A 141,388-nucleotide genomic window follows, 5' to 3' on the forward strand; every position below is an offset into this window, starting at 1 on the left:
TAGAGTGAAGAGCCTAGAAATAAGTAGTTTTGTTATTTTTATTTACATTATGCACTATAACACTAAGTCGCTCCTCTGGACCGGCGTCCGTCAGGCTTATATTTACATTTTTCTTTGTTTATTTATGTCATTTTGTGATCGAGTTGATTCCACCGTACGTAGTCATTAATTATAGTTTCAATCTTAGCAATTTAGTTCATGTAATGATGGAACTGAGACGTGTAGGTGTAAGATGTAAACGTACATACACTTAGCAATATTTGCTTCTATTTAGCTCCAAATGTATCTAACAAGAAGCCAACTCCATGACCTAATCTAATATGTGTCTAGTTTATTCTCATCTCATCTCCGAAATGTCAAAGACATGATCGAATTAGATCTCACCTAGCTTTGAGAAGCATGGTAAACACAATTTGCATTGACTTCAAATCTAAACTCCTTTACCTCTCACATGCCTCCCATGAACAAATGTCAAAAACCCCACAGGTGATCGATCTAGATGATCAGCTTTAACCAACCACGTACAACCTAAATTATCTTCCGATTCCGTTCTTTCTTGGCCATAAATGGACCAAAATGATCGACCATTGTAGGACCTAGCTTCCACAAGGACGATCGATGATCGATTAAGCAGATGCAGAGTACGTAAGGTGAAATGGGGAAAAGTCGCAGGAACTAAACGTGAAGGCAATTCTGCGATCAGCAATCATGGCCTCTCTTAGTTTTCTAATATATTTTTGTTAATTATTGCATTATTCCATTTTTTCTGTTTTAAAAGTCTCCTCGTGGTTTATCTGGTTTCGTTGCTTTATACGTACACGACATCGAGCTACAGAACGTCGTACATCGACTCAAATACTTGGATGCGTGCATGGAACCATTCCGCAGCGTCGGTATATACATCGTACCATTTGTACGTATTTGAATAACTTTCACAGTTTGGCAGTTGGTACAATCACAAGTCAATACGTGGTGGGTACATAGAGTGGGCCGTTTTAAGCTGACGATAGAAATCTACCAAATTCGAGAATGTATGTACCTTGTCTTACTTCAGCTTCCCCAACTAATTTTTTAAAAATAAAATTAGATATAAGTTCAATATTGAAACCTTTTTCTTAAAATACATCCACATCTATTTTTTTTATCTATACCCAAATTTTTTTATCATTAATATTTTTTTTTTATAAATATCTGATTTTTCCTTCTGATATATAAAATGTCAGACTAGATTATTTCCTTAATCTTAGGTTTTTATATTCATTTAAATGTGGAATTGATGTATTTCATCCATAATTATTTCATTGTTTTAAATTCATATTAATAACTTCAATCTATATATATACTGATCATTGAGCTATCTAGTTTGCAAATTTTTCATAGCTTTTGTTGTTGTTCTTCCATCAATCAATTTAATTTTGTAAAGTTATACACAATTCTTGTTTTTAAGAAATAAGAGCTAGTGAAACAAAGATTATATGAGAAATTCTTATCGTAAGCTACATACACATCTTTATTCTTGAATGATATTTTATTTTCTTCATGTTAGGTATATTATAACATAAATCCACTGTAAGATGTATAATACTATTTTTTAGAACGAGAAGCATATGTATATATATTAAAATTCTCTATATGCATGTTTTCCTCGATAAGAGATACAAATAAAATTTATAAAATTTCCCTATGTCATTACATTTTTTTGAAGTGAAGCTTATAAGCAAATTCTTCTAATCCTTAGGTTGAAATTAAAAAGAGATACATATTAACTAGGTTGTCTCGTACCTATTAAGTATGTTAACTTTTACATAAACATAAATTGAAGAACGAATACAGAAAAATTAGTGTTGCAAATATGAACCTAAATTTTTGTAAGTTTCAACATAAAAATTTACCTTTAAGAGAGATAATTTAAAGTACCAAAATATAAGTATTACATTCATTATCTACCTTAATTTGAATTAAAAATATAAACAAAATTTCTATAATTAGCAATAATAATGAGGTAAAAGATCACAAGCAATCTATAATTAAGTACTTAAAAAGATATTTTAATTTCATAGTTGACTAATCATAGTTAAATAGTAGAAACCCATGTAATTTTTGTTAAAATGAAAGACAATTTATAAGCTTAATTGAAAATATATGTGGGAAAATTAGAATTAAATGATAGGTGGGTTTATTTTAAAAGCAAGTTCCAAAAATGGGTGTAAAATGAAATACATGTTACGGGATAATTATTATTCTACCCTTATGTGTGTCTTAGCCTTATTAGGTTTCTTGTTATAGATAGATTTACATCTCTGTAATAGATTAAGACTCCGAATCTTACGAGATTATAGTTATGTAATGCATATATATAGACCCCATTATCAATCAATAAAGGGTCACGTTCTATTTCATTACGTTGTTATTATTCTCATTTCGTTCCTCCTCAAACACGTTATCATGCATTTTGTTCTAAAATGTCTGAGCAACGAGGTCACCACTAGAAAAAATTAACTATAGCCCTGAGATCTTGTCATTTGGCGACCTATTTTCCTTGTGTCGCCGGAAAATTCCATCAAAAACCTGACAAATTGTTGTCGGAAAAGAAAAAACAAACAATGGATCTGTTATGAGCACCCAGATTTCTGATATGGGCACCCCTCATCTTCTCCGACCGCAGGGGTCGACCCCCCTTGCGCTGCCCTGTCCGCGTGCCTCAGCTCTCCGACGTTGTTCAAACCTCAGTTTTCTTCTCTAACGTTCGTCTTGCAAGCTCCGCCATCGATGCGACCCAACATCGCCACTGCTCAGCTTTCCCCTCCGTCGATCTTGGGTTTTTCCTTTAAAGATTCAGCGTCGCCGCCCAATGCTTTTACGTCTCTCTAGACCGGCGTCTTCCGACCTTCCTCGTCAGCGTTGACGAAAGATCCGCTTCACAGATCAACAATCGCACGCTCATCGAGCCTCCTCCAGCACCCTTGAATTTGAGGCACTACCTCGCAGTCCTCGACCCTCGTTGAGCCTCCCCGACGCCATGCGCTTCTGACGTCAAACACACTCTTCCCATCGTTGTCCAGGCATGCCCCAGTTCTGTTGATCTAGAACCCGACTCGATTCTCTCGATCCCGACCCGACCTACAGACAACAGCCCAGCCACATATCCTTTTTGGGCTTATAGTCCTCTGAACCCAATGGCCTTAAACTCTATTTCTTTTTCCTTTTTCTTTTCCTATTTATTTATTTAATCATATATCTGCACGTTTTCGTTTTCTAACTATGTTTCACGTGCTTGCATAGGAAAAGTGATCACTCGTCGTACTATGGTGATGACATTCATGCCGAGATGGACGATACTTTTGTCATCTACATGCAATTTCGATCGTATACTCACAAGATTTTTATATCATCGGACGAAGATCGAAAATGAATTCATCAAGCAGCTTCCTGCATGACGAGTGATTTGCATAGCAATTTAATTATATGTGGGCAGACAAACAAGTATGTTTTTTCTTAAATTTGCTGCTTTTGAACATATATATATATATATATATAATATTATCAGGCGCTATTAGCCTTCTTCATGTCTATTTTCCGGTCTTTCTTATAACGCCGATGAGACCAAAGAGGGATATCATTCCCCTCTTAGTCGACGTTTTTCGTGTGACGGTCCTAGGAGAGTTACATTATTATTTAAAGGGAAGAAATCGATTTCGTATGGTCGCCTGAGTGCACCGCTGTTTTGGGTGCGATCATGAGAATCACTTGTGACCATATACATCACAACCCTTCTAATTCCGGTTACATACTTGAATAGTTTCGATTGCTCGAAACCTATACAACCCTCTTCTCTTATAAATGCGTCGTCATCGCGACTATTATTTGAATGCTTGAGTTTTCTTAAACTCATGTCTATAAATGATAATCCCAAGGTATGCATACTCATTTATTTGAGTTGAAATCCATTACTCTAAAGCAACACTACTTGCTGACAAAAGATCCCAAAAATAACGAATTATATGGGACACACTTAAAGTGATTCAATAAATGTTTATGACGTTGTATTACTAGAGTTGACCTTAATGCATGCTCTACATTCGAGAAACATATGCCATTTTTGGCACCTGCATCTATTTATATTGAGGGAACTTTGGAGATGGAAACGTAACATTCTTCCATTCTCCAGTAAACAAATTTTTTGAGCGTTAGGCTAAGGCTCCACCCAATCCGATATGCAAGATTTTTGTTGCTACAGACTTTTGATTAGTCAATCTCTTTTGACTATATTTTATGCTTACTAATCTTCAAGTATGACGTTGGCATTGCCATGTCTCTTGCCCGACTTTAGCTTAAGTCGTCTATTAGACTTGGAAGCTTGGTTGTGTTGTATTAAATATTGGCATATTCAATAAAATTTCTCGTATTCCTTATTTACAAGATGATCTAATGAGAATCTTATTTGCCTTGACTTAGCATGAATGTTCAACGTTTGCAACTCATGTGGTTTTTAAATTGGCCGCTTTTGGGTTACATGAGATCCCAATAGTACTACATAGTAAATTTGGACCTTACAATTTGGTAAACAGACATCGGAACGTCAAAATTGACATCGTTTTTCCCGGTTACTGTTCCGGCATTTTCAGAACATTTTCCGACGTTTTGGCTGCCTTCCGGCCACTTGCTGGAGTTTCCGGCACCGCCATCCGGTTCATGCCGGCGTCCCTTGTCGGACCTGCAGTTCCGGCCGCCGCCGTTTTCCGATGATTTTTCAAGCGATATTTTTGTCATTTCTCGTCATTTTTTCGGCATATTTCCCGCAGTTTTTGTTGTTATGTTTTCCCAATCCAAATTTCACCCGGTTTTGAGTTATTTTGAGATGGTTTTCCGGTTAACTTTCCGTTTTTTCTACAATTCATTTCATAGCTCAAACGATTTTATTATTATTGGTGACCACCCGCACCAATTGGATGGTTTTTACCAGCCAAATTTTTTGGTATTCAACTGCTCCAATACCATGGTTTTCCAATTTTTAAGTTGAAGAATGTAGTTCTATTGCTATGTGATACACTTGATGGGATTGCACATTGTCTCAATCCCCCTTTTTACAATATTCTACGGTGTATTGTCTAGAGAAGTTCACCGTATAGTTTACTCTCTTAATTTTATTTTGTGAATGTCCCGCCGTGAAATCGAGTGTCTTGCTAATTGCGTAATTGCCCATACTGTTCTGCGGCGCAGGTAGTTGTTTTACGAATCTCGTGCGGAGATTGTGTTTTATATCTTCGTGACTTGCTAAGTTTTAAAATGCCATACATGCCAATGATGAATTTTCATCTTGATATTTGTGTTGAGAATGAAGAGGAATAAATCTATCAGATTTCATTGACAATAGCTTTTTCAAGATTCGACAATAGCTTTGTTAGCCTGCAAACATAGCTTTGCTTGCCTGCAACAGTAGCTTTATGTAACTTAAGATTCTTTGAATCATGAGTTCGGATTTGCTGTCTTCTCGGTTTTGACATGATCATTTTTGGTCATTTTGAACGAGATATGATGTTTTGAGTTCTTTGAAATTCACATGATCATCTATTTTTCATGTTCACAAAGCGATTGGAGGACCACCTCACCCGTGCTCCACACGGTGAGGCCGTTCCCATCCATGTCAAGCACGGTGAGATCGTGCTTGCCCCTCTCGGAAGCTCCATGGCATTCAGGCCGTTGGTGACGACATCCCCTCCTTCACAGGAGCTTGTGATGCCTCCCGTGATTTCTAATGCCTCCATAGTAATTTCTGATGCCCATCGCTCATTTTGCAAAGCTTGTTCTCTTGCTAGATTTCAAGGAAGTCCTTATTTGCTAAGGCTTCAACTGAGAACATTACATTCTTACAAAGTATTTAAGGTGACATTAGTGGACCCTATCTAACCGAATGCAGACATTTTTTTGGTATTTTTATTGTATAGGTTAAGAGTATCTACGCGTTGGTCACGCGTCACTTTGCTTTCCACATTAAATGTTGCATTTTGTTAAAGTTTTTAGCTATGATCATCATACTAAGGGCTCACCACCATTCTCATCCTCTCAAATCTACTTGATTGGATACCGTTGGAGAGTTCACCTCCACAACTTTGATGATTTCATTTTACATATCTACTGCGATCGTCGTTTGACATATCATTCCTCATGTTCATTCACTGCACGATCTAGCAGAGCTCAGACTTGGTTATGGGTACTAACCTGCCGATTTTTGTATTGGGATATGTAATGATGTTGCATGCAGCAACACATATTCGTTTCAGACCCACAACTTACCAAGCGTTTAGTGCGTACCAGATGGTTACTGGATACGATCCCAACATTCTTTTCACTAACGCCTATTTGGTTAAGTTGTTTATGTGCCTCTATTGTAGTAATCTCAATGGGTCTACATGAAACGCTTAAGTATTTTGGTTGGTTATGCTTTATGAATCACCAACACTTGTCCGCTATTTCTAATCTACAACCGTAGATCTCGATCCTGCGATATCCGGAGACGGTCACTTTGATAAGATATACTTCCCGTTGTTAGGGGGAGATATGGAATGCTCCCATTCCGGTTTTAACGCCAGGAATTGACGTGGTGTGGCACTATGTCTCATTAAGATCCTGCACTACTCAAAGTGAGCAAATGTGCAACACATTATTGACCTCCAGAAAGTCAAAGATTCGATGCTCAATGACTTCACAGATATTGCGAAAGTGACGAGATCGCACATAAATGCTGTGATGTGCCAGTAAGGTTGGGACTCTCAGTATATGTGAGAATTTCATATGACCTAGTCCTAGCACCGTTGGCACCATCCGTGACAGTGTTAAGTAATCTGACGATGACACCATTGTACGATGTGGTGTTGTTAGCGCCTGTGGTATTGCACCACAAAACAAGGGCGACAAACACAAAGATGGACTAGTAAGGGTCATAGCTTTGGCCTTGGCTCTTACCTAGATGAGGAGGAGACTATTATTTTATGTAATAAAAAACCAGAATGAAGCTAAGCACAAGTATTTCGCCCATCATCAAGAGATATTCTCTAAACATGTGTATCAACTAAGTTTATGTGGGACGCTATAGACTCCTTTGATGTTAGAGAATAATAGAAATCTCACAAATTGATCGTATACAGCGCGCACATGTTTTAATGGACTGGTCTCCCATGATTGATGATGTATTCGCTTGTACTCTTATTCCGTTGTAAAGTATCAACGATTAGCAACGTGACTAAAATGGAAAGAATCAATATAGGCTGAACTAGACTTGTTATGTTAGTCATTGTTTGTAAGTGTAATGAGAAAGATGAAGTGATACAATATTTGCAGGACTTATGGCGCAAAGATTGTCTCAATATCCTATTATTGACTACGATGAGTTATATTCTCTCATTATGGACATAATTGATTTCCGCTACTTAATCAGTAGTAGTGTCCATGAAAACTGATTTGCAGCTAGAGGTGGCAAACAGGCCAAAACCGTGCTCGTGCCATGCTCGGGCCGGCCCATTTATTTTTCGTGTCGGGCTCGGGCCGGGCCATTTGCTTAAATATTAAGTCCGGCCCTGCATACGGCTCAAGCCCATGTCGGGCCGGGCCCGGATCCGTACTGGGCCAAGAAGCGGGCCAGTCCAGCGCATTTGCATTATATGATACAATTAAAATAAAAAATATTGTGTACTTTGAATATTTGTTTTATATAACTATTTAGAGTAGTAAAATAAATAAAATATTACAACACATTTCATAATCTTATTTTTAAAACGTTACGTATCTTAAAATAATAACGTTTTATTTAGTATTTGATAATATTTGTGAAATATTGTAGTTAAAATAATGAAATAATCAAAGATTCTAATTTAAAAAGTATAATATTCAAGTTTAATAATGATAATTTTTTAAATATTAATATAAATAATATATAATTATGTGTTTAACGGGCCAGCCCATGAATTAATCGTACTCGGGTCTTGCGGGCTAAAAACGGGCTAGGGCCGTGTCGGGTCCATGAGCCAAAATATCTCGGCCCGGCCCATTACAATAACATGCTCGGACCGTGCCGGGCTTCGGCTTTTGTGCCCATTTGTCACCTCTATTTGCAGCATATGATAGTGGTCATAACATATTTGTAAAGGGATCTTAATGCAGATATGAGAGTGCCCGATGGACTTTAAATGCCTCTAGACCACAAAGAGCTTATGTAATCAGATTGCGACGTTTGAGAGAACGTAGTACAATCGATTGCAAGAACTTATACCCATATGTGTTCATATGAAAGCTAATTCTTGATTCTCTATTCCATCTAAGTAAAGATGATGAAGAGACTCAATGAGCTATAGATTCATATATGTTAGTATTGTTGGGACACTATTGCTTTCATTATGATGTGATCAACTATGCGCATATGCATTGTCATTGGACTTGTGTTGCTCCTTTGACATGGGTTTAGTTCTACGCTTAGTGAATCAACAAAAATCCTATACGCACCAACGCCGCCAACAGCTCCAGCAACATCAAGTACGCTTTGGTGTAGCAGTTGACACTAATAGCGTAGAGGATGCGTATGATTCCGTCTTTGACCAAAATCAGCATTCATTGGTCCATTCCCACATTCTTTTGTAAAAGACACATTGAATGTGACAAATCAGAATTTGTCTAGTTTCGTAGGTCAACTTCAACGAGACCTATATGACAGCTCACCCAATGAAATATGGTGAAATTAGTACCGTTGGAAATGTCTATGTGTATACTTTTTATGGACACCAACAATTTGTTCATAGCTATCGTATTGAGAGAGTTATGGCCGTTTTGGCAAAGTATGACAGTTCTGTCCCGAAATTTGCAAGTTAGTCAACTTCGACAGAGCACTGTGAACTGCTTCGGTCGAGTTAGGTTGTGAAGTTTATCTCATTGGAAAGCCACATGTGTCTACTTTTCTGAACGTGTTACAGTTCGCTGATACCTATTGTGAAGAAGTTATGGCTGTTTAAGTGAGTGAAAGTCATTCTACCCGAGAATCTGATTTTCATTGCAAACTCTTGTTTTGAGTTGTTATGCAACCTTGTTTCCTAAGATCTAAGTTTGGTTAAGTATAACATGTATGATCTAAGGATGTGTGGCTAGATTAATGATTAGCCAAAAACTACGTTTGAGAAGCATGTAATGAACGTTGTATACGTTGTTATTTGTACTCTATGATTATGACACTAATCAGGGGAGTTGTTTCGTAGACTTCAGGGGGAGTCTACCTCACATGATGCTATCAAATGTAGACGGTGCGTTATGCTCTTTTTTCCTTCGATCAAGTTTTTGTTTTTACCCAAGAGGTTTTTGTTTTGCTTGACAAGGTTTTTACCGAGGGAACAATGTGTGCACCATGCAACCTAGGCATGCGACATAAGGGTGAGTGTTATGGGAAAATTATTATTATACCCTTGTGTGTCTTAGCCTTATTAAGTTTCATGTTAGTGATAAATTTACATCCTTGTAATATATTAAGACTCTGAATACTACGAGATTCTGGATATGTAATGGCAGTAATGCCTATATATAGGCCACATTATCAATCAATAAAGGGTTACGTTCTGTTACATTACGTTGTTATTATTCTCGTTTCGTTCCTACTCAAACAATACCCTTTTTTTTTCTTTTTCTTTTTTTCTGATATGTATCCAGCCATTTCTTGAATACAGAAAAAGGAAGAATAACATCTAAGGGGAGGAAAGGCAGGGGACGTGAAGCTAAATCGTCTTAGTTTAAACACAAAACCAAACTATAACCAAACAAAAGCATGATTAAGCATCAATATAGACGCACAACGGGCGCAGCCTGGTAATGATATCATAAATTAGCTATTTTGAGTCTTCATTTTTAACTTCTCCACTTGGAGATCAGAAGCTGCTTAAGAAGATTCTCATATTTGAGAGTTAATTGCGATTCTTCCTCATCAAACCATTAGCACAAATAACTTAATTAGCTTAAGCATATGTATGATGATGACTTAAATTAAGGTTCTTCATTATTTTTTTAATCAACCCTACAAATATAACTTAACTAGATGAACACGTACAACTTTAGAAATTTCTACAAGTAATGAAAAGAGTAAAAATAAAATAAAGAATCAAGAGTACTAAGAGCATCTCTAACAGCTCCTCTAAAACTCAAATAATCTATATTATAAAGAAAAAATATTAATTTTTAGCTCCAATAACCCATTTAAACCGTCTTCTATAATAGGGAAAGTGAGAAAAAAAGAGAAACAAAATCTCGAGATTTGTAGAATTTTCAAAATCCGTATAATTTTCAAAACAATCTTTAAATTTTATTTCATATCAAAACAAATTTACTCTTTATCCTAAAAAATAACAACAAAAAACAGTGATTCTCTGGTCTTAGTATAAATTATGACATTATGAGATTCAATTTGATTTTCATTTAATTATACACATTTTGTATTTAATTTTATATAATAGAATAGAGAAGTTGTTGGAGTTGAGGTTTTTTTAGAGATTTAGTGTTTTCATCTTATATAATAGAAAATTTTAAAAAGAGATGTTGAAGATGGTCTAACTAGAGGCACGCGGAAGTATGTAGCAAGAATGGCCGGCTTCAATGAATAACAAATTAATACAAATGGAATGTTAAGTGTATGGTTTATTTATAACTTAGGAATTTAATTATCACTTAGGCCTACCACTCACTAATCATCTCATTACCATATACATTATACCTACCAACTCGATCATATATGAGTCATGCATGTAACTCGCACAGTAACCATTTTATTTATTACGAGATAACAACAAATTATCCCCGAACCTAGATACCAGCTGGCCAGCAAGCTTTCGATCACCACCACAGTTTAATTTTGCAATGATATGGAGAAGGATTTAAACAAGTAAATAACTGAACCTAAGTTCGACCTTCTCAATTTGATATTATGATCGAACAAGCTAGACATAACTAAATAAGGCTGATAAATGAACGAAAGGAAAGTAATTAAGCGAAGCCTCACCGGCCAACAAAAACCGTAGCTCACTATCAGTGGTCTCAGCCAGCTAGTGCAAACAATTCATAAAGAGAGTCGGTCACCACGTTGTCCTGAAAAAGATGATGAAGTTTTGTCTGCATGCTTTCATGGACCACGTACAGCAACCACCAATTCCTCCACGAAGAGGTACAAGCAGCTTGCCGCCGCGTACGTACGAGTTTGATGAATCGCAACCAAGTAAGAAACACGACGTTGAAACTGTAAATAAGTGAGAGAGTCTGAAAGCGTGAAACTCTCATGTAGAATAGACCCCAACTCATGCATCCGATTCGGAAGAGAAAGCAAACTTAAGTTGTGTGTGACTGTAGACTTGTAGAGTAGAGGCAAAGGAAACAGAACTGCTGATGTTGAGCAGTTAATTTAGGTACGAGTATACGCACGTACTACTCGATCAAATCGATCAAATGATTAAAAAACTACGAGCTAATATTAGCCTGATCGGGTATATCTGGAAATAAGTTGATGAAGGCATAAAGCATTTGTTTTCTGATTGACTGATTGATTAATAAGATTAATGTGATTAGTGATTAGATTAGTGAGTTGAGTAGTGTTGGAGATGCGGCACCGGCCGGCATTTTATGATGTAGATTAGTGCTCGAAACTTTCTCTTATATCTGCTTCTATGTATTCTGGATTTCTGGGACGTCATGTAGTTTCCAACTTTCCGTCCTTAATTGATCGCTTCATTAGTAATAAATTTGACGTACACTAGCTAGCTTAATTATATGATATGCATAATTCTGTTGATTAATCAACAACAGATGATAGATTATCACTAAAATTTATGTGCATTCCAGTTGAAGTTGTCATTGTTCTCTGTTTTTTTTTTTTGCCAACATCGTAACTCTAATTTTATATCGATCATTCTTGCTCTCACTTGGGCAACAATTATTGTATTCGACCTCACAAGCGGCTAACTTCTCCAACGTTCTTGCTCGTTACATTACCTAATCACGATGTAGTTGTTGTGATTATTCTCTTTGTTTTGTTGGTGTTATCCAGGCTGGTGTTTGCATCGGCCATGGACCAGCCTTCCTAGCTATAGTCCCTCTCTGATCCTTTGTGTTTTTGGTGAAACCCTTGCCGGGTGATCGATTTTTTTATCTGTTTCCGACCATATTAGGATCCGAGTTGGATGCAAGTTCGGATATGGATCTTTAATTTGTCCGTCGTTTTGATTTAGATTTATATACAGTATCACAGCACGCCACATATATATCAGGCATACCTACGATATTCGGGGATGATTGATTTCTCAAGACAAACTAACAAAACCGATCGATTGATTATGACATTCTTGGTTCGGATTCATGAATCCTGCTCAATTAATTATCATATACTATAAATAATTAATTTGTGCATGAGGTTTTTTTCCTTATAAGGACTAGTTTCAGTAGGGTGTCCATGGTCGAATGATAAGATTCAGGAGTTTTGGTATATTTCTTAATATAAAAATGCAATAAAAAGAGAGCTCGCAGATTCTATTTCTTATTCTATAATCAAATAGAATAACAAAAGAGAGAATTAACCATGCCATTTGCTAGTCCCTCAAAATACCCTTATGTTACAACGCATACAAGTGTGAATAACAAATAAACTGGTGGAAGAAGTCAGGAAGATTTGGGGCCATGTATCGGTACAGTAAAAAATTTATGATAAAATTATTAAAATACATGAAATTTCAAATATATAAATACGGGATTCAAATCTTTTGTCCCCAATTTTCTGTCTCTCTCCCTGTCTGCCACTGAAGCACTGACACATGTGCTTCCACATCACCACATTTAGCAGCCATTAAGAGCGTTAAGCCTTTAAGAATTTGATTATGAAAAATCATTTATTAATATTAATATCATATTTATCATACATGAACCCAAATCCAGTTGAGGTTTATCGTCCTCTTTCTTCCGGTAATACACATCATAGAAGACATTTAATTGATATAGCTTTATATTCTAAGATCCAAATTGCAAATCGATCACTGTCATTAAGCTCTATGCAAGTATGCATACATTTTCAATTGAATCATTTATGGGCAGTAAATCCAAACAAACTCAGATTATCTTCTTTTTTATTCAATAGAACTGGGGTGGCTGGTTGGCTATCAAGAAATATATCAAGGACAATCTATATTTTATGATTGGCTCTTTCATGTCCTGCACTAAAGAACATGAAAAATTGAAGATCTAATTAATCAAAACCATTCACCTCCGAATCGCAAGTTCGGCTTCTTTTCCAACTAAAAAATAGGATTTCATCTCAGTTTATAGACTAACTAAGTTCGATTTGATCTGGGTTTTTTAATATGAGCAATGATATTGACGTGATTACTAATATAAAAGGCATTAGAGTGATCAAACGAATTCTCTCCAAATCTGGGTTCATCTCTTATATCAGTCAATTTTTGATAGATAATATTACGAAAGAATAATAAAAAATTTATTTTAAAAGGCTTAACTCTAGTAAGTAGCTGTTAAATGTGGTGATGTGGAAGGACAAGTGTCAATACTCCATTGGGATACTGGGAAAGAGACAGAGAGTTGGGGACATAAGATTATCTCCCATAAATACGTACATATTGACAAAATTTTTGATGTCGAAGAGATCCTATCGACATATATATACTGCAAAAGTCTATGATTCATTTGCATGTATAAAGAGAATTTCAAAAGTGGAAATGTAAGAAAACACAACACATTTTTCACGATTTTACTGCAAAAGTCTAAAACACGTATATACTTGTCTTGCTAAATAATGCATGATTGTACCATTTTGGAAGTTGTGCGAAATCGGATTCATAATCTCAGAGCACATACTGTCAAAATGCAACTTTGTATAGTCGTAATCCTATGATGAAGGAACAAACAAATAAATAGTTCATTCTGCTTGTTCAGAACAAACATAGCACCAACATAACGTATTTTAAGGCATCATTCTTTAATATTCTTTTCAATGTTTCATTTCTACCCCACTAATAACTGCACCTGTTACTCCCACAATTACAATCTAGATATATGATATATGATATGTACATTTCCATTTCCAGTTTAGCGTTTGCCATATTTCAGAATGCTAGTCAATCATAATTTCTTAACCAATATGAGAGGACATACCACCAGGATTACCAGCTACAGGTGGGCAAATTAGACAACTTGGTGTTTCATTTATGTACCGTCTTTTGGCATTTCGATCTACTATATGTAAGGTTGCTTTCTAATTTAGTTATCTTCCATCTTCCCGGAGGATCATCGCTCTATCATGCATTTGAAAGAAGAACATGTTAGAATGAGTTGGAACAGCTAGATAAAGCATAATCATGTTACTCATGATGTGTTAACAACTAGGATTAATCATTAAGATTAGTGCTAATATTTTCCAAACTCTCTTATAAATAGATAGCAAATCTTTGTAACAATTCATCAATCAATCAATACAAATCCTCATATTCAAGTTGGTATCAGAGCAACTTATTTGGTTGGTTGCAAATTTGCTCTGCATTTTTTCTCCCGTCTGGCGTAGGTGTTTTTGCCAGACGTCCAGATAAGCAGTAACACTGCCTCTGCTCTCCGCCGTCGCCTCCTCCGGTGCCACTGCCTCTTTTGGAAGCCAGCCCCGACGCCGCTTCAAATCATCCGGATCGGCGTGCCCGTGCCTCCCCTCGGTCCGACTTCAGCTCCGTCGTCCCCCCCCATCGCCGACGCAGCAGCAGGATGACCCGAGACTGGGTGATCCACCTCAGCAGCAGCGCCGACCCCTTCGTCGCTTCCTTGCCAACGCAGCAGCAGCGCCGACCTGAGCCCCGGCGCTCCGACCTCTGCACCGTCGTCGCCTCCTCGCCGGCAGCAGCAGTAGCCGCACGACCCGTAAATCCTCCAGCAGCAGCGCCGACCCGAGCCCCGGTGCTCCGACCTCCGCACCGTCGTCGCCTCCTCGCCGGCAGCAGCAACAGCGCGACCCGGAAGTCCTCCTCGACCGGTTCTGATTGTGTTGATTTCGGAAGCAAAGAGGGGTTTTTTTATTAACCCCAAGACCCGACCCAAGATCCAACACGCGATCCAACCCGCGATCCGACCCGAGATCTGACCCGAGATCTGACTCGAGCTCCGACCCGAGCTCCGACCCGCGCTCCGACCTGAGAACCAGCCCGCCCCTTTTCTGCTGCCTTTTTAAGTGTTTTTTTTCACCGACAGTGCTTGTTCACCGAGGCAGGTTCCTATCTGTTTTTTGTTTCCGCTGCATTATTACTGATTTTTGATTTGATTTGATTTACAATGGGTTATGAAGACGAAGACGAGAGTTCTCATGTCAATGATATTCAGAAATTTAAAGTGACAGTGGTTCTTTTGGAGGAGCCAAACTCAATGGGGCCAATTTCCGTAAATGGAAGAAAATTATGACAGCCCATCTCTGAGGAATGCACAAGATAAGACATGTAACCAGCGTCACTAAGGCTCCCAATACAGATGCGGTTGTTGCCTACACTAAATGGGACGATGATGATGGTCTTGTAATGTCTGTCTTGTTCAAAGCCATGAATGAAGAGATACTTGACTTGGTAGCAGAATGTGATACCGCGCATGCAATATGGACGACATTGGAAGTCCTATTTACTAATGACTCTGATTTTATATAGGTTCATGAGTTAATGTGTATAGCCTTTGTAATGCACCAGGTTGGGCAACCGGTGGCGCAATATTTCACCAAACTGAAGAATATTTGGGCTGAGATTGATGTGAAACGTCCTTGCATGATCAAGAATCAAGAGGATATTGTTTGGTACCAAAAAGAGAAAGAGCTTGAGCGAGTTCACCATTTCTTGAAAGGTCTTGATGCAAAGCATAACAGTGCAAAAGGCGAGCTACTCAGAAAGACCGAACCTCCTAGCCTAATCACAGCTTTCATATTTATCCGTAAGGATGAGTCTCAGCAAGACAGTCTTCATAAGACACAAGTTGAAGTTTCTAGCCCCACTGTTCAGGCTACATCTCCAGCACCATCCCTTCAGCTAGCCACTTCAGCTCCACTCCATAAGCGCGGACCACCACCAAACTTCGGGAATTAGCCCCGCCCTTCTTGCTCTTATTTCCATGATACAAACCATGCTCGTGCAACCTGTTGGAAGTTGTATCCACACCTTAGACCCCAGAGGCCTAATTATCGTCATAAGGCGAAAGCAGCTATTCAATTAGTCCCGGCACCAGATATCTATGGTGTGGTTGGACATGATCATCATACAGCAGGAGGAGCAACACCCACAACATCAATAGTTGGTCATGGTAAGATTGGTATGGCTTTACATATTTCTCACTTTGTTGGTTTTGATACATGGATTATTGATTCTGGTGCGTCCGATCATATGACTTATGACAAATCTTATTTTACTATCTTATCTCCTCCACCAGTACCATATGTTACTAATGCTAATGAAGTCCCGGATCACTTTGCTCTCCACTTCTGATAAGCTAAGTGAAGTTTGGTTATGGCATCGTCGCTTGGGGCATCCATCTTTTAGTGTTATGAAAACATCCATGCCTACTTTGTTTCTTGATGTGGATGAGTCAGTTTTTCGTTGTGAAACATGTGTTTTGGGCAAGAGTCATCGATCTACTTATTCCCCTAATACTTCTCATAAACCTACTCTTCTTTTTGAATTAATTCATTCTGATGTTTGGGGGCCCTCCAAAGAGCCTACTGTGTCAGGAATGCGATATTATGTGTCATTTATTGATGATTGCACACGTCTTTCGTTAATTATTTTTCTGAAAACCAAAAATGAGGTTTTTTCGGCTTTTCAAGCCTTCTATACCACTTTCCAAACACAATATAATGCCACAATTAAAATTCTTTGTTCTGATAATGGGGGGGGGAATATGTGAATCGTGTCTTTCAGGAATTCTTTAACGCACATGGAATTGTTCATCAAACAACGTATCCTTACACACCTGAGCAGAATGGCGTTTCCAAAAGAAAAAATCGTCATTTACTTGATATGGCCCGGTGTATTCTCTTTAGTGCCCATATGCCTAAATACCTTTGGGGTGATGATGTCCTAACTTCTGCTCACCTCATTAATCGTCTTCCATCCCGTGTCCTTGGAGGCAAAGTTCCATATGAGGTGCTTGCCTCCCATGTTTCCTTACCCTCTTTTTCTAATCTTCCCGCCTGTGTTTTCGGTTGTGTTGTTTTTGTCCATCTTCCAAAACATCAGAGGTCTAAATTGGATGCCCGACCAGTTAAATGTGTGTTTGTTGGATACAGTGGACATCAGAAAGGGTACATGTGCTATCATCCACCTACCAGACAGTATTATGTCACTATGGATGTTACTTTCTTTGAGGACATGAGCTATTTCACGTCTTCTGATATTGCTCTTCAGGGGGAGAATTCATATTTTGAAGAGTTGTATCATGAAAAGGGGGAGACAAGTCAGTTAGGAGATATGGTGCCAGGTTCGATTGAGATTAATGATATATCAGCTACACATGCACCACAAGATGATTCTGGTATAGTCACTCCAGAGATTCAGGTACCAGAAGCTGACAGCACAACTGCCCCTCCGACCTCACCTACTGTTGTTTATACCCCTGACCAACGTTTCCCTGATACAGAAGATCACTCATTTGAGGTTAGTCATTCTATTGGGGCAAATAGTAGTGAAGCTAATAGTAGACAATATATCTTACCACATAGGTCTACTCGGGGTCAGCCAACAAAAAAATATGAACCTACCCTTCAGGCTAAAGCTAAGTATCATGTGGCAAACTTTATGTCTACCAAAAGATTGTCTAAGTCATATGAATCATTTGTGAATCAAATTTCTGCTGTATCAATACCTAACAAAGTGTAGGATGCATTGAGAGATCCAAAATGGAGGAAAGCGATGGAAGAAGAGATGGAAGCATTACAGAAGAACAATACTTGGGAGCTTGTATCTTCACCATATGGCAAGAAGGCAGTGGGATGTCGTTGGGTGTTTACAGTGAAGCATAATCCAGATGGGTCGGTGAGCCGGTATAAAGCACGCCTAGTAGCAAAAGGGTTCACCCAGACATATGGCATAGACTATGATGAGACATTTGCACCTGTTGCAAAGATGAACACTATTCGGGTATTGCTCTCTTTTGCTGCTACCTTAAACTGGCCACTTAGACAGTTTGATGTTAAAAATGCATTCCTTCATGGAGAACTTACAGAGGAAGTGTATATGGATATTCCTCCTGGTATGTGGTAGCTTCTCCAGATAACTTTGTATGCAGATTAATAAAGTCTTTGTATGGTCTTAAACAGTCTCCTCGTGCTTGGTTTGGAAGATTTTCACAATTCATAAGGAAAATTGGCTACAGACAGAGTAATTCAGACCATACATTATGTCTCAAACACCAACAAGGGAAGGTAACAGCCTTAATTATATATGTTGACGATATGGTAGTTACTAGTAATGATACTATTGAGATGGATAGATTACAGAAACAGCTAGCCACAAAGTTTGAGATGAATGACCTAGGTACACTCAAGTACTTCTTGGGCATTGAGATAGCCCAGGGAAGTGATGGAATCTATCTGTGTCAGAGGAAGTACATTCTTGATCTGCTAACAGAGACATGTATGTTAGATTGCACTCCAATTAATACTCATATTTAGCAGAACCATCGGTTAGCAGAGTACCCAGATCAAGTGCCCACTGACAAAACTCGTTATCAGAGGCTAGTTGGACGCCTGATTTATTTGTCACATACCAGGCCAGATGTCGCGCATGCAGTAAGTGTAGTGAGTCAGTTCATGCATAATCCGAGCATGGATCACATGGATGCTGTTGTGCGGATTTTGAGGTACTTAAAGTCAGCTCTAGGGAGATGAGTAATGTTTTCTAATCACAACAATATCCTTGAGATTTGTGGCTTCACAGATGCAGACTGGGCTGGAAATATTACGGATCGAAGGTCGACATCAGGGTACTTTACATTTGTTGGAGGTAATCTTGTTACGTGGAGGAGTAAGAAACAAAATATGGTAGCTAGATCTAGTGCTGAAGCAGAATACAGATGAATGGCTCAAGGAGTGTGCGAGTTATTGTGGCTTAGGAATTTGCTACAAGATTTGGGTGTTAAGCCTAAGTGTGCTATACAGTTGTACTGTGACAACAAGACAGCTATTGATATTTCACAGAATCCTGTGCAGCATGATCGTACAAAACATTTAGAGATTGATCGTCACTTTATAAAGGAGAAGCTAGACGCCAAGATCATTTGTTTTCCATTTGTTCCTACAGAAGAGCAACTTGCGGATATACTCACAAAAGGAGTGTCTAAAAAGGTGTTTTATGACTCATTTAGCAAGTTGGGCATGGTTGATATGTATGCGCCAACTTGAAATGGAGTGTTAGAATGAGTTGGAACAGCTAGATAAAGCATAACCATGTTACTCATGGTGTGTTAACAACTAGGATTAATCATTAGAATTAGTGCTAATATTCTCCAAACTCTCCTATAAATAGATAACAAAGTTTTGTAACAATTCATCAATCAATCAATACAAATCCTCATATTCAAATGAACAAAAGAAGGCTAGGATCTTTCATGAATGTCAACGAAAGATGTACTGCAGCTGATCGCTTGGTAAATTAAAAAAGATCGAACCAGTTTTTTTACTCAGTTATCATTTTCGTTGCGTTATTTCCATTACTGCCACTAGGTTCTTCAGCTCCTGTCAACAAGGGGCCGGGTTTAATCAAGCGATTGTAAATTAGCTCCACTACAAAATTCTCTCCAGCCCAAAAGTGAGACAAACCTTTGGGGTATAATTCAGTTGGGCCTCCTCAACAGTGTGAATTAAGCAGAGCAAAGTATAAGCAACATTTAACTTTCAATTTCCACAACATTTTATGCGATAATTAGCTTCAATTGCCCTTCAAACATGCAAATGCTTCTACCTTAACTTATGCTTTCTTTTTTTTGTTTACCCCTCACTAAATTAAGACTCAACCAAATTAATCTTCAAGAAAAATGGATCATGAAGCAACAAGCAAACCGATGGTTGAGCTAGAGAAGGACAATCATAGAAACCCCGGCCGTTCGCGGTCTGTAATAACCGCCCCTCGCCACCACAGAGCTCCACAGACACAAATTCGACAATTACAACCCACCAAACCTCAAACTCCAAGGGCACTTATGTCATTTCATCTCCCTCCTGGTAAATAAAACGCCTTCGTTTGAAAACCCCCGAAAACCTAAAACTTCAATTTGGGAATTCAATAACTTCGATCTTCTTCTTCATCTCTCTCTTCAACCTGAGGAGGTGTTCGGAGCACCTCTTCGGATCTCAATTTCGAGTCTGCCCTCCTCCTTCTGTTGCGATCAGATTCAATGGCGTCCGAGATCTTCAACGACAAGAATGCTGTGTTCAAGAAGCTGAAGGCCAAGTCGGAGAACAAGGTCTGTGCTTTTTACTCTTTTTGATATTGGGTTTGTGATTATTCTGCGAAATTCGATCTGGGTTTGTGAGATCTAATTCAGATCTTAATTGTGCTGATGTGGATCTTAATTGGGTCTTGGATTTCAGATGTGCTTCGATTGTAATGCAAAGAACCCAACTTGGGCTTCGGTTACGTATGGTATCTTCCTCTGCATTGATTGCTCAGCCGTTCATCGGAGTCTGGGAGTTCATATCAGCTTTGTTAGGTGAGTTTCATAGGAGATTAAGGATGCTTTGTTTTTTAAATGTTGAATTCGTTATTTTGGGTGCATATGTGATTGTATTGGTTAGCTGATTTGTACTGCAAGATCTTAGATTTTTGTTTCGAATGGCATTGGACTGAAGATGAGGTGATGGGGCAATGTGCCCTTAATGTTGGGGATCTAAGCAAGCGATTGTGTTGTACTGATTAAATCTGAGGACTTTGGATGATATCAAATTGAAAACTATGGATTTTGATGATTAGAGGGGTGTTTGATGGTATTTGAATCGAATGTGCGGGTTGAAATTGAAGTAGGATTGTAGGAATATGATCTCTTTTGTTTTTTGTTGTACTTAGAAGTTTAAGGTGTGTAAGGTGCTTTTTGGGTTGTGTTGGTGTTAATCTGAGGCGGCTGGCTTATGGCCTAAATTTTAAATTTAGTTAATGTAACACTATATATTGGGATCTCTGCTCACATATTCATTGGGACGGCTAATGTGGATAAAATGGTTTTACACACTAAAAAACATAAATATAGGGTTAGTTCTTGTGTTAAAACATTCTATTTTGATGTTAGGGTAGAATCTCTAATTGACTTGTTCTACTATTGTTTGTTAATTCATGGGTTACTTTGATCTGTCTGCAATTCTGAGAACCTTTACCATTGTTGATTTTAATGATGAGCATATGCTCTAAGAAAATCCATATCAGAGATCATAAGATCAATGATGGGTGTCTTGCACAAATCTTTGCTGATACTCCTCACGTAAATTATAAGTTTTGGACACAACACAAAAATAAGTGTAAGGAACTTGTTAGTTTTTGTAATTCAAATTTATCTGCAATTCCAATTCAGTGTATATAATTTTAATTTGACTGACTTGTGCTTGTAGTCTAACAATTTAGTTTGAATGAGATATTTTAGAAAATGTGCTTTATGTTTGAACACAAATAATATCCGTTGTAGGTTTTTTTTCTATCAAAGCCTCCTATTGTGTTTATCCTTTGGTTCCTTACAGGTAGAGAAATGGTTACATATTAAAATTTCTTGTGGCATAAGATTAATTAGCTCTGCTGGTTGATCTTATAGTTTGAGTTGAGATTTGTGTACAATGTTCAACCGGTGGACTTTGGCCTATAATTAGTCATACTATAATGGTATTCCTACAGATATAGGGTAATTGGGAGGAGATATAAGTTTTGATATAGAACTTGTGTCTTCATGTTCTAATTCCAATTAAATTGGAGACTACAACAGATATAGTGACAAATTTCGTCTCACAATGAATTCATTTACTATTTCAGATCTACGAACTTAGATTCATGGACCCCAGAACAGCTGAGAACAATGACCTTTGGGGGAAACAATCGTGCACAGGTTTTCTTTAAACAGCATGGATGGACAGATGGAGGCAAAATTGAGGCCAAATATACATCACGAGCTGCCGAGCTATATAGGCAGATACTTTCCAAAGAAGTAGCAAAAAGTATGGCAGAAGACGCAGGTCTTCCATCATCGCCTGTTGCGTCTCAGTCGGGACAAGCATCTAATGGGCTTCCTGATGTTAAGACCAGTGAGGTGATAAAAGAAAAGCCCATAGCAAAGCAAGAAACACCGGAAGTTTCTGCTTCCCCGAAAGCCCCCCATGTATTTGTTACCAGTACCATTAAGAAGCCCCTTGGTGCTAAGAAAATTGTGAAAACTGGGGGACTTGGTGCTCGCAAACTTACTACAAAGGTTTTGGTTGCTAACTTATTATGATTTCATGTGTGCAACTATATGCTCAATACATTTATGAGTTGTTATTGTTATTTGATTATGCCTTATAGCAAGATGATTTTTACAATGCAGCCAAATGAAAGTCTGTATGATCAGAAACCTGAAGAACCAGTTATCCCAGTTGTTTCCTCAACCAAGAGCACTGCACCAGCTGTCACACCCCTGGCTTCTCGATTCGAGTATGTAGAAGCTCTTCAATCTACTGATAGTGGCCATCAGGTACCTGGCCATGTTACTGCACCCAAGTCATCAAATTTCTTTGCGGATTTCGGAATGGACAGCAGTTATCCCAAGAGAACTAGTTCAAACTCCTCAAAAGTGCAAGTAAGTTCTGTTTGACCAATGATAGTTGTATACTATCAATCAAAACATGATCATTGTTGTGTTTTGTTCTATTTTGAGACATTATATATATATATATATATAATGTATGTATATATATATATATAAATGGAACAAAATAATCATTTCGTTGTATTCCATATTACTGAATGTTTGAATCTAACATTAATGGATTAGATACATATACATGTTTCTGCAATTAGGAAATCTGTGTTGCACAGTTCAGACCAGGTTTATAGTTGCACAAGGTTAACCTTCTAGGTGCCAAGGTTTAGATAATTTGATTCTGAGCTTTCCCTCATATCTAGTCAAAGACAAGGGAAAAAAAGGTCAGTCATATTTGAGAACAAGAACTTTTTTGGTAGATTCCGTTACTTAATCAGTCTCAAGTTCTTTCTTCTAGATAATATATCTCTTGAAAGTTTTGCTTATTTCCTGAGTTTTTCTGTTTTGATGTGTTGTGCTCAATGCTCTGACCTTAAAGTTATTATTGGGATATAAAATGAAATATTAAATCATCATGAATCAATTCAAATGGTGTTTTGGACTCGCTGTGTTCACGTGTATAATCAACCCCTTCTAGCCCAAAGAGGATATCTTTTAATTTGCAAGATTGTGTTGGCATTGGTTTTTGAGATTGCTCGTTAGGTTGATGTGTTGTTTTCAACTGTGTCAAGATGAAAACTGGTTCATATCTTGACCAGTAATGTTAAGAGCCCTTGTTCTATTTATTTTCTATCAATGTGATGGGAAGCAATCAAATGGGAGTTCTGTAATTTAATATCTGATTTTTACGAAAAAGAAATGGTAGCCAACTGCTACATTACAAAGTAAACATTGATATATAAGTGATAGTAAGCAACCCAAATAGGAGTTCTATAATTAAAATTCTGATTTTGATGAAAACGAAAATGTAGCCGACTGCTACATTACTAAGCAAACAAGCTCGAAGATTACAAAATCTGGAAAAATAGGCAAAAACGTTATAACTTGTTTTGCATGTCATTGTCTAGTTGTGGAGTTAAAACTGATCTCTAGGTCCATTTGTTGCTTTCAACTGTGCCAAGATGAAAAGTGAATCATGTTTAATAATTATTTGTTAATGTTAAAAACACTGTGTTTGCTTTAAGTAAGATTGATAGCTACCAATTGGATTCCATAAGAGAGCAAATAACTGGTAGCAAACTGCGGCATTTACAATTTAAACATGCTGGGAGATTAACAATATGTGAAAACAGGGCAAAAACATTCCATCGTAGTTTGCATGTTATCTATCTACTTTTGCTTGTTGTTAACACTGAAAAAAGTTTCTAGTCTTTACACTTAATAGCATGGTTGCATTTATCATTCATGTTATTTAGTGGTTTTGTTTACAATATCTAATTTGTGTGTGCAGATTCAGGAAACTGACGAGGCAAGGAAAAAATTTACAAATGCAAAATCTATATCTTCTGCGCAATATTTTGGTGATCAGAGCAAATCTGCTGATGTTGAAGCTCAAGCCTCCTTGCAGAAGTTCTCTGTATGCACTACTACTATCACAATTCCACAATTACCTATATTAAAACTATTTGAGTAAACAATTGTTTTTAATTTTGAACATAATATATATACATATAAATATATTGTTGTTGTCGGATTGGATTTCTTAAAGGCGACCCCTCATGTCCTATGGTAGACATATAATTTTTAGACATGTAAATGACTCATAAAACCATAGCTGTGGTTAAGAGAAATAAATCTTTACACAAACTGAAAGATACCATTTAAGATTAGTACAAATTACCACTGTATGTGACAAGATGGCTAGAAATACCGAGATGTAATAATTTTATTGCAGTGATATAACATGTTTTTTCTTACTTCCAGGGTTCTGCGGCCATCTCCAGTGCTGACCTCTTCGGTGACAGAGGAGATATCCCTATTGATCTAACTGCGAGTGACCTTATTAACCGTTTATCTTTTCAGGTACACCACCTTCCAAATAACAAAGTTTACTGCTTTGTGTCATTCCAGTCCATGCACAACGAACCTTGTTCTGCTTGGAAGTTGTATCAGAGTTTTGACCAAACTAATGTGTGTATATTTTATCCAAAAACTAATGTGTGTATTTGATTTTCGTGTCTTCTCCATTTTCCAGGCGCAGCAGGATATCTCCTCTTTAAAAAATATTGCAGGAGAGACAGGGAAGAAGCTTAGCTCCTTGGCATCCAATTTAATGACGGATCTTCAGGACAGAATCCTCTAATTTTGATACGCTCTGGGTTCCTTTGTTCATGTATCAATCCTTTATCTATATGTAGTGATTGTAAAGAAGAGTTCATTAAATTCCTTAAAAACAGATAAGACTCGTGAAAATTCTCGAGGCTTAATAGTGGCTTATGTTGTAGCACAGATATGGGTTTGAGATCTGATTTCTAATCAGTTTGCAAAACCAAACATAAGTTTTCTGCTTTTTTGTTGAACGAGGGATGCAACTCTTTTTAAACTTCAAATTATCATTTGTTTTTCCGTAATAATGTCAATCTCGTAAATTTTAAACATTAATGTTAGCATTTTCTAGAAGCAATAACAAATTAATCTAGAGCTATGTCAAAGCATTTTTGATAATAATTTTCACTACCCTGTCTGACTTGCTGAGATTATTACAAGCTATATTGAAATAGAGCCATGTCAAAGCCTTCTATCTATACTTCTAGAAATGTGGAAGCTCTTGTCGACTTACTTCTGGTTTTTATAAACTTAATGTGGATGGCTCTAGGACTAGAAATTGTGATATTGGGGCTGGAGGGATTATTAGAGATTGTAGTGGTTGCTGGACTGAAGAATTTATGATAAACATTGAAATTGGTGAAGTCTTACAGGCTGAAGCTTGGTTTGTTTCATGGGCTTCAACTGGTTTTAAGTTTACAACTGAATAAAATTAAAGTTGAGTCTGATTATGCAGTGCTTGTGAACTTGTTACAGTGTACTGATATTGAGTTTCATCATTTAGCCACCATTGTTCTTAACTGCAGAGGTTTAATGAGGCAATTTGACACCATATCCATACATCATGTGCACATGGATTGGAACACAGTTGTTGACATTCTTTTTAAGAACAACACTTTTCAAGCAAGAGGCATTTGCATTATGCATGAGTCCCCTAGTTTTGTTGCTTAAGCTATCATTGATAATATTTTAGGAGTTGCTAAGAATATGAACTTTAAGACCAGTTATGCTAGCTAGTTTTTGTTGTTCTTTTTTTTTTTTTAAGCCTTTGGTCTCTTTTGTACAAAAAAGAAAACAAATTAATCTAGAAGCAATATAAAGTATTGAAAGATACAAAATTTTATATATTACAAGATTTTTTTGAGAAGATTGTATTACAAGATTGAGTATGGTAGATTGGTAATACATTCTCTGCAGTCTGAACATCTTGGCTTCACCATTTCAATACGGCTTTGCATATATGCGGTCAGATATATCTACAAAATTAGTTTCATCATTTTAAATTATCGCTTAACATTATATGTGTTTTACAAAGAATTCGAGATAACATGACGTCACCAAATTTACTATCTGAAATACTTGTTTTATGACAACATTGACAAGCTATATACTGTACATACTACATTACATTGTAGCATTAAGAAATATCAGATATAGATTAAAACTTCTCTTATTTTCTGAAATTAAAAAGGAAAAAACAAAAAAACGAAACGTAAAGCGCGGGAGTTTGGAAGCTTTTTCCCTCCATTTCCCAAAAACCAATCATTTTGGAGTTCCCCCCCCCTTTTTTTTACAACGGACTCTTCAAACCCTAAACTCAATAATTCAACTCCCAATCTTTCATTTCCCTCCCAATTTCTAGACCCAACACAAAACCCAACCCCATCTCAGATTTCAATCCCTTTCTTCTCAGCAAGCCACCCCCAATTCCCCAATGGAAGCCCTTCTCTCTCTCCCCCAGCACAACTCTTCTTCTTCTCCAGATTCAATGCCTGTTCTCCCTGAAACCCTCAACGGGTCCTCACCGTTCTCCCAACCCGAAGCCCTCGACGACCAAGATCGGATTTCGCCCAATACCCAAGACGAATCCACTCTTCTTCCACCAACCCTCGATGGTTCTTCACCAAATGAAGACATGTGTGAGGTGGGTTTTCTCCCTGAAATCGAAACCGAAGACGTGTCCTCCTCAGATCCTGAGCTCCGTTGTCTTGAAGAACCCCAAGAAGCTGACCCCACATGGCCACCTCCTGTTCATGAGGATGGTTTAGTGAGTTCTGAGCTGAAATCGCATTCGCAGTCTTCTTGGTCTCCGTGGGAGTCCGGCAAGCGGTCTGTGGTGTGCTCGGAGCCGTATCCGGTGGAGGACTCCAAGATCTCTATGGTGGTATGAGGCCTTTTTTTACAGAATCTGTTTTGATTGTGTTGTTGTTAGTAGTTTATCGAAGTAAAATGGTTTTGGTTCGCAGGGTGCCGGGCTTTATAATCTCGGTAATACGTGTTTTATTAATGCGATTCTGCAATGTGTTACGCATACTGTGCCTCTCGTGGAGGGTCTGCGTTCGTCTAATCATCCATTGCCTCATGATTGTAAGTTTGAGCTGCTACTGTGTTTGATCCATTATCTGTTTTTTGTTGTTGGAAAGTTGATGTAGATTAAATTAAAGTAGTAATTGTGTATTTGGTGTACTGGTTTTAATGTGAAATTGGGTGTATTCAGGTGGTAGTGAAGGGCTCTGTGTTGTTTGTGCTCTCCGTGAGCACATTGATCTTTCACTCGTATCCTCAGGAAGTGCTCTTTCACCATTGAAGCTTGTTGATAATTTGAACCGTATCCTTCAACCATCTGGGTTGCAATTTCTATGCATTTGAATTTGATTTGATTTATTTTTTTTAAAGTTTTTTAAGGTGATTGATTTGATTGGTTGTTTTTGTTGCACCAATTCATCTGATGCTATAGGCTTGCTTTTGTTCATTTTAAAGGTTTGGACGTTTTTTTTTTGTTCTAGGAAGTGTACTTTGCATTGCACTGTGATTCTTAACTCGACTTCCCTAGATTTCTCGTCTTATTTCCGAAGATATCAGCAAGAAGACGCCCACGAGTTCTTGCAATGTTTTTTAGATAAGCTAGAGCAATCATGGTTGGAATCTGAGAAAAAGGAGACTGCATCTAATGAAGATAAAAACCTCGTGAACAACGTGTTTGGTGGCAGTCTCATTAGCAAAGTATGGCTCATCCGTACTTGATTTTGTTATCTCTGTTACCAACTTGTAAAATCTTTATATTAATTTAGTATGAATGGTTTCTTTCAGCTTCGATGTTGTAGCTGTGGTCATTATTCTGACACCCGTGAACCTCTGATTGATCTAAGTTTGGAAATTGAAGATGTTGACTCTCTTCCAAGGGCTCTGGAATCTTTCACTAAGATAGAGAAGATAAATGATTCTGAGACAAAGTTTACCTGTGAGAAGTGCAAGGAAGAAGTGTCAGTGGAGAAGCAGCTTGTGGTGCATGAAGCCCCTCCAGTTGCTGCATTTCATCTGAAGAGATTTAAAACTGATGGAAATTATGTGGAGAAGATTGACAAACATGTGGAATTTCCTTTGGAGTTGGACTTGAAGCCCTACACTAGTGGCAATAACAGTGATGTGAGTTGCCTTCTATGGGTTTATTTGTATCTAATCAGTATCTGCAGGATCTGTTGACATATGACACTAAAAGTTAGATACTTAGATTCTTTGCATCTCTTGGAAATGCATAGTGCTCATTATGAATCAATATGGTCTTGGCAATTGTTATGATTGATTAGTTGTTGTTTTTTAATTGTGTACGCCTGTTTTCTCAAGTTCTCATTCAATGTGTCTTTTCAATAGGTGAACCTGAAGTATGAGCTTTATGCAATTGTGGAGCATGTTGGCTTTTCAGCTACTTCTGGGCATTACTTTTGCTTTATTCGATCGTGTCCAGATACATGGCATAGGTTGGATGACTCAAAGGTACAAGTCTTAAATATACACTGTTATATTAAGTTTGTTTCATCTGAAGTTGGTTCAGAGAAAAGATTGTTTACCATTAATGAATTTCTATATATGTTTCACTGTTGTATTTTCTTGGTTATAACCTTAAATTTACCTGAAGTTCAGTATCAATTGGTGACATCACAAGTTTTTACAGCTTCGGTTGTCTATGCTAGGTCGTATCATATTGCTAAGTGAATTTACTCATAGTTATTGTTCAGTAGTAATGTTTTGTCCTCTCTGAAGTGCTGGTTTAAAAAGATAAATGTTATCGAAATATAATGAATTTAGAAGAAAGGGATGGTTTATAGATGATGTAGTTTGAGAAAACTTGAGGAAATAGAGAGTAAAGAGAAGAAGATAGGGGAGGAAATACCGTGGCACTAAAGGCAAGACTCAATTTTCATTCATCTGCCTTCCCGTACAGCAAAATAACTCTTATGTTTGGACTTCAAATAAATCTGTCACTCGTAAAGTACCAACATACTTTGAAGATTAATTATAATACTACACCCTTGGAGAACTTGAAGAAAATTTCTCTCTTGTTTTATTTTTATTTTTTTATATATACTGGGAGGCATTCTAGTATCCCCAAGATTCAAAATAGCCGCATTAGTTCCAGACTTCTAGATGAGTACCCTAGCGAAGCGTAAACAATTCTTAGAATCATCTTGGTTTGAAAAAAAATTATTTACTTTTTTTATTTGAACTGAAAAGGCTTAAGCCAAGGGGCCCAGTTTTGGGTTCCAGAGAGAGCACTCTTCTAACCAGCTATGGTTACTGCATTGCATATAGTGTGTGATTGATCTGGTTTGTGAGTCTTAAATGATTTGGATATGTTATGTAATAGAAGGCAGTTTACAGTATAGGTCGATGTTGTTTTTCTTTCCTCCTTTTTCCAAATCTTTTCTCGGCTGACAGAAGAATATTGATGATCTTTTAGGTTACTAGGGTTCGGGAAGAATTTGTTTTATCACAGGAGGCATACATTTTATTCTATGCCAGGCAGGGTACTCCCTGGTTTTCAAGTTTAATGGAAGGACAGATGTCATGCTCTGACCTACCCATTATGAATACATCACCTAAGTCAGTGTTAGATAATGTTGAGAACATCTTTACTGTGAATATTCCTGAGGGTTGTATGCGCAATGAAGAGGTCCTAACTACTGACACCAGAGATCCAGTTGATAAATTTTTTGAAACAAATGATGGATCCAAGCCTGATACTGGAGATTTCAAGGAGACTAACAAGAATACACCCATTATTACCGCTTCAAGTCCAGTTGGTGCAAGTAAATGTTTTGCTGAAACTTCACACAACAACAAGATTGATGAGAATATATGCAGTACATCCTCTCTTGTTGATAATGAAGTAAATATGACGTTTGATGAAGTCAGAGTTGCTGGTTGCCCTCCTACGACACCGCCCAGATCTCGAAGTGCAGATGTATATTCTTTTGGGACTACTCCAGGTAAGCCAATTCAACTTTCATTAAAAGATTTTGTTTGTTATATCTTGAATTTTAGAAATTGAACCAACTTAATGTGTTGAATATGAATATGTAGAACCAAAATATCATATTCCCCGAGATTATCTGAAATCAGCAGACAATGTGATGTATAAAAGAAGATCAAGCAATGTTATTCCTCCTGTGGATGAAAACCCAATGAGAAAGGAAGCTATCCGCTATCTCTCAAAGTCAAGAAGTGCTCCAAGGGACAGGAGAAATCAGCTTCTTGCTGCTATCAACAAGTCTCCAAGTGAGGGTATGAACAAGAAAAGGAAAAGAGTGGGGATCATGACCATGTAATATTGCACCTCTTCCCCAAGTTTGTGGTCGCTGTAGAGTGTCTCGAGTTTTGGCTAGTGCAGGTGTATGGTGGCGGAAGGTGCCTAATTCAAATTTAGTTCATCCTTTCAGCCACAAATGTGCAGATAAGTTCTTTTTTCAAATATTTGATCTGGTTGCTTACCAGAAAGAAATGTTTCATAGGAGTTGCTCTTAATATTAAAAGAAAGTTTCATTTTGTTTGAACCACCTGATTCTTTTGGTTTTGCTTCATAACATCACTAAACAATCTTTCATAAGCAGCTCTCAATTGACCTAGGGCTTATAGCGGTTAAACTGACTTGCTCATCAAGTTCACAGTTAATTATTATAGATTCATCATCTGAGTTTATTTGTTTGTTCCGAACATTCTATTGGTACTAGCTTTCCCCTTGATTCATCATTTGACACTGTATATCACAATGTCAATGCACTTAAACTAATAAACTTGGTAGACTAGTTAAGCAGTTTTTGGAGTTATCCTTCTTCCAGCTCGAATTAGCAAAATGACCAATTTAGGTAGATATCAGGGTTTAACATAAGATCAAGAAAAGGATATAAGACGTTTGTATATATGAAGCAAAGGACAAGGATTCACAGCATAAAACAAAACGTAGTTGAATACCTTGGCATGTACTACTTGAGCTGTATTTCGAGAGAACCTTCTTTTTGGTTGATTTGAGTCATTTGACTTATTGACGAGTTCAAAACTTCTTAGTAATCATGGTTCTTTAGACTCTTGATTGGAGATAAGATTTAGGAAGGAGCATCTTAAATATAGGGAAGATCAATTTTGGTGATTTTCATCAACTTGGCATGAATGTACTTTGCCAAGAATCCTTTGTTTCTGTCAACTTACCTACAAGGTACAGCCTTGAAGACTCCGATTAAACCCCTTGGATTTCTCTCATGGGACAAGCTCCCCAACTATTTAATGGAATGAGGACTCTCATACCAATTCCCTTTGGCTGTTAGAGAGTACATCTACATTTATCCAACTTTGAAGAAGCGTGCTCGCTTCATAATCACATAGTTTCAGAGTTGGGACATTGATTGATTATTCAATATGGTGGTTTTCTTCAAAGGAGGAGCTAACAAACCATTCGGAAGATCAATGAGTTTGAAGACAAATAGAGCATTGTTAGACGATATCCTATTGCAGGAGTCACCAGGTTCGACTAATACAGCTCGACATGTGATCATCGTCATGGACGCCATGAAAGAGTTCAACACGGAAGCTTTAGAGTGGGCACTCGAGCATGTAATTAAGGCTGGATCTGTTGTCATTCTACTCGGTGTTATGCCATGGCTCAACATTCCTCGTAAGTGTGTTCGAAAAATGATGAAAGCCGATACGCACCACATTTGTTTAGACCACATCATAGCCATGGCATCTCAACTTATCTACTTAGATAAAAAAGAACAGAAATTAAAAAAAAAAAACTCATCAATGTTCTTCTATACTAATTCCTCGTTGAGTCGGTACGCAGGTGTCGTATCAATTAGAAATGTGATCCGCATTGGTGGCTAAGATACAACAAGCTCTAGTATACGTCACCCTTTTGATCGATTTGACCTATACTTTTGATGAATAGTACGTGGTGGTGTTTTGCAGTGTCATCAAAAACATGGCTGGATGTCTGGCCAGTTGGATTAGAAGAACTATCAATTGTCAAAGAGAAAATTGAGTGGAAGAGCGATGTCAAGTACTTGAAGCTCCAGGCAGTAGTGGACTTGTGCAAAAACTATGGGGTACATACCCAGTATAACTCATTTAATTTAGCTAATTCGTATCGAATTACTTGTGTAACGACATTCAAATCTTTGCTTTATGTGAATGCATGCAGGTTCTGCTACAGAAGAAGGTTGTCATGGGTTATCCATCAAAACTGTTAGTTGTTGACGAAATCACAAGCCTTCATGCGACATGGGTCGTCTTCGACAGGTAAGGAAGCATGTTCTTTTTGCGAGGATTTGATGTTTGGACGTGAGATTTTGCATGTTCTCCAACAATTAGTAATATACGTATGTAATTACTTTTGTGCAGGCATCAAAGGACTGACAGAAAATTTTACTCTGAGAAACTCCCGTGCAACATGGTGATGATGAACGAAGAAGGGGAGGCTGACATGATCAAGGGGAGGACTATGATAGATAGCACAATCGCAGAGTCAACAACTTCTCTGTTATCTACTCCCATTCTTATGATCGCTGATCATGTAAAGGGAATGCTTAACAAATCGAAAAGTGCTCGAAAAGACCGCTCTAGATCACGATCGCAATCGCAAGGCGATGTCTAGTAATGCAGAACCAAAGAGAGAAGGGAAGTTTGGAAATCAAGGAAGTGGAGGCTAAACTCTGATGATCGACTGCATGGTTTTTTTAGCCAAACACCCCTTAGCTTGGCAAATTAATGTACTTTATTAAGTATATTTCATTACGTGATAATAATGATCGCATGGGTGGCGATCAATCGTTTTATATCTTTGGTTCCCTTTCATCCTTGGCTTTATTTCAAAATTGATCTATTTATAAATTGTAATGCAAATCAGAGTTTAGTGAAATAAATTTCTATTAATTTGGATATATAAGAGAGATCAAGGGCTCATCAGTCACCAATGCATGCATTGGTTTATTAATTTTATTATTGCATGCATGCTCCATGCGTCAATGTAATTTTAGTCCTATCGGGAAAAAAAATGCAAGTTTAGTTTATGATATGTCTCAGTGTTACGTTGTCTTGTGAAATTCGATCATGAAACTTCATATATGTCTTGGTTCATATATGTAAAAAAGCCGAATTATGAACCATATACTCATTATACTGTACATGACATCATCAAGTTTATAACAAAGCTCTAGAATCATGAACCGTATACTCAATAATGTTATAATGAGAGTATCAATATGAAGTTTATAATGTTACTAAAAAAAAGTTAATAATGTTATAGATTTGAACTTAATGAGAGTACGTATCCATTTTCTTATCAGTTATATATATATATATATATATATATATATATGCTGATATCAATGATGAGATCGATCGAGACGGAATTTAAACACGCCAAACCGAAAATTATAGAATGCATACTACATCAATATTTCACACATAGTAATTTGGTAATAATCAATTGAACCAGTCAATCTGCTCCAATTGTATCATACAACCAGCTCGCGTAGCAGCAATCATACCATCCCTTTTGGGATTTTTTTTTTACAACCATCATCGTAGTAAAAAATAACTATAATCATCCTCTTCTTACCGCATTAAAATTTATTGTTCTTAATACTTTTGGTAAGAAGAGGCTAGGTGTTTGATCCGTAGACCCTGAGGAAGGTGTGCTATCGATCAGGGTGCATAGCCACCATGACCACCGCCCTCACCCCTCCCAGCACCACCTCCATAGCCAGCTCCACCACCGTGCGCACCTGCACCACCACCGGAACCACCTCCACCGCCACCACCGTACCCACCGCCTCCACCAGCAGCCGAACCACCAGCACCATAACCTCCACCAGATCCTGAACCACCACCATAACCTCCACCTGCACCACCGGCTCCACCTCCACCTCCACCACCACTCCCACCGCCTCCTCCACCACCATGTCCACCTCCCGCTGCTCCTCCAGCACCATAACCTGCACCACCTCCGGAACCACTCCCTTCACCGCCACCCTTCCCTGCTCCCTCATAACCTACACCACCACCTCCACCTCCACCACTACCTCCTCCTCCACCTCCACCATACCCGGCTGCCTCCGCTCCACCAGCACCGTAGCCTGCACCCCCTCCTTCACCAGACCCACTTCCATATCCAGAACCCCCGGCTCCACCTCCACCCCCAGCACCTCCTCCACCTCCCGAACCACCTCCTCCTCCTCCACCACCAGCATGGCCGATGGTCGCAGCATGAACAATGTCTTCAGTATAACTCAAGAGGACTCGAGTAGCAGAACAGATGCCTACACTTAGCATCACAAGGAAAACAACGCTAACAATCTTTCTGGGAGCCATGAGACGATCTATCGATCGATACCTAGACTCGATCAGTTAGTATCCCACAACTTGAATGATGGACTGCAAGAGAATGTGGCTATTTATAGAATAAATAGGAGAGTAGGAGAAGCACATCGATTGAGAAGGGGTCACCGAATTCTAAAACAGCGTCCAATGAAAGAGAGGTATAATATGAAAGCACATGCAAATAATTATAACCATGCACGACCCACTAATCTCACTATAGTAGAAGCTAGCTCTATCTCACTCGTCAAGTCTTAGAATGATAGACTGATAGATAGTGTGTTCATGCTGTACTCCACATCGATCTGATTCAGCTACCTATATGAAATTAATTAACGTCAAGTCTTAGATAGGCTGCTGAAACTCGATCCTTTTCACATTTTTGGCTTAGACTACAGTGTGGAGAATTAATTAACGTACATTACTGCTGCTAATTGTTTCTTGTATTAACTTACCAATGGCTTCAATATGATAATTCATTTGCTAAATATTATATTTTCCTATATGCCTGTGTTGTCATCATCCTCTATGTAGTGCAGTTTGTTCGGTATAATTTGCATGCATCGACTATATGGAATAATTTAGGTTACGCACACAATGCACGTTAATTTTGTATATATACGGACGTCTTGATTCCGGTGACAGTAGGGCACAATGGTGCGGCGGACCAGCACAGCCGCACTACCCACCTCCCGGCGATCCCGTATGTGCCGGTCAGAACTCAATCGGTGACCCACGCCGGAATCTGCAAAAATCAAGTTTCTAGGTTGATTTCGACGATTTCACGATTCTGGCAGCCGTGAGTCGCCGATAGAGCTCCGACCGGCACAGACGGGACCGCCGGGAGATGGGGAGTGCAGCTATCGTGGTCTGCCCCGCAGTTGCGGTATGCCGTCGCCATAATCGGCGAATCTGTACCTTACGTAAGGTACAGACGACCGCACCTGATAATCTTATATATATATATATATGTAGTCCTTATTGAGAGTGAAACTTCATTATGAAATTACAGAGTGAAGTTCCAATTTTGACACTTTTTTTGGTCAAATATTTTCACCATAAGTGATTCAATATTTAAATATGTTATTCAAGATCATCTCTACAAAGTTGCATATATTATTACACTAGATAAGAGGGGACTAAGTTAGTTTGAGCTGTGTTTGGTGAATTGGTGTAGGAGGAGTATTATAACTATAAATGAGACTAAGGCCCAATTTGACATTGTTTTTAGAACCTAATTTTGGTTCAAAAGGACTGTTGGTTAGAACTGATGGTGTTTGGTAATTTTAATATTTTCTGCTTTTGGGTAGAAGCCCTGCTCCCAATAGTTGAATTTTAAAAGCGAGGTTTAAATGAAAATTTTCAAGCTACCAAATATATCCTTAATGCTTTCTCAAATTTATATTAAATGTCCTTGCACAATTTCATCTCTTTTGGTCTGCCAAAGTCTCTTCTATATTTCTCACTGTATTGATTCAAGTCTCCAAAAATATTGATTTCTCATGGTTCTATATCAAATCCTTCTTCGATGGTAAGAATATTGACTCATAATGATATAATTTAGTATCTAGATTGGATTCACAATCCATCATCCTCCACCCATGTTCTTACGATTTGATCCAAAAATCCAACTTAGTTTGTTAATTAGTTTATTTTGTGCTATGATTTCATTGTTTCAAACCTGGGTTTATCTAGTTTTTTCGTTGATTTGTTATTCTTTGATTTATAAGGAATTTGTTTCTTTGACTGTATTGTTGTACTTCAGCTTGTAAATTTATTCCTCTTTCAATAGAAGTTCATCTGTCAAAAATAAGCAGAGACGATGTCGTTTGCACTGAACTTGATTTCTATTGGGTGAGTTTGTTTCCTTGGAGTTTGAACAATCAATTTGTGTTTGGTTATACCCAAAACAAATTATGGGTTTGGTTTAGAAGGGCAACATATCAGCATAAGAAGAACACTATTAGAGCATCCGCACCCATAAATTACATTTGCTCAAGCAAATGGTAGGGCCAAAAGCAAATTTTGCTTCAAGCAAATCGATTTCATATTTTGCTCAAGCAAATCGATTTTTTCACACACCCATTTACAATTTGCTTGAGCAATTCAATTTTGTCTTGTTGTGAAATAATTAATTTTTTTTATCAGATATATTTACAACCAATAATAATGTGCCACGTGTCATTATCGACTCGATATTATTCAAAATTTCCGATAAGATTTTCGACTAATAGATAATTGACACGTGTCACTACCACGTGTCATTGTCGCTAAAATAATTGGAGCAGATTTCCGATAAGATTTTCGACTAGTAGAGAATTGACACGTGTCACTGTCAGCAAAATAATTGGACCAAATTTCTGATAAGATTTTTGACCAATTTGCTATAAAAACGTCTAATATCACTCATTATAACTCATCCTTCAATCTAAACACTTAGCAACATTTCCTTGTTCATCACTCTGATGAATCCTTTCAGCTTTCACAATTTTTTCAGGCGGAGACAATGTCAACAAGAAGAGGATGACGATATGGAGCAATCATTCGTGAATCAGGTGGTCATGGCGGAAGCACAACACGATGATGAATCAACACGACCAAGCGGTTCACGTCGCGGTAAAAAACCGAATAAGCCACGTCAAAGGCTATCTAGGGGACACAATCTCATGGAAGATTACTTCATCGAACGTCCAATTTTCGACGCTCAAGACTTTCGTCGGAGGTACAGGATGAGCAGAGACCGATTCAACATTATCATGACGGACCTCTGCAACCACGACATGTCTTGGCATCAAAGAGAAGACGCCACTGGTTTGCTAGGGCTACTTCCCCAACAAAAGATGACCGGGGCTCTACGAATGCTAGCGTACGGGTCAGCCGCAGATCAGTGTACTGAAATTACAAGGATGGGGGAATCGACTACCCTGAAATGTATGAAGGAGTTTTGCAGCCAAGTTGTTCATCTCTATGGTCCAAGATACCTCCGCAGTCCAACACCGGCAGACCTCACGCGACTATTAGCTAAAGCAGAACGCCGAGGTTTTCCAGGTATGATTGGAAGCATCGACTGCATGCATTGGGAGTGGAAGAACTGCCCAACCGCCTATCAAGGGGCATACTCGGGCCGAAAGGGTCGCCCAACGGTTATCCTAGAGGCAGTGGCCTCGTATGATACGTGGATATGGCACAGTTTTTTTGGCTGTCCTGGAGCTAAAAATGACATTAATGTGCTCCACCTATCGAATGTGTTCTCAGAGATCCTTGCCGGAAGAGGCCCAACTGTCGTCTTCGAAGTCCACGGACAGAGGTACACCACAGCTTATTATCTGGCTGACGGAATATATCCAAGGTACTCTACATTTGTCAAAACAATTTCCAATCCCCAGACGCCGCAAGATAAGCTCTTCGCAAAGAAACAAGAGGCATACCGGAAAGATGTGGAGAGGGCATTTGGCATCTTGCAATCTCGATGGGCAATTATACGTCATAGTTGTACATTGCACCACAAATCGGTAATGACTACCATCATGTTAGCTTGCATTATATTGCATAACATGATTGTTGAGGAAGAGTATGTGGATGATGAGGATGATGATGAGGAAGAAGAAGAAGACTTGCAAAACCCATCGAGGGCTTTCCGGGTTTATGATGGGCCGGTGAATGCACAAGGGAATCGAGTTCTTTTTGAGCCAATCAGTAGAGATGGAGCTAATATACAACGGTTTCACGACCGTGTTGCCGATCTCGAATCCGCTTACATCCATCGAGAGCTCCAGAAAGACTTGGTGAAACACATTTGGAGAGTGGAAACCGGTGAAATACTTTAAATATGTTTTATTGTGTGTTTTCATGATGTTTGTGTTTAATTATTAAGCTTGTGTTTAATTTCAGTATGTGTTTTAATTTAATGTGTATTTCAATTTCAACTTAATAAATAAATTGCATTTTATTTCTCGAAAAATTTAAATTACATAAAATGACGAGCCAAGCCCAGATTTATTCTTAGTACAATACTATAACTACTATGGAAAAAACACGCGATTTGGGTGATAACAATCCGAATATGTTTCATCGGTAGGTTGATCTTGACTAGCTTCTCCTTCATTAAGGATTGCTAGTTTCCTCTTGGTAAAATACCTTTTCGAGATTGGGGTCATAGCCTCCAAATCCATTGTCATGATCCTTGTGTCATTCTCTTGTTTCTTCAATCGTAACTCTTCTTCCGCCCTTGCTTCTTTTCGCTTTTGAATGTCTATGTACTCCGCATAATAATTAAGCTCACTTTCATTATGGGCTAGCCTCTTGGTATGCCATGATGCTTGGTCACTTGCAATGGTATGCAAAACCTCCACCCGTTGCTCAATAGGAGTCTTACCATGTTTCTTTTGGCGCCTAGCTTCCTTTGCCGCCTTGGTTCCCATTGGTCTAGGTGGACTCGATGGAGTTGCCGTGTTGCTTTGAGGTGTCTCATTCAATTGGTCGTCATCCAAATTGATGGTTGGAGATGATTCAGTTGCGGAAGGAGTACCGTGGTAACTACTTGCATACGGAGATGGAGTAGTAGGTAGCACCGCAACGAAAGATGGATGATCTTTAACCACTTCCCAACATTCAAAGTGTGTAAACTTTTTCTTCTTGGCATTATAGTAACATGATTGAGCTTGTCGTTCCTAATGTAAAAAATTTATATTAGGTATTTATTTGATTACATAATTTAAATAAATTAGATAAAACAAATAATGTAACCAATTAGATATATTAAAACAAATAATGTAAACAATGCTACATATTTAAACAAATAAAATAAAATAAATAATGTAAATAAAATTAGATATATTCAAATAATTAAATATGTAAACAATGCTATATATTTAAACAAATTAGATATAAATTACATAATTTAATTCATATAATCAAATAAAAATTATAATATATGATAACACAATGTACTTACTTCGTCCATTAGCGAAGTGCCGCTAGCTATACGTTGTCGTGATGCCGCCAAACATTCGCCCCATTTTTGCAAGAGTAGCTTGAACTTGTTGTAGTGAGAAGCGAGCGCGATTCGGGTCCTTGGTTCCTTCGGAGGTTTCTCACCCGGTGCTAGCACCCAATTTTGCATATAATCGCCATGAATTGTCTCCCACAATTTGTCCCTCTTTTGTTTGTTACCGTCATATTCATCAATGCTATGACGGACAAAAGAAATGCACATTTGTAAATCTTCGGAAGGAAGCCAATGGGTGCCCATTGTTTGAGAAAAAAATGCTAAACGAAAAGAGAGAGGAGATACGAAAAGAGAGAGGAGATGGAGGAAGATGTGAAATTTGTTGTGCACAAATTGGTGTGAGTTCATAACAAATTGAAGTAGTATTTATAGGCAATTTTTTGGGAGAATTTTGAAATTTTGGGGATTTTTTTACAATTTTTTGGGTTTATTTCCGTTATGATCAAATAGTAGCCGTTGCCAATTAATTCTGACCGTTGGATCGAAATTTCTGATTCAAAATGGAAGGCCCAGATCAATTGGACCGTTGGCCAATCTGCTTGACACGTGGCAGCCATTCATTGGCTCGTTTTTTTTTTTGGCGCGTGAAAAAATTCTCCCGCGCCTGACGTCACCCACGGGCGGTGGGCTCCGCCAGGCGATCGAGCAAACGCCGGAGCAAAAATTGCTCGAGCGATTGGACGAGCACCGCGGCTGGGTTGACTGGGCGAGCAGCTCGCCTCCTCCTGCTCGCCGGTGCGAGCCTCCCCTTCTCCTGCTCGAGCTCCTCCGGCTGGTCCCTCCTCCTGCTCGAGCACGCCGGCAAAATTGCTCGCCGCTGCGGATGCTCTTAGAGTCAAGACGATAAAAGTTGCCGATGAGTACAAACAAATAAAAGGTTGCAGAGGAGAAATGTGATCCAATATATATATTTTTTTAAAGAACACATATTTTTCTTTTTTGCTGCTTAATAGAGATCATTTATCCTTAAATCTGCTATCATCCCTTTCAAATTATACAAAGTAGAAAAATTTGGGAGACGTTTTTATTTTCAATATATATAAAGTTTTGTAAATTTTTACATGTTCGATTCGGTAATTTAAAATTTCAACAACACTTTTGAAAAATAATTTACGAAACATTGAAACTGTTTTTCCTCGCACCGGATTTAAAAACAATTCTAGCCGCACCAATATCAAAGACAATTCTACTCACAACACATCAATGCTAAACTAAGCCTAACACCTGTTTTGCCTCTCATTCTCTCAACTCAAGAATCTCAACTCCTTTGATCTTCTTCCTCCTCATCAATTCCTTTCACTTTCTGTACTTTTTTTAAAATTAATTTTTAGTTTTAGGCCTTTCATTCTAATTATTGCCAATTTCAGCATCTTCTCCTTCTTCAACAACGACTATATAATTATGTTGCCATTTCTTATCTAAACGCCACTCTAATGCCATCATATTAAAGCCAAATCAAAAACCAAGAGAAATATTGATGATGGATAACTATCATCAAAACACAACTGTGAAAAGCCTTCTTCTTTCCTATTGCAAGCAACCTAGATTAAACTTTTGGACTCTAAAGGATGCGAAGATTAAATGGGAAGCTTTAGAAGCAAGTAGAGTTTTCAGTTTCACATGCACTACTATGGTCTTGCCATGCAAGTTGAATAAAGATTGTATCGGATACAGTTTCAAAGTTCAAACCATGATGACCTCCTTCTCCCAAACTAAGGATTCATTTAATGGCTGAAATTACGTAGTCCGCTTACAGAAGCCATATTTGCAGACACTAAATCGATCACTAACTTAGGTTACTAGAAGAATTTTTGCATAATTTGGTGCCCATTGGACCAAATTAAGTCCTTATATTTGTTGCATGAGGTTGATGCCTCATTGAACCCACCTCAGGTACGGACCTGCCATCGATCAAAGGGGCCGGAGTGATAGTACTTTCATGCCTATTGCTAAATGGAAAGAATAATTTATATGTCCCTGCTTTTGAGTCTGAGTCCCGGAAATTCATAATTATTTACTAATTATTATTCAGAAATATTTAAATTAGTGGTAATCCGATTATATAGTACGAGGGAGAAAACGAAAGTGTTCGATCGATTTCTACACGGAAACGTTAACGTGACGGGTCAAGAGTTGACTTTTTATTCGTTAGGAGTCTCAGAAAACTTCATTTATGGAAGTCGTAGAGTTCGTCAATACGAATTTATAGACACGTAGCACGCCTAAATCAGAGTTCGTATGAATAAGTTACGAATTAAAAGGTATTTGCACATTTTTGGAAAATAATATAATATGGGAATTAAAGAGAAAAATGGGGAGAAAACCCAGAAATTCGGATTGGTACTGTTCACACCGAAAATCCCAAATTTCTCTCCCCGAGCGGCTGAATTTGGGCCGCCGGATCTCCGTCGTCCGGCCACCATAGAGCGGCGCACCGGTCACGTTTGAAAGGTTACTGCGTCCCCTGTCGATTGGTGGCAGCGCCACCCGCCATCTCGACGCCGTTTTGGAGCGGTGAAGCCTGAAAGTTCCCCCAAAAATGCATATTTCGCCGAACTTCAACTCGCCGGATCTCCCTCCTCCGGCCACCAATCGGTGAGATTGTTGTTCCATTTTGAAGGTTTTCTTCTATACTACAAACCCTCCAAAAGATTTAACCCAAATCGTTGTGTGCTAGGAGAATCGAAAAAAATAAATCCTAAGTTTTAAATTAGGGCTTTTCGGTTTTTGTTAAATTGAAGTGTTTAGGCGCAAAATTGGACTTTGTGGTGAACTAGAAAGTTTTTAGGAATGTCATTTAGATTGTGATGGTGGTCATTGGTAGTGGTCGGAAAACGGTGGTGGCGCATGAACAGTAATTGTGAACAATGTTCATGAACAGTAATTGTGGACATGTTCATGAACAGTGTTCTGTAAAACAGTAAAACATGATATTTTACGTATCGTTTTCTAAGCATTTTATCATGCTATTAGGTGACTGACGAAACGAGTAAGGGAATCGCTTTCGGTGTCGTGGAAGTTACACGCAGGAAATAAGGTGATTAAACCTCACAATGATCATCATGATCGAAGTAGTGTTATAATTATTGAATTTAGTTTGAGTTGTTACCATAGTCGTTGCATCACTATTTATAAAAATTATTTTTAAAAATATGTTTTGGTTTAAATTACGTGAACTTGATCGTCTACGGTTCATAGGTAAGTGAAATGCTATTTTAATAAATGATTTTAAAAAGGTTTTAGTGATTATGGACTATAGTGAATGTAAGTAAATATCACTATGACAAGTCTACCTTTGGCGGTGACTTATATTTTTGAATTATTAAAAAGTGAACTGTGACATTTATATAATATAGTGGGATGTGTATGTGTACGAAAATGGTAAATACGATACATATATATGGGTTGCTACATTATATACTGTTTCGGTTTTATTTCAAATGTGAGATTATAATGTTGTGACTATATTCATATTGTTGTGCAAGAGTCGTTTGGTTGTAGTACAATAACATGTGTTGATTGTTATTGTACGCGGTTTTAACATTGAGTCTTATTAAAACGTTTTCTATCTTCGGACGTGTTGGCAGTAATCGGAACCAAGTCTTGGCTGGGTGTCAGTTACCATTCAGTTAGGGCTCTAGTCTATCTGCCGGTGTACTGATTGAGGGGTAACAGATGAGTTGCCTGGGTCTCATGAGTACCCATATTTTTGAGTGATATTGGGTAACAGATTGGCTGCACAGTGTCTGTCGGTGTACTGCATGAGGGGTAACAGATGGCTACCTAGGTCTCATGAGTACCCATGTTTTACATGATTTTAGGTAACCAGATGGGTTGCCCAGTGTCTGTCGTGTACTGCATGAGGGGTAACAGATGGGTTGTCTGGGTCTCATGAGTACCCATGTTTTAAAATGATTTTGGATAACAGATGGGTTACCCAGTGTCACATGAGTACGTTTGTCTTTAAAAGTTATTTAACATATTTCCTTTGTATGTAATGTATGTTTACTGTTAATTTACTCATATGAGATGACAAGCTTATCGGGTTTGTGTTTACAATCCCAGTGCACTAATTCGATGGTGTATGAGATAGTTCTGCAGGTGGGGATTAGCAAATTTGGATGGCTTACTCTGAATATTTCTTTCTTCTATTTGTGGTGAGGATTGAGTGAATTTTACATTTCCATTAGTTATAATACTGAGGTATAAACTGGTTATGTATTATTCAAGTTGACTGAGTCATGTTGTGGACTCAGTTTCAATACATTGTTATTATAAGATAATTTTAATATATTTGAGATTGTTTTAGAGTTTTCATGGTTTCGAATTCGAATTTTTATCATTAGAAATTTTGGGATTTTTACCCTATCTCATTTTTCATGGACAGAAGACCGTACTGATATTGAGATAACATGGAACTTGACTGGGCATGCAACCAGTGGTTTGATTAATTCTTTAATTACTTGGTCATTACTTATTACAATGAGAATAGAGGCATGAGCTAGAAAGCTATCACCGAACTCATCATGATCATATATCAGAATTAATGGACTGGTTTTGTTTCTGTTTTGCGGTATGTAGACCTACTGAGCAACGAAAGAAAGTTCATATTCCATGGACAATAGCATGCAGAATATATACAAAATACCACTTCATACTAATTGTCAATGGACGAATAATTTATTCGGTATTATAATTAAGCTCTAGCTGGCCGCTCTATAAACAACCGAAAGGAAAGAAAAACGTACAACTAATGGAAAAGATGGTGATAACGAAGAACAGGACGAGTACGGTAGCTCACAGATACACTTTGCTTCCCTACTCGGTACGAAGATATAGATAGAGAACTTCTTAAGTTTCAACCCGGGTAAGGTGACCGCAAAAACTTGAGATGAATTTTCATCTTAATTAATTTAACTGCATGCACTTTGTACTGTACCGACGTACTCACATACTAAACTAGCTCGATCGATCCCATGTTTAATTTAGAAGAACAAATGGATCTTCAAATGCGTAGATACATCATACAACGGAAGCATAAAACTGGGATTCATAAAGAGACTTGACATCAAAATAATAATAATTTTCTTCTTACCCAAATGTACTCTTATTGTTCCTTTTTCTTTTCTTCCTTAATACTTTTTTTTTTTTGGAAATGTTCTTCCTTAATACTTGGTATAGGTAAGAAGAGGTAAATTTTAGTCGTCACAATGAAGTAAAAGTACGTAATCGATTCAAGGCATGTAACCACCGTGACCACCACCCTCACCGCTACCGCCGCCTCCTCCATATGCACCTCCATGTGCACCGCCTCCGCCGCTTCCGGCGCCTCCACCTCCACCACCAGCGTACCCACCAGCACCTCCTCCTGCTCCACCGCCAGCTCCTCCCCCACTTCCATATCCACCTCCACTTGCTCCTCCAGCTCCGTAGCCTCCTCCACCGCCACCACCATGACCCCCACCACCTCCATATCCCGCACCATGCTCGCCACCAGCTCCATAACCTCCACCGGCACCACCTCCTTGTCCACCACCATAGCCAATGCCGTGCTCTCCTCCATACGCAGCTCCTCCGCCCCCACCAGAACCTCCACCGCCTCCACCAGCATATCCACCAGCTCCACCAGGATACCCACCAGCTCCACCATATCCGGCACCACCTCCCTCACCACCACCGCTTCCATGACCTTCAGCACCGCCAGCACCATAAGCTCCCCCACTGCCATATGCACCACCACCACCACTTCCACCGCCACCTCCTCCACCACCAGCATGTCCACCTGCACCTCCATAGGCAACACCACCGCCTTCTCCACCACCACTACCGCCTCCGTAGCCAGCAGCACCATGTTCACCTACAGCGCCATAACCGCCTCCACTGCCTGCACCTCCTCCGCCACCACCAGCACCTCCAGCGCCACCTCCTCCATAACCAGATGCACCTCCGCCACCATGGCCGGCAGCAGGATACGTTTCATAGGTCAGGAGTGTTCTTGCTGCAGAACATATGCCTAGACCTAATAACACAAGGAAAACAAGACTCTGAACTCTTTGAGAAGCCATCGCAGCAATGTAGATGAAACCCACAACAGTGGTGGTGCTGGTGTAGAATGTAAGAGAGGGTAGATAGGTATATATAGGAGCGGGTAAGGGGTCCTGTAACGCGTCGACTGATTCCAAGATGGCTGAAAGCACATGCAGAAGATAGAGAATTTCGGGTGCCCCAACTCAAGAAGTGGTCCAGTCACAAGCGTATCACACTCAGAACACTTACACTAATAAAAGCTGCTAGTGTGCGCGCTTTTGCTGTCGCCCACAAGTCGAAATGCAACAGAGCCTTTGTATTAAGCAAGCTAGATCTTTCGAAAGTGCTAAATTTCCTTTTCTCTCTGTGTATTTTAGGTCAGGGGTTAGCCACATTTCTCTTGAACAGTAAGTTAAGTTGGCCATGCATGGGCCGCCTGGCATGGGTTGGAGAAATTGGCATCTGTTTACCAAACTAGTAGAATATGGAACTTCACTGCTTAAAGATCTTCGAAGCTACTGGTTATAAATTAATTGATCTTTTTTGAGATATAGTGATATGTAGGCAGACTCATCGATCAACTAGATAGTGCAATTGTCCGACTAATTACACGTACTAAATTCAGTAATCGAGTAAGACCGACGTTCTTTCTTTAAAGATGTGTATGTGCAGGATCGATCAAAATATCTAATGTAGTGTTTTTGGCGGTAATTGTTTGCGGGTTCTAATTTTTCTTCATTGACAAGCTCCATTTTTAAAGTAAAGCTAGCGGATTTTGCCTTTATTGCAAAATGCAGCACCATTCTAATCGTTAATGTAATCAGCATCCAAATCCTACATATAATTAGCAAGTTAATTAGTTCTAATTGTACGTACGTATAACCCTAAACCCTATTATTAGTGAGATTAATGTGGATGATAAATAATGCATGGCCAGATGGCCTTTTATTCAAAAGGACAATTAACCAATTGTCATTGAGCTGAAACTGAATTAATAAGCTGATACTCCTGATAGTAGTCATGAATGAATGATCAGATTCTTTAATCTATATATGAATGTCATCCATCATAAATTCATGATATATTTCTCAGTCCCTCAGTACAGCAGTACTGCACTGCCGCCTTCAGAAGTGCCATATGAATTGTAAATGTATTGTAAACCCTCAATCGATCATCATATATATTCCTACTCATCATCACTACGCAATCAACAGTACGAAGCAGAAGCAGAAGCAGTAGTAGTAGTTTCAACTTTTACGTGATCGACATTCATAATAACCTGTCCGTTTCAACCTATACTAAAGAAGAATCAAAGAAAAAAATGCTTTGGGGAGAACCCTACCATTTAATTACAGCATTAGCTTTGAACTTTAATGCAGCTAAGGAAAGTTCTTCCTCGCCAAAAAAGATCGATACTGATCGATAGATCAAAATGAAAATTCTCTACAGTTTGCATTCTAGGTATTGTGGTGGGGACTGGGGACTTCTATAGATTGAATATATAATTATATTGAGTGCCTGATTGCTATGCGTTTTAGGTCTGACTTAGCTACAACCAATGGGCTATGTGTAAGGACCCTCTAAAATTAAATTATTATTTTTCTTTAAAAATAATTGTAGAATTTGCACTTTTTTTTAAAACAATTTATGCTAACCATGAATGAGTACTCTGAGAATTCATTCTTCGATCAGCTTCTCTTGGAGAATTATATCTAATCTAGTACATTTGCTAGATTCAGCATAACCCATATTGCAAGCGCGAGTATATATTCATAATAAAGTTTTAATTTTAACACACTTTTTAGTTAAATTTTTTCACCATAAGTAATTCAATATTTAGGTATGTTATTCAAGATCATCAAAATAAAATTTCATCCAATTTAACAATGGTTTGAGCTTTCAAAATCGAGATTTACACAAACGGTTCACGTTGAACAACTTTAATTCGTTCATTGATTTAATTTAATTTCAATACCTTAGCAATGTCCGAACTGGATGAAATTTTGTAGAGATGATCTTAAATAACATATATACCTAAATATTGAATCACTTATGGTGAAACAAATTGACTGAAAAGTGTGCCAAAATTATAACTTCACTCTGTAATTTCAGAATGAATGTACACTATGGATATGGACTATATATATATATATAAATATAGTTGATCAAATAACTTCAGCTTCTCTTTAGCATAATCAGATAATGCAGGTAACGTAGCGATATTGATCCACTAAGAAAATAAACAAGTTCGATGTATTGATCGAATTAACTAGATGCTAAAATCAAGGCCGTCTCAAAGTATTAGGAGGCCCTGTGTGAGATTGAAACTACGGCCCTAACTTTTCGGAATGTCTTACATAATATATGCCTAAATATATTATTAAAAAAATAGTTGCAAATATAATTTCTTTATATGAGTTGCAAACATCATTGCAAATTTCAGTTGCATACAAGCAAAATGCATACAAATTTTTTTTGTTATTTTTATTTAATTTGAGCCTGACCATATATTTTTAGAGTTTAATGGTTTTTTATTTTTAATAAAATATCAATTAAACATAGATAAAAAATATGAAAAAAAAAAAAGATCAAGAATAAGTAAGATATCTACTAAACGAATCAAGAAAAAAAAGGATGAAGGAAATAAAAAAAATTACGAATATGCATAATTGGATAAGTTCACAAATGTACCTACAAACTAAAGATTAAGAAAGGAAATAAAGTCTAGAAAGATAAAAGAAATAAATAAATTATATTTAAAGTAACATTGCAATGAGAGTCGAACACATGCACTAGTGAAAGGTGGAAATTTAGTCTCAAGGTTTTATTCAAAAAGAAACCCTGAAAGTGTAGATATATGGGTGTCTGTACACCTCTTGCACATGCTTAGAGCCGGCCCTGCTAAAATGGCTTCATATTCGGCTAGAGCCTGATCTCCGGGAGGACCACTGCCAAGTATCAAACTCTCCCAGACCAGATCAGACCTCCTTAGTTTTCCACGATCTAAGTCGGATTAGGTTCTTGGCCGGTTTTGAACTCGGATTTTAAGTACAAAGAACTGAAAACCTAATTGAATTCAAAATGTCGATAATACGGTTTGCGGCGGCAGTCGATCGATCAATGCCAAAATTTTCCACCTAGTGCAAAGAACAAGTCATAGCCCTTTGCATGTGCGGTGGAGCTCGATCATGATTGATGACCTTATCTCTGGTACAAGCTGTGCCGCATTTGTGTTAGTACTGGATCATCATGAAATACTAGTTTAGCATATCGTAGCGTAGCTGTTGTGGGTAGTGGGTATTCACATGCAGTATATGATGCAAGGGAAAACCTAGCAATTGACTACCTAAGCTATCTCGATCGATCGATTAGTTCTAGTGCATGTAGGACCAATCCATCTCACTCTGCTTGGTTAGTGGAGCCTTTTGTTCTTCACGCTAGCTGGTGTTGTGCTCTTGTGTTGGTTGGTTGGTTGGTTGATTACAACCTTCGTATTGGCACCACTGCATCATTCCTGACGCATGCAAATCAATCTTCTACATACATTTCGAAGTCAAGTAAGTTTCGATTCATTGCCGAGAATAATGTACTAGTCGACATATACATAATGGTTTAATTACCTAAAATTCTATCTACCATGAATAACAAAAACTTATGCATGTACTTCTGGCAATTTGAGACATTGAGAGCTAAACAACCACCACGTACAGGCACTCAGGAAGGAATATATAGGAGATGTTTTCCTTCATTGTGTAACCTACAGGTGGGCCTTGAGTTGTACACTTGTACCAACATTAAAGGAAGCTAGTAAGGAACTGATCTAATTAAAAGGGAAATTGTACAAGGTATTTTATTAGTATCAATAGTTTGATCAGTGCAGTGTAACAAACAGTAATTATCTGTTCCTACATTTCTCGATGAGACTTCCATTGAGACAGCACAAGAGGGCAACAAAAGAACCTCTTGAGACGACAAATTAAGCGCCCTATCAAATCGGTAGATATGGACGGCGCTAATCCGATTTCGAAGTGGTTGGTTGTCCTTATGGACCAGAGTGGAAAGATTGTGGTAATTACCGGTGACAATCTTCTTCACTGGCGTGTATATGGGTTTTTGTACCTAGTGTCGCATCCTGGGTGTTGTCGAATCTTCTTGGTCACAGTGCTGCGTCAAAACATCTCTTGAAGAGAGAAGATCTCACATTTTAAAAGTGCAAATTAAATAATATTTAACTTGCTTATAAGTGAGTGATTGCCTTTGAGAGTTTGAGTAGTACGTAGCTTGCTAATGAATAGTTTTGACATATGTGAGTACTCATTGCTCAAGCATCTTTGTATAATCAGCCGTATAAAAACATTTTTGAAGTTCTGAACTATCGATTGCCTTTCAAGAATCTGGTGTCAAATTGTTCCGAGAACATAACTTTAAGCAGGTCAAAACTAAATAAAAATCATCACAAGTTTCAAAATGCTTCTATGTTCAAGTCTCAAATTCTCAATAGCTTGAGCACTATATCATGTGCCAATCTAAATAAGACAAAAAAGAAACTGAAGGTTAAGGACAATTGAAGTTTTTATGAGGTTCATCCCTAAGAGTTTCATGCATGCTCTTTATTCGTGCAATCAATTCTCGAAGCTTACAAGAAGGCCGACTTTGAAAACAAAAGTGTAATATGTGTACGTACGATTTTCTTATATGTATATTGATACAAAAAAAACCTCCTCACATCTATAAGGAAGCCATGTATTGATCTCATAGAAGGCATCACCCTCAATTATTCATGCTTCATTCAAATTTTGTTTCCCGCCAAAGGCAGAAAACATTACTGAAAATTAATCCAAATCACAAAATCCCAAGTATAAATTGAAAAAAATATATAAAAACTTTATTATAACCCTGGTTCTTATTCAATATTACTTTTCTACCATTGCGTTTCCAACACACTTCTCTTTCCCTCCACACAGCCTTTCTGCTCTTTTTACTTTCCAAAGCGACCTTTTGGTTCTCAAATAGGGGGAAATATATCTGGCGGTCTCAAAGTTAAAATCGAACACATAAAGCCTCGACCTTTATCAACTTCAAGCTTCCAACAACGTTGCCCGAAGCTGTCGTGCGTCTCCACTTGGTCAAATTTATTCACTGTTTTTGTTCTTATCTCTTTATTTTGATCAGTGAAGATTCTTGACCGTTCTGTTATTCTTGCTGTTCTTAGTTCTTACTTCAAAAGGCTTAGTATTCTGAATTTTATGAACTTGGTTGATGAAAAGGTCGTGAATTTTGGGTTGTTATCCCGATTTGAAAACCTTTTCCCCAAATGGGTTTTAGGAGTTTTAGGGTTTTATACTATCTCAAGCTTATGTATTGCTTTGTTGGCATTTCTGTGAATATGGATGATTAGATAGTCAATGATTCATTTTAACTCTCATAGCTATTTAATTAATACTGTAAAATCTAGTTTGTTAATCCTTTGGACATTAAAGACCACAGAATTGTGCACTATGGATTGATCAGTTACAAAACAAATATCTTTTTAGTTAAATTTGACTTATATAAGCAGAACCCAACTCCATGTTGTTTAGCTTTCTGTTAGCCTTTAAGCCGAGATTAAGGAGTGCTTTGTGTCTGCCATGGGTCTTGACATCACGCAGGGTTTCGTGTTTGTGAGGTAAACAAATATGGAGCCATTGTCGCCATTGCAACTTATGAGTGAGCTATGTGTAGACAAGGAGGAGTTAGAGCTTACTTATGGTGTTCGAATCCCTGAAGATACGCTGTCTCTGGCTTGCAGTATTGCATTGAGATACTCTGATGGTTGGCTGCTAACTACCATAAACTGATATGTATAGTTCCTTAACAGTTAATTTGGTATACGTTTCTAATGTGCTCTATCCTGTTTCTTTTTCTGGCTTTGTATTAGTTTTATTGGCAGCACCAAAGATGTGCATTATGAGAGTGAGAAGTCACTAACGGGGCAGTTGGCGGTTCACCTTTTAGCTAGAGCTTGCTTTGAACTTATGAATGATTTCGACATGGGTGTAGAAAATTCTTTCGAAGTATACCCACTCATCCGTGCACATATTGAGTTGAATGAGTGTAAGAAAGAAAAAACTCCTACCAGCCAATGCTGGATTGACTATGTAAGTTGGTGCAAGCTATGCATTATGTACTATTAATTCATTGGTAAAAGCCAGTGTTGGATTTACTCAAGAAGACTAGAGTTACTCTATTTAATATGGTTTTGGTGCTGATTTTAGGTAACAGATGAGTATGTAGATCTTAAGGAAAAGTGGCATACAGTCGAGCGGAAATGGAACTTAGTCTTGCAGTCCCGGCGAAGATCAGAATAAAGAACTCAAGAAGTAGAGGCATTAAAGCATGTGCGCCTAAATCTTCTTTCTTGTTTGCAGCAACCAGAAGCGGCGACGCCAACAAACCTTGTGCAGCTTTTTTTCCCTTGTAAATGTACTTGCAAAGATCAAAATGAGTTCTTAACTATTTACCCTTTTATGATAGCCAAGGTGCATAAAAGTTTTCCACTTTTAGTTCTCCCAGGTGTCTGATAACTTACTCACGATTGCTTCTTGACTTTTACCTTGAATTTTGTGTAGGTAGCATTCCAAAATCATGGTTACTGCATTCTACTAAACCATTATTTCTCCCAGATATTGGCCCCAAATTTGAAGAAGAGACCTTTTGGAGTTGTCTTGCTTGATAATATTGACGTTGCTCGTCCATCGGATGTAGACATTTTGGTGGAAATTGTAATTCATGGTAGACTGAGCAATGGGAAAGGACACTCTGTTGATTTCACTAAGGTAGTGATTATTCTGACATCAAATGTTGTGCAAGATCCATTTATGTTGCGGAGTTGTGATTGTACTGAGATGGTTGAAAACTGTTTCTTTAAAGACTTGGATCAAAATTCACCAAATGGTGTTTGCCGTCACCTTTTGATTCTCAAAAAGGTAAGGTGAAAGATTTGTCCTTTTGAAACATTTCCCTCAATTTCCTCGGTAAAAAAATTTTCTCCATGTTTACATAGGCAAGAAAGCATTTTAGGAGTGAGTTATTTGAATCTCTGAATGATGTTATTGCATTCGAGCCCCTTTCACTTCTGGACTACATATGTGTTACGAGATTGTTGTTGAGGGATATCGCATGCTCCATTAAAGGAAAAAACCTCATTTTTTTCTCCGTCTGAAGCTGCAGCACGAGCTATATTACTTGATTCGGATTTTATGCGTGTAAGTATTTTGTTGTGTTCTTATGAATCACTTGGAAGCAAATTTTATACCTGGTAGCTCGTAATGGTACAGAAATTATACTGTTGATTGTTTTTATTGATGTTTCAGGATGGTACAAAAAATATAAAGAGCTATCTTCAGACCAGTGTACAAGCTATGCTAGAGCATCGCCTTAATGAGATTGATGGCATCTGTGTTGTCTATAGGGATGCTTCTGCGGGGACAGAGGAGTTGTCTTATATTAGATTTGAAAAGATTAATGCATTAGGTCATGATCACGAATTAAGGGACTTTCTAAAATCTTCAAGTGGATTAAAGTTAACATACAGGAAAGAGAAGGTCTGGCTGAAGAAAGTTTTCATGCTGAAACAAAGTTTTCCTGAGTTGCTGACTAATGAAAATGCGGTTAACGATCCAGCCAAAGTTTCTAAGGTTCTGCAAATAATTGAGAGTCTGTTAGAAAATGCAACTCATGAAAATGCCAAAGTGGTTAGTACATACTTCTTCTCTTGCTCTTTAATTATTAGAATATTTAGAATGCTATGATCAATGTGTTGTCACAGACCCTACGGTACAATTATGATGTGTATTTTTTTTTTTTTTTGGGTTGTATAGAAGAATTCATTTGGCCCATGGGAGGAAACTGATGAACCTGGGGATGATCAATTGGAGAGATCTAAGAAGATGGCTAAGAATGGTATCAATAGTCTGCGAGCATCTATGTCCAATCTGATGTTAAAGGAAGAATTCATTAGTGTAGTAGCTGAAGTATTTCTCAACTCTATTGATCCACCAACACAGAATCTCCCAAGTAGACCTTCCAAGACATTTATTGTTGGGTCTTACAGAAGTTGGTAAGGCAGATCTTGTTAAAGGTTTAAAGGAGCATTTTGTGAGTGATGATGGGATGAGCCTATTGTTTCAAATTGATATGTCCAAGTATGACACAGAGACCTGTTTTACAAGCATGTAAGGGAGTTTTGATGTATATTCATGGCAATTTGGGTCAAAATGGATTTCATCTTTGGTATTTTTAATGTCACCATCATATCTTTTATATTCACTTATTCAGGTACACCAGCAATGAGCAAGCTCTCAAGGTAGTGCCATATAGCATTTTCCTCATTGATGGAGTCGAAGGTGCCCTTCCCTCAGACTTCAATGCTCTATTGCAACTGCTTGACTGTTGTACAATGATTGACCAGCACGGACGCAAGGTTGTTTTCTGTTGCTGCATCATCTTTGTTTGTTTCAAAGGCCGGGAACAAGGACTTCATTGAAAAACTGATCCACAGGAAATTTAGTGCCAAATTCAATGGGAATGTTCTTGGACAGGTACATTATGTCAAGTGCAGCCAAGTTATCATCTTCCAGAGTATAAAGTTTCTGGTTATTATTTCAGTTTCCTTTACTGAAATATCCAACCACTATATTCCTAGGTTTATAACAATTTTTTTTTAAATTTACACATCAGGAACTAAAAACAATTAGGTTCGAATTGCTGAACCGAATGGATGAGATAGTACCATTCAGTTCCTCATTTGGTGATCAACCAGGAAAATTCCTAAGGCTATCAATGGATGGTGGAGGTGATCTTCATGAGAATCCCGTAAAGGAGGCTCTTGCATTGCAGGATTTGTTTATGCCGGCTAAATCTCTAGTGAGTGTGTCATTTTATATGGGAGTCTGTTGCTTGAATTCGTTTACTAACAATTTTCATACTTCCTGATAGCATGATCCACCCAGTCGACAGAGCCAAGCAGATTCTGTGTTCTATCTCTTAAAATGGTGTGTCAGCAGAGATGGTGATCTTGAAGAAGCTATGGACAAGAGTGACTTCTGCCCATCTTTAGCTGAAAAATGACAGTATATATGATAGTATTTATAGCCTTTGGATGCTAAAGATGGGAGTGGAACACTGGAATTAGTCTAAGGATCTCTGCCTAGTTCCAGTTGTGTGGATGAGACAAGAATCTTTGTTTGGAACTTTGGATATCCACATTCATGGGAGTAATGGAACTAAACCAACTCCAGGCTCCTTCAATCTGAGTTGGTTAGGCATCCATCTATTTTGCTCAACCAAGCAATTCGAAAGGGTTCCTTCATGGCCGCTCAGCAGGTTAACAATAGGCTGGCTAGTGGTTACTCTGATAGGGATCACTGAATTTTATCACAACTGCCCTAGAAACTGGGATCAGGTTCGCTTTGAATCCTTCGGCCAAAGGCTACCACAGACTGAAGAGAAAGATGAAGTTATTTGGAATATAGATTGAACATTTTGAACTCAGTGGTAAAGAACTAAAGACTAATTAGCAGCATCAGTCTAAGTGGGACTAGCAGTATACACAACGTTAGTTATCATATACATTTTAAATGTCACAGAAGTTAATGGCAAAGCTAGTAATGAAAAAAACTGAATGAGTGAACATACCATTTGCACCAAACTATGCTGATCATGAAACAAATTATTTAGCTCTATGACCTTATCAGCATACAGAGGATGAAGTAGTTTCATTATGCAATACTTATATGATGATCATCATATACCTCGAAAAGCTGATAAACATAACAGATATATAATGGCGTTTCCCCGCATTTATATATTTGACAAACACCCTAATGCAAGTTATTCTGTTTCATATAAAGAAACATATAAATGAAACCCGAGGGATCCTACAAATTGGCTGTTCTTAATGTGCAGATTAGTGGCTCGCTATAACACGTTCCTACGTATTTGGATTCACAAGTACGGAAAATATTGACTCTGTACCAGTTTCTTGCTTAAGTTGGTAATCACAACGCATCTGCAAGCGAAATTAGCATGATGCAAAGCCGAACTGATTTTGTTGTTTGATACCTTCGCAGGGCTTACACCCGGCCACATTTCCATACATGCCTATGAAACCCTACAAGTTCAACAAAACATTCCAAGGCATTCCCTAATGCCCTGGCTGCTCATTAACAAGAGGCTACTGCAAGTCTCCAACGGATGCCTAACTGGTACATATCTCAATTGCTTGGAATGCAAACAAACACCAAATCTACTCTTAAAGTTGTTTTAGCCTAAACATCGAATCGTTCTCAAATTCATACGAAAAAAAGACAGATTAAACAAGACCCAATTCATGTCAGTTTTGAAAAAGAAATGAACAGTGTGACACGTTGCCCCATCTTAATAACACTGAGCCTTTTGAACAAGGAATACATATCAGTCTTGAAAATCAAACTCCACAATAAACAGAGCAAGAGAAAAATTTGACCTCAAGTACAAACCGAACGATTTCCCGAAACTGCCCCTCAGTCGCCATTCACAAACTGCCGCACTTCCTGAATAATATTCCTCCCCTGATGAGGCCGGTCCTGTCTTTTCACATACCTTCTGGCCTCTACCTCCGTGAACTCGCACAAGCCCTCCTTCCCGTTCCTCTCCCACATGGCCTCGCCGAAGCTCCGGTGGGCGAAGTAGGCATCGGCGTCGACGGGGACGGCGCCGTCTTTGTCGGCATTGACGACCAATTGGAGCGGGAGGCGCTCGTAGTGGCCGATGGAGGTGCCCTCGAGGTCGTCTAAGCGGGCGAGGCCGCGGGCGGAGACGGCGTAGAGCTCGCCCCGGATGCGGCGACCCGACCCGGGGAGGTTGATGAGGTAGGGGAGGCCGTGGGGCCCGCAGACGAGGGGGAAGGAGCGGCGGGTAATGTAGGGGCCGATGAAAACGGCGTCGTCTTGGGAGATGAGCTCGCTGGTGAGCTTGTGGTTGTGGAAGCCTTGTTTGAGTGTGCCGTAGGAGAAGATCAGGTGGGGCTTCGAGTCGTCGCCGGAAATGTCACCCATGATTCTTTTGGCTGATCAGTCTGAGAGAGAGAGAGAGAATATATATTTTTTGTTTTAGAAGAAGAAAGAAGAAAGAGAGAGAATTAAGAAATTGGGATCAAATGGAAGTAAAGCTTTTTATTTATTTCTTTAGGGTCGGAGTTTTGAGATTTGGGCTTCATTTTATGTGGGCTGCATACAATATGCATGTTTTGTGCAATTATCAAACTTCACCTGTAAAATCAATCCAGTAACCACTATGCTATAAAATCTCTTGTTAATTACTACTCCCCTACAAACATTAAGCATTTAAGCTTAGGGTGTTAAAGCCCTAGTTGCTAGTTTTTCACTTGTTTTCGTTTAAACATGTTGTTAGAGAAGCCACGGAGCAGTGGCGGATCCAAGGTTTAAAACTTAGGTGAGCGGAAAAAAAATTTATCAATAACCGGTAAGAATTCTTGATAAGTCAAAACACAATTCTTACATAGTATTCATCAAGAATCGATCAAAAAAGATACAAGAATTGTAAATCAAAATACCATAAGAAGCATTACAAGTGTATGATGCTCTATCTGAACTGTGCTTTACGATCTCCAATAGACTCGAAATGATCAATCACTACCTCTGAATCAATATCATCTACATATTCATTTTCAATGTGAAGCATCATACAACCTGAAAGGTATCCATCTTCTATCTTGTTCCTAAGCCTAGTTTTTATAATTTTCATAGCCGAAAATGCATGTTCAGTAGTTGCAGTGGAAAGGGAAGTGTCAAGACCAAACGAATCAATCTATCAACCAAGGAAAAAAGCTTCGCTAAGTCTGTTTCAACTAATCGTCTACATAATTGTGCAAGAGAAGACAATTTCTGAAAATTTTGATCAGAAACTACTTGATACTTATAATGCTCTAATTATAACATTAAAGCTCTAACCTCTGATGCATCAAAGTCTTGAGGATAGAACTTCTCTGCAAGTCTCAAATCTTCTCCATATCAAACTTTTTGAACTGATTTTTAGGATCCAATGCAGAGCTTAAAGTAAGTAGTTCTATACTTTGCAATGTGAACCTGTCATTTAGCTCCATCATCTGAACATCTATAATCACATTAAACACATCAAAATGATAGTAATGTTCATTTGTAACAACATCTTGTTGTTGACAACCACGACCAGTACCCATTGAATAATCTACATCCATATTAGGCATTTCAAGACCATGATCTTCACCAAATTGCTGGCACTTTGGTAAAAATTATCCCAACCATCATCCCTCAATGCTTGAAGAATTGTCTTTGTAATTGAAACCAAATTCATAGCATTAACAATATCTTGTGATTGCTTCTGCAAGCCTTGAGAGAGTAAATAAGTAATTCCCATAATTTTGTTAGTGAGCAACAAACAAAATACAAATTCAAATGTCCTCAATGCCTTAAGGAAACCCTTTGTATCACCTCTTATACTTCCAGTGAGGTGTTTATCAGTCATCATACTTTGAAGAAGCTGAGTAACTTCTTTAAACACATGAACCAACGTAGTAACCGAAGCAAAGTGAGAACCCCATCGAGTCATACCTGCTCTTTTCAAACTATGAATCTGGTTAAGACCTTTTCCAGTTTCAAGATCTCCATCTGCTAAACTTTCTGCGATTTCTGCTTCTTGAATATCTTTTAACTGATTTGTACGCTTGAAGAGCCAACAAAAGCAACAATGGAGCTTAGCATTTGAAAAAATAATTGCATATCAGGAACACCTCTAGCACATGCATTCAAAGCTAATTGTAATCGATGAGCAAAGCAATTAACATAATAGGCATAAGGGCAGTCATGAAGGAATAATGTCTCCAATCCATGAAATTGACCACGCATATTGCTAGCTCCATCGTATCCTTGACTACGAATATTTTGCACTTAGAGTTTGTTTGTAGAAAGCACTTCACATATATGTTTCTTGAGATTAGCAGAAGTAGTGTCTTCAACACTTACAATTTCAAAATACCTCTCTTGAAGAAACCCATCTTCATCAACAAACTTGAGAATAATCAGAATGTACTTATCAATAAAATTCCGGGTTATGACAAAAAATTAAAAAAATAAAAGAATTAACGTATCTTAGAATTAATGCCATTTGCTCCTTGTGAGATACATCAAGTGATTCATCAACTAGGATACAAAACTTCGCATCTCCAATTTCTTGACGAATTTTATTCCAAATTTTAGTAGCAATGATATCTAGAATCTCCTTCTGAATTGATGGTGCAATGTACATGGCATGTTTGGAGCATTTTCAAGAACAACTTTTGCAATCTCATCATTCATACTTGCATAACTCTTTATCATCTCAATGAAATGCCCTCTACTACTAGAGTTAGAAGACTCATCATGACCTTAAAAGGCAAGTCTTCTTTTCCAAAATACTTCACAGCTGCTATTGTTGTTTTTAAACGCAACTTATTATGCCTTATAATTTCTGGTGGAAGTTTGTCAATCACTCTATCAATGTGTTGAGAAGTTCTCAATAAATTAGCCAAACTTTGAACATTCTTTTGATGAGTAGAATTTAATTTTCCTGTATGTTGTCCACAAATTTCATTCTTCCCAGCCAACATTCTACCCCAATTGCAACACTCTTCGACAGTGAACAAAGGATACCTTGGTGGATTTTTTTTTCAAAAAGGAAGCAAGGAAAGCAAAATGCTCTATCTCTAGCTTCTGAATACTCCAACCAAGGATATAATGTAAACCATCTATGTTGAAAATGACGCCTCTCAAGTTCATCAAAAGTTTGTGGATAATTATTTAACTTTGGTTGATGAGGTCCCATAAGGGGATACTCCCTTCGAATACGATCTTGTTCGTTCACCGGAAATGTACAAATCAACTGACGTAATCCAGGATCAGCTTGAATATGAGACTCTTTTTGAGCATCAACTATGATTGGAGGGTTACCCGTCTACGTTTCAGGTGGAATTTCCATTTCATTTATAGGCAAAGAATTAGAAGAATCATTACATGGCATGAGTGTCTCTGATGTAGGTGCTTGATTGTCAACATCTTTCTTATAGAAAGAAAAAAGTGTCTTCATTCGCTTTTTGGAATGATGATCAGACATCCTATATTCCTATTCAAATAATAAACCAACAAACACAACACATATTATTTAATTAGCTCATAGACTTGCACAAGCAATTACAAGCTACCAAATGAGATCAGACTTCATTAGTTCAATTTCATATATATAAACAACAACCAGTTGAACCACATAACCAACCAAAACGTCTTCTTCCATTCTTATTCCTCAAAGTACATACCAAAAACCCAATCAAACAATTACTGAATTACAGACTTTACAGTTCTCTAAACAATTCCAATTTTCACACCAATCCTTTTGCACAGAAATCAAATGACAAAGAATCACAATTGATTACAAGAAATGAAAGAAAGCAAATAGAAACTCATAAGAGAACCGGAGAATCGGAGATCCACACCAATCAGCGAGATAGACACCAGTACCGGAGAATTGGAGCGCTGGGCTTGAGACTTAAAGATTTGAGGTGAGGTTGTACTTTAAAAAGAGCCGTCTGACTGTCTCTATCTCTCACGTGCGTCCTCTTTATCTACAAACAAGTATTTTTTTCTTTAGGTAAGTGGGTCACTGCCTCACTGGGTCTGCTCTTTCTAGTTACCAGGCTATTTTTTTTTTCCAATGTGGGCTTTTGAAACCTACCGGGCTGGAGCTGGGCTTGCTTCTATGTAAGTCCGCCACTGCAGCGGAGTTGCAATACTATGACGCACTAATGTAGGATAAATAAGAGTGCTTGTTGGACAGATAGCTCCATAACGAGGTTGTTTGAGCTTTGATTTCAATTCTACTCTCGCGGCGCCTCAATCCGATCATACTCTTTAGTTATCATCAAATAGAAAAGAGCATTAAGCTCAAACAACTATGTTTGGTTTCCACTTGCAGTTTGTTTGCTTATAAATTCAAGTTATGCCATAAGAAACGACAAGCGATTCATGCTCAACTACCCTAAAATGTGAATGGTTTTTTTTTATAACCAGTTACTGACCCAGTAAACCGCGCAGAAGATCGTATATGCGTACGTTCTGGCACTATAATTGTCTGCATGGATTGCGTCGCAGGAGATGAGGACCTTTGAGAGCGCAAGCGTGTGCGGTATGTGTGTCGTTATCGGGTGGGGGGCACAGAATCGGAGGTCCCATTCGAGGAGAGAAAAAAAGCTGAGGGAGACGTTGAGACGTCGAATGCCTTTGTCAGCAATTAAACTTGTATCGTTACCGACCACTTATTCGAAAACAACGCCGTCACATGTACGGTGCAGGAGCAGCGACCACACGAGTTTGGGAAATCACGACCCGTACGCGTGGCCGGATCTGTGGAAATCAGCGGCGGGGGGACCCGAGTAAAGCAAAGTGAGGGCCTGAGGCTACTGTGGCCGAGTGTCTGTACATTGCATTTATCTCATCCAATCCAACCCCTCTCTCTCTCCCTCCATCTTGTTGTTATACTAATCCAATCTCCCATTTTCATGTAGATCTTCCCTATGAAAATAATTTAGTTTTTTTTTTTGGTTTGGTTTATAACAAGTAATGACATAATTTAGTAATTTGTTCACTCTCGTTGAATATAATTACTAGTGTTACATTAGTTTATTTAATTAATTTATTTGATTACAACTCACCGAAAGTTGGAATAGAAAGAACTCTAAAATACTGGTGACTAAACTATTGGCAACCTCAAACCTCCTTAGAGACTTTGAAAGATCACAAGAGATATTACAACTTTAGCTGCGAACTTTGAATGTATTAACTTTAGACACATTTAGAGCGGTTAACTTCGTGGTTGATGTTATCACCGATCTTGGACAATCCTCCCCGATATGTCCAATTTAAAGGAGGCTTTTAAGAGCTTTGTTCTTCAACGATGTAAATTGGGGAATTCTGGAAGTCCTAGAGGCTCCACTATCTAATGAAATTACTTTCTCATTAAAAAATAATTTTGTTTGATCACAATCCATCACGCTCCAATAAGAACAGTCTATAACTTATCATATTACATTTACACAATGTTTTACAAAATTTAATTTTGTATATTCACACTCGACTGTTCATCACTAGTTTTGTATCTATGTTTCTGTAAGGAGTTTTCTTCTGAGGGTGTAGGTTGTAAATTGTGTTTGAATAACGATATATATATATATATGTATATATATACAAGGATTTTCACATAAGGAGGTCCTTATCTTAGCTTAAGGTACGGATTTTCATTTTTGATCAACTTTTCGATCGCGTTTTCACATTTTTACCGTCCAATATCTAGGTTATAACGTATACATCATCTCCACAAAATTTTAGCCGATTTCATGATCGTTAAGGTATCGAACTAATCAAAACCAATGGACGTATTGAATTTGCCGAACCTGAACCGTTCATATTTTGAGTAGAAGTTATGGGTACCTTAACGTTCATGTAATCAGCTGAAATTTTGTGGCGATGATCTATACGTTATTACCTAGATATTTGACAGTGGAGATGTGAAAACTTGATCGAAAAGTTGGTCAAAAATGAAAATCCGTACCTTAAACTAAAATAATGATCTCCTTACCTGAAAAGCCATATATATATTATCATATAATTTGGAGAGTATATCTGAACTGAACTCTAATATGAACATACGTACGTAGATGGTGGAAGATTTCTCCGGTTTCTGTGGACTATTGAATTCACTTTAGTTTTTGTTGTGATTATGTTACGTACTAATATAGCTAATCGTTCTCGTATATTTATAGACGTCAACACAGTAATGGAGGTGAACACTTTATTGGACTGGACTTAGATAGTCAATGGTGTGCCATACCGCCACATATATGTTAGCAGTCAAATCTCCCAGAAGCTCTATATATATATGTGTGTGTGCGCGCGCGCGCGCATGCTTGATACTAGAAGAAATTAAAACATGAATCTAATTAAAGACAGATCGATGTTGCTCATGGTTAGGCATGTTCAAGCATCCCCAAGCCGAAAAAAATGGTATTAATTTTTTTTAATTGGAGCTAGTATACCTTATTCTCTCATACTCAATCTCCTCACCAATACCTACACATACACCCACCCACACCCAATCTCCTCTTACACCAACCTCTTCAATCTCACACGGATGACCTATTTTTTTATTTTCTTCGTCTTTTTCCCTTATGTGTCTCTCCAACCTCTTGGTGTCTGCTTCCCCTTTTTATTTCCATAAAATTAAATCTTTAACCTTAAAAATTAAAGCATAATTCTTATTTTAGAGTGATAGATCACACTTGGAATTAAGCTCACTTCACCATTCCACCAAGAAGTTATGTGCGGCCTCCACTTCTCTAGCGAGCACGGGATGTCATGATTGAATTGGGGATTTTCTCATTTGAGATTTATGGCTTTCTGCGTTTGCTTTTCATCCACTCTCGGTTACATATGTTTGGAGGTAGTTTGATGCAGATAATGTAAAACAATCAGTTCAAAAGTGTGAAGCACAGAGTATTTTATGTACATTGGTTGAATGTCATCTTTTGTGTACACTATCAAATTTTTTTTTTGACATTCAGCCAAATTTCAAACCCTCCATGTATTACAATTCTAGATCAAACATCTCCTAAGCACTTATCCAGGATCCGCCACTGCTCATGGTTGATGAGTCGAGATAAAGAGGTCAGAGTACGCAGTGTACGTTAAAGAACGCACTACACAGTCGTAGAACTTCATACGTTAACAGTACGTACTACATGTTCATTCATCATGTCGAGCAACACAAACCAAAGCCGTATATATATACAAAATCAAATACCGATCAACTTGGTATCCTTTCCGGTGATTCGTATGTTTTGCTAGATTGTGTGAAATATATGCTAAACTCTCCATTGTCGATATTGGTTAGAAGATCCGAGCGCTGCTATCTTAAAAATTTGAATATGTTTGTCTTGAGCTCAATGATCGAAACTATCTACCTTACCAAATACATATTTTGAGTCCGTCTCTTAAAGTACATGAATTAATATATCACTACATTAAATAGCCTAATACAAACCAGAGGTATATTCCAGACTCTATGTACTCGTAGACTAACTTATTAAGATAATTTCAAGCTTGTCTGTGGATGTACAAAGAGCTATTCTACGAATGGAGGAAGCTTTGTATACTGCTAGCTACCGAGTATATATCTTGTTTGATGTATTGATACCTTCTTGTACGGTATAATGTTTCTTTTAGTTAATTTTTTTTATTCGATCTGTTTGTTCCAAATCCAATACTTCCACGTTTATCAACCGATCAAGCTATAAATCAATAATGCATGCAGATAGCAATTGATCGAAGACTATATCTGTATCTAAGCAGTAGGTAGGCTATTATTGCAGCAGCACCTGCCTTGTTGCCCTAGGCTATCCTGACTGTAGCAGCAAAGTTGTGGTTCCCTGAGATGGAGTGTGATCGATCGATCTCAATCTTAGGAGTACTGCAATGATTCACTCAATATGATTCATTGATTCAATAAAATCAAGGGGCATGGGCGTGTATTATATTTGCACGAACTAAAGCTATATGAATCCGAACTTATTTGGTTGGCTGTTTGTTTAAAGTAGCTACGGATCAAGAAATGGATGCGTGATCGATTCTCTCTTTCTGTCGAAACAGCTCCTCCCTTTACGACTTTTTGGATGTCAATAATAGCCACTAGCCCACTAACCCACTGATCGATCCACCTACAGATTGTCTATCTCTTCCCACTCATGCCCTAAACTCCATATCTTACTAGTTAGTCAGTTTTCCCTGCCAGTTCTGTATATATGTGCCCTAAAGAAAAGAAGAAGAATCCCAAAACTTGTCGATCTTCTCATGTTTATCAAAGCTGTAAGGTTGAAGAAGCCTTGATCGCGTACCTATTAAGACTCGATCATATCTGATGTAAGAATAGCTAGTAGATAAGGATAGCAGGCCAAGAAGAAAAGGGAAACGTACACCAGCTCTTGTCCACTATAAATCGCCGGAAATTGTTTAATCCGTTGGAGGGTCACCCAATTAAACCAGAATCGAAATGGTCACGTACCACAAGTCAGAAAATATGTTTATAAATATATCGAATGAGTTCGAATCCTTAAGTAATCTAGTTTAGACCTTGATACCATGAAGTTATATATAAAATCAAAGACTCGATACGTCCCTGTAATCAATGGGGCTAGAATGTTATGTCCAGTTTCCATGTGTTGGCTGAGGGACTATAGACAATCCCATATAAATGCATGGTTACCGATCTATCATTATCATGGTGCAGTCAAACACGCACTATATAGCTGTACGCTTAAAATGTATGTGAGTATGATTGAGTTAGAACAGAAGAGACACTATTACGTGCAAGTTGGCTAGTTACACATGGTGGTGGTGATAGCCACAACTCACAAGCTAGAGATCGATCTGGGTTAGTTCCAGCAACATCTTTCAAATTCTCGATCATAAATTTTTATCCATGTACGTAGTTCATTTGATATCCAACACGCCAACCATCGTGATGAATAATTGTTCCCCGGTCAGATAACAAAAGCTAGATGGCACGATCACCCTATTTTGTGAGTGAGTTGATTCACCTCATGCATGTTTGGAAGTAGCTATATAGAAAGTGGTATGTACGAGTATGTGGATGATAATCATGATATAGTAAGTGCTATATGCTAGTTATAAGTAAACTATAAATGAAGCGGGAGGTACCAAATTAAATCTCCTAGCTAATGTTTGAAAAGTCGATAGTGTTGATCAATGTGGTAATTATGAGTGTTTCTAAATGTACTGAGCAAATCTCTAAGTAGATCCAACATTTCATTTTTTGTCACCATTTTTTCATTTTGACCCTAGTATTCTAAAATCAAATATTGAAGAGTGCTGATTTTGGCACACCTTATTTTACAAATGGCACACCCTTAGTTTCTGATTTTAGCACACCTTATTTTACAAACGGCACACCCTTATTTTATTTTATTTTATAATTTTTGATTCACTTGATATATTTATCTTCGAGAAAAACTTGCGTACAAACTAGTATGTACACGTGCGTCCAAACTCTCGTTTATTTGGACACTTTGGGAATATAAATACATGATTTTAACCGTTCAAAAGTTTAGTTTATTACTAAAGATCATTTATGTAAAAGATCAACATAAACAAAAATCGTCTTCATAGTCGATTGCATCAAACAAATTGACGGTTGATCATGAGACTACTAACTTTCACCATAACCGTTAATTTGTTTGATGCAATCGACTATGAAGATGATTTTTGTTTATGTTGATCTTTTACATAAATGATCTTTAGTAATAAACTAAACTTTTGAACAGTTAAAATCATATATTTATATTCCCAAAGTGTGCAAATAAACGAGAGTTTGGACGCACGCGTACATACTAGTTTGTACGCAAGTTTTTTCCTTTATCTTCCAAAAGACCACAGCCACAGCCCTTACAGCTTCTTACCTGATGCCAAAGACCAAACATCTCAACCATCACAACCCGAAACCCAAACCCAATATAAACAAAGAACAAAGAAGCCACTCCTCCACACAAAACCCAGTTGATTTCCCCCTGAAATATCACCAACAATCCCACGCCAATCCAAAACGATGATTACGTTCATAACCACTCATCTTGTTTCCATTGGGACTAGATTTCAGTATAGAATGGAAATTAGATTGATCAATTTGTAGACCCTTTGAATTCGAGTGGAATTCTTCGAAATAAAACGGATCTTTCTAATTAAAACAAGAATAGAAATTGGATGAGCAGAGAAGAGGGGATTCTGGAGAGGAGAGGCACGGGCCGTGGAGAAGGAAAATCTGGAAGAGAAGATTAGGGGTGTCAATTGATTGGCGCCGGTGAGGAGAGAAAATTCGGAAGGAAGATGATGAGATAGAATGATAGATGAGTACAAGGCTAATTTGGTAAAATGAGTATAAGGGGTGTGCCGTTTATAAAATAAGGTGTGCTAAAATCAGCACTCATTGTATTATCATTGTCCTTATATATTCATACCCAACCGACCTTGCAAACCCAGCTCTCAATTAGATCGAGGGGCTAAACTTAGATTATATTGTTTGTAAACTTGTGCTTGAAGCCTTGAACTTGTGTACTTCGATCTAGAAGGGTTCGGTATTTTAGAATTTGATTCGGTGGAATTGTCGTGGAGGAGTGCTCTAATTCGAAACCTACATCGACCAAATTCCTTGTTATCTAGCTCAATTAGATCTGGGTCCATATGATGCTCCAATCATGATTGTATTCCTTTAATGAGCTTAACTTAGGAAAGTTATATGCTCTAAATTAAAGATTAAACTTATAAAGATTTTCATAACTGTGCTCTAAATGAAAGATCTTCCGTGTTCTTATTTGTCCTATGACCAAACAAGAAATCTACCTTGATTTCAGAATAAGATCAAAGACGGAACAATAGTTCATCGAAAGGCAACAACTGCAATACTGGTATACTAAGAAATTTACTAGGTACATATAACATCACCCGGTAATTATTCTCACATATCTATTCTCCATGATTGATATTTAACTGCTCCGGTGGTACTATAACCATATTGTGAAGTGAATCCAGTCAGGAATTTAACATTCCGATTGTCCAAACTGTTCTGGTCCAAAAACACCGGCAAGCAAAATGCTATAAAAAAAGTTGGTCGATCACACTTTTGAGGGGAAAAGGAAAAGTCACTATGCCCTTTACTTCGAGTGCCGATCGAGCGGCCACTTATAATATTACCGATGGTTTAGTTTATTGTTGAAGAAAATTTAAACAGTCGGCAGCTCCACTATTTTAGTTCTTCGATTATGATCAACAATATAAAAGGACGAAGTCAAGCTTAAGCTCCTATCAAGCACACCACCAAGGAATATTACTTGGTCAAAAATCGTTACTCTAGTGTGGCTATTTAAAGCCCAAATTCGAATTGGCCAAGGAAAAAAAATCACGTAAAACATAAAGGGGTTTGTCTTATAAAATGTATGATATGCCATTAAACTATTTGGTTTATTTTTGTGAGATATACATGTGCTAAGGTTCGCTCAGTTTGATAGAAATGGCTGTTGTTTTTGTCGATCCAATGGTTTCGAATCTATTTGCAGATACGTAATCCAAATAAATATTGCACACACGTGGTTTTGAGGTGTTTTACTCATTGGATTTTTGTGTTTAGTTGTTTGCTCCGGCGACTTGAAGCCAGCGCTACTATTGCGGTCAAATGAAAACATTCTGTTATTAGTGTTTACATATATCAAGATATCCATGGGGTAGAATACATGAAAGAGATTAAAGACCTAGTTGAGTAGTTGTCGTCCTCACTAAACTACCAGACAATTAGATTTTACAGTGGTAAGAGCGATTGGGACCGGTTTTTAAGTATTTATTTTTATTTGTCATCAGGAACAATTTGGTAAATTCTGAACCCTTACTTGAAAGGAGATTGACCAATCCAACATGATCATCACAGTGGCTACCTAATAGCTAGTGTAATATATAGTAGTTTTGAAGGGAATTCGAAAATAATGAAAATGAGAAAGAATTATATTAGGGCGAAAATAGTTTGCTTAGGTGGACTTTGAATTATATTTTGGAAGGTAGTGCTTAATTAAGCATACACAAAATGATGATGATGATTTCCTTCCAAATCAGAGTTTATGACTGCTAATTACTTGATCATGGATTGAAACATGTCATTATCACATTCAAGTCTTCAACAACGTATATATTTGGTTGCAAATTGATTTTTTCTGTGCAAGTCATGCCTCATCATTAGCATCAAGACTTGTAGCACTAAGAATCTAAACAAATAATTATCAAATTGTGGACCTACTCAAATTATCAAGTTATTGTAATACAACAATAATAATTTAGAGACAATAAGCCGCACTTTCAATATCCTTCATTCACAAGAAGAGATATGCATGCCCATTATTTCCAGTCGGGATGATGATTATTTGCTGTTCTTGATGATGAATTGATGATTTCTATTATTGTTAAGCTTTCACACCAACACTTCAATATTCTTAATATTTCTTCTAAAATAATAAAGCTATATGTGAATGATTACCCAATTGGGAAAAATAATTGTACTACTTTTTCATTGTTTTCTCTATCTCACAATTATAAGCTATCATAGATGTTGTGATAAATGAAATGAAATGAAATGTAACTTCATTTATTGCCTTTTCTGTTTATGGTAGACAACTTCAATATTCTTAATATTTCTTCTAAAATAATAAAGCTATATGTGAATGATTACCCATTTGGGAAAAATAATTGTACTACTTTTTCATTGTTTTCTCTATCTCACAATTATAAGCTATCATAGATGTTGTGATAAATGAAATGAAATGTAACTTCATTTATAGCCTTTTCTGTTTATGGTAGAAAACTTTATTTTGAATTTCCTCCCTAATTTGCTTCAAACAAAATTCTCCACCACAGTACCTTAATACATTAGTCAGTAGTTTTTCTATTATTTTTACCGAAAATCCTTTTGCTTCAAGTTATTCACTGATTGATCATTGATTCAACGAATTAGCAAAGAAAAATAGAAAAATTGGTTTGCGCAAACTCGAAATGAGTAGACATTTGCGTAACTGTGTTTCAAGAATCCATATACATTATTACATTCAACTAGCAACGTTCTATAAGAGCGATCAAACTACAAAATTATGTAGTGAGTTTACAATGACGTTTTATCTACATTTTGATAGGAAAAAACATAGAACGTCAAATCTTTTGAGTCGATATGATTTCTGCTGCATCCGAACCTTCCTCTTAACCCAAACACTTGCCTTTAATATATTGAGTAAAGAAAAGTTTTAAGATACGTGGACCTTAAACGAAAGCCAACCTTACATCTTCACCACAATCACCATTACGTGCCATCCCCTAATCCTCTAACTAACGAAATGACATAAAGCTGGGACCCTAGTCGGCTAGTCCTTACGGACATCCACATCCCCTAATTGCTGGACAAGACTTGCAAAGTACACCAAAATCATTTTTGAAAAATTAAACCAAACCCTTTAGTACCACTAAACTATCGTTTTTTACATTCAACACACACTGATTGATATTACATACACGTGCCATGTGGACCGATCTAATTAGCTTTGACTCTCTACAAATTTTTTTTCCAGTTAATAAAGACGGCTATATGCTAAACACAAACTCGTCAACAAAATCCGCTATTTCGTGCCTAAATCTCGACACATTCACATCTCATAGAGCGTTACCACTTACAACCTGATTTATGATTGCTGAAAAAAAAACTACTTTTATAATGAAATTCTAATAATAATAATAATAATAATAATAATAATAATAATAATAATCTCTAACCAAAAATTACTACTTTACAAAGATAATCACAATCATTGAAATGGCTTAATTTTGCAGCACATGATAGCTGTGCTTGCTTACAATGAAATTATTACCATTAGAAAGATCAAATGCCCTTTTCAAACTCAAAAAAGAATTGAAGAGAAAAAAAAAAGTAAAATTATTAGTAGGAGTTTCCTTTGCTGTTAAATGATTATAGTAAAAACTATTAACCTCTGTACACAGGCGACCGTTCAGTACCAATCTTGGAGATTTTGGAATGCCGGAATGCCTTGATCGGACTCGGAAAATGCCATCCTCTTCCCTTCACCGGGGGCTTCCCGGAGGAACCTGAATTGTTCGACACCATCGGTACCGCCACCGACCTCGATCTCATCATCATCGTCCTCCTCATCTCCGCCGCCTCGTCTTCATCTCTAACCTCTTCAATCTCACCAAACTTCTTCACCGCGGGCTCCGGTTGCACGCCGAAATCTCCGGGCTGGCTCCTCCGCGACGAGCGGAAGACGTTAGACCAAAACGACGGCGTCTTCGGCGGCCGGTCGGAGGGAGCAGCGAGGTCGACCCGGCGGCCGCCGCTGCCGACGTAGCGGGAGCTGGAGCGGAGGAAGGACGGGATCGCGACGGAGCGGGATCGGCGGAAGGAGGGCTCGCTCTCGAGAATCTTGGCGACGCGGACGCCGTCGGAGGATGAGGAAGAAGAGTCGGAGGTGGTGGCGCAGCAGGGGCACGGGCGGACGTTCCCGCAATCGGGGCAGAGCGCGGCGAGTCGCTCACGGAGGCAAATGTGGCAGATGCCGGTTTTCCGGCGCTTAGAAGGGTGTTTGAGACATTTCCAGACCTCCTCCTCATCGACGTAAACGGCCGCCATTACGGTGTTGTTTTACGGTTTCTCAAGTTCGAAGATAGTAGTAGTAGTAGTAAGAGTCTAATCTCCTCTATGCTTCGCTGAGTTCCTCTGGTCTGGTTTTTCGTCTGGTTTGGCTTCGCTTCGGCTTATGTTTATAACAGGTGGGGTTTGACTGCGGGAGAACTTAACCATGGTTAAGGGGGAGGTTAACCGCAGGTGGGAGTTTGGATTGGTAAACCTTGGTGGACTGTGGAACGCCGCGTTTTGGGGCGCTAATGGAATTGGTAGAGGTCTTGAGAGGGTATTTTTCCTTCCGTCACTGCCCCGGTTGATTCCAATTATTTACGGGAGTCCATGGATCAGTTCACTCGTGGTGATGGAGAATGAGAGTAAAAGAATAAAACACTAGTCATAGACGGACAACTGGCCTAGTGGGTCCCAGAAGGGGAGGGTTATATTATAAAGTAAGAATCTCTATGGGTGTTTATTGACATTGAAGCATATAATGTTTCTTTATCATAAAGTGAGTATCACACTTGGAATTTTGACCCTGGAAATTTGACTTAGCAAATGACTACTTTAGAATTATCAAATTATCCCATCCCTTTCTACTTTAGCTTGTTATTGTTATTTTTTTGGTAGAATCAGCTTACCAAATATGCTAAGAGGGCTAGTTTGATATTGCTATGACTAAAAAAAAAAATTGTTTATATTGTACTATGAAAAAAATTAACTTTAAATTAAAACAAGTTTGTGTTTGTAAATATTATTTTCATACTAGCATTAGCCTGCACACAAACGTATTTGGAAAACCTTTTTTTTTTTTTGGAAAATTAACTATAGAGAGAAGTTAGATTTCGAGGATATTTTTATTCATGATCTCTTATTTTGATTTTTTGGATTATTTATTATAATTTTTACGATTATATCCTTCATATATAAAATCTGTTTTTATTTAACTTGTAGTCCAAGGTTATTGATGTATTTTCACACCTATTTTAATTGACAAAGTGGGTTCTGGTTATAAGAGTATAAATGTATTGTCGATAAATAATTTTTTTGATAAGTTTAAAAGAACATTGCTGCATATATGGTCAATGAAGAAAAAAAAACATGATTTTGTTTTTAATATATTGTGAATAATTATAAATAAGGGTGTTATTTGAGAATTTATATAAAAATATTATCATTTATTTATCTTTGGGTAAAAACAGTTTCTAAAAGCAACATTTGGGTTGCTTAAAAACTGCTGTAAGTATCTATAAAATTTTTTTCTAAAGTTACCAAACACTAAGTTTTAAAAGTCTACTTAAAAGTTGATTTTTTTTTAAAGTGAAGCTCTATCAAACTAGATCTAGTGTCAAAAGAGTACAAGTTTCCATGATTGTGAGTTTAGACATCTACTAAGTATTGAGGACTTCTAGAAAGTATGGTTTTATTCTGATTTTTAGAAACATTTTGCATCTCAGTGCCTCTATTGTTCTTGTTCTTGATCAACTCTCTTAGTTTTCCGGTTGTTTTTTTTTATGTGAGTTTTCCGGTTGTTTGTTTGCTTAAAGTGTATTTTTTAAAAGGCAAAATGAGCGCACGATGTATTCTCCTTCTTCGTTAAGAGGAGTAACCCATCATAATATAGCATTTACGTATCCAACTCCTAAAATCACACAAATGAACTATCTTTTAAGGCTAGGATGAACAACATAAATGGTTCTCGAGGGTACGATACATCAAAATCTGAACTATCTACCATTGTATTTCCACTAGTTGCTAAGTTAATAATAGCGATAGCTGACCTACGATATCTAACACTGGACCTAATATGACTTCTTGCCATTAACCCACGTGAATGACGGACTTTTGTAATATTACAAACCAATTTGTGAATAGTTTCAATACATGTTTTGATGAATTCACACGGGCGGATTAGTTCCTGTGATTCGCAATAGATAGAAGTTTGTCATGATAAACAGCATATCATTCACCTCAATTCTTTACTCAAATCTTGCAAGGAGAAAATTTTGTTGCTGATCTTGGGGCATGCATTGGTTAGTCGATTCTCTACACCATCTCTAACCTAATTAAGATCATACTTTTTCCCTCTCAGTACTTCATTAACACGAATACCTGGGTGAGCGAGTCTTTTGGTGTTTTTTTTTTCCTTTTTTTGGTCCAACACTCCAATGTTCGAATTCCATGTTCATTTTTGAAGAACCTCTGGAACCTCTCATGTTCAAAAAAAGAAAAAAATATCAGGGTTCCAAGTATATATCCATTTCGAAATATCAATTCCTTAGTACGTAACCCGGTCATTTTCTATAGCTCCGCCATAGCCAGAGCTAGATCAACTTGTACAAACAAGCTTAGGGCTTTACTGGTCCACATTTTGAAATCAATATCCACGTCCTAAAAATCTCAGTTTGACTATAATTATGTATACTTAGCAGGTAGCAGCCATGAATTAATGCAAACATTACTTAAGAATTAAGATACACTTAAACAGAAATCAGATTTGATCCTTAAAAAGTGGAATTCGACGGATGCTATCAGGTTAGATAGGGTTACGTTAATGAACATTAATTAATCAAGTCCCCTAATTATACAAAGCAGTAGCTAGCTAGACAAATCCCCCTAAAACACTAATGGCAGATAAAGAGTAGTGGCGCCAAATTGCCGGCCACTTAGGTTTCTATCTTGAGCCATGCAACTTCCCAAGTGATTAGTTATTGCTAAAGGCTAACTAATTAAGAAAACATCTGGTTGACAGCAAATTAGCAATATATTGAAATGACCTGCAATACCATATCATTTATCGATCGACTCTATAAAGCATAAGGTGATGAGGGAGGGGGAATAGAGCTCAGGCCCTGGAAGGCTAAGAAAGCTTTTGTTGAATTATTCTAGCCTCATCATTTAACCCGTGGATCTGAAAAGTCCGCGGAGTCCCGCAAATTAGATGAGCTTTTACTCGGCCCGGTCCGTGAGAAAACTTGTCAAATCCCGCTTCCGTGAATAGAATGCCGGGCTTAGTTTAGAGGTATGAAACCCGGCCTGTCCAGTAAAAACTCGCTAAAAAATAAAATATTATACATACATATATCAATTAAATGTCTTTTTTGTAATAATTATACACAAAATATTATATAAGTTAATAATAGTAGAATTAAAATTTTATATTTATTTATATTATAACTTTATACTAGATATTTAAAATAAAATTGTAGCATTATGAAACAACTATATGAAGTAAACTTCTCGGGATTAATCGACACCAGCTGATGTTATTGGTACTAATATTTAGGGACTCTGTTTAAACTTCATCTAATTTGGACCTCGTCTTACTGTCATAATTTTCGGTAAACCGAAAACATCACTAATATGCCATAAGAGATGACCCATTATCAGGATGCGAAAGTTGAAAGCCATTTACATATATGAAATCATCTAATTTTTGTCACCGATCGTGCACGGTTGATAGAGCGTTAGTTAAAACGTCTATAATAAACCATGTAAAACATCATCATTAGTATAGAATAAGCAGGGATCGTTCAGTCCGGGGAATTGAAGGGAACTCTAAACTTTAGTGTTAACAAATAATGAAAATAAATCCTAAAATACTATTTACATGATCAACTTCTCTTTAACAAACTTAAACCAAATTTAATATTATACCACGTAATTATAAGTTCGAACCTATTATACATTCTAATTCGACCAATTACATACTTTTTAGACACCAATATAATTAGAGCCTTAGAGGATCATCTAATCATACAAGATTTCAATTAACATTTAGATTGATTTAGGGCCTAAACTAAATTTACACGCAATCGAATTCAATAACATTTAGAGTAGAAATCAAACAAGATTACATTTCAGCACCAAATTTTTGTTGGAGACATGTTTCATGTGTGGCGTCACCCACCATGATTTCACAGGCAAATTTCCAGAATTTTTACCACTTTTTATCAACACAAACCGAACCTACTTAGGGCATGATTCGATGTGTCAATATGGTTGATGAATCTAGCACTCAAACACAATCTTAGGGACTGCATGTAAGCACTAAATTTATATGCACATATTTGAAAATCATCTAAAAGTATGAGAAATATGGTTAGAACAAAACAATAGAAATACAAACTCATTAATTATAGGAAACCATCAATTCGGCAAAGATCCAAAAATCCAATAAAACAATCTGAAAATTTCGATTCTTAATACAAAACAATAATCCCACACAAACATCATGCTACAATCTTCATAGACAAAGTATTGTAGAAAATCAAAAACGAACAAACCCATGAAGAAGAGTTGCGAGAATCAGACGTTGTAGGAACCTTGGAGGTGTGTCTTCAATGGTGATTTCGGTGGAGATATAATTTGTATATGTGGGAGAATGACTTGCTGTTTTGGTGAAGGATGTTTGAGGTAGTATTTTCACAAACGTTTGGCTCTTGAATGCAAATGAGAAGTGATTTTATTTGAGAGGTGAAGCCATGTATATATAGATGAAAGAGGGAGGGTTTGAACTTGTCTCTTTCTTCCTATAATGTTTTATCGCTCTAAATCATGCCATGCTTTATTCCCTAAATCATGTAATGTTTTATTCTCTAAATCATGTCATGTTTTATTTCCTAAATCATGTCATGTTTTATTTCCTAAATCATGTCATGTTTTATTCCCTAAATCATACCATGTTTTATGTCTTTAATGATTATCTTCTATCTAATTGTTGCATGACTTGGCTCAATCTCTTTTTCTTTAATTATCTCTTCAATCCAATATGAAAATAAGAAAATAAAATCATAAGTAAGAGATAATTAGTTTAGAAACCTAATAAGGATTCCTAGTCAAACTAGGACTCTATACTAATTATGCATTTTTAACTCATGTAAGCACAGAAATGCATCTAATACCGCCAACGACTCTTACTACGACCCAATGACCCAATAGTACAACAATAAGGGCTAGGCAAAGTACAAATTTAGGTAAAAACATGTTAAGACCGTGGCACAAAGTGCTCCTATCAATTACCCCACACTTGGCTTTTGCTAGTCCCTTAGCAAAATAAAACTAAATAAGACACTATTCCCCCTGAATGATTGCCTCAGAATCTCAAAACATATAGTTTTTAAGTTTAAGCATTTGAATGTAAGCACATAAATTCCAAGTTTCATATTCATGCTTCATAATATGAATAAGTCAGATACGAGATAATAAGCATTTAAACATGTTTAGTCAATCCAATCATTCTCACAAGGCATACTCTATTCTTTTCACTCAGATTCATGGTTATTATTCACACACAAGTGTATGCAAGAGAAAGGATATTAAGACAGCAAATAACTTGCATATTTCAACAAATGAAAGCACTTTGTGAATAACATAGGAAAACCTCATTTAACAATTAAGTGCACAAATAGACCAAAACCATATGCTCAACTCTTGTGATCATCTCCACAAACCAAGATTTGCTCATTTTAAGAATCATTAGATAAGGTAAATGTTTAGGCTTAGCTAAAGGCATGGAATATCAAGGATTGTTTTTAACTTATGTAAGCACAAAAATGCATCCAATACCGCCTAAGACTCTTACTACGACTCATTAGATAAGATTATTATTTTTTTATTAAGAATCGAAATTTTCATATTATTTTATTGGATTTTTGGATCTTTTCCGAATTGATGGTTTCCTATAATTAATGAGTTTGTATTTCTATTGTTGCGTTTTTAACTCATGTACGCACAAAAATGCATCAAATACCGCCTAAGACTCTTACTACGACTCAATGACTCAATAGTACAACAATAAGGGCTAAGCAAAGTACAAATTGAGGTAAAAATATGTTAAGAACATCGCACAAAGTGCTCATATCAACGGTTGCACCGAGGAAACTCATTTGGCAAAGCCCCGGTCAATGGAGTTTTAATATGTCAAAATGTCTTTTTTTGTTGACCGTAGATACGGATGGTCAAACTATGTCCAAAACGGACGAAATTTTTTTGGGGTCCCTAAATATATACTGATCACATCTGCTGGTGTTAATCGACCATATTTCGAACTGGAGTTATCGATCGCGGAAATGTCTACTAATATATCATAACCTTTATATTAGGTTTATAATAAAACTATTGTATCATGAAGCGACTATATGAAGGAAACTTCTCGGGATCAATCGACACCAGCCGATGTGATCGGTATATATATTTAGTGACCATTTTAAAATTTCATCTAATTCGGATCTCGTTTGACTATCATAATTTCTAGTAAACCAAAAACATTACTAATATGTTTGCATATCTGAAATCACATATTTTTTGTCACCGATCGTGCACGGTCGCATCGAGAAAACCCATTTAGCAATGCCCCAGTAAATGAGGGTTTTAGTATATCAAAATGACTCTTTTTTGTTGACCGTAGGTACGGACGGTCAAACCATGTCTAAAACTAATGAAATTTTACGAGTTCCCTAAATATATATACCGATCACATCTACTAGTGTTGATCGACTATATTTCGAACTGGAGTTGTCAATCGCCGAAGTGTCCACTAATGTATAATAAACCCTTTATATTATGTTTATAATAAAACCATCGCATTATGAAGCGACTATATGAAGGAAATTTCTTGGAATCGACCGACATTATCTGATGTGATTGGTATATATATTTAATGACTATTTTAAAATTTCATCCAATTCGGACCTCGTTGACCGTCAGAATTTCCGGTAAACCAAAAACACTACTAATATGCCTTAAGGGAGGACCCATTACCAAGATGTGAATGCCAAAAGCTGTTTACATATTTGAAATCACCTAATTTTGTCACCAATCTTACGTGGTCGCAACAAGGAAACTCATTTGACAAAACCCCGGTCAATAAGGTTTTATTATGTCAAAACACCTCTTTTTTTGTTGACCGTAGGTACGAACAGTGTAACCATGTTCAAAGCTGACGAAATTTGTATATGGTCCTTATATATATATATATATATCAATCACATCTACCGGTGTTGATCGACAATATTTCGAAATAAGAATTTATGTGTGACATTTTTTTAGAATGTTTTCTAATAATTCTTTTATTGTTCAAAACTCTTAAACAAAAGTATTATGTTTTTTTTTTCTAATACAAGCCCGCAATGCCCGGCCCACAGAAGCTCGCAAGACCCGTTTGGTGGGTGGGTTTGAATATTCATATTTGTGAAAATACCTAGTCTGACCTGTCACTTATTTAAATTTACTAAGACACGACCCGTTGACGAGAGCCCTATATGATTTTTTTATTAGTTATATGAATCAAGAAGTCCTAAAACCTTACTGATCGATATGAAGAGGTTTCGGAAGCGTGTAGTGCATTATGACTTTTCTATCAGATGCTGTAAATGGGAGGACCAAGAACCCTGTATGGGAGCAACATTTGGATGTTCCTGTTGCCCATTATGCTTCACAAGTGAAAGTTGGGAAACACAGTGATGTTTCCGGCTCTAGGACCTTTGGTTTTGTAGAGAGAGAGAGAGAGAGAGAGAGAGAGAATAGGTTAAGGGTAGTTTGATCTTATTACTATGAAACATTAAATTGGGCATGTGAAATTGAACTGGGCAATTTTTGAGCTGTTTTTGTTCGATTGGTTATTTCCCCAATAATAAATTAAATCGAGAGCTCTAGCATTTATGAAGTTTATGTTAACTTTCACTTTTATCCATCTAAATCGTAGTTAAAAGTTAAAACTATAAATTCCTTACTTTTTCTCATTTTTCATTATAAGCTTCATTCTCAACTTAAAATCACACGCTACTCTTTTATGAATTTCACTGGGACATTTCTATCTATATACCTATCCTTAACACTACCAGCAGTAAACGCTGTATGCTGGAGTTTTGTTGAGCTCGTCAGTTCAGTATACATAAACTGACAAGCATCTTGATTTTGATCATCAAGGGGTCCCTGGTACATACTTTCCTCTTAGGAAAGTTGGTAAAGTTATTCTTTATCAAGATGCTTATGTACGTTCCTGATGGTTGCCTTCCCAATTTCGAGCTTGATGGTGGTCTAAAAGTACGAGCATGGAAGTTGTTGGCAAGACATTTGGTACAATAGGTCATGCCCGCCATATGATTTACTCATATACATAGCTGGGTTATCACTGTACCCCAAAGTCATATAGCTTCGGAATAACAATGGTTCATCAGAGAGCACATTAGATGATCTTCTGAAGGTGTTGAAGTTGTGCTTCTTGTTTGGGTCGATCCAACTTCTCCCAAGGGATCAAAGAGAGTAAGTCCTAAGGTCATTTAGACATTTATATACTAATTAATATGCTCATACTGTAGCAGTGTCGTGTAGCAATGGTAGCATACTTTTGGTTCAATGATATGATATGATATTACTGATCAAATTGTAATTGGGCTCTATGTAGAAGCTCGCGAAATTGCCTTTGTATATTTCATATATTCTTATCTCTGAGTCTGTGTTAAGGTTCAACAGAATTGATTTCCACAATTTTAATGAGATTATTTACTTTCTTATACTTCATGATTTGGCAGCCATGTTTCCTTGCAGATCGAGAGAAGGTTGGTTTCTATATCTGCAACTGAATTCTAGTCTACCTGTTGTCTTATACTTGGTGTAAGATCACTAGTTAGTGAAAGTGATTAATGATCAAAGAAAGCATTTGTTCAAGAGTTTATTTCTAGTTACTCTGAAGTCCGAACTTAGAATCCTATATTAACCTTGCATAGACGATTACACAGAAGAAATTAATTACAAAATAGTTGACATGTACCAGATTGCTTCAGGAGTTGAAGATTAATGAAACTGAAAACAGTTACAGAAGGTCTCTTTTACAAGCTAGATGATGATTTACTTCATTAGTCTAACTAAGGACGAGAAACGTTTGCTCTGGGAGAACATTAGTTATTAGTTTAGTTTAGTTTAGTTTATACCGTCTTAGTATTCTGAACTCTGCGTACTCTTCCCTACTCGGATATTACTCAAGCTTAGGCTTCAATGTCTTTGCCGGGAGGGAATTGCAGAAAGGAAATCAAGACCCTAAGCATCAACCAACTTGATTAAACAAGCAGTAAGTATCAAACTAAGTAACTAACTACAGCAAACAAAGAACATCCTTCATAGAGGAATTTCTGCCATTAGGGACAATTTAAGTTTAAGTAACTACTCGTGTTCGATATTTCATTCTTTGTAAAGAATTTCATCATGTGTACGTCATTGAGTTCCTAACGCCTTTTAGAATGGAGGCAAGTCAGGCAACTGACTAACAAGAAACTAAATGGGCCAAACTGACCTCGTACTGAATTAAAGATTATGTGCTTCTTTGTGAGTTTAACCTTTACTTTAGCTCCAATATTCATGTGATACTTAGCATGTCACCAGTGCCAATCAATCACTAAAATATACTACCGTACTGTAGGTTTATCAGAGGACCATATAGTATAATGCTTCATTAAGAGAATTTAAAACGAGAAGAAAAGCCAACTAAAATTCCTTGCTCAAAGATATATAGTGCAGCTCCCATATTAGCGATCGCGAGATCAGCTCCAGTTCCTCCTCTCTGCCAAATCATGAGAATGATTTCCTCTCCCAGATCAACACTGATTGTGTAATTGATTATAATTGACCCTTAGATATGATTCTGTGTAATTATAGACATTATTGCAGTTTATATCTTTCTGTAATAGGATTCAATGCTATATATCTTGTACATTGTAATCAGTTATTCAGTTTGAATCAAGGATATACAATTCTACACTATGCACTCGCTTCTGTATATAAAAACAGCCTACTACCTCTTCAAATACTCAAATAGATATTCCAATCACAACTTTATTCTTCTGTAGAATTTATAGCATGAAGGCTAAAACTGTTGATTACAATGGAAGACAACAAGAAAGAAAAAGGGATATACGCTTTAGAATTTCTTGAAGCATTGATGGGGGTGTATTTAGAAATTTTGGTTAGGGAAAGCCGTACGGTAGAGAAAGAAGTAAAAGCATGAGAGTGATGAGACTTATATTTCATTCAAATACTCTATAATGCTTCTGGCAATGATTGGCAGTTGCATCTCCATTAGTAATTGTTTCAGTTTTATCTTTTACACGTTGGAAAACAACCCGTTTTCCATGTTTCGTTTTATATGAAAAATTTTAGATGCGGACGTCCGTATCTTACGTAAGATACTAATTCGCCGATTCCGACAACGGCAAGCCGCACTTCCCACTTCTTAGCGGTTCCTGTCTGTGCTGGTTGGAGCTCCATTGGCGACCCATGGCAGCCGGAATCGCGAAATCGATGGAATCTGCTCAGATTCTTGTTTTTTTTTTTTTTTTTTTTTTTTGCAGATTTCGGCTGTTGTGGGTTACCAATGGAGCTCCAGCTGGCACAGACGGGATAGCCGGGAGGTGGGTAGTACGGCTGTGCTGGTCCGCCGCGCCGGCGCGGCCTGCCGTTGCCGGAATCGGGACGTCCGCACTTGAAGAGGCTTGTATATATATATATATATATATATATATATATATATATATATATATATAAACAAAGCATAGGACGTGTGTAATTAAGTTTTTGAAAAAAATATTATTGGAGAAAGAATGTGGGTGTTAGAAGAAAAGGTAGGAGTGAGAAGTTACATAGAGATTTCAAGGGAAGAAAATTAGAAAATTTTGTTTATTACTACATTATTTCTTGTTTATTAAAATCTATTACAATATAGTCTATGGTGTAAGGGTTAGATCGTGATTTCACACCCATTTTAGTTGATAAAGTGAGCTCTAGTTATAAGAGTATATATATATAGTCCATGGAGTCTCACTTTGAAATTAAAGTGCAAAGTTTCTTTTTTGACTAACGTTTCGGTAACTTTTTTACATTTCCATCATTTTCAGTAATTATGTATGTATATATAGATCATCCATACAAAATTTTCGCCAATTTGATGATTATTTAGATATCAAAACTCAATTAAACTAATGAATCAACTAAAATGGTTCGACTAGAACGTTCTTATACATCACAATTGCGAAAGCTCAAATAGTCATCAAATTGACTGAAACTTTTTGTGAAGATGATTTATATATACATACATAACTATTAAATTGTAGAGATATGAAAAAGTGACCGAAAAGTGAGCCAAACAAGAAATTTCATACTTTAATTTTAAAGCGGAGCTCCACTCTGGTGTATATATATATATCTGTGTGTGTGTTAGTATTTGAGTAGGATCTATCTTGTGAAATAGATTTCTCAAAGGCATATCCAGTGGACGAGCGTGGAGGTCGATCTGTACTAAAGTACTAAGTATAAACAAAATGAGATTTTTTTTTTCTAATTGCTTTTGAGCTTGATTTGGGGTTGATGAGGCTTCAATATAGCTAGGGTCACCATGTTTTCAATATAAGGAAGAAATGTAAGTCCAAGGTGATGGATATATGCGTGAATAACAATAAAAAAAGAACGTGATCAGAATTGTATGTAAGTTTTTTCTTCTATATACAATTCCATCTAATCAGGAAATCAGCTTTTGCAAGGTACTCTAACATTAGGAGCTTTCAAGTTAAGTTTAATCAATGGGAATATGTGTGTGTATATATATATACATATATTATATGGTCATTCCACTCAAAAATTCTTTTTTTGGGTCTTTTTAAAAAGATAGATCACTTAACCAACTTCAAGATCACATTTCAACATCTCAACCGTTCAACATTTAGATTTTAATGTATAGATCACTTATGTAAAATTTTAGTCAAATTAGAAGTGTCTAAGACATTCAAAACTGAGATTTAAACTTAAAAGCATGAATGGTTCATGTTTGACAGATTTTGACGTTCATTACTTTTACCAAGTTTGATACCTTAACGATCACCATTTTGGCTGAAATTTTACATAAGTGATCTACACATTATACCTTAAAAGTTGAACAGTTGAGATGTGGAAATGTGATTGAAAAGTTTATGAACGAGTTATCTTTAAAAGACCTAAAAAAGAAATCTCTCAATGGAAGATATATATATATATATATATATATATAATGTTTGGTTACTTGGAAAAGTAAGGCATTTGATATTTTCCTAATTTTTTGTCGACTCTTAGACATCCCAAGTGTGCAACAAGTCAGATACTTAGTCACCATAATGTAAATATTCATCAAAGTGTATGATGAGGATGAATGAAAGCAATTTGTTTGTCCTCCTCTCTGTGACTACAAAGTCATGTGGTATTTGGCATATTGCGAAAGCTTTGTAATCCCATAGAATCCATTTATGCTCGTATTACTTATTTTAAAGTATTATCATCAAATTCATCAGAGTCCCGTTTTCTTTTCACATGTAACTTTCACGGGTTCGATAGTAGTCATTATCTAATTTTGAGTTTGAGTTCTCTTGTTCATAGGGTTCTTTTCTCCATTCAATTTAAATACATTTTACAATTTCTTGATCTTTTACATATATACACTTTCCTTTTCCGATCAGTACATGTATACACACTTGAGTATGTTATTGGGTGAGATACTTTATCCCAACGTACGTACCCCATGGATACTCACTTGGAACGGTTCAGACCTGATCCCTCTTTGCCATTACTATTCCACACATCTTGTTGGAGGTTCAGATCAATCAACCATACATGAGTACATGCATGACAGAAGCAAAAACTGCCTCTTTTCGTCGAAGCTGCTCAGGTTTTAATAGTACGACGTCAGAAGTCTCTCTCTCTCTCTCTCTCTCTCTCTCTCTGCCTGGTCGGCCGGCCGGTGAAAAGCTGTTACTAGAGGACCCCCACACGACGCCACGAAGCTGCTGGTGAGATGCGGGGTAGTCATCATTGCGAAGCCATTGTTTAACACGCCGTGGCTTTGGAGTCAACAAAATGTAAACCGGCCACTAGTGTGCAGAAGACGCAGACTCGTCGTGGTTGGTGTGCCGTGACCGTGGGGTTTGAAGCTCTTCATCATATGATGTATATATTGACTCGTGCATTGTAATCTAGCCCTTGTTTTCCAAGTCAAGTTCGAACCCACCATTTGTTTAGGACTTTTGTTTCTTTTTCTTTACCCTCACTTACTATTCCTATTACAATTTTATTTCTTCATCAAGATTGTTCTGGAGCAATAGGTCTGGATTTTTTCACGACGGCAGAGCTTAACTTTCACTGAAAACACCAAAAACTGTAGTTGTTGTTATGAGTGTGTCCAGACTAGCGACAAACGAGAGGAAAATGATGACAGATGAGAAATTTAACCACCTTAGTAAGATTGACTAATGCAATTATAAAATGAAACTCATTTTGGAGTGGAGTAATTGGAGATCATCATGTGAGACTAATGGTTGAAACATATATACCGGAAGAAGTGTGTTAGAGCGCCAAATTCGGCGCTGTAATCATACGTACCACGTCACGTCACATTGCCACATTAATCACATTGACACATTAATAATTAAAATTATATAAAAATGTCATTTTAAATAAAAAGACAATCATATCTTTATTAATCAAACGGTTTTAAATTATTATAAAAATATATATTTTTATTCTTTTTACCATTTCTTCTTTTTTATCATAATAATACTTCTAAAATATAATTAAAAAATTAAAATTATGAAAATATGCTCGAAATGTGTGTGTGCTTACACGAAATATATATATATATACACAAAATATATTTTCAAAAAATATATATATGCACAAAATATATTTATTTTTAAATTTCAGATGATGTAAGATAACTACAACATTTATATTAGATGAAAACTTTTGATAAGATTTTTTAAATTTCTTTCTGAAATAAAAATATTCTTTTTTTTGGTATAATCGATTTAAAGGGATATGTAAGGTAACAAATGTTATTTTTTCTAGAGTATACATATCTTAATTAATATCATGTGTAATACAATTATATCGATGGTAATCTTTCTAATACAAATATGTCAAGATTCATGACTTTCTTATTTAATTAATTTACATTTACAGTTAATTAATGACTATAATTAAACAATACAATTACCATATAGGCACCACACACACACACACACACACACACACACACACACACACACACACATATATATCTATATATTTCAAGCATATTTTGTATAAACCATATTTTTAGTTACATTTTGAAAACATTTTGAAAAAAATTAAATGATATAAAAAAGAACTACAATTTTTTTATAATATTCTAGAACCGTTGGATTAGTAAGGATATAATTGTCTTTTCATTTAAAAATGACATTTTACAATGTGATGTGACATGCCACATGAGATTGCGGTGCCGGATCTGGCGCCATATTATGGCGCTAAAACATTTTCCATACCGGAATCTTGATTATTGATACATGTTCGAAAAATCCGATGGGCATGGATTTTGGAGAGTAATAATTAGTGACTATATACATGTTTCGGGAGAATTAATATTCTACCATTGTGTGTGTCTTAGCCTTATTAAGTTTCATGTTAGAGATAGATTCGCATCTCTGTAATAGATTAGGACTCCGAATCTTATAGGATTGTGGTTATATAATTTCTATATACAAGCCCAATTATCAATTAATAAACAGTTACGTTCTGTTCTATTACATTGTTATTATTCTCGTTTCGTTCCTCCTCAAACACCTTATCATGCATTTTGTTCTAAAGTGTCTGAGCAACGAGGCCACCACCAGAAAAATTAACCTAAGCCCTGAAATTTTTTTTGTGACAACCAACTTTTCTTAGCATTGCCGGGATCTAGAGAATATACCGACAAAATTGTTGTCAGAAGAGAAAATAGAGAGAAAAATAAAAAATCAAAGTTATTGTGGCCACCCCATCCTCAATCGACCTCTATTGGTCAACCGGCGCCGGCGACAACTGCTTCTCCCAACCGAGTACTCAACGACGTGGATCTTCTCCGTCCGGCGACCCATGGACGCCTCCTCCCTCGCGACTTAGTGCTGCGATTCTTCACGAGTCTGACTCGTCAGGCCTCTTCGACGCTCCGACGACCCTGCTGGCGCATCTCGTCAGACCAGAATGGCGCAGACCCTCCCTCATCGCCCTCCTCTGCGCAGCCCCGACGAGACTCAACGTCGGACCCGAATCTGTAGATTCAGAGCCCGACTATTTTTTTGCTCGACCCTACGCCGCCAAGTTTCAACGCCAACGTTATGCGGCCAAGATCGACCAGCCAGCCCATTCCGGCATCGCTTGCATCCTTTGGCCGCTGTTCTACCGTAGTTCGGCCTCCCCGAACTCCGACGAGCTCGCCCCAGATTGTTTGGATTTCGATCTCCGGACCCAACCCGTGTAGCTTTTGGGCATTCTGCTAGCCCCAGCAACCCACTTTGGGCCTCAGTCATTCTGAGCCTAACAGCCCTATTGGCCACATATTTTCTTTTCTTTTTCCTATTTAATTATTTAATCGTTTCATCACACATTTAGTTCCTAACTACATTTTTACGTGCTCGTAATAGGACAATGATCAATCGTCGTACCATTATGATGACATGCATGCCTGAGATGGATATTACTCAAGAGCTTTTTTATGCCATCAGTATGAAGATCAACAAGGGAAAGGAATTCATCAAGCAACTTTTCTGCACGAAGATCGATTTGCAGAGCAATTTAATTATATGCGGTCTATTTGGCAGACCAACAAGTATGTTTTTCTTAAACTTGCTGATTTTGAACATATATATATAAATTATCGGGCGCTATTAGCCTTCTTCATGTCTTTTTTCCAGCCTTTCTTATAACGCCGATGAGACCAAATAGTGATATGATTCCCCTCTTGGTCGACGTTTTTCGTGTGACGGTCCTGAGGGAGTCACGTTATTATTTAAAGGGAAGAAATCGATTTCATGTGGTTGTTTCAGTACACCGCTGTTTTGGGTGCGATCATGAGAATCGTCAATATGTATCGATTATTTTGTGACTCTATATACATCACAACCCTTCTAATTCCAGTTACATACTTGAATAGTTTCGATTATTCAAAACCTATACAACCCTGGTTTCTTATGGATGCGTTGTCATCGCGACTGTTATTTGAATGTTTCAGTTTTCTTAAACTCATGTCTATAAACGATAATCTCAAGGTCTACGTACTCATTTATTTGAGTTGAAATCCATTACTCTGAAGCATCACTATTTGCTATCAAAAGATCCTAAACATAGAAAATTTTATGGGACACACTTAAAGTGATTCAATTAACATCTATGACGTTGTATTACCAGAGTTGACATTGATGCATGCTCCACATCCAAGAAACATATGTCATTTTTGGCACCTGTATCTATTTATTGAGGGAACTTTGGAGATAGAAACGTAACATTCTTCCATTCTCAAGTAAGAAAATTTTTTGAGCCTCAGTCTAAGGCTCTGCCCGATCCGATATGCAAGATATTTTGTTGCTACGAACTTTTGATTGGTCAATCTCTTTTGACTATGTTTTCTGCTTACTATTTTTCAAGTATGACGTTGGCATTGCCATGTTTCTTGCTCGATTTTAGCTTTAGGTCGTCTATTGGAATTGGAAGCTTGTTTGTGTTGTATTAAAGATTGGCATATTCAATAAAATTTCTCGTACTCCTTGTTTACAAGATGATATCGTGAGAATTTTATTTGCCTTGACTTAGCATGAATGGTTAAAATTTACAACTCACGCGGTTTTTAAATTGGCCGCTTTTGGGTTACATGGGACCCCAATAGTACTACATTGTGAATTTGAACCTTAATTTTTAGAAAACGGACATCGGAATGTCAAAATTGAAGTTGTTTTCCCGGTTGCTATTCCAGCATTTACGAAACGTTTTCCAGCGTTTTGGCCCCTTCCGGTCACTTGCCGGCATTTCTGGCGCCATCACCCGGTTTCTACCAGCGTCCCCTATCGGACCTACAGCTTCGGCCTCCATCCCGGCTAGTTCCAGCCGTCGCCAGCTGGTTTTTCGGCAATCGGTGATGTCGGTTTTCTGCAATTTGTTCGTCGTTTCTCATCATTTTTCTACAATTTTTGCTGCTATGTTTTCCCAGTCCAAATTTCACCTGGTTTTGAGTTATTTTGATATGATTTTCCGGTTAATTTTCATGTTTTTCTCCAAGTCGTTTCATAGCTCAAACGATTTTATTATTATTGGTGACCACCCACACCAATTGGATGGTTTTTACCCCCCTAATTGTTTGGTATTCAACTGCTACAATACCATGTTTTTCCAAATATTAAGTTGAAGAATATAGTTCTATTGCCATGTGATACATTCGATGAGATTGCACTTTGTTTGAATTCCCACTCTTACAATATTCTACGGTGTATTGTCTAGAGAAGTTCACCACGTCGTTAAATCTCTTAATTTTATTTTGAGAATGTCCCGCCATGAAATCGAGTGTCTTGCTAATTGCTTAACCACCCACACTGTCCTACAGTGCAAGTAGTTGTTTTACGGATCTCATGCGGAGATTGTGTTTTATATCTTCGTGTCTTGCTCAGTTTTAAAAGCCATACATGTCAATGATACATTTTTATCTTGATATTTGTGTTGAGAATGGAGAGGAATATCTTTGTGTTACCTCTAAGACAGTAGCCCAACGCCACATCTAGGAAAGATAAAGAGCCCCGGGAATGGTTTGTATATTACTTCCATTCGAACTTTTGAATCATATGAGGTTGAACGCCACTTTTGTGATTCAGACTTTTATGTGCTTTGGCATGCCCGTCTCGGGCATCTTGGACGTGATATAATGATTATAATTCTTACGAATTCACATGGTCATCCATTTTTCAAGTCCTGGAAGCGATCGAAGGACCACCTCACCCGTGCTCTACACGGTGAGGCCGAGCCTCCCCCTCTCGGCGGTTCCACGGCATTCAGGCCGTCGGTGGCAAAATCTCCTCCTTCACAGGAGCTTGTGATGCCTCCAATGTTTTCTAATGCCTCTATGGTAATCTCTGATGCCTATCGCTCATTTTGCAAAGCTTGTTCTCTTGCTAACTTTCAAAGGAGTTCTTCATTTGCTAAGGTTCCAACCGAGAACATTTCATTCTTACACAGTATTTAAGGTGACATTAGTGGACCATATCCAACCGAATGCAGATATTTTTCAGTTTTTTTATGATATAGGTTAAGAGCATCAACGTGTTGGTCACACGTCGCTTTGCTATCCACAAGGAATGCCGCATTTGCTAAGTTTTTAGCTATGATCATCATCCTAAGGGCTCACCACCCTTCACGTCCTCTCAAATCTATTTGATTGGATACCATTGGAGAGTTCACCTCCATGACTTTTGATGATTTCGTTTTGCATGTCTACTGGGATCATCGTTGAACATATTATTCCTCATGTTCGTTCACTGCATGATCTAGCAAAGCTCGGACTAGGTTATGGGTACAAACCTTCCGATCTTTGCATGGGGATATGTAATGATGTTGCATGCAACTACTAGAAGTCCATATGATGTGTGAACAATGAAAGTTGTGTGCCATAGTCAGTAGCTAGATATGGATAATGGGGCGCAAAGATTGTCTCATTATCCTTGTATTGACTACGATGAGTTGTATACTCTCGTTATGGACATAATTGCTTTCCCCTACTTAATCAGTAGTACTGTCCATGAAAACTGATTTGCAGCATATGATAGTGGTCATAGCATATCTGTAAAGGGATCTTAACACAGATATAAGAGCGTCTGAGGGACTTTAAATGCCTCTAGACCATAGAGAGCTTATGCAGTTAGATTGCGACATTCGAAAGAACGTAGTACAATTGGTTGAAAGAATTTATACCCATATGTGTTCATATGAAAGCCAATTTTGGACTCTCTATTCCGTCTAAAGTAAGTTGATGAAGAGATTCAATGAGTTATGGATTCATATGTGTTAGTGTTGTTGGGACACTATTGCTTTAATTATAATGCAATTAACTATGTGCCTATGCATTGTCATTAGACTTGCATTGTTCCATTAACATGGGTCTAGTTCTACACTTGGTGAGCAACCAATCATATTCACACCAACGCCGCCAGTAGCTCTAGCAACATCAACGTATGCCTTGGTATAGAAGTCGACATTGGCAGCGTAGAGGATGCGTACGGTTCCGTCTCGGACCAAAATCAATATTTCATTGGTCCATTTCCTCATCCCTTTGTGAAAGACACATTGAATATGACAAATCAGAATCTGTTCAGTTTCATAGGTCAACTTCAACGAGACATATAGGACAACTCACTAAATGAAATATGGTGAATTGGTACCATCGGAAAGGTCTATGTGTCTACTTTACAGTGAACCAACCATTTGTTCATAGCTATCGTATTGAGTGAGTTATGGCCGTTTTAGCAAAGTATAACAGTTCTGTCTGGGAATTTGCAAGTCAGTCAACTTCGACAGAGCACTGTGAACTGCTCTGATCGAATTAGGTTGTGAACTTTATGTCTTTGGAAATTCACGGGTGTCTATTTTCTAGAACATTTTACAGTTTGCTGATACCTATTATGACAAATAAGTTATGGCCGTTTAAGTGATTGAAGGTCATTCTACCCGAGAATCTGATTTTCATTGCAAACTCTAGTTTTGAGTTGTTATGAAATCTTGTTTCTTAAGATCTAAGTTTGACTATGTATAGCATGTATGATCTAAGGATATGTGGCGAGATTAATGATTAGCCCAAGACTACTTTTGAGACGCATGTAATGAACGTTGTATACGTTATTCTTTGTTCTCCATGATTATGGCACTAATCAGGAGAGTTGTTTCGTAGACTTCAGGGGGAGTCTACCTAACATGATGCTATCGAATGTAGACGGTGCGTTGTGCTCTTTTTCCCTTCGATCAAGCTTTTGTTTTTCACCCAAGAGGTTTTTATTTTGCTTGACAAGGTTTTTACCAAGGAAACGATGTGTACACCATGCAACCTAGACATGCGACCAAGGGGGAGTGTTCCAGGAGAATTAATATTATACCATTGTGTGTGTCTTAGCCTTATTAGGTTTCCTGTTAGAGATAGATTCACATCTCTGTAATATATTAGGACTCCGAATCCTAAGGGATTGTGGTTATGTAATGCCTATATATAGGCCCTATTATCAATAAATAAACAGTTACGTTGTTATTATTCTCGTTTCGTTCATCATCAAACAATACCTAATTATTATCTACATCGTTTCGTGTATTGGCCGGCCTAGCGAAACACAGAAAATTTACATATATATAATGAAGCAGTGGCTGCAACCTTTAACTAGTGTATTGAGTAAGGAGGATGCAGCTAGTAACATGGAAGATGACGATTATCCAAGTAGGATGAACCGATGGACAGTTGAACACCTTTGCCTCAAGCCGTAGGGAAAAAAACATAATAGGAAAGAATGTGGACAAAATTCTCAATAACACGAGACAGTAACCTCATCAAACTCCATGCAATGTACATGTTAACATTAATTTGCAAACTTTAATTTTGCAAAGAAATGGTGCGAGTATGTTTAAAACGTGAAAAATATAGAAGGACAGAAGCGTGATAGCTAGGTTGTAAGGCGGATGCTGCAAGGATTCTCGTGGTTACAGGAGGTTTTTTTTTCTTTTCTTTTTTGGGTCAATGTTTATTGGAGGTTCTTGGTTCTAAATCTAGCTTGGTAAAAAACAACCCTTTATTAAGAGAATTCATACCTAAATTGCTTAGGCCTCTAATAAGAATTTCACTCAGCCACCACTACGAAAACCCCTGCAAAATTCTATCGAAGAAATAATAGAAAAGATAAACATATTGAAAAAAATTTAATATACATTAATGCATATTATACATACCACATCCGACGGTCGACATTATTTTGTGAAATTGGGTCAGAAAAATAATATTTATTTTCAACTGTCGGATGTAAAATGGATAACATACATCGAATGTATGGTAGATAATTCTAACATATTGTGCGCCATCCCATCCCTTCAGACCCTACCATATTGGTAGTTTTCACTGTGCTCCTGTCCAAGGATTGAGCCCGAGATTTTACAACAGACTTAAAAAAAGTCACCTACAGACGCCTTACATTAGTAGAATGTACGTAGTAAGTTTGTATTTGTGCTTCACTGTTAGCATGAGCTGGAACAGCTGTGTTGGAAGAGCTGGTAAAGCATGAAGCATGTTACTCATGGAGGTGTTAACAACTAGGTTTAATCATTAGGATTAGTTCTAATATTCTCCAATCTTTCCTATAAATAGATAGCTTAGCATTGTATCAAATCATCAAATAATCAATACAAATATTAATATTCAAGTTGGTGTCAGAGCATGCTTACTTGGTTGGTTGCAAATTTGCTCCACTATTTTTTCTCCCGTCTGGCGTAGGTGTTTTTGCTAGACGTCCGGATAAACAGCAACACTGCCCTCCGTCGTCGCCTCTGCTCTCTGACGTCGTCTCCTCCACATTGCCACTGCCTCTTTCGGAAGCCAGCCCCGACGCCGCTTCCAATTCCCCGGATCGGCGTGCCCGTGCCTCTCCCCTCGGTCCGATCTCCGCTTCCAATCATTCGGATCGTGATGCTCCCGCTCGGCCCGATCTCTGACGTTCCCCGTCGTCGCCAATGCAGCAGCAGCGCCGACCCAAGACCCTGTGATCCGACCTCAGCCCCGTCGTCGCCTCCTTGCCGACGCAGCAGCAGCGACGACCCAAGACCTGGTGATCTGACCTCAGCCCCGTCATCGCCTCCTCGCCGACACAGCAGCAGCGCCGATCTGAGACCCGGTGATCCGACCTCCGCCCCGTCGTTGTTGAAAATGGTTGGAAAAACCATTTAAAACTAAATATTAATTGATTAATTAAATTAAGTTAAAATTATAATTAATCAAAGATGAACATAGATTTGAGTTCTCCATAATGAGGGCTACAAGATCATATGTTTGTTTGTTTGTGTAATTTAGTTTGTGGGTGAATAAGAAATTGTCACTCAAAGATAGCTAATAGAATGAGGGAAATGTATTTGTCCCACATTGGAAAAGAGAAGTGTTGAAAAGACTTTATATAGAATCCATTGTGTATGGATTGTAAAGTATGTAAGCCCCCTTATACCCTCTCGCGCACGCGCAGGGGGGGTGCAAATCCTTGGTCAAAAGGGAAACTCGTGTATGCCCGTGCGACCTGCGGACACGAATGCAACACCGAATTGAGGGTCGGAACGCAGATTCTTTTTGCATTTCCGAAAATTCGGTTCTGACTCTTCAAATTCTCTTGACTGTTCAAATTCTTCTTTTGTAACAACTGAGTTATTGTGTGTTATGGAGAATTATAACAGAATTGAAATCAATGTTTGTAACATATGTAACTCATATATGTTATTATCTTTTGATTTCTATAAAGCAATCTTATTAATTGCTGATTGCAAATCCTCACAGTATAAATAGCCACCATCCTTTCATTGTAAAATCATTCCATTTGAAACACTATCCTCTCCCACTCTCAAAATTCTTAGCTTTTCGAGTTCGTTGAAGGTTCTAGTTAGTAGTGTAACTTTCTAGAATCGTTTAGTCGTTATATCCTGGGAGACAAGCGCCAAGCATCCTTGCACCGGTAGAGGAGGCGTAAACGTCTTAAGGACAATGTGGTATCACACACGTCTCGACTAGTTCTTCCATCATCAATCGTTCGGTATTTTGGTTGAATTTCTTTTCGTGTTCTTCGTTTCTGATTTATAATTATTTATAATTCAGCTTATTAAATTATATATGCAATATATCACTGTTTTTATAACAATCTTAAGACGTTTAATTTTGATATTGCTTATATAATTTGTATTCGATATTTATCTACAATTTTTCAAGTAAACTTACACCTTGTGTGTGTGTTTCAGTTTCTAAAAATGACTAACAGAGAAAATTCTGGAAACGGCAAGGGACCTTTGGTGCCAACTGTGCATACTGCTCCCGTTGTACCTGTCTCAGTATCCCATGGGGAAAAACCTGAGAAGTTCAATGGTTTGCATTTCAAGAGGTGGCAACAAAAGATGATGTTTTATCTGACCACTCTGAATCTGGCAAGATTTTTGACGGAGAATGCTCCTGAGTTCAAGGAAGATGACCATGGCGATCAAGCAAAGATTGATGTTGTGAATGCATGGAATAATTCTGACTACTTATGTAGGAATTATATCATGAATGGTCTAGCCGACTCATTGTACAATGTGCACATTAGCATGGGAACGGCAAAGAAGCTATGGGAATCCTTGGAGAAAAAATATAAGACTGAGGATGCCGGCGCCAAGAAGTTTATCGTGGGCCGCTTCCTTGATTATAAAATGATGGATTCAAAGACCGTGATGAGTCAGTTCTCTGAAATTCAGCTAATCCTGATGAGATTCACGCTGAAGGAATGCAACTAGGTGAAAGTTTTCAAGTGGCATGTGCTATTGAAAAGTTACCACCTGCTTGGAAGGACTTCAAGAATTATTTGAAGCACAAGCGAAAGGAAATGACCATGGAGGATCTAGAGGTTAGACTTCGCATTGAGGAAGACAACCGAGGATCCGAAAAGAAAGCATGGATTAATGATTTCTCTGCCAAGGCAAACATGATGGAACATGGTCAAGGTTCCAAAAACAAGAAAGGCAAGTATCATGGGTCCAAGCTGGGGCCGAAAGGAGGCATCTCCAAGAAGCCAAGGTTTGAAGGCAAGTGTTACAACTGTGACAAGACTGGTCACGAGTCTGTCGACTGCAACAAACCGAAGAGGAACAAAAGGAAGGAGGCAAACCTGATTGAAGTCGTCACTCAAGAGGTTGTTAACATGAACCTTTGTTGTATGATATCGGATGATAGCATGGAAAAAGTCAGTGATTATGACTGGGGACTAAATGACTTAGAGCTATGGTATGACCAAGCTAAGTTTTTGGATTGATCTGTAGAACAGAACTGAAATTATCGAATAAATTGATGTATGTTCTTAAGGGTTTTATGAGTATAAAACTCAGTGTTGACAAATGTGTTTTGTCTGAAATTGACATAGAGCCATGGGTGGTGGATTGTTTATTGTCAAAAACTAGTTATTACACCTATATGAGTCTTCCTAATTTATGGTAGTCAAGAATATAATATATGTCAATTAACATGCACAAGTATGAACTTGTGTAGAGACAAAAACTGACTAGATCATCTTCCAAAGTGTTGAAAGAAATAATGAACCCCTTGATCTGATTCATACAGATGTGAGTGATTTAAAATCAACGTTATCTAGAGGGAATAATAAATATTTTATTACCTTCATAGATGATAGCACGAAATATTGCTATGTGTATTTGCTAAAATGCAAAAGTGAGGCCATAGAGAAGTTCATTCTCTATAAAAATGAGGTTGAGAACCAACTCAATAAGAAAATTAAGGCACTAAGAAGTGACCGAGGGGTGAGTATGAATCGCCATTTGCTGAGATTTGTGCTCAGAATGAGATTATACATCAAAGGACTGCTCCATACTCACCATATTCCAATGGTGTAGGAGAACGCAAAAATCGTACTCTAAAGGATATGATGAATGCTATGCTACTCAGTTCTGGGATGCCACCCAACATGTGGGGAGACGCGATTCTCACGGCAAATTACCTTTTAAATAAGGTGCCCAAAAAAAGAAGAAGAGAAAACTCCATATGAGTTATGAAAATGGAGATAATCATCCTACAAATACTTAAAAGTTTGGGGATGTTTGGCAAAAGTGGAAATTTCTAAACCTAAAAAGGTGAAGAATGGGCCTAAAACGGTTGATTGCATCTTTATTGGATATGCACATAACAGTTCGGCTTATCGATTCCTAGTCCACGATTCGAATATTCCTGAAATCCATAAGGATATGATAATGGAATCGAGAAATGCATCTTTCTTTGAAAATGTATTTCCACGGAAGTCTAGAGAGGAATTTAATTCTTCTAAACGGGCACGTGAAGACAACCGAGCCGAAACTGATGATGCTCAGGATCAAGAATCTGAGTCGAAGTCCGAATCTGAGTCTGAGGTTGAACCTAGACGAAGTAAAAGGGCAAGGACCGCAAAGTCCTATGGACCTGACTTCCTGTCATATATGGTTGAAGGTGATCCCCGTACCTTCAAAGAGGTAGTTAGCTCTACTGATGGTCCTCTGTGGAAAGAAGCAATCAAAAGTGAGGTTGACTCCATCATGCAAAATCACACTTGGGAAGTAATGGATTTGCCACCTGGGTGTAAGCCTTTGACTTCCAAGTGGATTTTCAAAAAGAAATTAAAAGCTGATGGGTCAATAGACAAGTACAAGGCTAGACTTGTCATTAAAGGCTATAGGCAAAAGGAGGGTTTGGATTATTTTGACACTTATTCTCCTGTGACGAGAATAACCTCCATACGGATGGTACTTGCAATTGCAGCGTTGCGCAAACTTGAAGTACACCAAATGACCAAATGGATGTAAAGACGGCTTTCCTAACTGGAGATGTAGAAGAAGAAATCTACATGGAACAACCAGAAGGTTTTTCTGCTCCTTCTCAGAGTAAGAAGGTGTGCAGATTGGTTAAGTCATTATATGGCTTAAAACAAGCACCAAAACAATGGCATGAGAAATTTGATAATGCCATGATCACCAGTGGATTTAGAATAAATGAAGGTGATAAGTGTGTATATGTCAAAGACACTGAAAATGGATATATCATTCTATGTCTGTATGTGGATGATATGCTTATCGTTGGGAGCAACGATAAGATGATCAAGTCTACTAAAGACATGTTGAATTCTAAGTTTGACATGAAAGACTTGGGACTTGCTGATGTCATTTTAGGAATTAAAATTACGAGAACATCAGAAGGGCTTGTGTTGAGTCAAACGCACTATGTGGACAATATTCTTGGGAAATTTAACAAGGAAGGTTCTGGAATTGTCAGAACTCCTGTAGATTTAAATCTACATTTGTCCAAGAATAAAGGTGAAAGTGTTTCTCAATTAGAGTATTCAAGAATAATTGGGAGTCTAATGTACTTAACAAGTTGTACAAGACCAGATCTAGCTCATGCAGTTCATAAGCTAAGTAGGTACACGAGTAATCCTGGAGCTATGCATTGGCAAGCTATTGGAAGAGTACTCAAATACCTAAGGTATACTCGTACCTATGGGTTGCACTACACATCATACCCAGCTGTTATAGAAGGGTTCACTGATGCGAACTGGATATCTGACATGAAAAACTCAAAGTCTACTAGCGGATATGTATTTACGCTAGGGGGTGCAGCCGTGTCCTGGAAGTCCTCAAAACAAACAGTTATAACTAGATCCACAATGGAGTCTGAGTTTGTAGGACTAGACAAATGTGGGGAGGAAGCAGAATGGTTACGCCAGTTCATAGAGGACATTCCTAGATGGACAAAACTTGTGCCTGCGATTGGTATACATTGTGATAGTCAATCTGCAATTAGCAGGGCACAGAGCAAGATGTATAATTGTAAGTCTAGACACATTCATCGAAGACATAATACCATTAGACATCTACTCTCAACTGAAGTTATCTCTATAGACTATGTAAAGTCTAAGGATAATATTGCTGATCCTTTAACCAAAGGGTTAAACAGAGAGTTAGTTGAAAAATCATCGAAGGGAATGGGACTAAAGCCCATTGGAAAATTAAAAATCACTACAGTGGATACCCAACCTAGCTGACTGGAGATCCCAAGATCTAGGTTCAAAAGGGAAAACCAAATTGTGGAGATGAGTTCGGATCACTGTGGGGAGTTCTCCAAGTCCATTCCTATGATGAAAAACAATGATACCCGTAAGGATGAGGTTAAGGTAAAACTTTTAATGATTCTTATGCGTCGAGAAATCGAGCAGAGTAATGTGGGTTACTCTTAATTAAGAGATCACATATGCAAGAGAGAAGTGGGGCCGCTTCTAGAGGAGTTAATGAGGGCATAACTCTTATCAAACTACTTGCAGAACCAGGCGTGTGTTCCATGGCCAAAATGGTCACAAAAATGAGAACCGAAGTGTACTAGAGAGACTCCTGTGTAAAGTATGTCATCATTTACACAAATGATGAATAGTTCAAAGACATCGCGTCTACTATTTAGTTAGTAAAGTAAGCATACTTTTATAAGGGAAGGTTCAAAGGGTCAAACCTACCTATCCTATACAGGTTTCAACCGTAGAAATCTATCACCAAATTCTATCGAGTCCTTGGTGGCCAATTTCTTTCATGTGGGGAATTTTTGGAAAATGGTTGGACAAACCATTTGAAACCAAATTTTAATTGATTAATTAAATTAAGTTAAACTTATAATTAATCAAAGATGAACATAGATTTGAGTTCTCCATAATGAGGGCTACAAGATCATATGTTTGTTTGTGTAATTTGGTTTGTGGGTGAATAAGAAATTGTCACTCAAAGATGGCTACTTAGAATGAGAGAAATGTATTTGTCCCACATTGGAAAAGATAAGTGTTGAAAAGACTTTATATAGAATCCATTGTGTATTGATTGTAAAGTGTGTAAGCCCCCTTATACCCTCTCATGCACGCGCATGGGGGGTGCAAATCCTAGGTCATAAGGGAAACTCGTGTATGCCCGTGCGACATGCGGACACGAATGCAACACCGAATTGAGGGTCGGAACGCAGATTCTTTTTGCATTTCCGAAAATTCGGTTCTGACTCTTCAAATTCTCTTGACTGTTTAAATTCTTCTTTTGTAACAACTGAGTTATTGTGTGTTATGGAGAATTATAACAGAATTGAAATCAATGTTTGTAACATATGTAACTCATATATGTTATGATCTTTTGATTTCTATAACAGCCATCTTATTAATTGCTGATTGCAAATCCTCACAGTATAAATAGCCACCATCCTTTCATTGTAAAATCATTCCATTCGAAACACTATCCTCTCTCACTCTCAAAATTCTTAGCTTTTTGAGTTCGTTGAAGGTTCTAGTTAGTAGTGCAACTTCCTAGAATCGTTTAGTCATTATATCCTGGGAGACAAGCGCCAAGCATCCTTGCACCGGTAGAGGAGGCGTAAACGTCTTAAGGACAGTGTGGTATCACACACGTCTCGACTAGTTCTTCCATCATCAATCGTTCGGTATTTTGGTTGAATTTCTTTTCGTGTTCTTTGTTTCTGATTTATAATTATTTATAATTCAGCTTATTAAATTATATATGCAATATATCACTGTTTTTATAACAGTCGTCGCCTCCTCGCCGGCAGCAGCAGCAGCGACGACCTGGTAATCCCACATCGGCCTCCGATTTTGTTGGTTTCAGGAGAAAAAAGAGGGGATTTTATTAACCCCGAGACCCGACCCAAGCTCCGACCCGAGACTCGGTGTCAAGAATTCTGACAGTGGTTCTTTTGGGGGAGCCAAACTCAATGGGGCCAATTTCCGTAAATGGAAGAAAATTATAAAAGCCCATCTCCGAGGAATGCACAAGATAGGACATGTAATCGGAGTAACTAAGGCTCCCAATGCAGATGCGGTTGTTGCCTACACTAAATGAGACGATGATGATGGCCTTGTAATGTCTGTCTTGTTCAAAGCCATGAATGAAGAGATACTTGACCTGGTGGCAGAATGTGATACCGCACATGCAATATGGAAAACATTGGAAGTCATATTTACTAATGACTCTGACTTTATACAGGTTCATGAGCTAATGTGCACAACTTTTACAATGCACCAGGATGGGCAACCGGTGGCGCAATATTTCACCAAGCTGAAGAATATTTGGGCTGAGATTGATGTGAAACGTCCTTGCATGATCAAGAATCAGGAGGATATTGTTTGGTACCAAAAAGAGAAGGAGCTTGAGCGAGTTCACTATTTCTTGAAAGGTCTTGATGCAAAGCATAACAGTGCGAAAGGCGAGCTACTCAGAAAGACCGAACCTCCTAGCGTACTCACAGCCTTCACATTTATCCGTAAGGATGAGTCTCAGCATGGGAGTCTTCATAAGACACAAGTTGAAGTTTTTAGCCTCACTGCTCAAGCTACATCTCCAGCACCATCCTTTCAGCAAGTAACTTCAGCTCCACTTCATAAGCAAGGACCACCACCAGGCTTCGGGAATCAGCCCAACCCTCCTTGCTCTTATTGCTATGATACAAACCATGCTCGTGCAATCTGTTGGAAGTTGTATCCACACCTTAAACCCCAGAGGCCTAATTATCGTCCTAAGGCAAAAACAGCTATTCAACTAGTCCAGGAACCAGATATCTATGGTGTGGTTGGACAAGATCATCATACAGCAGGAGGAGCAACACCCACAACATCAATAGCTGGTCGTGGTAAGATTGGTATGGCTTTACATATTTCTCACTTTGTTGGTTTTGATACATGGATTATTGATTCTGGTGCGTCCGATCATATGACTTATGACAAATCTTATTTTACTATATTATTTACTCCACCAGTACCATATGTTACTAATGCTAATGGTGATGCATTTCCCGTATTAGGGAAAGGGTCAGTTGGTATTACTCCCACAATAGAGCTTCACAATGTGCTATATGTACCTGCTTTATCTCATTATCTGATATATGTCCCACAATTGAACACTGAAGCTAAGTGTTCTGTGACATTTTTTTCCCATGTATGTGATATTTCAGGATCTTCTCACCGGGGAGTTAATTGGTCGGGGGTATCTAAAGGGCAGGTTGTTTCATCTGGATCACACATATGCGGGGAAGAAACCAGAGACACCGTCCCGGATCGCTTTGCTCTCCACTTCTGATAAACTAAGTGAAGTTTGGTTATGGCATCGTCGCTTGGGGCATCCATCTTTTAGTGTTATGAAAAAATTCATGCCTACTTTATTTCTTGGTGTGAAACATGTGTTTTGGGCAAGAGTCATCGATCTACTTATTCCCCTTTTGAATTAATTCATTCTGATGTTTGGGGGGCCCTCCAAGGAGTCTACTGTATCGGGAATGCGGTATTATGTGTCATTTATTGATGATTGCACACGTCTTTCGTGGATTGTTCTTCTGAAAACTAAAAATGAGGTTTTTCCGACTTTTCAAGCCTTCTATACCACTGTCCAAACACAATATAATGCCACAATTAAAATTCTTCGTTTTGATAATGGGAGAGAATATGTGAATCGTGTCTTTCAGGAATTCTTTAACGCACATGGAATTGTTCATCAAACAACGTGTCCTTACACACCTGAGCAGAATGGAGTTTCTGAAAGAAAAAATCGTCATTTACTTGATATGGCCCGGTGCATTCTCTTTAGTGCCCATATGCCTAAATACCTTTGGGGTGATGCTGTCTTAACTTCTGCTCACCTCATTAATCGTTTTCCATCCCGTGTCCTTTGAGGCAAAGTTCCATATGAGGTGCTTGCATCCCATGTTTTCGGTTGTGTTATTTTTGTCCATCTTCCAAAACATCAGAGATCTAAGTTGGATGCCCGAGCAGTTAAATGTGTGTTTGTTAGATACGGTGGACATCAGAAAGGGTACAGGTGTTATCATCCACCTACCATACAGTATTATGTCACTATGGATGTTACTTTCTTTGAAGGCATGAGCTATTTCACGTCTTCTGATACTTCTCTTCAGGGGGAGAATTTATATTTTGAAGAGCTGTATCATGGAGAGGGGGAGACAAGTCAACCAGGAGATATGGTGACACGTTCGATTGAGATTAATGATGTATCAGCTACACATGCACCACCAGATGATTCTGGTATAGTCACTCCAGATATTCAGGTACCGGAAGCTGACAGCACAACTGCCCCTCCTGCCTCCCCTACTATTGTTTATACCCTTGACCAACGTTTCACTGGTATAGAAGATCACTCATTTGAGGTTAGTCATTCTATTGGGGCAAATACTAGTGAAGCTAATAGTAGACAATATGTCTTGCCAAATAGGTCTACTCGGGGTCAGCCAATAAAAAAATATGAACCTACTCTTCAGGCTAAAGCTAAGTATCATGTGGCAAACTTTATGTCTACCAAAAGATTATCTAAGTCATATGAATCATATGTGAATCAAATTTCTATTGTATCAATACCTAACAAAGTGCAGGATGCATTGGGAGATCTAAAATGGAGGAAAACGATGGAGGAAGAGATGAAAGCATTACAGAAGAACAATACTTGGGAGCTTGTATCTTCACCATATGGCAAGAAGGAAGTGGGATGTCGTTGGGTGTTTACAGTGAAGCATAATCCAGATGGGTCAGTGAGCCGGTATAAAGCACGCCTAGTAGCAAAAGGGTTCAACCAAACATATGGCATAAACTATGATGAGACATTTGCACCTGTTGCAAAAATGAATATTATTGGGGTATTGCTCTCTTTTGCTGCTACCTTAAACTGGTCACTTAGATAGTTTGATGTTAAAAATGCCTTCTTTCATGGAGAACTTACAGAGGAAATGTATATGGATCTTCCTCCTGGATATGTGGTAGCTTCTCCAGATAACTTTGTATGTAGATTGAGAAAGTCTTTGTATGGTCTTAAACAGTCTCCTCGTGCTTGGTTTGGAAGATTTTCACAATTCATGAGGAAAATTGGCTACAGACAGAGTAATTCAGACCACACATTATTTCTCAGACACCAACAAGGGAAGGTAACAGCCTTAATTATATATGTTGACGATATGGTAGTTACCGGTAATGATACTATTGAGATAGATAGATTACATAAGCAGCTAGCCACAGAGTTTGAGATGAAGGACCTAGGTACACTCAAGTACTTCTTGGGCATTGAGGTAGCCCGGGGAAGTGATGGAATCTATTTGTGTCTGAGGAAATACATCATTGATCTACTAACGGAGACATGTATGTTAGATTGCACTCCAATTAATACTCCTATTGAGCAGAACCATCGGTTAGCAGAGTACCCAGATCAAGTGCCCACTGACAAAACTCGTTATCAGAGGCTAGTTGGACGCCTGATTATTTGTCACATACCAGGCCAGATGTTGCGTATGCAGTAAGTGTAGTGAGTCAGTTTATGCATAATCCGAGCGTGGATCACATGGATGCTGTTGTGAGGATTTTGAGGTAATTAAAGTCAGCTCCAGGGAGAGGAGTAATGTTTTCTAATCACAACAATAGACTGGGCTGAAAATATTACGGATCGAAGGTCGACATTAGGGTACTTTACCTTTGTTGGAGGTAATCTTGTTACGTGGAGGAGTAAGAAACAAAATGTGGTAGCTCGATCTAATGCTGAAGCAGAATACAGAGGTATGGCTCAAGGAGTGTGCGCGTTGTTATGGCTTAGGAATTTACTACAAGATTTGGGTGTTAAGCCTAAGTGTGCTATACAGTTGTACTGTGACAATAAAGTAGCTATTGATATTTCACATAATCATGTGCAGCATGATCGTACAAAACATATAGAGGTTGATCGTCACTTTATAAAGGAGAAGCTAGACGCTAAGATCATTTGTTTTCCGTTTGTTCCTACAGAAGAGCAACTTGCGGATATACTCACAAAATGAGTGTCTAAAAAGGTTTTTTATGACTCACTTAACAAGTTAGACATGGTTGATATGTATGCGCCAACTTGAGGGGGAGTGTTAGCATGAGCTGGAACAGCTGTGTTGGAAGAGCTGGTAAAGCATGAAGCATGTTACTCATGGTTGTATTAACAACTAGGTTTAATCATTATGACTAGTGCTAATATTCTCTAATCTTTCCTATAAATAGATAGCTTAGCATTGTATAAATCATCAAATAATCAATACAAATCATAATATTGAAGTATCACAGTACAGCAATAGCAAGGTCGATGAAATATTCCTCAACATTAATTTTAATAAACAAATCATTGAAAGAGGACGGACCAAACAATATTTATCATATACTCAAGTTGCATCCATCCTTTTTTTGGTTACAAGTTGCATCCATCCTTTATAGTTTATTCTTCGTATAATTTCATTAAATTTTTATGATATTGGGAGTGTGACATATATACAATTCGTCCCAAGTACTTGAGCCTGAAGAAAATTATAGATTGAACTGACTATCTGCATGAATCAGCCCTCAATGAGGTGCGAAAGCCAAAATGTGTTTTGCTTCTTATCTTCAGCGCAATAGCTCGCTCGCACTAGTTGTTTTAATAGTACGAACAAACTGTTTGATCAAGTAATTAGCTTACTTCATTTTATTAATTTGATTAATTAACGCAAGATTCACTCATTTGATTAAGAAAAATATTGGTTTGGTTCCTTTCATGATATTGTATGCATAATCCATCTGGGGAGTACTTAGTCAACTTACCTTAATAAAACAGTACTGAAGGCATGCGCCATGCCCCAAAACAAATACTAAACATCATCCAACGCTCATTAATTTTTGTTTGATCCGGAGTAATCCAAACATCAGCATGCATATATATATATATATATATATATATATATATATATATATATATATATATATGTGTGTGTGTTTGGATTTTCAGAATATTTTTATACATCTGAGAGATCATTACGTATTTATAGGGATGGGCATAAAAAATAGAAATCCCGATCCCGTCCCGAAATTTATAGGGACGGGACAGGACGGGACGGAGGTCTAAAAATGTTCGTTCCGTCCCGCTTCATAATAGTGAGATGGGACGTGGGACGAATAATTTCTATCCCGCTTCGTCCCGTCCCGTCCCACCTTTAATGAAAACTTAAAAATTCTTATATATTTGTATCAAAATGAAACTAATTTATGTTCTTAATAACTCCAAAATTATATTAACTCAAATAATAATGGTAAGTTATAATATTTTGAACATAATATGCATTTTTTTTGTTAAAATTTCATTATTGACTGTTACTTTGTTATGAAAAAAGAAAAATATAGGTTTTTATTTAACTTGATAAGAAGGTGGGATTTGTCCCATTCCGTCCCAATCCCGTCCCGTCCAAACCGGGATTAATCCCGAGTGGGATGCATTCTTAAAAACCCTCGTCCCGTCCCGATCCCGTCTCGATTCAAAAAAGTGGGACGGGACGTGAGATGAGCCCCGTCCCGTGCCCACTCCTACGTATTTACGTTGCTTCTCTTAGTTTCTAGTATTTAAGAAAGGAAACAAGTACAAAGGCCACATCCTTTTGAAAAGAAAATAAAAATCATACTGACTTACTGAGGAAATGATGTGAGAAACAATAAACGTATTCAATTTTTTCTTCTATTTGAAATAAACTTGTTGCTTAACTTAACATCTGCCAGGATCTCAAGATGTTTTCTCGTTGTTAATTGTATTTCAGATAATGCTAGCCGTACTGATCGTTTATAGGATCGGAGAGAATGAAGAGAGAGTTTATTAGTCCCAACAATTACAACAATGAGCAAGGATGATACCATATATCTCAACTAACCCAACTAGAGAGAATGTACGTGGGGTTAGTCTCTTCTACGTGCTACACTGCAAGTGGGACAGGCGTTACAAGGTTCTCTTGGTAATGGATGTCCTTGGTTTTAATCTCAGTTTGTCTAAAGAAAGAAGCATACATAATTTGCTCCCCATCTTGTGACGCAAAAGAAGAAAAGGCAAGACTTTCTATGGTGATTCTGACACAAAAATATATCTAGCATCATGAACTTGAACTAGTAGTTTTTGTACTTAATATTCCCAGAATTTGAATAAAAGAATATATTTATATTTTGATCAAAGGATATTAATATTCTAGAGCTATTTTAGATAAGTAGAGAATATGTTTATAAATATAATAGACACCATGATAGAGGACCAGCAAGAAATGATGTTAACGATAGCTGGTGGAGATGATGAACCACACACAACTTAAAGCATATAATTAATCAAGACATTAAAACCCACATACAACAGTAACCAACACCACACTAGCTAGTACTTAGCTATTTGTTTTTGCGATACACTTTTTAGGTACTTGTCTATACTCTACACCACTTCCAAATATCGGATCGATTATTTTATTTAGATGCGTATACGTACATTTTTAGGCTTCTATGAGGTAGGTATTGATATGTACAAAACTACAAATGATACGAAGCGATAATTGTGTAGCGGTTTTCTGTGCTAATCATCTCTGGTATGTGCTTATGTTCATCTTATTCTATATAATATCTTGTTTTCCGTTTTCTATCACCTTAGCATAGTTCTAGACTTCTAGCTCAATTTTCCACTCTCCTCTTAACTCCTTTATACTTGAAGCAATTAGTGAATAAGAGAGTGGATAAATTGACCTAATTGGAATCCCAAAGCTAAGGTACGTATACTCAATTGAGGCTAGATCAATCATCTTAAATTTTTTTTTTGGACAAAGAGAAATAAATAAACTACAACTGAAATCCTCTAACACATCGGGCACCTGAAAATCAAAATACAAGGCAGGCGGGCTAGCTGATAAAGCAAGTGAATTATCTCACGCATGGAAACCCAAAGTATGATCGACCAGTTGTAGCAATTGCGGCTACAACAAAGTTCTGCTCTCGTTTCATGTGTGAGAAGAAATAAATTACCAGTTGGGCAACAAATTATCATCTTAAAATTTAGTATTCATAGTTAACCAAATTATGCATGTTCCCAATAAATATCAGAAATAAGTAACATCATACGTACTGTGGTCGTATATAGTTCATGTCTTCATACTTTTGGTGCCACATCTTAAAGTATATCATTCTCCATAACCCTAATTAAGCCCACTAATTTACTAGGAGGGAACGATATATGAAAGATATGATTGTATGAAAGAAATGCAACTCAAGAAAAGAATCTTTAGTTTCATATGAATCCAACTATAAGATATGATTCTCATAAAGTATGTGATTCAACGCAGGGCCTTAATTTGATATTTATAGTATATATTAATTATATGCCGTAGTTTATGGTAATGATGTCTGAAGTCAAATGTAATCTAATCCTTTTGGTTATTTGGTTCGTTTTCTTTATATAATTTAGCTAGAAAAACATGTATCATCTAGGCAGGGTGTTGCAAATGGACCACCTTCCCACATGTAATGTACTGCTGCTCTTGAGTTCAATCTGTGTCAGAAGGTCTATGATTGAATTCTCCAAAATTCAAAAGCACAAGATTTATTAGATTAGTCCTCAATTATGGATGTAACACAAGTACAATATTGTCTTAGCTCATAATGACTCCATACATGATACACCAAAGCAAGTTAAACTGGGTCTGTTTCAACTTTCAAGTGCTTTTCTGGCAGTTATGTTTCCATTAGAGAACTAGATTAAAAACAAATTATTGAAACCCCCTATTTGTAGTTGTCTACTCCTCAAATTTGTATATAGCTTTTCCAAATAAATTATCTTGTTGAGGACATTTTTGATTCACCCACTATATATATATATCTGTCAGAAATTTGCTTTAATAATTATTGAGGAGAGGCTACAAGCACCATGATCGATACTTTCATTATTCTATAAAAAGTATTATAAAAGAGCTTAAAAAAAGAAAAAATAACAATAATAAAATTATATATAACTATATATATATATAACCCCGTTAAGTAACTCTTTGAAATTGATCAGTAAGCGTAGGACTCCGATAGTTCAATTGGCCGGTGTATACCTAGTAAACTAAAAATCAAGTAACTGAACTTAGTCTAATGCTCATGCTAAGTAACTTGCTATCTACGTGAAGGTACCTTTTATTAGTAATGTCCTCTTATTTTCTCTACTAACTAGATCACGTACACAAGTTTGCATCAATTCCACATTTAGCAGAAGTTATTCAACACGTTTGAGAATCTTCTTCATGCTTGGTCGAGCTTTTTGAGGAAATTGCATGAAAATGAAGGGTGTGGAAGGTGTGCAGGAGGTGCTTCCCTATTTAGATTGGTATTTCCTAATGAAGCCACAAAGACACACCAACAATTCCATTTGCAAATTGCATTGGCTACCGAAAATAGAAACCGGTGATCAATTTTGTGAAGATGAACTATATATGGACAAATTGAGTGTCTTGCATAGATTTTGCATGCAGGAGCTTGCTGTTTTTAGAAATTCACTGATCCACTACAATTGTGATTCCTCAGGCATGTCTTACATTATATTTTTTCATAATTTTAACCCAAACACTATGTCAACATTTGAAACCCAATGTCCCAATCACATTAAAAAAGTTTGTATTATCCCGTAAACTTTTGTAATTCATTTGGTGAATCGTAATGACATTTGATACAATTAAAAAAATAAACAATCTATGAAATGATCGGGACTTTAGGATATTTTTGAACTGGGTTATCAGGTGATGTGGATATTGACCGGGTTAACATTTTCACAACGAGTAGATTTGCTCTAATGATGCTTTAGGATCGTTTTGCTTAGAATCACGTAACAATTCAAGCTTAAGCATTTAGTCGACCTTGCCACTAAGTTACAAATACCTCCAATTGTTTCAAGAGATTTCTAAAAAGATCAATCATATAAGTCCAACTAAAAGAGTACATATATAGGAGACGTAGTCAAGCTTTAATGTGTTCATCTTTGCCTTCTTTGGTTGCTTATAGAGAGCAGAGACATCTGCTTAGCTAGAAAACATAAATTTGAAATTTACAATAGTACTTTCCTCAGTTTCAAGTGATGAAAATGATATTGAGCTGGGCCATACATTTTTAGTCGTTTATCGTGAAATTATTCCAGATACGTGTTCTTTGTCAAAGACTAATATTCATCAAGAATATTGAACAATTGAAGAAAACTATTTTTCTTTACTATTGAGCTAGTTAGACACTCCTATATGACAAAAACAAAAGGAAAGGAAACGAAAAGATTATTGAATTTCGTTTCCTTTCTTTATCTGTGAACAGAAAAGACTTGATGATCAATTAGTTAATTGATGACATTATCTCTTATTATTAAAGGAGAGATAGCGAGCTTTCTGTAGGGATGGCCAACCGAAACCAAACCCTACATAATTAGGTCAACCTTGGTACATATAAATCAGTCTCACACCCCGAGATTCAAAATATCTCTAATATTTCCGATATATCAATTGATATCATTTAGTGGTAAATATATTATTTTTTCTCATATCTGCGATATTTCTCCGATGACATAAAATATTTTCAATTATTTTTACAATATATCCTATATATCTTTAATATTTTAGAGAAATACTTGAAAATTTTCATTTTAATTTTTTTTCCCGACTCAAGGATGTCTCTCTCCAGATAATTCAGATGATGATGGTGGTGGTGGAAATGAACAAGGTGGCGGAGATACAAGGTTTGAATATGGACAATCTTATATAGGTGGAGGATTTGAGCAGTTTACTTGTGAAAATAATTTTGATCATGCTACCCAAGATGAGGATCATTGATGGATCTAGAGCAGATGGTCATGACACGCAACAAAAAAACAGGTATGGGAGGAGGATAAGATGAGTCATTGATGATCAAAGTATTACATATGATGTTGTTTCAGTTGCCTTAAGTTTTGATTATATCAGTTTAGACACAGAGCGCAGTGAGATGTCAAACGAATCACATTAAGACAACTATTAATCTGTTTATCTTGTTTCGATTATGGTCAGTTTGGAGAAATATATGATCAATTATAAAATTGGATTCATCATTACTATCCCTTTCTTGGAAAAACTATCGGCAGCTCGAAAGAGACATATGACTATCATGTTAACTATTACAGTTCGTACTATATGGCTCGTATCTCTTTAATAGAGATTGTAGTTTTATTGATCAACGTGTGTTTTCAAGCACCTAGATCCTTATTCTGATACTAGATAAAGTTAATAATTATATATATTTATATGTAATTTAATAATAATAAATAAATACTTTCGGAACATGAAAGATATTTCTTTTCCAATATCCCAAATATATTTTTGATATTTTGGAAATATCCGATATCTGCCTAAACAAAAATTATTATCGATACCGATATTTTAAACTTTACTCACACCCCTAATCCGTAATCCATAGCCTCTATTAAGAGTGGAGACTAGATCGACATAATAATTCCATTGCACAAAACATGAACTTCAAACCAGAAAGGTGGGTAATGCAGTTCCCTTTTTCATATTCTTCTTATTTGAAGGAACCTTTAATTGATGTATAAATGATTACAAATTACAAAGTTTAACGATTAGCGTTCGAATTTTACAAAGGCATAACGATTAACGTTAGAATTTTTTAGCATATGTACATGAAACAACGAATAGTTGAAATTCAAGTGTAGCACAAACCAAACTAAAAAGTGTGTCACTTCTTCATTAGTTGTCTAATCTTATAAAATGAAAAATGTGCGTTGAAAAGGTTAGTAACCAAAATTCATCATTGAACACATTGTTTCTAGGACAGCAGGCCGAGATTTAGTTCACGACCGCAAACGTTCATTTAAGTTTTCTATAGTCTTTTGGTTGTGAAATATTGTTCGATACATACATCAACTAAGTGAAATCACTAAATAAACACTGATTCAATTAAGATGTATACTTGAATGTAGTAATTTTATTTCCGTATTGAACTAGTCTAATTTACAATAAGCGAAATCTTGTATTATTGTAGATAAACTCTTCGTAGGTGGATTGGTCGATGAATGGATGGATGGATCGATGGGTGGAGTACATAACATGCAGGATGGGCACCACCACACTTGATTCTGTAACTATTAACAATTTGTACTTCATGGAAACAGACTAAGTGAGATTAGCAGTTGGGACAAAGTCTGATTAGGACAGTATAAAGACCTCAATATACGTGATTAATTGGTACTAATACATGTTATATTCATGCCACATAATAAAATAAAATAAAATAACACAAAACAAAAAGAATAAGAAATTGATACATTTACCCAAAAAACAACACTATTAATGAAGGACAATTAACCATTTAAATTTATCGAAAATAACTAAGCCAAAAAAAAAAGAGAATAATTAATTTCTAGAAATGATAAGACCAAAGGGAGCAAGAAAACGAAAGAAAGATAAAAAGGAAAGAAGGAGGTGGGTTCCTTGCACCCAACGCATCACTTCTCAGCCTCGGGCTCGGGGACCCAGCTTCGGCTCACAACCTCAGGCTCGGACTCATCTTCGGTTGTGGACTTTGTGTGAAGATAAAGAACGGCCATCATCTTCCATTCTTCCTTATAGAAGAACCCCATTCCGTCCCACACCGCCTCCACTTTTTGCTTCTCCTTCTAAACTGAAAAACCCCTCTCTCGTTTTCTCTCTCTAAACCTCAAAGCCTGAGCCTTTTACTTGCAGAGTGACTCTATTTTGCTTCTCTGCTTTCGTTTGTGTTTCGACATTGAGCAAAAGAGTGTTTCTTTCGGTTAGTTCAAGCTGGCGATCGAGAACCAGGACAGTTGTGTCAGAGAAATCAAGCCCAAGAGTAGGAGAATCATGGTATGAAGCTGCACTGGTTCTTGATTGGTTTTATTGGGTTTTGGTTTTTCTTGCATTTGGAGTTTTGGGTTTCAAATGCTCTGCTTCTTGGTCAGCAAGGGATTTGGCTCTGTTTTTTGAAAGAAATATTGAAACTTTGAATCATTTTCTTTGTGGGTTTTGGTTGTTATGACTTGTGATACTGTATTTCTGGTTTTGCATTCGTTCATTCAAATTTTGGCTCCAATGTTTTGTTTTCAACTCGTGTTCTTTTCGGGTTTTGGTTTGTTCTGACAGTCTCATTGTTGACTTTGAATAGGGTGCTGGAGGTCCTGATGAGGAAGACAACAGGTGGCCGCCATGGCTGAAGCCTCTGCTCAAAGAGAGCTTCTTTGCTCATTGCAAATTGCATGCTGATTCTCACAAGAGTGAGTGCAATATGTACTGCTTGGATTGTATGAATGGTCCTCTCTGTTCTCTCTGCCTTGCCTACCACAAGGACCACCGTGCCATTCAGGTTTTAATTTTGAACTGAAGCCAGTGTTTCATGATTGTTCTGCTTTGGCTGATGATTCTTTCTTTTTTCCTTTCTGTAATTTTGAAAATCCCACTATACCAAACTTCCTTTGGGAAAGTTGAACAAAAAGAAAATTTCTCTTGTGATGAAGAAAACGCATTTGGCTTTTACTAATCAATGTTTGAATTCCCATCGCCATTTGATTCATTCTTGATATTTAGTCCCCAATTTCTGATAATTGTATTGTTTTTGAATGACAGATAAGGAGGTCTTCATACCATGATGTGATCAGGGTGAATGAGATTCAGAAGCATCTTGACATCACCGGAGTGCAGACCTACATTATCAACAGTGCGAGAGTCGTTTTCCTGAATGAGAGGCCTCAGCCTAGGCCCGGAAAAGGAGTCACCAATACCTGTGAAGTCTGTGAGCGCAGCCTCCTTGATTCATTCAGATTCTGCTCTCTTGGTTGCAAGGTATTACAACAATGTCCATTGCTTCACATTTTAGCTTGATTTTTTTTTCCCACAGTTTGGTCGCGTATGTCCCCCATTGAGAAATCAATGTGCGAAGAAAAATGAGTAATTTAGCAAGCATTGTTTTTGTCACCAAGCAATCAGACCAATCGAGTCATAGTAATTGTCATCATTCATTTGGTTGATTACATTTTGTTGATTAGTTTTGTTCGAAGTTTTGACTTTTAGCATTGCCTTGAAACTTTCCTTTAATTTCCAACAACCAAACACTTGGGCAATGTGAATGCTTGTTCATCCTTCCATTTCCAAGTTCCAACAACTAAACATTTATCTTAATGCGAACACTTGTTCTTCTGGGACATTGGGTTATTAAATAGTATGTCTAATTTTCAAATGTCATCAATTACAGATTGTGGGGACTTCCCAGAATCCACTGAAGAGAATGAGAGCCAGGCTGATGGGTTCGGACTCGGAGGACTCCTACTGCAGCAGCAGCAGCCACAGAAGGTTCTCCAACAACAAAATGCAGAGCTTCTCGCCGTCAACGCCACCCCCAACCTCCACCAATTACCGGACGGCCAAGAGGAGGAAGGGCATTCCCCACAGGGCACCAATGGGAGGACTAATCATAGAATACTAAGACATACAGCCCCAATGCCCTCCCGCCTGAAGCTTGTAATTCCAGTGTATCACCTCAATGCCTGCCGCATATAGAAAGTTAGTTGCAGCAATGCCCCTCCCAACACTTGAGCTTTTCGCCAAACGGCCGTGTTTGGAGCTAAGTTAGTAGTGCCCGTTTTAGCTTTTCTGGTATTGTGTACATAGAAGCCAATATGGGAAGCGCAAAGTGTTGGGTAAAGTCTAGATAATAAGACACTAGTGCAGGAGGAGGAGCACTTCAGGATGATGACCAAGAAGGAAAAGAACAAAAATAATGGTGCTTAGTTGATCTAGAAAATATTTAGGGTGGGTTTCTAGAGTGATTATACATAAGTTCAAAAATGTAAATATACTGGGTTTTAGGTTTCTACCGAACTAGAGAGAAGTCAATGTAATCCTTGGCCAAGGGGGAAATGTCTATATATGGAAAATGAAATAATAGACTTTATAATTATTTCTATGCTTGATTTTAAATTTTGATAGTGGATGACTGGATGTGAAATTTTTCGAATATGTTGGTCCAGGTTAGGTGGTATTGGGATGACGGACTGTCAGTCACAGGCAGAGACGCGTCAGGGGGAGATTGGTGGTGGGAAAGTAAGGCGGTCTTGATTCTCGGTAGTCTCTTCGGCCGCCCTTCGTTTTCTTTTTAATTAAATTTGTGATATTTAATTGGGTAGGAGATTCGGAAAGGAGGTTCCTTTGGCAAATTGGGTTACGTTTCTTGCGGTGGGACCATGGCTGCACTCAAATCTGACCGTCGAATGAACGCGCACGGCGATGGTGGTTTGATGTGTCACTAGTGGACGATCATGGTGGGACGTTTGGACAGCGACTGGTGGTGCCTTGGTGAATAAGTTCAGTCTGAGTCAATTTCTTTGTACTGTATTATTATATAAGAATTTGTTTAGTCTATTTTTGTGAATTATATATTCTGGTTCTTAGTTCCTTGACTTCCTTCTAGAATCTGCGTATATTTGTACAGGTTTACATTTTAGGGCTAGTGTTGTAACAGGACCGTTATTAGGACCTCCTAAAAATATATAAAAATGAAGAGAAATACGGACAAGATGACTCCATACATACTTGGAATTTTATTTAGTGTCGCAATTAACCAAAAATTTGTGCGCAATGCGTATGTACTCGAGTATGTATTCAGTGTGTTTTTATTCATTCAAAACACTTCATGTGGGAACTAATGTGTATTTGTGTCATGTAATTTACGCTTAATCTCGTTGACGTAGGGTCATAAGTATGTGTGGGTGCATGCGTGACTTCTTTTGCCTAATTTATTTTTGTGGTAACCTGACCTAGTTTATTCATAAACTTTAACAACCGGATTTTGTTTGCTAATGAGATCCCGACCAAACCCTTGACCCGTTCTATTCCTCGGCCTAACTCTCATGCAATGTTCCCTCAGAAACCCTAGACGAGGGCCAAAACGGTAAAATGGCCCAGGTGGTGGCGTCGGCAAAGTGACAGGTGGTGTTGATGACCAGCTTTTCCGGTAGGATATTTCATCGTTTGGGACTAGGCAGGGGGCATTGAGCAGAGAGAAGTGACACGTCGCCTTGTCGGTTCAACTGGGATCGTTCCTCCGTGGAACGCCGCCAGGTGGTGCGCAATTTTGGAGGCATCTGTATTATGTACCTTCCAAACAGTATTACGTGCTGTTTCCCAACTTTCTGTTTCTATGTGTGACGCCGTCGGGACACGGTTGTAGAACATTGCTGCTTATCACTACAAAAGCCTAATTGGGAAAGAAGAGCGGGACCCCCGGCAAGAAACCCTAATTGTGCTGACGACATTAGAAGAAAGACGGTAAAATGTAGGAGGAGTTGGGTTAGGGTTTCAATAGCGCTCTAGCTAGCAGAAATTTTGGTCGAACACTCGAACCAATGGAGGGATGATTCTTTAGTGAATTCGCGCTGTAAAAAGCTCTCATATCACGGCGCGCAGTGATTGAAACTATTTACTGAAGTATTTTAAACATTGCCTGCGATCGGTTTACGGAACATGATGTTAATATATATGCACACTTACAATTCTAAAGTTTGTAACCAATACATTGTAGGTATCGGAATTTATAATGTTCAGCTATCAAGCCCAGAGAGAGAGAGAGAGAGAGAGATTTTTGTTTGTAATCGAAGGAGCAATTTGTTCAAATGTATGGTTAACCTGACAAATTAGAGAATCATATGCTAATCCATTTTTCTTTGGCTTTTGTGGGGGCAACTTTCGGATGCTGTGGTGTCGAGATATGTTCACGTGACAAATCCTGAATTTGATGAGAACTTTTAGGGTTCTATAATCTAGTACTTAATCTAAATCAACATAGTTCGAACAAACCCCATCAACTAACAATCCAAGTATTTGACTGCTACTAGCTAGCTATCACAAATTGCCAATAATTTATTATTGCTACTGTGACAAGCTAATTAAGCTAATTTGGTCAAATCAATATGCAGGACGTAAGTGAAACTCGATTTTTCCGAAAGTTGATCGACTTACGTACTGGACCAGTTTTTGACTCATCTTACATTCACCTGAACAACAGAACTAATCGACCACAAGATTCTCATCAGGGCATGCATTACTGATATAAAATGGTTCATTTTTTAATTTATTTGAAACAGAGTACGCAGGAAACATATTTCCGTACAGTTCTTATAAAGATTCTCCATTGCTGAAGCTCTAATTAATCAGTTTAATGTACATCGATCTTGGCCGGGTTTTTAAAAATGGATATCGAAACTCATAGCTTCGTCGTCGTCTCGAGCTTCCACATGTAAAAGAGCCCACAAATATGCTCCTCATCGAGTCCAGGTATACTCAGCAGGACGCTCACTGAAACCACATGGATGTTGCCTGCGTGCTAGCTTTTCTTCATATGAAACACGAGGCCTAATGCAAAATTTTCTCTATCAAATTGTGTCCCACAACAACACCATGATTTTATCATATATAGAAATGTAATTAGCAATTGGCCAAAAGAGAACGATGCCATCAAAACTCAATAACTTGAACAGGATGCAGGTCGGCAAAGCTTGTTATTACTTATAGCAATCAAAACTCAATAATTACTTGAATAGCAATTAAGCACTAGCTCCGTATGAAGTTTCGTCAATATTGATAGCTAGGCATGCATCTCCTGCTGTTCTAATTTGTTCCAAGTCATGAAACAACATGAGAGACCTTTTTGGCTTCTAATATTGAGAGGCGAGATGTCTGTTAAAATATTTTTAAATAAAACATGATAAATTAAAACTATCTGCATGCGCAAATATATAAAAATTGCTAATACAAGAATTTGTGCCGTAGTTTAAAAAAAAAAACAAAAAATTACAATATAAAAATCGCTTCTTGTGGTAGGAGAATTACTTTCCGCAATCTTCTAGTGTATCTTCTTCTAATTAGTATAAGTTAGTCTAGTTAAACAATGATATATAATCCTGAATTACAGGATACTCAATGTAATGCTTATATATAATGTCTCCTTATCAATGAATAAAGATGATACTTCTCCCTATTCGATGCGTATTACATTCTTCTGTCATGACAAAAATTCGACGGAAGACGAAGAAAAACAAATTATTCTGCTGCAAAAAAAACAGAAATAAGTTTTGTCCCGGGCACCCAGAACTCTTATATGGGCACCCCAGCCTTCCTCCGACATGCAGAGGTCGATCCGACGCTGTGTTCTCGGCGCCGCCCTTTCACCGAACCAGCACTCGAGCCTTGAGTGCCCCTCTGCATGCCACAGAAGCCTCTCGACGTTGCTCTTTGCTTTCGAGGCCGCCTTTGAAACCCGGAGCCCTGACGTCTCTCTAGATCGGCGTTCTCCAACCCTAGCGCCGTCGCAGCCAACCTAGACATGCTTTGTCCCTCGCCAACAACCCTACATATCCCGGGTCACCCTTTGTCCTAGAGAGATGCCCTCTCGACGCCGCTGCCGCACACACGCTCGCACGACCCAGAACAATAGTGAACCAGTGACGACGTCGATGTCTTCCGGCGCCCCCACGTCGCTTTCTTCCGACTTCCTATGCGATACAATCCGGCGACGCCTTGAGGCCTAATGTCTAGCCCCGACGACCAACCCAGATCCGGCGTCTTTTTGCAGTGACGACTCGACTCGGATTCTTAGACTCAGACTCGGTCGGTCTCCTCCAACCTAACCACGGAACAAAGGAATTTTTACCCCTCAGGTAACTTGGTAAATAAGGAGGCATGGTAACTTTGCCTCCAGGATAAAAGGTGGTTTTACTATCAGTAATTTGATTTTTAATTTTACTGATTTATTATATGGTTTATGTAACTAACCATATTTTTATTTTCCGTGTTGAAATTACTCGCACAACAATCAAAATCAAATAGCGAGAGTCACTTCGCAATATATTCGTGAATTCAAGCATGATCGTGGAATTAAGCAAGAACAACTATAATACGCTGTTTATTTGGCAGACAAGCAAGTATGTTTTTAATTAACGTTGCTGCTTTCATGCAAATTTAAATTCCTATGAATTTTGTCTTTCATCGGGGACTTTCAACCTCCTTTTCCTTTTAAACCTGATTCTTTCGCTTCTCGGGTGGTATACATGGATATAATTCCCCTGAAACTGAGTTTTCAGAGCGGCTGGGAGTGTCGCTGTTACCATTCGTAGCCGTTGTGTGTAGCTACAAGTTTGAAAAAAATGGAACAAACATCGGTTTCCGACGGAAATTGTCGCTTATACCATTGATTTGTGACGAAAATTGTCACTTATACCATTGTGACAGAATTTTTCACATTTTATTGAATTGAGTTACCATAATTTGGGACTTGACCTCCAATTCAGTGCTTGGAAGTTGTGTCGTATATTGATACATAATGAATCTTCCCTCTTGTTGACCGCAATATGCGCCTGAAATTTGGTATTTTCATGTTGGATGTGTTTATGCACCTAGTCCAGATTAATTTCTTGTGGTGCATATCGTTTCATTGAAAGACAGAAACATTATGGTCGAAATATACAAGAGTTAGATATGAGAAGTTCTTGAACCAAGATACTCATTATATGGAAGAACATGAGAATATCTTCTCATAATTACGAATTTTTTTAAAGCAATTATACATTGCGGTTATTAAATAAAAATAATGAAACATAAATGCTTCGGTGAATAGTCTAAATGACTAGAAATCCATTTAGTCCCAAGTTTAATGTGACTAATGTTACTTAGTCTTTACAATTTTAAATTGGTTCATGGTCAAGATCTCAATACTATTGTTGGCTATAAAATTCTCATGTAGTTCAAGTAAATGAACATACGAGAATGTCTCGATGCATTTATGATTTTATTACCAAAAACAATATGTTAATGCAATGTAACGCATTACATACTACATGACACTAACTACATAAGTCCACGGTTTTAATTGTGGCATAAGATTGATGTGTTGTTATGACATGTTTCCACTGTTTTGGTGATGATTTGTAGTGTTACATGCCATGTAATGCACTCTACATTTCCACCGTTCTAAAATATGGTGATGTTTTCACAAGATTCGAATTGAACTAACACATGAAACTTAGGGAGAGTGGCAAACTATAACAGATTCGCGAGCTACGGCCTTGGAAATTCACCAAGATGGTCCTTCCGCCGCCCGGTTTACCCCCGCAAGACGTTTAATTTTTTTGGCCGGAAAAGTCACCGGAAAACTGGTCGGAAAAAGTCACCAGAAAAGTCGTCAGAGATGTCGTTGGAAAGTCGCCAGACAGCCACCGTTGCAGCCTAGCTGGACTGCCGTAGCCTTGCTGCCGGACCTACAGACCCCCTGCAGCCCCTCCGCACGGCTCCCTGCAGCCCCCCCCCAGCACGACCTCCGCACGACCCCTGCATGCCCCCGCGCGGCCACCCTGCAGTCCTCCTACAACAGCCCCGCACGGCCCCTACAGCCGCCCCACAAGACCTCTGCAGCACCCCCGCAGCCCTGCATGGCCCCCTGCAGTTCCCCCTGCAAGGCCCCTACAACTTCTCTGCACGGTGACATGGCAGTCCCGCCATGGCCATGCGACCCTACAGTGTTACGTTTTGTCTTTTGCCGATCATAGTTACTTGATCTAATGGCAACGTGGTTACTCTTTGGCACACATAAGTTTCTCATATGTGAAAGAGATATTGAGTGCATAGCTAAATGAAAGCTATTAATGGATTTAGTCTTCATCCATTGTGACTATGCTGACGAGATCATCACACATAGAATCAAGAGCGGTTTAGGTGCTCAATTTTAAATGCCTTACGTCATCATGATTTTAGTCACATGATTTTATGCATGAAGGGAGCAATTGAACCAATGAAATGGTTTTTGTCATAGTAGTTGTCTACGTTAATGAATTCACAACGATACCATATATAAAAATTGATGAGACGATAAGCTACTTGAAGACAATATTTGTGCCAACATTATTTATCACTTACAAACTCATTGTGAAAGAGTTCTTATGTATTGGTTCTAATGATGTAGCGCATCTCATGAGTCGAAATAGTGTGAATTGTATTCTTTCACGATACTATGATTCAGAATAATGAATCGATGACTCGTTTAGGCTATTATTTTGACAAAGATGTTTTACGGATCAATAATATTCCTTCAAAGTAATGGAGATGTAATCTATGCATTATCATGTGCATAAGCATCCTTTATGATCCTTCATTGACTATGCTCAATCTCTAAGCGTATTCTTTAGCACAATTTAAGAGTGACATCCACCCTCCTATGCTAAAGAGAATGAGACATAAGATGGAAGCTGAAACTGGCTCATCATGATTCACTTTGAGGATAAAATATATTGTGGTGATACATATATTATGGTTAAACTCAAAACATAACACTTAGATGTTATGGAGCACCAAACACAATAACAAAAGTTGAAAAAGCCTTAAATTTCAGAATTTACAGATTGCAGACTTGTCATTGTGACGACTGGTTCACATACTTGTAGGTAGGCTATTGAGGTGCTACTTGTGGCCACTGATTTCTAACATCAAAGGATACCTACTCACAAAATTGGAGCCAATTTAGAGACATGAAGCATGGTGAACCGCTCGACACAAGTGGTCACTAACCTCTGGCGAGTATTCCACTCGGTTCGGTGCCTTTCCGACCGGTTCCAGCAGTAAGGCCGGTGGCATTGGATTTCTAACACCCGTGTTTACTGGCTTATAATGTCGCAGGATTCGGGGTTCGGAAAGTCAGTGAACCATTCACAGAAGTGTAAAACAGAAGTTTGCCTAGGCTTCCAACGAACCAACAATTCGAACCACAAGTTATGGCTTGTAACGTGTCTTGTTTTACGGTAACCATCAATACCACCATCATTAAAGTTACAGTTGTAACGATTCGCATGTTAGTGTTTCAAGTCTAACAATATGCATGTTTGTTAATTGATTATGTTAACGGTTTATCGTCCACATATTTTATGTGTCAAATTGCGTCTCCACAAGCGCATAATGATGGGTTATTTGATGTTGAATTTTGTCTTTGAATAAGATATGAACTTCCATTTATGTTCGCTTATATAAAGACTTTAACAAACGATCTCGTTTAGTCACTTTTGATGAGCCAGTCTCCCTGCCATTAGGGGGAGAGAAAATCAAGTTTGTTCAAAGTTCAACGACTTGGTTTTGTCGTGGTTTTTCCCACTGTGTCTCATCATGTTCCTACTAGTCCTATAAATGGAAGTGACGAGATTAGAGATACATGGTGCAACTATGCATGTAAGGATTGATGTCCGATAAATGGACATGTAGTCACTCTTTGCTGGTGACGTGGTGACTCTACAAATGTGGTAAATGGTGTCACTATGTAATACCCTGAAATTTAATATTTAGTATTTAGTATTTTAAGGTTATATTAACTTATAATTAATTCAATTTTTCTTCTAATATTTTCCTTTAGAAACCAATGATGCTAAGGTACATACTTTCAAAGATAGATAATTTATTTTTGTAAGTATTAGACCACGATTTGAATACGTTAGCTCACATTCTTGGGTATACTCGATACTTTGTAATTGAGTTTAAGACTAATACTAATAGTATTATTTTTTTATGCATTATATTAGTATTTGATAGTGCAAATATATTGAAAACCTTATAAAAGGAATATACTAAATTCCTTTACTTTTTAGAATAACACATATAAATCTGTTTATTATATCTACATATATATATAATCCTTATGTCAATTTGTTTTGAATCTAACTGATTTATTTTTCTGTTTTACCCTATCACACTTTTTTTTTCTTTGCCAACAATCACACTAACTAGATAGACCATCACTCAATATTAATTATTGAGAATGGTAGGTGAGAATTAAAGTTTTGTGTTCTTTCTTGGCCTATTTATAGTTGTGAGATGCATCAAGTTTTCTTCACACTTCAAAATCAGAAATCATGCAAGTCTAGAGTTCCCTTAGTTGATAGAAAATTCAACCATCCATTGTTTCTCAAGCTTAAATTCTAGCATTCACTCTTTCTCTCTTAAACATGTTTCTTCTTTACTAAAGTAATCCAACTTTGAATACATATCAAAACCTTCCTTTCACCCCTGAAACTTTAAGGTAAGTACATTTTACATCCTTATAATCTTTTGCCTTTTAAGATTTATCAAAGTGCATAGCTAAGGATAAAATGGAAAATACCATGTTTTGGTAAGAGTTATATTTTCATATTTTATAAAAATCTTAGTTTGTCCAAGATAACAATAACATTAAATTCCTCATGAAAAATGCTTCAATCTAGGCTTTTGAATCACTCAAAAATGTTTAGAAATGGAGACGTTATGGCTAATCAAAGTTAGAGTTAATAAACTCACTAAAAATCTTTTGTAGCTATCACAACTTTAAAAACTCATATCTCACTCATTTCTTAACCATTTTCCACAAACTTTATATGAAATTAAAGTATAAGATCTATATTTTTAATCTGAAAAGTTTCAGAACAAATGATAAAATGTTTGTTACAAGCAGAATATGTAGACATCTAAGATGATAACTTGATGATCGGTTTCTGCACTGCTACTGTGTTTGAACTTTTTTAGTCTCAATGACTTTGAACTGGAATGTATCACTTATCCTATTGGATTTCTTAGGAAAAATCCTTGAATATAGACTCCTCACTTGTCTAATTTGGACGTTTATTGATTGAATTATCGATACAGAAAGTTGACGGACTTTAACACTATTATTTGAATGACAATTGCTACTTTGGAAAAAGACTTTCCTTATTATGGGAGAAATGACTACTAATCCTTTGAATACTAACTAATATTATCTAATTACTTTTAATTTAAAGTACATTTACTTTATTTGCACATTTACTTTCAAGTTTATTAATTTGTTTATTTCATGCATACATTGAGTTATTGATAAGTATTTATATCTTGGTGTAAGATTATATATATATATATATTTAGTATTTATACATTGTCTTAATTAATAAAGTTTGTGATATTTTATTGACGTTATTGAGTTGGAGGTGTGAAGTCGGGTGATTAGTATTACCTCGTACTTAAGTGAATTACTGGTAAAATTGTTTTGTACTTTGTGAGTTAGCCTTGAGCCCTAGTGCCTACAGATAGTGCACTATTATACTCATAGGAGAATTGAGCTTGAATATACATACTTTGTTGTTGGCCTCGGTATGTTGAGGCTTATCCGTGTTTTGGGTAAGAATGCTGAGGCTTAAACGTGAACCCTAACATGTGAGTTTGTGATTAATTACCAGTTTCCTTGAAAATTCACATAATTGATTGAATATATTGATGTTGATATGTATATCTATATGCATAAGTAAGAATTCGTGTGACCAAATACACCTAGTTCTTGGTACATTTTACTTGGTTGTTCATATTTGAATTTCTCATTAGCCAAATTATTATAAGAATGTATTATGTACTAACTGGGTCTGTGTTACTCATGATGCTACACAATCTTATTTTCAGGTAATGAGTAGATGCTTGGAGAATGAGATGAATCTACTAAATAAAATGATGGTTTTCTTCAAATATTATTTCAAGAAAATAAATGCGAGACTCATGTATCTTCGCTAAATTTCAGTATTTCTAAATCCGCTGTATTGTAAAATAACTCTGATTTTGCTTCCTAATAAAAGTATTATTCAGACATATATTTCTATCAGTTTTATTCAGGAAAATTTATTGGTTTTAAGGTCACACCTCTAATTTAAGAACCATATTTCCGTATAATAGTGGTCTCGGATTTGGGGGCGTGACACACTAGGCCGTGGCTCTTACGAAAGTGTAGAGAGACCACTTGGTTCGATATACTTCCTGAATGCAAGTTATGGCACAATTTGATCTATGATCAATGATACTCACTCATTTGTTTTCTTGGAAAATGGTTATCGTTGAGGGACACCTCAATGTCAATACTAATTCAAATAAGAGATCTTGAAGAATGACGATGTTGAATGAGTTTGATGTCGAACTATACATACTCTATTGAAGAAAAATTCCAACATTGTAGATTGACCTACATGGAAAGTACTATCCGGTAGGAATTGATGGTCATGATCGACCCATGTCACCGCCACAGCCCCCTGGAAAGCTGTAGAATCCAGTTTTAACAAAGAGATATGTCATTGGTCGGGTAATGCCAACACCTCAAATATAAATCCTATCAGTTGTACATTTGTTAGGCGTAGTGAGAAAGAGAAGAGTTTAGACTCACCTTATAGCGCAAACTCTCTAGCAAAACGCCCTGGATTCAAATATGAGATGGCTTGTTCTCATAATACCTTGTCAGTTAGGTGGTTCTCAAAATAACTGAATTTGCAACTTGTGGTCACAGATCATCTCTATTGGAACTAAGTTAAAGAGATGTAGATAAAGATCCTGAATGGATTAGTTTTCACCTAATTCAAGTGCCTCCAGACTATGGAGTGCGATAACTTGATTATGGTAGGGATAGTAAAATGAAGTGTGATGGACTCTTGATGAACTAAGAGCCAAAATGCTGCTTTCTGAAGCTCCTTGCTCAAAACTCAGGGCTCACCACCTGACAATGCAGGAGAATTCACTTCGAAGACTTTTTATTGCATAGCCGGGATTGGACATCCCTGTAACCCCATGTTCATTCTTCATGAATGGATATACAAGAGCGAAAATTAAGAAGTTAAAGCTTATACCTAGGGCCTTCGTTACATGTAAGTAATTTACCCATAACTGTTTGGGTATATGCAATATTGCATGCAGCTGTACTTAGAATGAAAGGATCTTGAGAATACTAGGTCTCAAAAGTGATGACCGTTATTGATGATGTTATTCATTGGTTGGCTAAAGGTAAAAAAGACGTTAAACCAATGCCTACATGTATTCCATGAATCAGTCGAAGTCATAAAAGACGTGTTTCCGCCGTATGAGCGATAATAAGTCTTAAGAGACGAAACTCTCCACATTTAAGTACGATATGAGTATGCATGTACTTGTTGTAATATACATGACTCGACATCTCATTCGGTTCAAACTCGTAAAGCCAAAATGATGGCTGAGTGCGCCCACACATATGTCAATGCTTGATCACATCACGTTATGACATCAAATCCTATATCCCAACACAAAAGACACTTTAATGAAGCGATATCAGAATCTGCCCAGATTCGTAAGACAACTTCCACGGGACCTATAGGGCAGCTCACTTATTGGAAAATGGTGAATTTGGTACCATTGGAAATCTCTATGTGTCGAATTTCCAAGGACACCAACCATTGGACCATATCTCTTATATTGGGTGAGTTATAACTGTTTTAGTAAAATATGATGGATCTGTCCGGAAACTGCAGCTGAGTCAACTTCGACGAAGCTTTGTGATTCGCTCAAAACGAACTAGGTTGTGAACCATATATCAATGGAAAGCCACGGGTGTCTACTTTCCAGAAGGTTTTACGGTTCATTCATACCTATTGCATCGAAGAAGTTATAACCGTTTTAAGTGTGTGAAGGTCATATCACGCGCGAATATCTGTTTTTCATTGCAAATTTTTGTTTTGAGTTGTTATGCAATTCTCTTTCTTTTGATCCATGTACGGATAAGTCTACATGTTTGATTTAAGAATGTTTGACGAGATTTAATATTCAAATCATTGACCTATTGCTATTTTTGAAGAATGTGAAGAGCGTTCGTATACGCTATATATCTAAACTCTGAGATTGAGTTATCAATCAGGGGGAGTTGTTTTGTAGACTTCAGGGGGAGTCTATACCACATGTTATCTTCAATTGTAGTTGGTGTGTTGTGCTTTTTTTTTCATTCAACCAAGTTTTTATTTTACCCAATAGGTTTTTATTTTGCTTGACAAAGTTTTTACCGAGGCAACAATATTGCACCATGACACATTAGGATCGCGATACAAGGAGGAGTGTTGTATGAGAATTACTCTCTATAATCTTCCGGTGTATCTTGTCCTAATTAGTATATGTTAGTCTAGTTAAGGAATGATATATAATCCCTGAATTTACAGATACTCAATATAATGCCTATATATAAGGTCTACTTATCAATGAATAAAGATGATACTTCTCCTTATTCAATGCGTGTTACATTCTTCTGTAACACTTCTTTAGTTATAACATACAAGTCTGTGATCTCCAAAAAAGAAAAACATTTCAATTAGACAATGTATGTGGCTATTGAATGTTTTCTTTGTTATACAAATACAAATCAGCCAGTCTCCAATAAAAATTGTAATTACTTTGAGTAAATATTGTTATATTTTTTGATAACCTTGATGTAGGGGTCATCATGAGCCGGCCCTAGTCCTAATTTTAGGACTTAGGATAGGGTCGGGCCGGGTTTGACTTTGGTCAACATATTTTAGGGCCGAATATGATAGAGTTGAGGCTTCAATATGCAAACCCTAGCCCGCCTTAAAGACCCATTCCGTTAGAGGTAAAAGGGCGGGTCGGGCCAATTCTCTAAATAAGGTTAAATAGGGTCGAGAAGAGCCAAAAATAGCACTTTTTTTATTTAACAAAAATAATATATTTATTGAATTCTTTTATCAAAATTTTGTTAATTGGTGCATACGTGTTTCACAAGATTCTTTTTTAATTATACAAATATATGTAGATTAATTTCAACTTTGTACATTTATAAAATATAAGTTTAAGTAGTTATATTTATATATCATATATTTAAATCATTCAAAATCAATTATTGTTACTCACAACAAAGATAAATTATAGAAATAAATCAGATATAATCTATTACAAAATATGGTTAATTATATTGTATATAAGATATGAAAAAGTATTTTAAAATCAATTATTTAAAGAACCTAAATGGGCCGGGCCAGACTTGGCTCTAAAAAACTCAATAGGGTCAGACTGAAGTGTCGGACCGGGCCGAGTTTTGGCCATATCGGATATGGTGGGCCCGAGTTCAAGGGCTAAATGATGACCATACCTTGATGGACATATTCATTACTTGAGTTAAAAAAAAGTGAAAAACAAGAGATAATAGGATTGCGTTGATCGATAATATGGGCTTCCAACAGTTCCTAATTTTGTCAAATTATTACATAACATCATTTCATTTGAATCAGCTCGGAATTGAAAAATACCTCAAGCCTTTTCTTTGTATGCCGTTTCTCTGTATTGTGTTATTTTTTATTGGTTTCAGAGGCTTAAATAGGACAGAACTCTTGAAGTACTAGGTTGTACGATTGTTATAATGTACGTAAAGGTCACTCAAAGCTGAATAAACAAATCAAGAAAGACAAAGCTGAGGATGGTGATAGAAATGGCATATTGTTCTACGTACAAAGATGTTTCTAGCATCCTTAACACACGGTGACATTGAACACCATAAATTAATAAAGATCGATGGATGTTAGCAAATGGCGATTGGTAACTGGCAATTCGATCTCATCAAAACAGAAAGTAGCAGCCTAGTAGGAGCACATAAGAAAAAAACTAATACAAAACAGTGGGGTGGATATGGAACCCACTCCACCATCTCTACTTTCTCTCTATAATTCGTTGATTACCTTCTTTCTTTTCAGGCAATGCCCATCACCCCATCTCTTTTTCCTCAAAATAACATAAAATTAATCTTCCCATGTCACTTTAGACATTACATTACCTGTGAAATCAACCATAAACCATATGACCTAACACTGTGATTCTCATCTCTCTAGTACTCTCTACCAGTCTCTATTCTCTAATCTATATATTATTGCATAAATGCCATGCCTATGGCTTAAAGTCTTTGATGTTCATCCCCTCCCTGAAATTGGTGTTCTATATGTTAAGCTAGGTCCTACATTGATAATCCATTTGCCTACGCCATGATGTCATTAGTTTACCAACTCTTATGGATCAACTTAATTATCTGATGATAGGTCAGGCAAGTAAAGCCTCAATCATGCCAGAAGTACCACGCTAACGAATATCTTCGATTAATTATGTGACCTTGGCTTCTCAGCAATTCTGATTTTTCATTCGTTAATTAATCTTTGTTTCTGGTCACCAACCTCACCAGTTTTTCTCGTTTGTCAAACCGTTTGCGGCATTAGAAACGAGTTTTCTAAGTCAAAATATTTAAATTAAGACTTAATAAATTCTAAAGAAGATTAGTTGTTATTTAGTGCAGCTTAAGAATCGCTAAGCCAGCAGCTGATGTTTTCCGTTTTCTCTACTGTGTACGTCTATGATTTCATGTCTGCTCAATTACAAAGGTCTCTCTTTTTAGTGAATTAATTATACTTAAAGGTTCAAAATCTTCCCGATATTTTTGATATATTTTTAAATATTTTTCTTAAAAAATGATATATTTTAGCGATAAATATTTTATTTTTTCACGTATTTGCGATATTCATCCGATAACATAAAATATCTCTTATATTTTTCTGATATTTACGATATATTTGATATATCTTTGATATTTTGGAGAAATATCTGAAAAATTTCACTTAATTTTTTTAATCTCAACTTGAAGATGTTTCAGACTCTCGAATATGAGTTTTTGATTAATTAATTTCCTTGAGTCTCGAGAGATATACAAAATAAGACTATAAGACTGTAGTTCCTCAATCAGTTAATTTTTAATTTTTCGTAAAAGATATACAGATGAGAAGTGAATGTTCAAGTCTTAACTCTTAAGAGTTAAGCCATATCAGTAACAAATGCTCTCCTTGACATTGAGAGAATCTAAAATAAATGGTCACATAGTAGTCTCATGAAAGCCATAAGAGGATATACAGAATTCTAGAAAATAAACTATCAATTTGGTTATCCTATTTACGATTATAATTAGTTTGGAGAAGTATATGATTAATCATCGAGTTGGATTCATCTTAACCATCTCATTCTCAGATAAATTATTGGTAGCTCGAAAGATATATATGACTATCATGTTAATCATTACAATTCGTACTATATGGCTCGTATGTCTTGGACATATTATTGTAGTTTTGTTGACCAATGTGCGTCTTTTCAAGCACATAAAATCTATTTCTGATACTAGATAAAATTAATAATTGTATCTGTTTTTATGTAATTTAATAAAAAATAAATAAAATATTTCGAAATAAATATATTTTTTCAATATTCCCGATATATCTGATATTTAAAAAATAAATATATTTACCAATATTTTGAACCTTAGTTCTATTAGATAAACCAAAAATCATTGGTCTTGAAAAATGATAGCAATGGAACGCATTCCAAAATATCTTTTGTTATGAGATTATCTCAGAAATCATGAACTTGTAATGACTAGCCGTCCAATTGATGTGAAATACTACTTACCTGAAATCTTAATCCCAGACAACATACTATAAACAAAACATATATATGAGCTGAAAGTACGTAACATGATGTATCTGGATTAATACTAATAGTCTCTAAATACTATAAAGAATAAGGACTAGGATCCTCTCCTGAGCTCCTTACCCACCTAAGCTACCTAAGCTTTCATTCCAACTGTGACACGTCTCCAAATATGGATCTAATGGCCTACAATCCCTCTCATCAGTTTAGTTCTCTTTTTCTTCCTTAGCTATCTCTTCTATTCATTTCCTTCCTTTTCACTATGAGTTTTCCTTTTCCTTCATTCCTTTCCAGTTTTCAGACACCCAACTCAATGAGTTCACATATTTCATTTATTGATTAATTAATTAATTGAATTTAGGCGTTGCATCCCTTCCACGACGGGATTTGCGGCCAGAGCTCTAATCTCGTGCTCTTTCAATTCGGAACTCCAATCTCCTGGTCTTTCGGTTTTGAGCATAATTATCTGCCCACCAAAACGACATAGCCCCCCCCTTAAGAAAAACCGACATATCTCCATCTTGATGCATATGCCATTGAGTCTTGAAGAGTAAGAGTGTTGTCTCTGATCTGGGAAAGGAGAAAGAAGATGAACAGAGAATGAGAGAGTACATATATAGAGGGTCAAATTGTAAAATCAGCCATTTTTCTAGTTACTGGAGATATGGACCATTAGATATGTAAAATGACAGATGTCACAATTTCGATAAAAGCTTAGGTAGATTAAGAGAGAATAAGCTTAGGAGAGGATCGTGGTTCAAAGAATAATGGAAACCGGAGATTCAACTATATTAAAATTAACCAGCAGAGATGATGGCTGTGCAGATAATCGATGGGCCAAGTATAAGAGCGAACATTAGAATATATGTAATAGTGGCAAGGGACCCCCTATTGGAATAATTAAGAAACAGATCGATCGTGAAAGCAAAGGGATAAGGGGTATGTTTGGTGCAGCTGGACTTTATAAAAAAACTGGCTTCTGTTTTTTTATAGAATAAGCTGTTGAAAAGCAAAATAGCTGAGTGTTTGGTAAACTGGCTTTTTATTAGTGTTGTCAATAGCAAAAGCAGTGAAATAGTGTTTGGTAACTCAAAACTAACTTGTGTTTTTTAATTGTATAATGACATATTTAGACACCCTACGATTTTTGCTGCAGATTGGCGAGGTGCCAAGCTTGTTGTTTGAAGCTTTAGTTTTGTAGATTCATACGTGTTTTGTTGGCTAGGTCTTCAGGGCATCTTCCTTCGATAAGGTTGATCCATATTAATATTAGTCAAGTTAAAATTATGAGAAAATTAAGTCCAATGTTATTGGCACTTTCAAAATGTATATGAGAGTTGCTGAACCATATTTGCATATTCATTTACTTGAACAAATTCATAGGGTCATGAAGGTTGTGTTTGAAAACTGCTCAACCCGCACACAATGTATTTGTCCCTATTTTTGTTGATACATCAGATCTGGAGCAGAGATGGTAATGATGGCATCAGAAGTGTGACCTCTGGGTAGGATGCAAGTGCAAGGTTGCATGGATCTCATTGATCATCTCCTATATATTCAATTTTTTTCTGTAACATTTCGGCATCATTAGTAGTCAGTGTAGTTGAAATCGAAGATGAGGCACACTAGAAGCTCCATGGTTCTTGCAACTTTTGTGCTCCTGTTAGTAATATCAGGTTTGGGGGTGCAAGGTCAAAGCTCTACCTGTGGTGTTACCTTCTTTGCATCAATAATTCAGCTAATACCCTGTAGACCAGCTGTGGTTCCTTTTAGCCCCATCCCCCCAAGTGAGACTTGCTGCACTGCACTCAAAGTTTGCACACTCATCAGTGGCCCTCCGATCTCCGGCGTTGATCGCAACATGGTGATGCAGCTCCCCGAAAAGTGCAATGCCAACTTTGAATCGTGCTCGATTATGAAATAGGGAGATTAGTCATGGAGCTGGGGAGTATCAATTCTGGAATAATTATGTTTGTTTTGCTGGATCAGACTGTGTGAGTGACTCCAGTTAAAATATGTGGAGAGAGAGCCGAGTAGAAAACAAGTGGCTCATCTTTGTAATTTATTTAAGAGAGTGAGGGCAATAGCTGGTATTTTGAAATGTTCATTAAACTACAGTACTCCCGCTACAGTGCAGAAGTAGCTTACGGCTTCCAAAAGGAGGACTCCCCTTACTTCTGCTTTTAAAGGAAAAAAGCCAAGACTTTTCTCAAAAGCCGGGTGGAGGAGAGTTACCAAACACTTTCCTCTTCATTGCTTATAAGCAGGGGAGCTAAAAAGCCCCCCCAAACGCAACCAAGAACTAGCTAACAGTAGTTCTGTTACACACACTATGACGTTAATTGGCTTTTCGGAGGATTCAAAGAGGTTAAGATCGATGAGTGATGCAACCCATTCACCTTACACGGCCCGTAAAAGTTTTTGCTTGCTGATGGGGTCACAATTTGTTTAATTTAAGTATACATTGTGTATGATGATCATCTCACTTATGGTTATGGAAATCATCGGTGAAACTACGTACGTACCTGAGAAGCACAGACACAGCTCTCAATTGCGCCGTATCGCATGTTTGATACGGACACATATAAGACTAGGCACGGTCTCAAACATGCATCTTTTTTTTAAGACCTGGACCGGAATGGCAAGACATTATTCGGGCCGATTTTGTTCTGAAAAAAGTAGAGACCGGTTAGAGTCCGGACCGGCAAGGGTTGGTCATGCGGGCTTTTCAGTCAGTCTCAACCTTGCATGCATATTTTTACATCTCAACCATGGATTCCTTAAGTGAAATGATGCAAACAGTTTAAAAATTGAAACTTTGTCAACTATATCTCCAAATCACCAATGATAATCAAGGTTATCAAGTTGTTATAACAACCAACACAAATCCACTGATACATAAATAAAAATAGAGAAAAAGAGGAAGAATCAGCACATGATACAGAACGAGCAGAGGTTGCATAACTCCAAAATAAAAGATAGAAGGTAAAGATGGAGGCCGCACACCTGTATACCATTATATAATAAAAAAGTAAGCCTATTATTGTGATGCATATATTAGTTCGGGCTTTCGGGCTTTTGAGTTCCCAAAGGTATAAGGACCAGGACCAGACAGGTAAGAACTAGGACCGACCCAAACAACCAAAACAAACTAATTTTTTTTGAAAGCCCGGCCCAAACTGGTCAGTTCGGTTCGGTCTTCTAGGTTTTTTATTTGTAATCGGGTTTTATGTCCAACCTTAGACACGGACACAGATATGTTCAAATACATCTAAATATGCTCGGATACGTGTCTTGTATTTTGGACACGGATCGGATACGCGTGTCTCCGAAATGGACACGCAATAAGACAAGATATGCTGAGTTATTTTTGCCATTTATGTTTAAAGAGAAGAAAAGAATACTCATTAGATCAATGAATACCACCTCTTCTCATATCTATGCCTATCTTGACATCATTTGTGATTGGGAATCCATCATATGAAACTTGACAAATTGAAGCAACTAGCTATCTTAACAAGTAAATGTATGAAGCAGATGAAGAATGCCTAGCTTGCAGAAGATAGAAATTGATAGAAGCATGCTTTTGAGAGAGAGAGAGAGAGAGAGAGAGAGAGAGAGAGAGAGAGAGAGAGAGAGAGAGAGAGAGAGAGAGAGAGAGAGAGAGAGAGAGAGAGAGAGAGAGAGAGAGAGAGAGAGAGAGAGAGAGAGAGAGGTTATGGAGGTGATGAATCAATATTGCTTTCTTTTGAAGAATAGGGTGGAGACTTCGTGCAAATTCTTGTGTGTGGCAAACGCACCACGTGTCTCGTGCGACCGGCCACTCCTCTATTGACACGTGTGCCATAAATTCACATTGTAATAGCAAGAGAAATAGGCCGACGGAAACACCATCTCCTCTGATCAACTTCTATTCCTCCACCCTCCTTCAAAGAACCCAGAATTTTAAATTTGTTGAGAAATCAATTCACAGCCATGGCCACTGTCCTCTTATTGGTATTGCATAATTTTTGCTTAATTCAAGTTGATCATCTAAGACTTATTGTGTTCTTCCATGTTTTTTGTTGTTGTAGCTAGTCAATTGAGCTATTGAATTACCATTCAGGTTGATACTGTCGTGTTGGTTTGTTGAAGGAGCGACAATGGCCATGGCTGTGAATTGATAGCGTGATGGGATTCAGTGGTGCCATATTCCAATCCAATCCCTGCTATAGTTCAATCCCATATTCAGAAACAAACACACCCAGGTGCTCTCCATCTCCCTCTCCTCTCTTTCTCCCATCCTCTACCTCAATCTCCCCTAAATCCAACAACCCCTCTGCATCTTCCCCAAGAACAAGAACGCTTCATGACTTTAATGGGTGGGGGCGTCATAGAGGGAAGCGGGATGGGATTTAGTGGTGCCGGAGATGAAAATGGGTTGGCGAAGCTTGGAGGTGGGTGTGGGAGAGGGGGGAGAGACCTGCATGGTCCTAGTTTGATCTGAATACGATCAATTTTCCGATTTGTTTTTTGTTTTTTTATTTAAGCTATGCTGAGGTGGATTAATATCTACACGTGTCCGCGTGGGAATAGCTAGTGGTATATACCAGCTGGTGGTTTAGCCGCACAACAGAATTTCTCTCATGCATAAAGTCTATGATGTCATGGTTGGCACGTGGGAGAGAGATGGCTCTTGAGTTGTCTTTTACTCTTTTTTTTATGCACATTCACATCAATGTTTTTTTGTTATCTTTCAAATATTTTTTTAATTATAGAAAATTATTTAATAGTAGTCAATTACATGTCTAAACTAAAAAAATAATTAAAACAAAGTTGATTAATTAATTAATGTAAAAATATCTATAATATCATTATTTTCGTGAAAATTACTAAATCCACTCATAGATCTAACAATTTTCTCTTCTTATTTTTTAGTTTTTTTTTTCCGGCAAATTTATGTTTTCCGGCCAAACCACTGGTAATTTGGAGGTGAGTCAATATATAAAGTTGTTTCTTATGTCATGGGTTTTCATTTAAGTACCATATTGCATTTGTTTTGAGAAATTTTGAATTTTGCTCACAAAAAACCATAGTATCAGACTATCAGTTAGTTTCTCAGTCGATAGTAGCAGCTAGATTTATATTTCGACAGTAGCAAGTACCTTTCAAGTTGACAGTAGCAGTTAGATTCATAGTTGACAGTAGCATGTACATTCCAAGTCGATAGTACCAGGTGTCTTCCAAGTCGACAGTAACAACTAGTTTTTAACTCGACAGTAGAAGTTAGTTTTTATAGTCGACAGTAGCAGTTAGTTTTTATAGTCGACAGTAGAAGTTAGTTTTTATAATCGACAGTAGCAGATAACCTCTCAATTGATAGTATCAAACACTATGGGTCAAAAAGGGGTAAAAAAAGTAAAATATTTTATGACATATGACAACTTACCATCATTTGGTCATTATTTGTAAGTTGTTATTTTAATTAGGAGTATATATATTTAAAATAATATTTAATTAACGTGTCCACCACGTGTCGGTATTTAACAAAATTTTTATTTGTTGTGTTCATATATCGTATGGTATCCAATACGGACACTAGTGTCCATGTCTGTGCTTTTTAAATATGTACCAATTTGGAGGTACCAGATTTATGCATTTTTTCATTTTTCAACTAGCTAAGTGAATTAGTTTCGGTGGATCTGTACATGTGTAATATTATGATCTATGAAGAACTTCCAGATATCGAAACAGGGTCATAGAAAATCATTCATGGTTCATACACAGATTGCTCCAAATTGTGGTTTTGGAAACTGGATCGCTTGTATCAACTACGCAGGGTCCCAAATTGGGGGATCGAAATCATCTGCACATTTTCCTTTCTCCAAAACGTACGTACTAGCCACAATAACTAGGTAGCAGAGCTAGTTGATGGAGCTATACATGGATTCAGGGCCGGCCTTGAGATTTTCAGAGCTATAGGTGGAATGAAAAATGAGGCTTCTTACTTTTTAATATAGTCAGAAAATCTGTTTTTCTTTCTAAAATGTAAGATTGATTGCGAATTTAAAATAGTTTGTAAATTGAAATTTACAGACAAGACTTAACTACAAGTTGAATTAAATAGTTGAATTGAACTATTCCTTCTGTATTACTCAATTTCCAAATCTACTGGAAACTGAAAAAGAAAAAAATGACATTGAACTCGCAGAGTCGCAGCCGCAAAGGAAAATTTAAAAAACCCAGACCTTTTTGTTTATCTATTGCACCTTATCAATTTATATATACAAATAATATTATCTTATCTAAAATACATGCCAACCTTTTTTTTTTTTGGGGCTTACCTGACTTGGGGCTCTAGGCAGCCAGTAGTTAGGCCTAACCCCATGGTCAGCCCTACATGGATTTCAACATCAATGAGAAGCCTTTGAAGGCTTAAACCTAGCTTAATCCAACATCTTTCATGCAACTAAATAGAAGAGGTTGAAAACCTAGCTTCATTTAGATATCTTCCATGTAGCTATTCAAAATTCCAACAAAAGTAAATTATTAGGACAAGTATATAACACAAAATAAGCTACGGTGGAAGCTATTGGGCCTTCTTTGGCCCAACTACTTGTGGGCTTTTGGGTGGGCTGGTGCTACTAGACAATGTTTTTGGTTTTCTTTTGGGCCCTAAAGATCTTCAGTGGGTTTGGTCCAACAAGAACGGTGGGGATTTAATCTCCATCGTATAAAATGGCTTGAATGCGTTAGGTACATTATTAGAGATGTTGGTTGTTCTTTTTAATGTATGTTTCTAATTTTTCTAGCACTATATGATTCTGATACTTCATGGTTTAAAATGTAAGTGTACTTTAGATTTGTGGGTTTGGTTGTTAAAACTGGATTTATGAGTCTTAGGGGATTTCTCTATTTGTTGGCATTTGAGTGAGTTTTCTCTTATACTGCTTGTTGAGCATAAATATAATTTGACAAATGATTCAAAAAAAAGTTACAATAATGTAATGCATCATATAATTTCAATTCCATGAGTTTTTTTTAAAGGTTTTTGAATTTTGATTGGTCTGCCATAATGTTAAGTGTTAGGTAGGTCATACAATTTAACGCATTATTTAAAGAGAACTCCATCAAATCGAAGTTTTTATTTTATTTTACTTTGTTACAGAAGAATGTAATACGCATCAAAATAGGGAGAAACATCATTTTTATTCATTGATAAGAGGGCTTTAATATATGCATTACATTGAGTATCTTGTATAATCATCGATTATATATTATTTATTATCTAGACTAACCTATACTAATTAAGACAAGATACATCGGAAGATTACATAGAATTCCCCTTGTATCGCAATCCTAGTGTGTCATGATGCATAAACCGTTGCCTCGCTAAAACCTTGCCAAGTAAAACAAAAGCCTCTTGGGTAAAATTAAAACCTTAGTCGAAGGAGAAAAAAACACAACACAAATTACAGTAGAAGATAACATGTGGTATAGACTTCTCCTGAAGTCTGCAAAACAACTCCCCACGATTGGTAACTCAATCTCAGAGTTTAGATAGATAGCGTATATAAACGCTCTTCATATTAGAAAAGAGTAGCAATGGGTCAATGATTTAAATATTAAATCTCACCAAACATTCTTAAATCAAACATGTACACTTATTCGTACATGGATCAAAAGAAGAGAATTGCATAACAACTCGAAACAAGAGTTTACAATCAAAATCAGATTCTCGCGTGGTTTGACCTTCACACACTTCAACAATCGTAACTTCTTTGCTATAATAGGTATAAATAAAATGTAAAAGGTTATAGAAAATACACCCGTGGCTTTTCCAATGATATATGGTTCACAACCTAGTTCATTCTGAGCTGATCACAAAGCTCAGTCGAAGTTGACTCAGTTGTAAATTCCAGACAGATCGTTATATTTTGCTAAAATAGCTATAACTCACTCAATATAATGGATATGATCAAATAGTTGATTTTCCTAGAATTTAGATACACAGATCTTTCCAATGGTACCAAATTCACAATTTTCCAACGAGTGAGCTGCTCTGTAGGTCCCATGGAATTTGACATACAAATTTAGGTAGATTTTAACATCACTTCATTAAAGTATTTGTTGTGTTGGGATATAGGATTCAACGTCATAACGTGCTGTGATCAAGCATTGACATTATATGGGCGCACTGAGCCATCATCTTGGCTTTACAAGCTTAAACGAATGAGATGTCGAGTCAAGTATATTACGACAAGTACATGCATACACATATCTTACTTAAATGGATGGTTTCATCTCCAAAGACTTATCGTCGCTCATATGGAGGAAAGATATATTCTCATGACTTCGATTGATTCATGGGATACTTATAGGCATTAGTTTAATGTCCTTTTTGCCTTTAACCATTTGATGAATAACATCATCAATAACGGTCATCACTTTCGAGACCTAGTAATCCAAATATACTTTCATTCTTAAGTTTGTATGAGTGATATCTCTAGTTCATTAAGAGTCCATCACATTTTATCTTAATATCCCCACTATTATCATGTAACGCGCTACATGGTTAGAAAGCACTGGAATTGGGTGAAAACTAATTCATCTAGGATCTTTATCTACATCTCTTATCTTAGTCCCAATAGAGATAATTTGTGACCACAAGTTGCAAGTTCAGTTGTTTTAGATAATACCAATAGGACTATTATGAAATATTATCGAACCAATTGTTCTCTTTACACTTTCGTATCGTGGTCTAGTTACACCATCTACCCCATGTATGGAGTCAGCACGTCACTAACAAATAGTGACTACATGTCCATTTGACGGACATCAATCCTTACAGACATAGGTGAAAGCTCATGTCTTAGTCAAAGACAACATTCAACATCAAATAACCCATCATTATACGCTTGTGGAGACGCAATTTGACACATAATATATGTGGACGATAAATCGTTAACATAATCCGTTAACAACTACGCATATCGTTAGATTTGAAACACTAACAGGTGTACCATTACAACTGTAACGTCAATGATGGTGGTATAGATGGATACCATAAAACAAGACACACTACAAGCCGTAACGACGAGCTTATGGTTTGAAAACATTGGTTTATCGTCGGAATCATAGGACGACCAATCAAAATATAAATGGTTAAACCATGCATGCATTAACAACCAATATCGAACCTCTGTTTTACACTTTCTTAAATGGTTCACAAGGTTCTAAAAAATGTTAGGCGCTAGTCGGGCAGAAAGCCGGAGATTAGCGCATAGAGGACTAGTCGAGTGAGTAGGCGGGGACTAGACAGTTGATTTCTTAGATTTTTTTATAGTTTATATTACGTATAATTTATAACTTAGAGTTATTATAATGTTCAAAAATGGTAACAATTGTCCAAATATGAATAAAATGATTAACAATAATGAGACAACGAGTTCTTAGAACTTAGAAGTTAGAAAACATAAACATAGAAGACATAGTGCATAATTGATCGGTTGCTTAGGCAGACTAATCGGTCAATTAGGTGGATTAATTGGCCGATTTTCAGCCTAGCGCCTAACTTCGGGGACTAGGCTATAATCGGAACTGTGAAGCGGGGATTAATCGAGCTTAGGTGGGGATTTTTAGAACCATGATGGTTCACTAATTTCCGAACCTCAAATGCTATGAAATTTTAGGAGAAACTAAACATGGGTGTTAGAAATCCAATGCCACCAGCCTCCATGTCTGAAACGGTCGGAAAAGTACTGAACCGGCCGGAATACTCGCCGGAGGCCAATGACCACTTGTGTCGAGCAATTCACCATGTTTTAGGTCTTCAAATACTATCAAATCTTGTGAGTAGGTAGCCTTGGATATTAGAAATCAGTGGTCTCAAAGAGCACTCCAATAGCTCACCTGAAAGTAGGTAAACTAGTCCTCACAATGGCTAGTCCGCAATCTGGAAATTTTAAAATTTTAGGCTTTTCCAATATTTTGTCATTGTTTGGGTGCTCCATAACATCTACGTGTTATGGCTTGAGTTTAACCATGATATATGTATCACCATAATATATATTAGCCTCAAAGTGAATCATGATAACCCAATTTAGGCTTCTATCTTATATTTCATTCTCTTTAGTGTAGGAGAGCGCTAGGCTTGGATATTGAGTAAAATCAATGAAGCATCATAGAGGGGGAGGGGGGGGGGGGGCTTATGCACTTGCTAACGCATAGATTACTTCTCCATTATGTTGGAGGAATTATATTGATCCGTATAACATTTTTGTTATACGAGTCACTGATTTATTATTCTGAATCATAGTAATGTGAAAGTATACAATTCACACTATATTGACTCATAAGATATGCTCCTCAGTAGAAGCAAAATATAAAAACTCTTTCACAATGAGTTTCTAGGTGATACGCGTTGGCGCAAGTATTGCCTCAAGTAGCTTATCATCTCACCAATTTTTATTCATGGTTTCGTTATGAATTCATCAACGTAGATAACTACTATGACAAAACTAATTCATAGGTTTAAGTGTTCTCTTGATGCATAAAAACAAGTGACTTGAATCATAACGCCATAAGACATTTAAACTTGAGTTTTAACCGCTCGTTGATTATATGTGATGATCTAGTCATCGTAGTCACAATGGATTAAAATACTAACTCCATTAATAGCTTTAAGTTCTTCTAGCTATGCATTCAATGTCTCCTGAACATATTTGTAAATAAGAATATAGAGACAGGTAGTCTTATGTTAAGATATATAAATATCACAATATAAAGCTCGGCAAGTGCACTAAAGTAGTCCTTAATGGCCGCCTCACGTTACTTAAGGTTGTTGGACCCTCAAACGTCATTTATGAATAATTTTGACATGCTAATATCATGCATATACACTATAGATCCAAATACAAGGGTCAGTGTTTCCTAGGTATACCCAAAAGAGTTGTCGGCGTCAAAAATTAAACCCGAAAATGCTTGAAACTCGTGAAAGGGCTGTGCAGGGGGCTGTGGGGAGCCTGCAGGGGAGGCCTAACATGGGGCTCTGGGGCTGCGGGGGCCTAGGGGCCGAGCTTAGTGCTCAGATACTTTTTAGTGCCATTAGGGGTAACACCAAGTTGCAGACAAAGCATTTCAGCCGAAGTCATTTTAGTCACTTTACCACTTCCTCTAATTTTTCGAGCGTTAGTTTAATTCGAACTTTGTGAAAACATCACCATATTTAAACCGGTGGAATATAGAGTACATTACATGGTGATATATTACATATCATATTATTTTTAACGTATCAAACCATATTTGCATTAAAACATTCTCATTTGTTCCTTTACTTGAATTACATGAGAATTTTACATATTAATGCCAACAATTGGATTGAGGTATTGACTATGAACCAATTAAAAATGCATTGACTAACTAACATTAGTCACATAAACTTGGGAATAAACAGATTTATAGTCATGCTAACTGTCAACCGAAGCCTTTATGTTACATTCTTTTATTTTAATAACCGCAATATATAATTGCTTTTGTAATCCGTATTTGTGAGAAGATATTCTCATGTTTTTCATATAATAAGTGAATTCGTTTGAGAACTTCTCATATCTCTTGTAGATTTTTTACATTAATATTTATGTCTTTCAATGAAACGATGTTGCACCAAAAGAAATTAATCAGAACTAGGTGCATAAACACATCCAACATTAATATGCCAAATTTCAGGCCCATGTTGCGGTCAAGAAGAGTGAAGTTCATTAGTATCAATATCCAATACAACTTCCAAATACTAAATTGTAGGTCAAGTCCCAAAGTATGGTAACTCAATTCAATAAACTTGTGACAATTGCCGTCGCAAACCAATGTTTGTCCATTTGTTTTTTCAAGTTGTAGCTACACATAACGTGTGAGTCCTGGAAATTTTACAGTACTAACTTTGGAGGTTAAGATAAAGTTAGTAACTATTGATACAATTCTAAAGTAATACGTCATTTCTTCCTACGATGATTTTTTACGTTCGTCAATTCTTCAATTTCTAGTTACGACAATTAAGTTCATGTCGTTACGAATTCACCGGTACTTCCGGATTATTTTTCTGAGTTTCGATCTACTTTCTATGATTTTTTAAAATTTTACAATCTTGGAAAATCATTTCTTTTTATTCAGAAAAATAGGTGAAAAAATCTTGGCCATTTGCCTCTTCCACCTTTTCCCTGATTTCATCTTAGCCCTCCTTTGTGCTTACTTTTCCTTTCACTTCAAATTATGACTAGGCTTTTAATTCTAGCCTTTGTATCAACTTTCACCTCTTAATCTAGGCCATCCATCCTTTGTACAACAATTAAAATAATATAATATATTGAACAACATAATATTTTGAACAAACGATATCTGTAATAAATCAAATAATGTGGTGTATTAACAAAATAAAGCTTTTTTCTTTAAAAAGTGAAAGAAAATATTTATTATACATTTATAAATTAACAAGTTATTAAGTAATATATTAAATAATATATTATTAATTTATTAATATATTAATATCTCGCTAAAATAATAAATTTCGTTAGTCCTAAGTGTAT

General features: G+C 37.3%; 8 protein-coding genes across 8 annotated transcripts; 4 read left to right on the plus strand and 4 right to left on the minus strand.

Moving 5' to 3' along the window:
- The first annotated feature begins 20,299 nt into the window (after window positions 1-20,299).
- On the plus strand, window positions 20,300-25,373 carry LOC126793612 (probable ADP-ribosylation factor GTPase-activating protein AGD8). The gene is made up of 7 exons (XM_050520180.1): window positions 20,300-20,490; window positions 20,618-20,736; window positions 22,038-22,470; window positions 22,585-22,836; window positions 24,251-24,376; window positions 24,724-24,822; window positions 24,995-25,373. The coding sequence occupies exons 1-7, from the start codon at window positions 20,422-20,424 to the stop codon at window positions 25,100-25,102; spliced, it is 1,206 nt and encodes a 401-aa protein (XP_050376137.1). The 5' UTR covers window positions 20,300-20,421; the 3' UTR covers window positions 25,103-25,373.
- A 1,347-nt stretch (window positions 25,374-26,720) lies between these two features.
- Window positions 26,721-30,896, plus strand: LOC126794504 (ubiquitin carboxyl-terminal hydrolase 21). The gene is made up of 8 exons (XM_050521236.1): window positions 26,721-27,229; window positions 27,312-27,432; window positions 27,563-27,673; window positions 27,899-28,068; window positions 28,156-28,491; window positions 28,717-28,839; window positions 29,804-30,332; window positions 30,427-30,896. The coding sequence occupies exons 1-8, from the start codon at window positions 26,780-26,782 to the stop codon at window positions 30,669-30,671; spliced, it is 2,085 nt and encodes a 694-aa protein (XP_050377193.1). The 5' UTR covers window positions 26,721-26,779; the 3' UTR covers window positions 30,672-30,896.
- Window positions 30,897-31,679: 783 nt separating this feature from the next.
- LOC126795302 (uncharacterized) lies at window positions 31,680-33,269 on the plus strand. Its single transcript, XM_050522142.1, has 4 exons — window positions 31,680-32,011; window positions 32,305-32,441; window positions 32,537-32,634; window positions 32,737-33,269. Exons 1-4 carry the CDS (start codon window positions 31,756-31,758, stop codon window positions 32,987-32,989), a joined length of 744 nt encoding a protein of 247 aa, XP_050378099.1. The 5' UTR covers window positions 31,680-31,755; the 3' UTR covers window positions 32,990-33,269.
- A 511-nt stretch (window positions 33,270-33,780) lies between these two features.
- LOC126795124 (glycine-rich cell wall structural protein 1.0-like) lies at window positions 33,781-34,817 on the minus strand. The gene has a single exon (XM_050521945.1). The coding sequence runs from the start codon at window positions 34,705-34,707 to the stop codon at window positions 34,042-34,044; it is 666 nt and encodes a 221-aa protein (XP_050377902.1). The 5' UTR covers window positions 34,708-34,817; the 3' UTR covers window positions 33,781-34,041.
- Window positions 34,818-44,791: 9,974 nt separating this feature from the next.
- LOC126795131 (glycine-rich cell wall structural protein 1.8-like) lies at window positions 44,792-45,811 on the minus strand. The gene has a single exon (XM_050521952.1). The coding sequence runs from the start codon at window positions 45,784-45,786 to the stop codon at window positions 44,956-44,958; it is 831 nt and encodes a 276-aa protein (XP_050377909.1). The 5' UTR covers window positions 45,787-45,811; the 3' UTR covers window positions 44,792-44,955.
- A 10,329-nt stretch (window positions 45,812-56,140) lies between these two features.
- Window positions 56,141-56,842, minus strand: LOC126795209 (putative gamma-glutamylcyclotransferase At3g02910). The gene has a single exon (XM_050522055.1). It carries the CDS (start codon window positions 56,821-56,823, stop codon window positions 56,290-56,292), a length of 534 nt encoding a protein of 177 aa, XP_050378012.1. The 5' UTR covers window positions 56,824-56,842; the 3' UTR covers window positions 56,141-56,289.
- A 12,601-nt stretch (window positions 56,843-69,443) lies between these two features.
- On the minus strand, window positions 69,444-71,181 carry LOC126794777 (uncharacterized). Its single transcript, XM_050521554.1, has one exon. It carries the CDS (start codon window positions 71,084-71,086, stop codon window positions 70,424-70,426), a length of 663 nt encoding a protein of 220 aa, XP_050377511.1. The 5' UTR covers window positions 71,087-71,181; the 3' UTR covers window positions 69,444-70,423.
- A 39,929-nt stretch (window positions 71,182-111,110) lies between these two features.
- On the plus strand, window positions 111,111-113,464 carry LOC126794642 (protein RGF1 INDUCIBLE TRANSCRIPTION FACTOR 1). Its single transcript, XM_050521403.1, has 4 exons — window positions 111,111-111,365; window positions 111,664-111,861; window positions 112,122-112,337; window positions 112,747-113,464. Exons 1-4 carry the CDS (start codon window positions 111,363-111,365, stop codon window positions 112,975-112,977), a joined length of 648 nt encoding a protein of 215 aa, XP_050377360.1. The 5' UTR covers window positions 111,111-111,362; the 3' UTR covers window positions 112,978-113,464.
- The last annotated feature ends 27,924 nt before the right edge of the window (window positions 113,465-141,388 follow it).

Source organism: Argentina anserina, chromosome 5, assembly GCF_933775445.1.
Source record: "Argentina anserina chromosome 5, drPotAnse1.1, whole genome shotgun sequence".
NCBI lineage: Eukaryota > Viridiplantae > Streptophyta > Magnoliopsida > Rosales > Rosaceae > Argentina > Argentina anserina.

Coding starts and splice junctions, on each gene's coding strand:
- LOC126794777 (XM_050521554.1), bottom strand. CDS start 71,086: ATGGCGGCCGTTTACGTCGATGAGGAGGAGGTCTGGAAATGTCTCAAA.
- LOC126794642 (XM_050521403.1), top strand. Junction 111,862..112,121: donor AGGACCACCGTGCCATTCAG/GTTTTAATTTTG, acceptor TTTGAATGACAG/ATAAGGAGGTCTTCATACCA. Junction 112,338..112,746: donor TCTGCTCTCTTGGTTGCAAG/GTATTACAACAA, acceptor CATCAATTACAG/ATTGTGGGGACTTCCCAGAA.
- LOC126795209 (XM_050522055.1), bottom strand. CDS start 56,823: ATGGGTGACATTTCCGGCGACGACTCGAAGCCCCACCTGATCTTCTCC.
- LOC126793612 (XM_050520180.1), top strand. CDS start 20,422: ATGGCGTCCGAGATCTTCAACGACAAGAATGCTGTGTTCAAGAAGCTG. Junction 20,491..20,617: donor AGGCCAAGTCGGAGAACAAG/GTCTGTGCTTTT, acceptor CTTGGATTTCAG/ATGTGCTTCGATTGTAATGC. Junction 22,471..22,584: donor CTCGCAAACTTACTACAAAG/GTTTTGGTTGCT, acceptor TTTACAATGCAG/CCAAATGAAAGTCTGTATGA.
- LOC126795124 (XM_050521945.1), bottom strand. CDS start 34,707: ATGGCTCCCAGAAAGATTGTTAGCGTTGTTTTCCTTGTGATGCTAAGT.
- LOC126794504 (XM_050521236.1), top strand. CDS start 26,780: ATGGAAGCCCTTCTCTCTCTCCCCCAGCACAACTCTTCTTCTTCTCCA. Junction 27,433..27,562: donor TCATCCATTGCCTCATGATT/GTAAGTTTGAGC, acceptor GGGTGTATTCAG/GTGGTAGTGAAGGGCTCTGT. Junction 30,333..30,426: donor TTCTTTTGGGACTACTCCAG/GTAAGCCAATTC, acceptor ATGAATATGTAG/AACCAAAATATCATATTCCC.
- LOC126795302 (XM_050522142.1), top strand. CDS start 31,756: ATGGTGGTTTTCTTCAAAGGAGGAGCTAACAAACCATTCGGAAGATCA. Junction 32,442..32,536: donor ACTTGTGCAAAAACTATGGG/GTACATACCCAG, acceptor GAATGCATGCAG/GTTCTGCTACAGAAGAAGGT. Junction 32,635..32,736: donor ACATGGGTCGTCTTCGACAG/GTAAGGAAGCAT, acceptor ACTTTTGTGCAG/GCATCAAAGGACTGACAGAA.
- LOC126795131 (XM_050521952.1), bottom strand. CDS start 45,786: ATGGCTTCTCAAAGAGTTCAGAGTCTTGTTTTCCTTGTGTTATTAGGT.